Source organism: Pelodiscus sinensis, chromosome 1 (assembly GCF_052426305.1).
Source record: "Pelodiscus sinensis isolate ZL-2025 chromosome 1, ASM5242630v1, whole genome shotgun sequence".
In the NCBI taxonomy this organism is placed as follows: Eukaryota; Metazoa; Chordata; order Testudines; family Trionychidae; genus Pelodiscus; species Pelodiscus sinensis.
The window spans coordinates 78,853,569-78,976,231 of NC_143052.1; the positions used below are offsets into that span (position 1 = coordinate 78,853,569).

Genomic DNA, 122,663 nt, shown 5'->3' on the forward strand with positions numbered 1-122,663 from the left:
ATTTGTATGTAACTATGATCTCAAGTATAAAGCACGCCGTGTAAAATATCATGGGAAAGATTCTGGTCTGCTGAAACCCACTGTTCCATCTGACTATGTATATCATCCATGCGTATGAAGGCATGAGAATTGTGTGGTATAGTTATCACAGATATTTACTGTGGGTTTGGGAAGAGATGCTAGCTCCCCAAAAACAATAACGAGAGGATAACCAGTGCCCAGATAGGTACCTAACGGACCCCACCAGCCATTGTCCAGTAAGGGAGCAACAGTGCACAAAACCAAACCAGAAACATTTCTTAACCATGTCTGAGGACTTAGCAATGCCCACCAAACATGCCTGGACTTAGATGACTATTGCTTGGAGAATATAAGCGTATAAAACACAACACAGGGGCTCCATGCGTCATGTTTCTCCTTCCCGCACCTAATCGTCTCAAAAGATTGAAGGTGCCAGTGGATGAGACTGACACAGGTTTCAAAGGTGATCTTACAGTTATGAACTGTAACATCCAGTTAGGTGATAAAATGGCTTGATCTAAATACTAGCCAGAGTCTTATGGGGTTAGGATTTAGACTGTGTGTTTATTTTGTTTTTCTTTGGTAACGATCCCTGTCTTTTGCCTATCACTTAAAATCTATCTTTTGTGACCAATTAACTTGTTTTATTGTTTAGTAAATCTGCTTAGGTCACAAAGACTGGTTTATGTCCACTCTCCATTGAGATGGTGAATCAATCAATAAGCTTGCATTGCTCAAGAAAGGGCCATGAGCAGGTCAAGGCTATATATTTCTAAGGTACAAGGCTGGGAGCTGAGGGGATTTGACTGATGCCTTTTCCTGTGTGATTCATGAGTGGCTCTGGGAGCAGTCATGCAATCTAGCTTGGTGTGGGGCTCCACTTGTGGTTGCTCTGTGTGGTAACAGCACCTTACTGTTTGTTGCTTGCCATTAGCAAAGCACTGTGAGAGACAATCCAGATTCAGAATAGTGAGTAAAGGGGGCATAGTGGTCCCACACTCCCAGGCTGCACCCTGGAGATCCTGTTTCACCTCCCTCACCATGGGACCATGTCCCTGCTCCTCCTCTTTCCCCCAGAGACCCCACCCCCCGGCCAGGCTGGCAGCTAGAGCTGGACTCTGGGAGCCTGGGATGTTGTGGAGAATCCCAGACCCTCCATTAGCCCTGGAATGGGGGCTAGGATTTCCAAAAGTGTCCCCAAATCTGTGTCACTGCCTGCTAGGGCACACCATGGCAGGTAGAAAGTCTAAGGTTTCCCCACAGCAACCCAGGCTCACTGGGCACTCCCTATCCTGGCCCAGCTCCAGTTTCTGGCCTGGCCAGGGGCCAGCAACTCAGGGAGGAAGAGAGAGAGTAGGGACTGGGACCCGCTGTGGGAGAGGAGGAGCAGAGGTGCAGAGTTCCAGCACTAATGGCCCCTCCACTTTTACACAGTCCCTTGGGCCCTTAGGCCTATGAATTAATCTTCCCAGGACCATCTCTATGGGAGTGCAAGGCCTGGAACAGCCTCCTCTCTGCTCTAGGCCCCACCCCTGTCCTACTTCTCCTGCCCCTGCTCCATCCCTTCCCCCAAGATGTCACCCCTGCTCCAGCTATAGCCTGTTCCACTCGGCTGGTTCCCAGCCATGTTGCTCTGCTTCCTGCCACCACTAGTGACATTGGGGTTGGTTCTACTCCTTCCTGTAAACGCCCTCTCCTGAGTGGCACAGCTGAAGTCAGAGTGGGGCAGGCTGGAGCCAGGTTACTCTGCTTCCCAACAGCAAGTTAGGCTCAATCCCTGCTGCTGGTATCAGGTCCCTTGGATCTCCTTGGGTTCCACAAGGCCCCCTGTCTGAATCTGCCACTTAGGGCTTGATTATACAGGGCAACTGACCAGTATAGCTATTCAGGAACTAGCCAATTAGCCCATCATAAGACGGGATTTTCAGGTCTCTCCTCCACGTCGGTCTTCTTTCCTGAGCCTCCCGTCTCTCGCTCCGTGTCTCTCTCTCTTCTTCTACTGCCTCCCCCTCTCTCTCTCTCAGCTCTCCTCCCCCTCCTGCCTCTCACTCAGGGGACCACGGAGCCCAAACGTCTGTTTGGGCTCCACACTCCCCGTGCTGCATGGGGAGCACGGAGCCCAAACGGTCGCTTACGCCACTTGCTCCCACACGACAGTCTGGCTGAGCGGTGCAGAAGTCAGCTGAGTGCCACAGTGGGAGGTGAAGGGGGGCAGGGCAGTGACATTCATGGCCAGGGGGCAGGGCCTGGAGCTGCTGTCAAGCCGCACATCACCGCTCCACCCCCTTCGCCTCCTGCCGTGGTGCTTGGCTGACTTCTGCCCCACTCAGCTAGGCTGCCGTGGGGGAGCAAGCGGCACAAGCAGCCATTTCGGCCCCACACTCCCCATGCAGCACGGGCCTCCCAGAGGGAACAGCCAGCATTTCAGGCAACAGCGCCCACAGGATGGAAGAGCCAGCATTTCAGGCAACAGCGCTGCCCAGAGGGAACAGACAGCATTTCGGCTTCACAGACTCTCAGACAGTGGGCTACTATATATATGACTAGCCAATTAGCCCGTCATAAGATGGGATTTTTAGGTCTCTCCACGTTGGTCTTCTCTCCTGAGCCTCCAGTCTCTCGCTCTGTTTCTCTCTCTCTCTCCCCTCCTCCTCTTACTGCCTCCCCTGTCTCTCTCTTTCAGCTCTGCTCCGCCTCCTGCCTCTCTCTCTGTCTCTCTCTATCTCTTCTCCTCCTCCTCCTGCCTCTCACTTGGGGGACCGCGGAGCCCAAACGGCCATTTGGGCTCTGCACTCCCCATGCTGCATGGGGAGCTCGGAGCCCAAACGGCCGCATGCGCCACTTGCTCCCACGCGGCGGCCTGGCTGAGCGGCGCAGAAGTCAGCCAAGCGCCACGGTGGGAGGCGAAGTGGGGCGATGACATTCATAGCCAGGGGGCGGGGCCTGGAGCTGCTGTCACGCCACACGTCACCGTGCCACCCCCCTCCGCCTCCCGCCATGGCACTCAGCTGACTTCTGAGCTGTTCAGCCAGGCTGCCGCGGGGGAGCAAGTGGAGCAAGTGGCCATTTGGGCCCCGCACTCCCCATGCAGCACAGGGTGCCCAGAGGGAACAGCCAGCATTTCAGCATTACAGACTCACAGACATTGGGCTACTCTATATATGATACCTCCCAGTGTGGACATTCCATTCCAGAATAAATGTCACTTTATTATAGAATGATTAGTGTGTTTGGTGATTTACTATTTGTTCTGAAATGAAGAGACTTATTCCAGAATAGTGTCCACACATAGGCTATGTCTAGACTGCAAAGAAAAGTCAGAAAAAGATACGCAAATTGTGAATTGCAATTTGTGTATCTTTTCCTGCATTTCTTTTGGAAGAGGCTTTTCTGAAATTTGGCCTGTCTACATAGGGCCAAATTTTGGCAAAACCTCCTCTTTTGATGCATCCCTTCTTCCTGATACAATGAGGGTTACAGGGATGGTGAAAGAACGTGTCCGCTTTTTCGGAAATTGTTCTGAAAAAGTGGACGCGTTCCTTGGACACAGCAGAGCTTTTCCGGGATACCTTTGGTATCCCGGAAAAGCTCTGTACTCTAGACATAGCTGTGGAGCTATTCCAGATACTTACTATGATATATTTTATTCCTCAAAAGCTATTCTGATTTATTTTTTTCATCTAGACAAGCCCTAGATTTTCTCATATCCCATAAAACAAGGTGTTAGCTAACTCAAGTAATTGTAAATCTTTCTTGCTTCTTATAAGCAAGCAGATTTCTTTATGAAGTGACTCCTTTTGCTCTCTCTCTCGCTTCTCCTTTTTCTAATTATTTTACAGTCTGCATGCACTTTATTCAATTTGTGGAATGGAAACTCGAACCTATGCAAGTTTGATAAAATATATTGAATCCCTAATATCTGAGTGTAGGGTTGAAAGATGGTTTCAACAAAAATACCGGACATAGCTCTTGTGGCGCAGGCACAGCTGGTGGGGAGCAGGGCTGCTTGGAACACGCTGCAGCAGCTGCACTTTCACTTTCACTTCTCCCTGCAGCCTGGAGAGACATGACTGAGCGGTGGAGAGCGACCCACCTAGGATTGGCTGACTGGCCGGGGCTCATTTGCATAGCTCTGACCCCTACTTTGCACTGCTCCACCATGTCACAGTGGCTCAGCTGATGTTCCTTCCCACCCTGTCATGACACCCCACCCCTCCTCTTGGAGTGCAGCACTGTGGGCAGAGCGGGTAGGGCAGGGCCCTGGTTTGCAAAGGCAGGAGCCTCTGGCTGGGTCCTGCTGCTGCTGCGGTGGTGACAAGAGCCCAGCCCGGGACCAGCACAAGAAAAGTGGCCACCCAAGGGCACTGCAACAGCATCGTGGGGGTGGCCACAGGCTGCACCCTCCACAGAGCTGCTTAATTAAACTTATTTAATTAGAAAATATGAGACATGTATATGTTCGGTATTTTCTCAATTTTTTTCCCAGACAGAAAACTCAAATACTGAACTGTCCGGTTCAAAACCGGACACCTGGCAACCTTATCTGAGTGGATTCACAATTAGGTGAAACAAGTTTGCCTTTTCCTGTTTGAAGAATGATAGTTTGAGCCACGTTCCTATTCTCTGCATGGCAGTGGACCACAAGGAAATATGACATCTGGAAAAATCTCTGCTAGTCCCTGCTGTTTCAGCTTCTGATTCATGGTCCGCCACATGTTGGTCAAACAAAGAGCAGAATGCTTTGTGCCATGGCCAAATCAATTAGCTTTTGAGTGATTCAAGAGTGCTAAATCTCACAGTGGGATCATAACAAGTCACTTTTAACTGCTATGAACTCACTCAGCCAAGATGGAAATCATAGTTTAAAAAGAAAGAAATAAACAAACCATAAAAAACCCTAAATGATGCATGTGAGTTAAGCTTTCCTGCCCTTCCACCAGATGGGGGAGCAGTGGTAGTTATCTAATGCAGAGTATTTATGTAAAACACTGTTTATACAATCCTGACAATTGAATTCAATTACTGAGGTTATTTCAATGTCCCATTACTGCAATGAGGGACTTTGCCCTGAAAAATGTGGGACAAAGAGGACATTAGATCCAAAAGGAGTAACAAAATGTAGGTAGTGATAGAAATGTAGCCGTGTTAGTCTGGGGTAGCTGAAGCAAAATGCAGGACAATGTAGCACTTTAAAGTCTAACAAGATGGTTTATTAGATGATGAGCTTTCGTGGGCCAGACCCACTTCCTCAGATCAAATAGTAGAAGAAAGTAGTCACAACCATATATACCAAAGGATACAATTTAAAAAAATGTAGGTATTGTGTCTCTCCATTGTTCCTTTCTCTCTCCCTGTCTTAAAGCTCTACATTCATGCTCCCAAATCTCCCATTGTTTACTTCTCTAACTCCACTGCTTCTTCTGTTTGATCTTTCTCTTCTCTTCTCTTATCTGACACCCTTCCCATACAAGAACAGATCAGCCCAGACTAGAGGTGACAAGTAGCATAGGGAGGGAGTTGTGAGGGTAGGGAGTTATGAGCTTTCCCAGTGCTTAGAGACTTGGCCATACTCCTCTTCCTGCCTGTGAAGCATATGCTGAAAAGTGTTTGGCTTACATACAGGACAGTTTGGGAAAAAGATGGGTAAGTATGTGTGAAAACCCCCCCCTTCTTATCAAACTTGTTTAATTTGCATCTTGTCCTATGAAATGAAGGACATTTCAGATATGGAGCCATGTCAAGGCATGGCTTAAATTCTGTTGTGGTCAAAAGCAAATTCTAAGGTGCTTTGACTGGCAAATATGGAAGTGGTTAAAAATGGAATTAAAAATCAGATCCCATCCCAGATAGACTGTAGATCCATCAGAAGGATAGAACATGATTTTTAAATAGAGCTCTAACATAGTTTGGCTATTCTGTGTTGCTTATCCAAACTGTGATCTTGTCACAGTTAAATTTAAATTTGTCTTATGCATGAGGGAAAAAAGTTATAAAAGTTTTGTAGGTGAGCCTTAAATACAGATCCCTCCCCAGATCTCTGCTGCCTTACTTCCAGCACTTATTCAATGCATTCTTGGATGATTCAGAGAGCTCTGTTCTCTAGTCTAAAACCAGATGGCTTAACCTCACTTTGTAGTCTAGAACTCACCAATTAATGAACAATTTTATTTAAAGATACTTATTCATAGAGCTAAAACAGTAAATCTGAAAATAACATCTCTGTATGTATTTACAGAAGATGATAGTATACTATCCGCTGAATAAATGGAGCCCAGATTTTTTTATACCATTTTTATTATAAACCTACCTTCCAAGATGGGCAAATAAAGTAGAAAGATATTTATCAAATAACTTTTGTTTTATCAGCTGCACAGACTTTGTATAACATAATCCATGTTTCCAGAAGATTTGGCCATTACTAGAATTTACCCTTGCATCAGATGTAACATTTACATGGGAACATTTTGTTTTATTGAAGATCCTCACCCTGAAGCTTACTAACACTTCAGATATTCCAGTTTTTAAAGAACTAATTCTTGCAGTTGGCTGAGCTAGAGAGCAATGTATGAGAGACTCTATCACACTATTTCATGGAGAATACTAGGGATCCAAGTGTATGGAAATACTTTAAAGATTGTGTCTATGTGTGTAGCAGAGTCTGAGTCATCCTTTACTCTATGGCTATGTCTAGACTGCACGTTGAACTTTCGAAAAAGCGGCTTGCTTTTTCGAAAGAAAGCATCCAGTGAGTCTGGATGCTCTCTTTCGAAGAAGCCCTATTTACATTGAAGAACGCCTTCTTTCGAAAGAGGAACTTTCGAAAGAAGGCGTTCTTCCTTGTGAAATGAGGTTTACCGCCATCGAAACAAAAGCCGCGTTCTTTCGATTTAATTTCGAAAGAACGCGGCTGCAGTCTAGATGCAGGTGAGGTTTTTTCAAAAAAAGACTACTTTTTTCGAAAAAAACCCTGAGTCTGGACACAGCCTATGTGTGTTTCCTCAAGGTAGAAGTATTACATACTGATCTGCTTCTAGCTACTCTTCTGTTTAATAGTTTGAACATTGCATGTGGAATGAAAAACAGGAGTGTTCTTGTAACGGGTTGTGGGGCTAAGGTAATATATAATTAATAAACTCCTTTTTTCCTGCATTTTGCCTGCTTATTTACTAAAGCAGAGGCCAAAGCTCAGTCTTTTCAGACTTAGACAAAAATATTACCCAGAGTTAAATTGTCAGACAATAGCACACAATTTCTTTTGGACTTAGATCTTCAACCATACTTTGAATAAATTGTGAAACTTTCCTTAAACCACCATTCTACAGTATTCCCACAGAGATTTCCCCATTTTGTTTGCTGTCATATAAGCTTCACTGCAAAGTGTGCCTTGGCACACACATACACACCCCTTTCTGATGTTACCATGGAGATTATTTCTCAGTCTGTGCATGTGTGTCATACAGACTCATCAGAGCCAGAGGTGAATGACAAACTTACATTTCTCCTCCAAACTGTTCCGTGGAAGCGGTCCAGAAATGGTCCAGACTAGCAGCAGTTCCAGTCTTAGACTCAATAGCTGCCCAGCATCTGTAGTCTGGCTAAAAAGTGGAACAAGCTCTTAGACACAACTCTCCCAGCACACAAATCCTAGACTTCTGGTGTTCATCTGTTGAACCCACAAAGGTGGATCCAGTGACGGCCATGCCATGATCTACAGGCAGTCCCCGGGTTACGTACAAGATAGGGACTGTAGGTTTGTTCTTAAGTTGAATCTGTATGTAAGTCGGAACTGGCGTCCAGATTCAGCCGCTGCTGAAACTGACCACCAGTTCTGACTTACATACAGATTCAACTTAAGAACCCCAAGCATCCCCAAGTCAGCTGCTGCTGAAACTGATCAGCCGCTGATTCCAGGAAGCCCGGGGCAGAGCAACTGTGCCTCGGGCTTCCTGTAGTCAGTGCTGGTCAGTTTCAGCAGCGGCTGACTTGGGGATGCCTGGGGCAGAGAAGCTGGGGTGCTGCTGGGTTGCTCCAGTAGCGCTGCTCCTCGGCGCTACTGGACCAACCCAGCAGCACCCCAGCTGCTCTGCCCCAGGCATCCTGATTCAGCCGCTGCTGAAACTGACCAGCAGCGGCTGAATCAGGACGCCTGGGGCAGAGCAGCGCTGCGGGACCAACCGGCAGTGCCCCAGCTGCTCTGCCCCAGGGTCCACAACAAAAGCCTGGTCTGCTGGGGGGGGGCACACTAGCTGCGCCCCCCCCCCCCCCAGCAGACCAGGGACACGGGGAGCAAAGCCGGAGCGGCGGGGTGCCTCGCCTCTGAGGCTTTGCTCTGGCGTGGGACCCGCCACGGCTGTGGCTTTGCTCCTGGTGCCCCTGGTCTGCTGGAGACGGTCCCCAGCAGACCAGGGGCACCGGTCCCCAGCAGACCAGGGGCACCGGGAGCAGCTTTTCTCGTCCCGGAGGTCGAGGTGGTGGACCGCTGCCTGCGAGCTCCGGGGCGAGAAAGCCCCGTTCGTAAATGCGGATCCGACATAAGTCGGATCCGCGTAAGTTGGGGACTGCCTGTATTATGGAGCTTTTGCTGGTGGAGCTGGTCTGCTGCATACAAATGTCTGTTGGGCCACACAAGAAATGAGAAATAACTCTGTAGTCTAATAGCTAAGGCACTGATTTGAAAGCTGAGACACCCAAGTTCAAATCTGGATTCCACACAGCGGGTGGTGATGAATTGGTCTTAGCAAGTAGTGGAATAAAGATTATACATTTTCCCTGGCTGTTTTGTGTTGGTAAGCATATGCCACCATCTTTCTTGGAAGAATCGTTTAGGTACCTAACTGCAAGAGAAGGATGGCACTTAGGCCACACCTGTCTTTTCAGCATCTGCTATCAAGTAGGGAGTCTTAAACCTGTTGTTTTTTAAGTGCAATTTCTCCCCATGCAATGTATATGGAGCCTATGCCTAATTCAGGGTCATGGATTCTATTGGGTGGTAGGCATCCAATTAAAATATGCTCCTACCCAGTGATTAAAGAGAATGAATACAAAGGACAACTTTATTTTTCTATAGGCTTTTTAGTGTGTGGATTTTTTTTCTAACTGGATGCAGACTACTCCCTTTTTTGTTTTTAGTGTCACTTCATTCTTCTAGATTTCCAAAAGGCGAGAAGAGTTCTATCACTTTCCAAGTGAGAACTGAAGATTTTCTTCTTTTTTATGTAACTTAGAGTTTGGGAATTGCAAAAATTGGCTTTTTATTGAGATGGATTGGAGTTTGATATCTTCCTTCCCCACTAAAACTTTTACTGTCTCCTACGTCCTCAGGCACCTGTTGTCCACACAGAGGCTATGTATAGACTACAAAGAAAAGTTGGAAAAAGATACGCAAATTGCAAACTGTGTATCTTTTTCTGCTTTTCTTTCGAAAGAGGCTTTTTCAAAATTTGGTGCGTCTACATGGTGCTACATTTAAGAAAAACCTTCTTCCTTTTAAAATGAGGTTTATAGGGATGGCAAAAGAACACATCCGTTTTTTTGGAATTTTTTACGAAAAAGTGGATGCATTCCTTAGACATGGCATTGTTTTTCCAGGATACCTCTGGTATCCCGGAAAAGCACTGCAGTCTAGATGTAGCCTTAATCTTCCTTCACCATTGCTTTCCCTGACTGCCTCTCCCTGAGGGTTTTCTCGATACCTCTTCTTTTCCCATCAGCTTCTGCTAAAGATCTGGATTGTTTTGTGCTGGGCTGTCAGCTGCTTGTAAGCATAAAAGCTTTCAAACCATTGAAAAGTACAGGTAAACAGGATTAACTATTGCCATATGTTTTTAAAAGGTGATATGGTTCAAAGAAAATATCCTTAAGTAAGAAAATACAAAAACAATGCCAACTAACCATATTGTATAACAGGACAAGTGAAATGTTTGAGATGATGAAACAAGTAACTTCATTTTATGTCTTTAAAACCATATTTATCTATTGTCAAGTATAGAGACACTTTAATCCTATTTTAAACACCAACAGATTAAAAAACAACAACCTGCTAACTTGTAGATTGAAACTTCTGGTAAAGAAAGGTCACAGGCCTGCAAGCCAGAATGGGCTGATGATAAAATAGTTTGGGTGGTATTTCTAGAGGTCTAATAGAAAAAGAGAGCTTCCAGCTGGCTACAAGTGGAGAAACACAAATAAATAATCCCCCACAGGTTCAAAGTTAATTAATTAAGCTTATGCATCTACCTTTTCCTCTGTATGATTGTTTTAGTGGGTTTAGATTTGAAATAGCTTTAACCTGCATTATTATCAAGGAAGGGTTATTTACTACAACTGGCCAAAAATGAGGAACATCTTTAGAAAACATTTGGAAATTCCGTGAAAAAGTGAAATGTTTGAATTTGACATATTCGTCTGCACACAGGACTATGAAGAAAGGTAAGGCAGTAATACAGCTGAGAGCTAGTGAAAACATTTAGGAGGCTTCAGAATTTCTAAGAAATAAAGAAAGTACAGTTGTCTCAAGTGCAGGCCAAGTTGACTCTATCTTTGGTAGGGCTGTCACAGGAGAATTCTCACAGAGACTGATTGACCACTGTGGCACATATATTGCAGGATAAAGTGTCAATGGTGTTACTTTTCAAAGCTGGGGAACTGATTGAATATCTTCAAGGATGAAAGGGATTCGAGGAGAATTCAGGGAACCAGTGTTTACAACAAACAAACCGTGATAATTGGCTCAGCCTAGAAAAGTAACTACAGGCAGTCCCCGGGTTACGTACAAGATAGGGACTGTAGGTTTGTTCTTAAGTTGAATTTGTATGTAAGTCGGAACTGGTACATATTGTAGGGGAAACTCTAGCCAAACATTTCTCCAGAGCTCAGTTTTATTCTCCCACACCTCACTTCCCTCAGTCCTTTATTCTCAAGCTGAGGTGTCTGCTGAGAAAAGCCGCTCTGCGTCTCCCTGCTCTGCTGGGGGGAAGCAGCTAGTGTGGGGTTGCCTCACCCCGTTTGTAAGTAGGGGTCTGATGTAAGTCGGATCCATGGAACCCGGGGACTGCCTGTACTTAAAAATATTTTAGAATTATAATATTATTCTAGAAGGCTACCTGGAACAACAGAAGAATCAAATGAGGTCTAAGCAGAAAGTGAGGGCCTGGACATGTTTATTGTCATAAATCTGGTTTTCAGTGCACTTGTGTAACTGCTCAGGAGAAATTCAAATACCACCCAGCTGATTAGCAGAGCACCCATAGCTAGGTTATGTATTTCTTCCAGTAGTGCACATCATACATACCTCAGTGCACATAAAATTTATCCTTTGCACATAGATGGAAAAAAAAACCCCAACCATGGATAGAAAAGATTAAAGGGAAAATTGGTCTGAACTGCAGCTTTTATCTTCAGTGTGTCCTGGAGATGCTATGGTATAACCTGCCAAGCATCAGCTTAGTTCTGGAGCACCTGGGACAAGTGTAGATGAGAGATGAATGTCCAAGTTATACATGCTGGTCTGTTTGCTTGGTCTGTTTTCATTTTCTATTCCTTGCTTACTGTATTATATCAATGTCCCTGATTTTTCAGTTGCAGAACATCTACAAGTCCAAAACATGTCCTAAGTAACTGGTAATGTTACATGTACTATAGGAAATAGCTCAGGGAGACTGAAACAAGTACAAAGTTCAATTTAGCAATATATTATGGTGGTTTTGAAAGCAAGTTGTTCTATAAACAAAAATATTGTTGTTACTGAAACACTTATTTGTAGTCTGAGAAATGTTGACAGTTGAATAAAGAGAAAGTTTGGCATCACATACTCTCCAGGGCGAATTCTGTGGGTTTATATTGTATTTTACTTTTTACCTTTGTTTCTGGGCATGCAGAAAAATTACATCAAGTAGATGGAGTGCCCTGTTAGTTCAAATATGTTTCTGACTTGTCAAGGTGGCTTCCTCTGGTTGCTCTATTGTTGAATTCTGCCCTCATTTGAGAACTGTTATTACATTCATATCCTTTATCGGTAGCTGGAAGTAGGAGGCAAAATGTTCAAAGTGAGACAAAAGATGCAAATTTTTAATAGTGAAGCTAATAAACATTTGAAAAGATTTCCATGTTAAGTAGAAAATTCTCTAACACTTTAATATATATATATATATATATATATATATATATATATATATATATATATCTCAAAGGCTTGGCTGTTTAAAATGTGTTAACAAAATATATTTAGTTCAATCTCAGGCAGCCTCTAGCTTATCACTTAAGCCATGCCCGTCACCTGGAGCTAGGTGCCTAATCTATTTCTTCTAAGAGAAGTGATGGCCCATGCCTAAATTCACTCAAAGCAGACAGGAGAGGAGGGCTCTCTCATAACTTTCAGCCCAGTACTCAGGTTACTTGATCAAGCTATAGAACTGGGGTGGCCACCCATTAAACAAAGAGAGATGAAACAGCAGCAGAAAAAATGCAAAGAGCTGCACCAGATTTTTTTTAAGCAATGTTTGTTTATAAAAAAAAAAAAAAAAAAGGAAGAGCTCCCCTCCTCCCCAGAGTTGAGAGGGAAAAATAAAGGGGGACACTATCCCTTTAAAGGAAAAGACAAGGCTTTTTGGCCACATCATGGTCCTGTCAGCCAGCACCATCTTGGTGGCACCATTTTGAATCCCCGCACTGGACAGCTCCCCTACCCCAGTGAGCACAGGAAGCTGAGGACCAGAGACCATTTCTAGAGGTGCAGGGGTGGCTTTGCAAGGTGTGGGGGAGGCTTTGCGAGCCACATTTGAAGGAGGGAAAATCCACGGGTTGGCCACCCCTACTATAGAAGATAGTAGCTCAAATCCCTCCTATGCATGAGATGAAGAGGGATTTCAAAGTGGCCTCCCATTTTTTAAGTGAAGGCCTTAATTATTTAAGAACATAAAAATGGCCATACCGGGTCAGACCAAAGGTCCATCTATCCCAGTATCCTGTCTGCTGACAGTGGCCAAAACCAGATGCCCCAGAGGGAGGGAACACAACAGGCAATCCTCATGTGATCCATATCATCCATTTCCAGCCCCTGACAAACAGCGGCTAGAGACACCATGCCTACCCATCCTGGCTAATAACCATTGTTGGACCTAACCTCTGTGAATGTATCTAGCTCTTTTTTGAAGCCTGTTGAAGTCGTAGTCTTCACCACATCCTCTGGCAAGGAGTTCCACAGGTAGACTGTGAGCTGAGTGAAGAAAAACTTCCTTTTGTTTGTTTTAAATTTGCTGCCTATTAATTTCATTTGGTGACTCCTAGTTCTTATATGGTGGGAATAAGTAAATAATTTTTCCTTATTCACTTTTTCCACACCAGTCATGATTGTATAGACCTCTATCATATCCCCCCTTAGTCTCCTCTTTTCTAAGCTGAAAAGTCCAAGTTTTTTTAAGCTTTCTTCATATGGGGCCTTTTCCAAACCCGTAATAATTTTTGTTGCTTTTTTCTGAACCTTTTCCCATGCCAATATATCTTTTTTTCAGATGAAGTGACCACATCTGTACTCAGTATTCAAATGTGGGTGTACCATACATGTAAATAGTGGCAATAAGATATTCTTTGTCTTATTCTCTATCCCTTTTTCAATGATTCTTAACATTCTGTTTGCTTTTTTGATACCTATGGTATCCCAAAATAGCGATGCAGTGTAGATGTAGCTTTAGAGTCCAGTAGTCTCCGTCTGCTCCTCTTTCTGCATTTCTTGCAATAATACCCCACCCCTAACAAACAATAAAAGAAAAATAATACTCCTCTTCCACCCCAATAGCATCTAACTTTGAGAGGGTTGATGGGTGCCTAAATCTGGACCAGAGGTACCCTACCTGGGATTCATAGGCAAGTCCCTTCCAGTGGCAATATTTAGGACCCACTCCTGTTGTCAACATTTCCTATTGACTAGCTTAGATAACTAATTGCTCAGCATTCTGGCTTTTGTGGACCCTATTCTTAGACACCTCTCTCCCCCTAGGCATTGTACAGGAACCTAGGCACCTATCCTGGGTCTGTGGATTCCCATGAGTGGGAAGGTATCTGAAAGTTAGGCATTACTACTCTGCACATTGCAATGTCTAATCCCTTTGGGGATCTAGCCCACTGTCATTGCTGCTGGCTCTGTTTGCCTGTTCTGTACTTTCTTTCCTTCTGATCCCTTAGTTCATCTACTATACATTTGTCTGTTGAAGACCTCCTCCTAAACTGTAAGTTAGGACCAACAAATCAGGTACGCCACTTCGTAAGAACGGCTGTACTGGGTCAGACCAAAGGTCCATCTAGCCCAGTAGCCTGTCTGCCGACAGTGGCCAACAGTAGGTGCCCCGGAGGTGGTGGACTGAAGACAATGATCAAGTGATTTGTCTCCTGTCATCCTTCTCCAGCCTCTGACAAATAGAGGCCAGAGACACCATTTCTATCCCCTGGCTAATAGCCTTTTATGGACCTAACCTCCATGAAATTATCTAGCTTCTCTTTAAACTCTATTATAGTCCTAGCCTTCACAGCCTCCTCTGGCAAGGAGTTCCACAGGTTGACTACGCGCTGTGTGAAGAAAAACTTTCTTTTCATAGTTTTAAACCTGCTACCCATTAACTTCATTTGGTGTCCTCTAGTTCTTCTATTATGGGAACTAATAAATAATGTTTCTTTATTCACCCTCTCCACACCACTCATGATTTTATAGACCTCTATCATATCCCCCCTCAGTCTCCTCTTTTCTAAACTGAAAAGGCCCAGATAACTTCCTCTTATCATAACTTAAAGCAAGGCCATGGTTTGATTGTGCCAGGAAAATGGGATGTGCCTGGAATTGGACTACTTCTCTTGAAACCATACAGAAAAAAGACAGAATCACCAGGCAAGTGAAAGGGGCTTATCCCAGCCCCAAGCCTTCCACCCCCCTTTAGAGAGGCTGAAGCTTTCCCACACCTCCCCATTTGTACTGGGGCATTGCTGGCTGTTTCTTTTATCAGGGAGTGAGGGGAAAATGCTTTAATCCTCACTCTGGCAAGGATAGATGAACTTGGACATGCACCCCTCTCCATTGGCTGTGCCCATTGGAGCGGCAGAAAGCATATGGAAGCCCTTCTCACCTGGTCCTAAGCTGCTACACTGACAGAGGGCTGGGTAGTCCTCTTTCCCTGGGGCAGCCTGAAGATTGAATCCCTCATCCCCAGCTCCGCCCCGAGCAATGATTCAAGTGAAACGTACATTTTCATTTTATTTTCCAAAAAAATAAAAATGTCATTAAGGATCCAAGCAACATTTGCAAGTTTCACAGTGCCATGAAGCTGCAGAACTGTATGAAACTAGTAATCTATGTCCACATGCTACAGAGCCATTTAATTTCTTCACTGGGATGCTTTTCACCCAAGTTTTGGAAAGGAACAGTTTTTAAAGAAATTTTTGCTGTATTAGCCTCAGGGAGTCATTCAAGAGTTTAGATATTTCCTCTCTGCCCTGTCTATACTTACCCAGAGATCTGAGCTCCAGAGATCAATCCTCTGGGGTTTGATTTAGTGAGTCTAGTAAGGACCTGCTAAATTTACCCTTTTTTCCATCCGCTGTGAGGAATAAGGGAAACAAATAGGTAAGTTTGACCTGTCAACCTCCCACAGGGGGGATGCACGGTCAATCGAGCTAGGGTAGATCAACTGCTACACTATGCACATAGCTGGAGTTGCGTACCTTTGTTTGACTTTCTCCCCAAGTATAGACCTGGCCTTTGTTTATGCTGTTAATTGGCATTATCTAGAAAAGTGAAGACTGTTATCTGTTAATGCCAAGAGAAATGTCTAATACAAGGGTGCCTACAATATTTAGCTCCAGGGACTTGATAGGTTAAACAACATTCATAGAATCATAGAATCATAGGACTGGAAGGGACCTCCAGAGGTCATCGAGTCCAGCCCCCCGCCCTCAAGGCAGGACCAAGCTCCGTCTACACCATCCCTGACAGATGTCTATCTAACCTGTTCTTAAATATCTCCAGAGAGGGAGATTCCACCACCTCCCTTGGCAATTTATTCCAATATTTGACCACCCTGACAGTTAGGAATTTTTTCCTAATGTCCAATCTAAACGTCCCTTGCTGCACTTTAAGCCCATTACTCCTTGTCCTGTCCTCAGAAACCAAGAGGAACAAATTTTCTCCTTCCTCCTTGTGACACCCTTTTAGATATTTGAAAACCGCTATCATGTCCCCCCTTAATCTTCTTTTTTCCAAACTAAACAAGCCCAGTTCATGAAGCCTGGCTTCATAGGTCATGTTCTCTAAACCTTTAATCATTCTTGTTGCTCTTCTCTGTACCCTTTCCAATTTCTCCACATCTTTCTTGAAATGTGGCGCCCAGAACTGGACTCCAGCTGAGGCCTAACTAGTGCAGAGTAGAGCGGCAGAATGACGTCACGAGTTTTGCTTGCAACACACCTGTTGATACAACCTAGAATCATATTTGCTTTTTTTGCAACAGCATCACACTGTTGACTCATATTCAACTTGTGGTCCACTATGACCCCTAGATCCCTTTCCGCCATGCTCCTTCCTAGACAGTCGCTTCCCATCTTGTATGTATGGAACTGATTGTTCCTTCCTAAGTGGAGCACTTTGCATTTCTCTTTATTAAACCTCATCCTGTTTACCTCTGACCATTTCTCTAACTTGCTAAGGTCATTTTGAATTATGTCCCTATCCTCCAAAGAAGTTGCAACCCCACCCAGTTTGGTATTATCTGCAAACTTAATAAGCGTACTCTCTATCCCAATATCTACATCATTGATGAAGATATTGAACAGTACGGGTCCCAAAACAGACCCTTGCGGAACTCCACTTTTTATCCCTTTCTAGCAGGATTTATCACCGTTAACAACAACTCTCTGACTACGGTTATCCAGCCAATTATGCACCCACCTTATCGTGGCCCTATCTAAGTTATATTTGCCTAGTTTATCAATAAGAATCTCATGCGAGACCGTATCAAATGCCTTACTAAAGTCTAGGTATATGACATCCACCGCTTCTCCCTTATCCACAAGGCTCGTTATCCTATCAAACAATGAGTCCTAATTATCAGTCACAATAAGTGATGACAAGGAGAAATTTGTAACATTTTGTTATCATAATTAAACTGATAAAAGCTAAAGGCTGCCTTCCAGCTTAATTCTAATTTGGCAGTTTTTACTATTCTGAAAAGCACAACACACAACAAAAACGCTTTTGTGATCTCACTGGAATATTTTTCGATGAGCTCAAGAAAAATGTCACATTGTGACAAAAATGATAATTGCCCTGTATTTGGCTAGAAGCCCAAGCTTGGAGAAAATCATATGTATTTGTAATTCCTGTTTGCTTGTCATGGGATTGTGCAGAAAAGGCCACACATCAAGAAAGCAATGATTGCTTATGGGAAATGCTCCTGTACTGCAATGAAATATTTTTTTGGGGGAGTATGGTGAGAACCCTCAGTCTTCATACCTCTAGGATTCAGCAATGGATTTATTTTATGCATTTTACAATCTAAAATTTGTATTGTGTTGGCACATGGTCAGTGCAACTATTGTGGAAATTTCAGCTGTCATAGAATAGTTTTGAACTTTGGAAGAATTTCTACCAGTAAAAGTGACATGAAAGGGAGAAGCTGGAACTTTGAGTTGCAGTATAATGTGAAATCCTGAATTAATCCATCATTAATTATAAAAGTTTTCAATTGTTATCATTCAGGAACTTTCTGCAAAAATAAGTAGTTCCTGCAGGGGACAATTCTGTGCTAACATAAGCTAATGTGATCTTGGAGCCAGTGAGTCATGCTCTCAGCTAGTGTAAATCAGCATAGCTCTATTGATGTTGAAGGCACTAACCTGTTAAACTGCATTGCTGAAATTCAATTGACATTGTTAGCAAGTGTTACTTTTCTGTTAGCTGTAGGCTGGGAAACTATGTGCAGCTGCTTTCTACTCTGGGAAAAAAATCCTTTTTCTGAGGGGAAGAAACAAACAATTTTGTTCTTACTCATCTTTGAATATAATCTGACTTGCATCTTTTTAGAAACCCCCAATTATGTAAAATAAAGTACAAAATACAGCAACTAAGGGATTCTCAAATCTTTAGAACATTTCAGGACTTAGACATCTTTTAAAAAATAGACATAGTAAAACTTTGGTTTCAATTGAAAAAAATCAGCACAAGTACTAGAGTTTGACCCAAATGATGAATATTTATATAGGACTAGGAAAGTATCTCAAGTGTCTGAGATTTGTTTTCATCCTCTGCTGTGTAGACACATCCAGAGATTGAACATCTGCAGCTGGCTTTGGTCAGGTGACTCAGGTTCACAGGGCTTGGGTTGTGGGACTGCAAAATTGTCATGTTCAGGCTGACACTGGAACCTGAGCTCTGGGACTCAGTGAGGGGGTGAGAGGAGGATCCCAGGTTAGGCTCCATCTTGAGCCTGAATTAGGGATGTGAATGGTTAACCTGAATGGTAATAGATATGTAGCCGTGTTAGTCTGGTCTAGCTGAAACAAAAAGCAGGATATATGTTTTTATATGTATATAGGTGATATATGGTCGTGCCATTTTCTTCCACAATTTGATCTGAGGAAATGGGTCTGGCCCATGAAAGCTCATCACCTAATAAACCATCTTGTTAGTCTTTAAAGTCCTACATAGTCCTGTTAACTTTAATGGGTGAGGCTTACCAGTTCCAGATAACTGGTGGGGGCTAGAGCAGCTCCCTGCCCACCAGGGCCTGCCATGGGAAGGGGTGCTCCAGCCTGCAGCCCAAACCAGTGAGCAGCCAAATCCAGTGAGCCTGAGTCAGCTAATCCAGGCCACCTGCAAGTATTTAATTGCTATGTAGACATACATTCAAGAACCTACACTAATTTCTAACTGAGATCTGAGTGCAGTGTCCTGAATCACAAATGCACATCGGCAGGGCTCGACAAACCTCTGAATCTACTCGCCTGTGGCAAGTAGATTTTAGCCATTCGCTCCGAGCGCCCCATTCACTGGTGCTTCGCGCATGCGCAGTGCTGGTCTGGCGCATGCGCAGTGCGGGGCTGGCGAGTGGTTCTTGCCGGGGTTTGTCAAGCCCTCCACATTGGCACTAGAAACTTGATAATGGCTATCACATATCCAAAGACAGCTTCCTAGAACTTTATTTCTGAAATGTGCACATTGCAAAAGGGGCTAGAATGCCCATAAATCCATTTAAGAATATGAGTGGATTTGAGAGATTATGATTATGACTGAATCAAGACAATGTACGCATATCATGGAAGTGCATAAAATCTTTATTTAGAACAATAAAGTATATGTATATAATGTAATTCCATTTTCAAACCAGTATAAAAAAGTATCAGGGAATACATCTATTTTTAAGAGGACATATATATACACACACATCACATTTTATAACCTTTGTTGCTTAACTTTTCATAATGTAACTATGCAAGATTGTGTTGACATTTACATCAAAATATACAAACTCTCTCACATGATGCAACCACCAATATTTGTGCCTCTGTCTGTTAAGAGTCTGAAATCTCCATATCCCATCCATTTGCTAATATAAATAGCAACATGCCACTATTACTGTCCATCTATTTTTAATATCTAGTTGAATCTTCTATCTGGAGAAAATTGTTGGATAATTCTTAAATGCAAATCTAACTGAAAACAGCTATTGTAGTATACTGTTGAGCTTTTCAGTTGAATAGTTGTATTGTGTATGCTGAACAGTTTCACTATAGTGCAAAGAGATAGCAACAGAAAAGACACAGCTGGTGAAGTTCAGTCTAGAAAAATGTGTAAGTGTAAGATGTTTTTATATATTGTATGGTACAGAACATTAATTTTTAAAAGCTACTTATAAAATGATTGTGACAAAATAAGTACCATTAATTTATTCAAGTAAACACACTTCTAAAACAGCACATTGAATTTTTCAGTATACCATTAGTTTTTTATTCCCACAAAGCTGCTGTTAATAGCATGCAGAGTTCGACTTATCCCAAAGAAACTTCCAAAAGTTTCCTCCTAACAAAATTCACTGAGATCTGAGCATAATTTAGGTCGATCTTTCTATAAAGAGACATCCCGTTTTAGTACATGGACATCATTTTCTAATCTCAATAGTGCATGATCTGACCCTTCCAAAAATGAAGGATTTTAAAACTAGTTTGTATCTAAGAATTGTACAACTTACAAGATAGGAAAAATTAAGGGCCTTATTCTGCCACCATCACTCCCACTGAGTAGTAACTTTACTCCAGCAATGGTCCCAGTCATATCATCTGCTTTTTGTGAATTAGCAGATCATTGACACTACATATGAAGTAAATTCTACACAACAGGTAGCAGAATCAAGCCGTTTAATAACATTTACATATATTTGAATTAGCAGGGCTGTCAAACAATCTAATTGTGCTTAAACATACAGTTAGACAATACAAATTTAAATATTTTTGAGTGTTTTCTACAATTTCAAATCTATTGATTTCAATTACAATATTATTTTGGGTTCCAAATATTTGCACTGTAAAAAACCCCCAGTAAATTTCAATTCGCCTAATAGAAGTATTGTAGTGGAATGAATCATGAAAGTCAATCTTACAAAGGTAGAATTATGTCAAAACTGCATTCAAATATAAAACAATGTAAAACTTTAGGGCACATCTATATTTACTGGAAGATTGATACTCCAGAAGGTAATCTTCTGGAATTTGATTTTAGTGGGTCTAGTATAGACCTATAAATTGAATGCTAAGGGCAGGGTCCTGTACTCCTTTTGCAAGGAGTAAGAGAAGCTGAAGAGAGTGTTTGCTCCCGTCGTCCTCCCACAATGTGGACCCTGCCAAGGCTCTGCTTAAGGTAAGCTGACTCCAGTTATGCATTTTACATTGCTGGAGTTGCATACCTTAAACTGACCTTCCTGGTCTAGTGTAGACCAGGCCTGAGAGCCTACAAGTCCACTCAGTCCTACTGTTCATCCAATTGCTCAAATGAATTTGTTTACATTTACAGGAGGTAATGCTGCCCACTTGTTTACAGTGTCATCTGAAAGTGAGAACAGGCATTCACATGGCACTGATGTAGCTAGCACAGAAAAATATTTGTGCCTAATGTAGTAAAGATTCATATGTCCCTTCATGCTTCACCCACATCCCAGAGGACATGCTTTCATGTTGATGATTGGTTCTGCTCGATAATTATTCAAAGCAATGTGGACCAACACACATTCATTTTCATTATCTAAGTCAGATGCCATCAGCAGAAGGTTAATTTTCTTCTTTGGTGTGGAAACTACAGAAAAAGGAGCACTAGAGTGTTCCTCACAAGACATCTGAAAACATATGCCACACCTCTTCCTTCACTCATTTTGGAAGGCACTTTAGATTCTTAAACCTTGGGTCAAGTGCTTTAGCAAGCTCACATTGGTGAGCTTTGTTTTGTCAAATCTTTTGTGCTCTTAAAATGGACATGTGCTAGGTCATCGTCTGAGACTGCTATAACATGAAATATATGGCACAATGTGGATTCAACAGAGCAGAACACATGCAATACTCTCCCAAGGATTTCAGTCACATATTTTAATACATTATTTTAAGAAGCATCATCAGCATGGAATGGTGGCCAAAGCATGAGAGGACACACAAGTGTTTGAAATATCTGGCGCACAAATATCTTGCAATGCTGGATACAAAAGTGCCATGCAAACACCCGTTCTCACTTTCATCTGACATTGTAAATAAGAAGTGGGAAGCATTTTCTGTAAATATAAACAAACATATTTGTCTTAGCAATTGGCTGTACAAGTAGGACTGAGTGCACTTATAGGTGCTGAAGTTTTACCTTGTTACATAATTGCATTCAAAAAACAAAACAACGAATCTCTGTAAGTTGCACTTTCATGATAAAGAGATTACACTATAATACTTACTATTTCTTTTATAATTTTTATAATGCAAATATTTGTAAGAAAACATATATAGTCAGCCCAGTGCATTGGTATCGTATATTGTAATTGAAATAATATATAAAGATGTAGAAAAACATCCAAAAATCTATTACATTTCAATTAATATTCTATTGTGTAACAGTGCAATTTAAAACTGACTCAAAAAAAATCATGTGAGTTAACTCCAATTAATCAACAACCCTAATCGTTTGACATTTGGAAACCTAATAATTTACCATATTTAGAAATATTTAAATATATTTTAGGTTTGTCATACCTCTTGGAAGGCCCAAATATTCCATTTACATGTCTTATATAGGATTTTTTAAAAAAGAAAGAAAAGCCACGAGCTGTCAAATTATCCATCTCACACATTTTACGTGATGCTATTTCACTTTGTGCTAATGAAGGTTATTTACATTCCAAATGAGAACAATTACCATTGCGTAAACTTTGTGTTGTCAGAAAGACTGAACATGGGAGCGGTTTCAGCAAGATACATGAATGTCATTTAGTCTTAAATTTACTTTATTCTATAGCAAAAATGAACGTATGTGTCTGTTATAAATCCTCTATTATAACTAACTTTGAGACAGTTACTGTTAGAACATTACTATTCAGTAGTGAAGCATTTGGCAGCAAATTTTATATAATTTTATACCAGATGCATTATTCATTTTTCTCAAGGGTAAAATATACTCTATGATATCTAGACAAAAATAACTGTAATTTGAACTTCAAAGCCTAATCTGAGACATATCAAGACACATTACATTTAATTTTCTCAAATATTCATTTTGGAAAAATAGCACTTTTATGAACAATTAAGGTAGCTAATTAATAACACTGGGTTTTGTTCAGTTACGGAATCTAAGAAAACCATTGTAAGATTCCAAATGCAGTCAGTTTACTTGAGAACACACTGTAGATTGCAGCAATGGAAAATGTTTTTATGTCTAACATTTTTGTCAAGTATTCAGGGATATTTGCTGCCTTTTATTACTGGGCACATTTCTTCTTTGTTAGAACATGTATTCAAGCAGTCTCAACACAACCAGGAAGATGCATGTAAAGTCCTGTGGTAAACTATTTTTAAAATTTTGCTTCTATAATATGTATTCCCACCTGTTCCTGTGTTGTTTCTTGCATTTTTATCCCAATCCCACAAGCAAAAATCCAAAAGTTCCACAAAATCCAAAAGTTAGAGTGACTTCCCCATGATATTGACACACCCCTTCTCCCCAGTTTTGATATTATATGGAATTCAGACCATTTTTACCAGTAAAAGGAGAAAACAAATCTTGATTAAACCATGTTAAGATTCTTTAACTCTGGTTATAACAGACATCAAATCTTTCTAGCCCTTTCTTTAAACATTACTAGGGGAATGTGTCCCTCTGCTCATTACCCTCACCTGCTCCCCTTTCTCTGGCCGCTTTCACATCACTGAGTCTGTTGACGCTGAGAGTCTGTTGACGCTGATGACGTCATTATGTTACCCAGCAGGAACATTCTGTCATCCGCCAGGAGAAACTTTTATATATATAAATAAAACCTTTGTTCAAACTGAAGAGAAATCTGATTTATATTGTTAAAATTCTATTTATGACAAACTGAAAAGAGATTTAGTGTTTTCCCAACAAATTACCAGTCTTTTTTGCCCACCCAATCCTGTCAGCAACAAAGTATATCTTACCCACTCTTTGGTAAGGCCCAGGCCCACTGCAGAGCTTTAGATGCAGTTCCCAAACATTAGATCATGTTGAGATACTGAAAGTGGAACTCTTAAAGTAGGCTTGAAATACTAATCTGAGGGACAGGCACATATGTTATTGTGTCAGAATGAGCTGCTACAGATGGAAAATTCTACTGCTTGGTTTTCTGTAGTGCTAAGCATTGCCTAGAGTCTGATTTTTGTTTTTTTTAAAGAGGTGCTTAGCTTTTCCCACTTATTTCAATTGTAGTGGTGGGTACTCCAGTACCTAATGAAAATCAGGATATTAGGGCCCAATTCTCACTTACATGAAAGACACTTTGACCTATTCTATGGACAGATCCTCAGTGGTTGTAAATTATTATAGCTCCGTTAAAGTCAGTGACAGTTTACCCTAGCTGGGGATCACTACTAGAACACTGAAAACAGATGTTAGTGTGAATGAAAACTAGACCCTAAAGGGCAAATTTTGGCCACAATGAAATCAATAAGAGTTTTGCCATTGAATTGGCAAGTTCCACCCAAAGTATCTGTACACACCTGTAACCTCCATCACTGATCATAAAACTTTTTGTACATTGTGGCACTCAGATGTCTAATGAATTGACCCTATATAAAGCAAATTCCTTTGACACATAGTTCATAATAACTGAAGTCTCCATGACAATTCTTTTAAAAGTTTAAATAAAAGTATCTCTAAAATATAGACACTTCATGAAGATATTAAAACAAAATATTTTGGACATTTTAAGAAACTGTTATTTGGTTAAGGGCCAGTTGATAGGCAGTTTGTAATTTGGGGTGAAACATCCCTCTGAAATAGACATTAAAATAGATAAATAAGTTGTATTCATTTTCTGGAAAGAGCTTGTACAACTGGGATGCATAAATTGAAGATTCTGGTATGGAATTTTTAATGTCTCCTTAAAAATGTATGCCTGTCTTAATTTATTATCAGTCTTATTTCTGTGTTCCAGGTATTTTATAACAGCAGCAGATGCTGAAGACAACTGGAAATAAAGCTTTCATCCCTCGATTACAGTTAATCTTTAAAAATGGAGAATATCAGATTAAAATAATTAGTCATTTAACACACAATGCAAATAGCTTTTACTGTATGTCAGCAGTAATTAATAAATTCACTCTCAGTAACTTCCACTTTTCCTACATTTTACATAAAGCCAAGGAATCAGTGGCACACATCAATATTTTGTAAAGATTTCATGAGTTTAGTGTTATTCCAGATGTTGAATGCAATTCAAACTCTTTGCTTTTTCTCCCCTTTCCATAGCAAGAATTTTAATTGGAGCCTTCACACATTCAGCAGTTTCTCCTAATGCTGTCAGGGCTCCATCCTTCTGCTGTCACCTCTGCTTTACTTCTTTTTGATCCATTATTTGCTTCTCTTAATTGGAGACCACCAGCTATGCCAAGTTCTTTGGAGGTTTTCTGAGGTGGAAATACATTCTCCTGGCACAAGGCAGAGACTACATCTCACTTTACATTGCGACCTTTGCTAGAAATGAAACCAGTTCCTTAGAAGCAAAAGGCTAGCACGCTGGTCCACTGTGCCACCTTACTTGCAAGTTTTATACACAATACTGAAGAATATGTTTCTGATTCCATTTCTGCATTTTTTTTCAATTCAGAGAACTCCGTTTGTAGGCATCAGGGTAAACAAGAGGACACAGGATGTAAATTAAGAATACAAATGTCCTTATGACTTTGAAAGATTACATGTATCTGAAGGCATTTGTAAGATGTCTTTTGTTCAGGCCATGTACTTCCTCTGCCGGAATCAGTTGTAAGGTCTTTACAGTTAAATGACTCCCAGCTCCACACAAGGTAGGTATCTGAATAAAATATAGTCCTGCTGAGAACATACTCTTCTTGAAGCTCTTCAATTCAGTGTTGGTTTCACAGTAACAAACACAACTTTGTCCTCATCTCTTTGAATCAGTATGGATCCCAGGCAGCAACCAATGCAGACTCTGTCACTCCAGAAGGAATATGAATATGTTTAAAGTTGCTTCATTTATGAAGAAAACATGGAACTGTTTCCTGCTTACGGGGGAAAAAGGAAATTGTATTTACACTGGTTTCTCACACTCCTTACTCAATAACAGAAGCTGAACAGAAAAATATAATACTTCCTTTATAGAAAAACATAATAACTGGCATGAACATTCTTTTTTCCCAAAGTACTTTGCTAAACATATATTTAAATGGACTCAATTTGCAGTTCATGTACAATTCTCTGTAGGTTCTGAATCCTGGCTCAGAATGCATTTGGGCCCTGTTCCTGCATACACACTAGGGATGTGAATGGTTAACCAGTTAACTGAGGCCTATCAATTCTGGTTAACCAGTGGGGGCTGGAGCAGCTCCCTGGCTTCCATGAGCAGGGCCACAGGCAAGGGCGCTTCAGCTAATTCGAGAATCCTGTCTGTGGAGGGGGGGGGGAAAGGGGCACTCCAGCAGCAGAGGCCCCACTGTCCATCTCCCCTTTAAATCAGTTAATCTGTTAACACTCCAGTTAACCAATTAAGTGGGATTTTGCATCCCTATTACACACACATGAATAATCCTGCAGAATGTAATGTGACTGTTCATATGTATATCTGCAGGATTGTCATACAATTGCGGAACAGAGAAGCCTTAACAGAGCTTTTTTTTTTTTTTTTTTAAAGTTGATGGTATCCAGAGAAGTGAGCTGGTTTATACAAATAAATTAACTGGCTATGAAAATATTTTGCTTTAACTACATGCTTTTAGCATTTTCTTTTACAATATCGTTTAAAAATAAAATGCATGCACTTTTTTCTCCCACACAACTAGTTAATACGAATATGGTAATACCAATATGCCAAGTTAATACCAATATGTTACTAATGCACTTTTCTAAATGGAAATGGATAAATATAGAGGTTGACAATGATGCAGAACAGCTCAATAGCTCAGCAATATAGTTTCATATCTTGGAATCACATCAGTATATTCTATAAATATTCTTCCCTTCTGGAAAGTTTCCTTTTACTTTCTGTGGTTATCTTCACCACCAATCTTTTGCATTCAGGATAATATGTTTATAATATAAACTATGCTGAGACAGCCTGTCTCTTCATGCTATAGCACTGCAGCTGAAGAGGGACTTGGTGAATGGGAATTGGCAATTCTCAATGAAAGGCCTATAACTCTTCAATAGGCTGTCACACCAAAGAAAGAAGCGAGAGCTGTCCCTCATTTTGGGGTATTTCTCTCTCACTGTGTTATTGAGAGGTCTGGTTGTAAGTCAAATGACTAAATTCAGAATATATATGTGCAATAAAACTGTCTTACAAAAGTATGCTGAGCTGACTAATACAAAATTAGCTTTAGATGTGGCTTCACAGAATAGTCACTAAATTTCAGCAGACAAAAGTTATGAAGCTTGTGGTAGGAATCTGTCATACTGTTTAAGGACTTACCAGAACATGAAACAGTAACAGTGCCGGAAAAAAGCAATAGCTACACTTGTAGGAGCTCTTTTTCTTTTTGCTGCAACATACTGGAAGACATAAAATAAATGATTTACATTGTGATAAAATAACTAGGGAACGGTGACAATTAAAGGTATATTTTGTTAAAATAAATATATTAACCTCCATCTGTGAAATGTTTGTGATCCTAGGGGCATGTCTACATTACATGGAAGATTGATGCTGCCACGATTGATCTTCTGGGGTTTGATTTAGTGGGTCTACTATAGACCCCCTAGGTTGAACTCAAAAGGTGCTCCCATTGGCTCCATTACTCCTGCTCCTCATGAGGAGTAAAGGAAGCTGATGGGAACCTTTGCTCCTGTCAGCCTTCTGCTGTGTGGACAGCGTGGAAATATGACTTAAAATAGGTCTACTCCAGCTACATAATTTACCTAGTGAGAGTTGCGTATCTTACTTCGACCTTCCCATGTAGTATAGACCAGGCTCAAGTGTTTGAGCACTGTAATAAACTTTTAGTAATAAGTATTTCTTAATTACAGTAGATCAAAACTTTGTCACAGGAGGGTAAGAGAAAATATTGCATATATCTGAGATTTGATGGGGAAAATAACCAATTTCAATTTCTTGGAGCGGTAGTCTCTTGCACTGAACTGTCTCCTCTCTCTTTTTTCTGTAGAGTCAAGGGGAGGATGTTCAGGTTCATTAGTCACTCTGCTAAAGTGGGATGAGTTATTTGTAGCAAATGACACGTAGGCCTCAATACGTTAGCTAATTCTCCATGAGCAGGCTGATGTTTAAGAATCTGTTAGATATTTTAAATTGAGTACTATGACAATTTCACCCTAAAAGTACACAAACACTGACTGGTCACAGTCATGGAATTGTTTCTTCATGCTGTTGGATTAAAAAAAAAGAGAAAAGAGCAGGGATTTCAAGATGATGTGACAAACCTAAGACAGCAGCCTGACATACTCTGGTGGAAGGCAGGTATGCAGGGCACTGGATAAGTGGTTTTCTCTTTCCAGAGTAAACTTCTAGTGCTTGCTGCAATAAAACAAAGGCAGGAAAACACTTGGGGCTAGTTAACTAGCTTGCTCCCTCAGGCAAGTCACTCAGCACCTGCAGCCTTACAGCCAGTGTAGTTACTTTAAAAGGCCTCCCTTATGTAAGAAGAGGGGAAAGACAAAGAGTGACAGACCAGATGGAGAAAAGCGAGGAAGAAGAAGGAGAAGAAGCTGTGTATGGGCTGAGAGCTGGTTAACAAGTACCAGGGGGAAACATTTTGGAGGGGTTGTTTGGATAAGTGGCCCAGGGAAAAAGCTGCCAAGTAGGAAGGAAAAACAACTGGACTGCTGCTGCTACTTCAGGTTCCAGCCCAGAGCCCCTAGAATAGGAGAAGGGCCCGGGTTCCCCCCACACTTTTCCCCCATGCCAACACAGAGCCTATCACAAGAAGGGAGACCATGACTATCAGGGTTTTTTTACCCCAAAACCATGGAATAGCCTGTGCTGAGTATGGCTCACTAAACTGTGGATCCTGCCTCCTGTGAAGAGAAAGGGGTTGTGTATAGGACCACAGCAAATCTCTGAGGGTAATATTATTCACCAGTAGTGCGAGACCCATGGGGCATGGCCAGAACTTTGATACAATAACAACATGAATATTCGCACGCATATTGCATTTGAAGTTGGTTCATGTGAATTTAGTTCAGTGCTTCACAGCAAAGTGAATGACAAAATGTGTTTCCAATTGCTGCTCCCCACAGAGATCCAAAGTTTGGGATTGGCTCAATACTATCCCATTTGCTGCTTCCCTTCCCGCCTGGCAGTCTTTCAGCACTGTGGTGTCTCTTGGGACTGACAATTTCTTCCCTCATTAGCAAATTACACCTCCCTTTTGAAGTAAGCACAGCAGGAAGAAATAAACTCATCTGCTGTTATCTACCAATTTTCCCTTAAAGCTAACGCTGAACCAAAACTCCCCAGGGGAAGAGAGGCCCCCACTATTTGTCTCCCTTTCCCGATACTAAGAAACTGGACCATCTGGCTCTGCCATTCCAGCAGAAGGAAGGCAGGAAGTTGTGAGGTGGGCACAGTAACAGTGTACAGAGTGCTCCTATTGTAACAGAAAGGATAGGAAAAATGTAAAAAACAACAAATAGTCTAGCAGCACCCTAAAGGCTAACAAAACTTGTAGATGGTATTGTGAGCTTTCGTGGGTACAACCAGCCTCTTCAGATGAATGGAGTTCTTAAAAGTCCAGTTCCAAAATAAATAGGGGATGTGGGGTTGGGGAGGAGGAAGGGGAAAAATAGAAAGGATGGAGAAGACTGAAAGGCTAGGGGAAGCCTCTCTTCTCCCCAGGGGAAAGCTGAGATGTTGGAGGAAAACAGATATTGTCAACATCTACTATGTAGAGGGGAAATTACTGATGGAAGAAGAAGTTAGTCTGAAGAGATGAGTACTGAAAAACAAGTGAAGATGAAGGCTATAATTCAATATGATGAAGGCATGTGATCTCAGGTGGTCTCCCTTGAGCCTACAAGCCTTGCATTTTTAATCTGCTTGGAAGGAATATTAAATCCATTTTACTATGCAAAAAGGTCATTGGATGGAAAATTGCTCCAACAGGAAACAGATTTTGCCATTCACTGTACTGAATTCTGTATCTGAACTCCTTCCCTTGACATTACAAGTACAAAATTTTTCCCTGGCTTCTCAGTGATTAACTTTGCAACAATAATTTTCCTCCTAATGGAGTTTTTTGTATACAGGACAAAAAAATGTAACATTTACATATAGAGTAGGAGCACACTTTAAAGAACATACTCTGGGGACAAATTCTATCAAATACATTTTTGAGACATGAATCTTGCTAATCACTTTTTTTTCTCCACGTGCATCTTTTAGACATGGAGAGAAACATTAAGAAATGATAAAATATTTGATTTTTTTCAAACATGACCTGTATGCAACGACTTCAGTGGAGCAAAATACCTTATTTCATTATCCTCTTGACAGTTATTACACTGTGTTGTTTCATCACTTTCTGGCCTGGGCGTGCGATGTGTTTTCTAAGAGGAAAGTGAATCAGATAAAGTTAAGTAAAGTACTCTATACTGACACTTTAAAAAACAAATACTAATTATCCATTTAAGTCTTTCTTTCTATTTTCATTATCCATAAGTTCTTGTATAAGATAAACAAAATCCCACCTTCAGACGCACACATGCATCACACAGAATTCAAGTAGAGTAATGCATGCTGTGACAGCAGAATTTAACAATATGTATTTTATATGCAATGAAGTATTGTGGTTTTCAACCAAGCACAATATCAGAGTAATAGCTCTTTATTGTTAGTGTGTAAACCAGTCCTACAAAACCAACTGGGACTTTGTGGCTGTGTCCAGACTCAGGGGGTTTTTCGGAAAAAGTAGCCTTTTTCCGAAAAAACTTCACCTGCGTCTAGACTGCAGCCGCGTTCTTTCGAAATTAAATCGAAAGAACGCGGCTTTTCTTTCGACGGCGGTAAACCTCATTTCACGAGGAAGAACGCCTTCTTTCGAAAGTACTCTTTCGAAAGAAGGCGTTCTTGAATGTAAATAGGGCTTCTTCGAAAGAGAGCATCCAGACTCACTGGGTGCTTTCTTTCGAAAAAGCGGCTTGCTTTTTCGAAAGTTTCGTGTGCAGTCTAGACGCTCTCTTTCGAAAGTGGCTCTTTCGAAAGAGGCTCCTTCGAAAGAGCCTCTTTCGAAAGAGGCTTGCAGTCTAGACATAGCCTGTGTGAGTGAGATTACTCCTTGAAAGGTGTGCTAGGATTGGAACCTATAGAAGTGTTAGCCTGGTCTACAGTTAAATGTTTTGGTGGGACAGCTATGTCATCAGGAGTGTGATAAAAATCACATCCCTAACTGATGCAGCTTTGCTAGCAAAAGCCGCAATGATGCTAGCAAATATGTCCTTTTGCGAATATTAGTTTACATAATTTGGGAATTGTTATTATCTAAACCAATAGAATTATTTTGTGTCTCTGCTAGGAGGGTTTGCCAGAATAGCTTTTTGACAACTAAATACTCAACACCAGTTAAAACCCCTGCTCTACTCTCAACTTGGTGTCTTGTTGGTGTTGTCCTTCCTTCAGCACAAATATGACAGGCTCATGCCAAACCACACAAGGGGACATGGATCCTCTGATATCAACACACACATCTGCAGTATATTGTGACAATGCATTCAATTGTCGCAGGAATTTCCACTAATTATCAAAAATGCATCCAGAAGTGTTGTAACTCTTCACAAATTCACAACATAGGTCACTGTTTCATGTGAAATGGACAGTCTTGGCTTATCATTTGTAGGCCAAATGGAAGTTATGAGGTGGAAGAATCTTTACTTCTATATTCCAGTGGCCCCACACGCTTACATGAGATAGATACTATTGTGAGTCGTCTGTGGGCTCACAGAGGAATCTGATGCAAAGATAATTTCTATAATCAGTTAGAATTTTTACATGACAATCTTGTGATCCTGGGGAACCCCAACAGAGTTATTGGCTCCCTGCAAATTGGGCTTGAACAGGTCACTGGTCATTATGGTTCAGGGATTCCCAATGATAACTCTTGCCCCTTGCTTACATTCTGCACTCTCAGAAGCCTTCCATTATCAGGTCATGGTTCAAGTGGCAATACATATATCAGATGCCATAGATTTTTCACAATGGCATCCTTCACAAGTAGTTAGACCACAGCATCTCACAGGTATGGAATATGCCACAATCACAGATCACAACCTAGTGGTTGCCCATGCAGCACTGATGCTCTGACAAGCAGATAAGACTTCTGGGATGTTGAAGAAATTTGGCATCAATGCACTTCTCCACCATATGTTGGATTTAGCAAACAGGTTTTGTACCAATATTAGCAATAGATTTTTCTTCTCTAGTCTACCTGTCAGATGACATTGTGGGTGCCTGGCCTCTATCTCCCTCCATCCTTTACCAATCTGCATGCTGACCATGACTACCAGAGGAGGACTTCCAGACAATTAAATTGAAGGCCACAGCCTGCCATCATGGTGATAAATTAAGTCATAAGCAACTGAAGCAAAAGTTTAACACCCTCTCGTGCTGTGATCATTAAATCCAAGTGGCAAATTATATTATATTTGGCTTAGTCAGGGGAGACTTAAACCTGGCATGCTGTGCAATCTGCAGCCTCAGTGGCCAAGAGGAAGTTGCAACAAACAACATCGTGGATAACAAAGCCATCCATGTAACCCACATGATGACATCCTCTCATGGTGGGTGGAACATTATCACAATGCCCAGAACCACCCCTTCAGCTGCCACTTGTTCAGAGAGACACAATCTGGCAGCCACTGTGGGTTCAGAACCAGATACTTGCACTGATGTACCAATGTTGGAAGTGAAGTATGAAATCTGTAAACTGAAAAATGGATGATGTGCAGGCAGTGCTTACTGGCATCTCCCCAGACCTGCTAAAATGTGCTATTGACCCTGCAGCAGAATCACTTCTGGCAATCTTTTGCCTGGTATGGAGAACTGAAGACCTGCCAACTGTCTGGAAGGGCAGTATTGTGATTTCACCTTGGGAAGGGATTGTACTGTGAATGCAAGAACGACAGGCTGATCACCTTGTTGTCTGTGCCAGGGAAGGTATTTGCACATGTTCTGATGGTATGTTTGGAGACGGTGCTACATTGCAAGCACTGCCCCCACCACAATCCAATTTTACGAGGAATAAGTCCACATTAGTCATCAATTTGGCCCTCCACTTGTTGTTGGAGATATTGTGAGTTCAAGAAACCCCTGCACATAGCATATACTGATCTTAAGGCTGCGTTTGACTCAGCTGATCTAGTCATACTGTGAAAGGGCTTAAAGGGCGTAGGCGTCCTCACATTCTGCTGGACTCAATTAGAGAGCTGCACAATGGAACAGCTGCCCACATATGTCTGTGGAACTGAAGATTGGCACCTTTCTAAATTCAGGATTTAGTGTCAGACTGTATCTAGGCCACTGCATTCTTTTGTTGGGCAATGTATTTCAAAAAGCAAAATTCAGGTCAATAAGCAATATGCTTGGTGATCTCTCGCGCTCAGACCTTGACTATGCTACTGCTGCTCTTCTTCTAGTACAGAGCCTCAACAGGTTTTATGAGGTACTCCTGCAAATGGTGACTGTGTCGGCTAAGGTTGGCCTCCATATTTTGTGATCAAAGGCAAAGCTGCCAAATCCAGGATCAGGTCCACCCGCAACTCCAATCTCTTTGAATAATGAAACCATCAAAGCAGTCTGCAGCTTTTGCTATTTGGGTTCCACACTCAGCAGTTTCTCATGTGGAGATTCTCCATTGCATTGTACTGCAGCATCTGTCATGGGTCGTTTACAACACGTTGGCTACGTCTACACTGGCCCCTTTTCCTTTGAAGTAGGAATAAGAGCCTCCGGAAAAGGGCACTTTTTCCGGAGGATCAGGGCCAGTCTAGACGCTCTTTTCCGGCTTTTTTAAAAGCCGGAAAAAAGCGGCGGCCATTTTTATTTAAATGCCGCGGGGGATATTTAAATCCCCCGCGGATTTCCCTACGACGACTAGTGAAATTTACATGCCCCTTCCGGAAAAGGGGCCAGTGTAGACGTAGCCCTCTGGAATCAACATCTCAGCATGACAAAATTCAGGATCTATTTGAGCTGTATCCTCTCTGTACTGTTGCATGGCTTCAAAACGTGTAGTATGCTACTCAAACTAGGCAAACCTGGAGGCTTTTCACACTAACGGCTAACATCCTGTATTGGGTATAAAGTGGAATGACTTCATTTGGTTGCTCAGGTCTACAGATTACCGGAGCCATTGTCTGCAGACACTGTCTTGCACTTTTCATACACATCACGAGAATGCTGTAAGATATTCCAATGAACAGGTGGTTTGTAATATCCGGGATAAAATTCTGTCCAGAGGCATATGCCGTATTACATGGGTTCATCAAGTCTTTTCTGATGTTGGACTCTTGGGCCACCAAACTCTTGACTGTGCCACAGGAATGTGTCAAATAGTTAATAGCTATGGTTGACAATTCAGCTAAGCGTTAAAAAGCAACCCCTTTTCAGAGTAGACAAGGCTTCAGTAGGTGGAAAAGCATTGCCAGAGCAAGATAAATTGGGACAACTAGGAAGGTGTGGGGATCTTGGTTCCTAAATTTCAGGTATAGATGTATTTTATTAGCAGTCTTTTTTTTTTTTTAATTTGAGAGTAAGGGCAGGAGTGAGTTAGTAATTTTGAGAAAGAGATTCTCTTGATTAAGAACACAGGGGCCAATACATTTGAGTGTTACGTAATTCAATGCCCCTAGTTTTTTAAATCAGGATGTCTGTTTGTAACCTAAACAGATACTTTTGATATTTCTCACCTTCCAACAGATGGCTCCCAAAGTAAAGCCAATAAGAAGAGAAAACAATGACGCCAATGCTATGCTTATCCCATTCAGGCTGAGGCTGCTAGGGAAGTTGAGCATCTCTTCTGTAATTAAAAGCATGATTAGTGAAGATTATTTTATGGAAAAAAATCTCTTCAGAGTACCATTGTTAACAATAACTTATTTGTGCACATAATATGGCAGCTCTCACCATCCCAGGTAACTGAGATAAATAGTGCAAGATACACCTTCAAAGTGTGTGTGTGCGGGGGGAGGGAGAGAAGGGTATTGGCTGGAGTTGATATTCATGCCAAAAACTTACAGGAATTTTTTTGTTACTATTTCACCAGTCCTATCCTATATGCAAATAACCAATTTCCACTGATAACTGCAGAAGTTGTGTGCAGGCTGAGGCCTGAATTTGGACCCTTGGTTGTTTAGTTAAGGCAGGATGTGAAAAATCCTGTGGGAGTAGCCTCTAGGGTTCCACCATCTAAATTGCAAATTTAGCTACAGGATACTTGATTTAAACAGCTTTCACCCAGTTTTATTCAGTATCAGGAACTGCTGCTGAAATGGTTATGAGGCTACATGGAAAACCTCAGATGGAGTATTGGAAAAGAGAGGCTGCTGTGGTAGATTACAATATTCAGTTTATAAAATATAGGCCCTGAGTTTAACCATGATTCTGACCAAGACTGAACTCTGCTAGGACCCTGCAGGTGTATAAATAATGAAGTGAAATTACAGTCAACCAGAAATGATACCTGATTACTGTTTACTGAAAGAGTAGATATTGTATAGAGAAAGAAAAAAAGAAAAATCCAGCTAAACACGGCAGCCAGTTGTGTGGAATGGAAAGGAAACACTAAATACAGAGCCAAGCGATTAATCTGCTGTCTTTGAATGTTCTCCTTCCGTAGCATTTGCAGTTTCTATTATCTTAGGGAATAGAGACTGACTGGAAGACTATGTAACACATCAAGCCCTCCCACAATTCACAGAGTTAATGTACTAATCTGAATTTGGGAGGGGTTTTCTGATGTGCATTTCATAAATTCAGAGCCATTACTCAACCAATAGCTTAATCTCATCTGGGACTAGACCTAAGGGGTTTTGGAACCAGAACTAGACTCCTTTGAATAAACATGGAAATAATTCAAATTGCTGTGCATTCATCTTAAGGCACACATGTCTAATTATTAAAAGTAATTCCAACATGGTTCTTATGGATTACTCAGGAATAATGCAGAATTGTTTCTGCCCGGGTTAAAAAACATCTTTATTTTGTTAGCTTTCTTCTTTCTTGGACGTTTTACGATTATACAACTAGAGTTTGGATTACCCAAAGCTATGGGTGTTCCCATTTTTAAAGTCTTACTCCATATATTCCTGGGAAAATGAATAATCATCCAAAGGAAGGTATGTATGTTGTTGGAGATTGCAGACAGCAAAGAAATTATTTGATAACATGTTACTTAAGATAGCATATGTAACCTACCATAAATTCTCCACTTACTCTGCAATGCCAGTCTCGGCATGCATTGATGTGTTTATAGACTTTTTACATACAATGCTTTCAGCAACAGTTATTGAAACTAAATACACCGGTATTTAGTTACCTGCTACATTTTCACATTTGTTAATGTACATATTTAAATGAGTCTTAATGGATCATAAGTCTTAATGGATCAGAAGGTTGAAAAAGCTACCAGAGGAGAAGCTGTTCTGGATTTGGTTTTAACAAATAGGGAGGAACTAGTTGAGAACTTGAAAGTGGAAGACAGTATAGGGGACAGTGATCATGAAATAATAGAGTTCATGATCTTAAGGAAAGGTAGAAGGGAGACCAGCACAATTGAGGTAATGGATTTCAGGAAGGCAGATTTTGATAAGCTCAGAGAACTTGTAGGTAAGGTCCCATGGGAAGCAAGACTGAAGGGAAAAACAACTGAGGAGAGTTGGAAGTATTTCAAAGGGACGTTGTTAAGGGCCCAAAAGCAAACAATTCCACTGTGTAGGAAAGATAGAAAATATGGCAAAAGACCAGCTTGGCTTAACAAGGAGATCTTGCATGATCTCAAAATAAAAAAGGAGTCATATAAAAAATGGAAACTAGGACAAATAACAAAGGATGAATATAGGCAAGCAACACGGGAATGCAGGGGCAAGATTAGAAAGGCAAAGGCACAAAATGAGATCAAACTAGCTACAGGCATAAAGGGAAACAAGAAGACCTTTTATAAATACATTAAAAGCAAGAGGAAGACCAAGGACAGGGTAGGCCCACTGCTTAGTGAGGAGGGAGAAGCAGTAACAGGAAACTTGGAAATGGCAGAGATGCTCAATGACTTCTTTGTTTCGGTCTTCACCGAAAAGTCTGGAGGTGTGCCTAACGTAGTGAATACAAGCAGAGAGAGGGTAAGTTTAGAAGATAGGATACACAAAGAACAAGTTAAAAATCACTTAGGAAAGTTAGATGTCAGCAAGTCACCAGGTCCTGATGAAATGCATCCCAGGATACTCAAGGAGCTGATAGAGGAGGTATCTGAGCCTTTAGCTATGATTTTTGAAAAATCATGGCAGACAGGGGAGATTCCAGAAGACTGGAAAAGGGCAAATATTGTGCCCATCTATAAAAAGGGGAATAAGAACAACCCAGGAAACTACAGACCGGTCAGTTTAACGTCTGTCCCAGGGAAGATAATGGAGCAGGTAATTAAGGAAATCATATGCAAACACTTGGAAGGTAATAAAGTGATAGGGAATAGCCAGCATGGGTTTGTGAAGAACAAGTCATGCCAAACTAATCTGATAGCTTTCTTTGATAGGATAACGAGCCTTGTGGATAAGGGAGAAGCGGTGGATGTCATATACCTAGACTTTAGTAAGGCATTTGATACGGTCTCGCATGAGATTCTTATTGATAAACTAGGCAAATATAACTTAGATAGGGCCACGATAAGGTGGGTGCATAATTGGCTGGATAACCGTAGTCAGAGAGTTGTTGTTAACGGTGATAAATCCTGCTGGAAAGGGATAACAAGTGGAGTTCCGCACGGGTCTGTTTTGGGACCCGTACTGTTCAATATCTTCATCAATGATGTAGATATTGGGATAGAGAGTACGCTTATTAAGTTTGCAGATGATACCAAACTGGGTGGGGTTGCAACTTCTTTGGAGGATAGGGACATAATTCAAAATGACCTTAGCAAGTTAGAGAAATGGTCAGAGGTAACAGGATGAGGTTTAATAAAGAGAAATGCAAAGTGCTCCACTTAGGAAGGAACAATCAGTTCCATACATACAAGATGGGAAGCGACTGTCTAGGAAGGAGCATGGCGGAAAGGAATCTAGGGGTCATAGTGGACCACAAGTTGAATATGAGTCAACAGTGTGATGCTGTTGCAAAAAAAGCAAATATGATTCTAGGTTGTATCAACAGGTGTGTTGTAAGCAAAACTCGTGAAGTCATTCTGCCGCTCTACTCTGCACTAGTTAGGCCTCAGCTGGAGTACTGTGTCCAGTTCTGGGCGCCACATTTCAAGAAAGATGTGGAGAAATTGGAAAGGGTACAGAGAAGAGCGACAAGAATGATTAAAGGTTTAGAGAACATGACCTATGAAGCCAGGCTTCATGAACTGGGCTTGTTTAGTTTGGAAAAAAGAAGATTAAGGGGGGACATGATAGCGGTTTTCAAATATCTAAAAGGGTGTCACAAGGAGGAAGGAGAAAATTTGTTCCTCTTGGTTTCTGAGGACAGGACAAGGAGTAATGGGCTTAAAGTGCAGCAGGGGAGGTTTAGATTGGACATTAGGAAAAAATTCCTAACTGTCAGGGTGGTCAAATATTGGAATAAATTGCCAAGGGAGGTGGTGGAATCTCCCTCTCTGGAGATATTTAAGAACAGGTTAGATAGACATCTGTCAGGGATGGTGTAGACGAAGCTTGGTCCTGCCTTGAGGGCGGGGGGCTGGACTCGATGACCTCTCGAGGTCCCTTCCAGTCCTATTATTCTATGATTCTATGATAAACTAGTTTGATTTCAAATTAGACAAAACTTATTGGAAAGTCTCATTTCTGATAAGAAGGCCTCAGGAGTTTTCCTTTCCTTTAGTATTTACACAAACTCAAGGAATTTGAGAATTGAAGGAAATACTCAATTAGGTTTGTACCTGGGGAGGCAGGGCACGTGGGACACAATCTTCTAAATATGTGTCAGGTCATGACAAATTCTGTTTTGTAAACTTGTTTAAAGATAACTGAGTTTTCAGAAGTTGTTGGAGTGACATACTGAAACTAATCATGGCAGGTTTTATCACATATTACTTATTTCTGATATCTACAGTTGGGAAGGTCCTTCCAAAAAACAAAAGAGAAAAGCCCTGTTACATGATACCTGCCCCTTCTGGAGAGAAAAGATAGGAAACTGGTACAATATATGCAATTATGTTCTAGTGTTTATATTTTAATTTACATTACTCCCATATGACTTCTCAAGCCTGCCTGCTAGTCTTCTGTATGAATCACAGCACAGATTGCTATAGATTCCCTCTTAAAGACCTAAAAGGTTAATGGCCTTACAGATACACTCAGGAACAATTTACAATCAATAGGAGATGGCATGAAAGAAAGCAGAGGCGTTTGAGAGATGCTGATAAAGTTTGTAATGGGAGAAGAAGGAAGCTCAGATTAAGCGAGGGGAAGTGAAGAGGGACATAGTGAATCCTTAAACAACTAATAATCTAGCAGCATCTTAAAAACTAACAAAACATGTATTGTAGATGGTATCATGAGCTTTTGTGGGTACATTTTGTGGGTGTTTCATCTGTAGAAGTGGATTGTACTCATGGAAGCTCTTCAGATGAAACACCCATGAAATATACCCACAAAAGCTCATGACGCCATCTACAGGTTTTGTTGGTCTTTAAGGTGCTGCTAACTATTGGCTGTTTAAGTTTTTCCAGTTGCAGACTAACTTGGCTACCCCTCTGAAAATAGTGATTCCGGTTTAACTTCAGTTTAAAAACAATGGTCTGCCACATTTTACTTCCTAACAGTAGAAATTTCAAACCCAAAGAATGGTAAGAGTCACTAAAACACCTGAATTTTAGCAGGTTTGGGCCAACATATACCCTCCATTTAAACATCCTTAACAGGGACAGACTCCTGCAACCTTTAGCTATTCTGGGGATGCCTAATGATCTGCTCTTTTCCCTGTGTTTCAAGTTTCTAAGGGCGGCCAGTTGACCATTTTGGCCACGCCTGAGAGGAAGGGAGCATTCCTTCAGTCATTCAAGAGACTCGGGAAGAAGGCTCCTCTGAAGTGCCAGGTACATGTTTCATTAGTGAGTACTCATCTGGCAGCTGCTCTATGTCAGAGTGCAATGGTCAGCACTCTGGAAATAGTACATCTTGCAAATTGTGTGGATGCTCGGGAAGCATTAGAAGCTATTTCTGGAACTTTGCAGTTTGCAATTTCTGTAGGTGGCCTCTGTAGTACCATGAACACTATTTGGTTTTTTTTTCAAAAGATTTTGCTAATTCCCATGAAATAAGGGTAGCTTCCATCACTTGTGCTGCAGTAGCTACAGTTCTATTTGTAGTAGCTAGCTCAATGAGAGCTAGTACAGATATACCTCCTTGAGCTTGGAATTACACCCCTGCCTTGAAGAGCAGACCAACCCTAAATCTCCCCCATCCCCACTTCCTAAAGAGACAGCCCAGAAGTTATTATGGATGCAAACCATCTGGAAGCTAGAGACTGGTTTGTAGAGCCACAAGACAAGCAGGGTGCAGAAATGTTGACAATAAAGAGTCAGTTTGCGTAAGAGCCCACAGGGAGTGGAGGAAGTGCATCCTTAGTAGCTTCTCCTGTCTCATGGCCAGGATGTACTTTCTTTCTTATCAGGCAGACAGGCTGCCACAGGTTTCTTTCCTTGTGCCTCCCTCAACAGGAGCAGCATCTTTCACCCTGCTTCCCCACTACACCACATAGTTAGTTACCCAGATAGATATGAAGTAAATAAAAAGAGCTGGAAAGGGACATACAGCATGGTATGGCTGTTGATGCAGAAAAGGCACTGAGGAAATAATACTGTTACAATCTGGGATGCTGGCAAGAAAGACTAGTTCCTGGTACCAGACCAGAAATTACTATGGGAGATGGCTTCTTTTGTCCCCCTGCATCTTCTTTCATTCCAACACAGCAGCTGCCAGATTTGGTCAGTGTTCCTTCTAAGCTGTGTAGCAGCACAGGTGATTAATCAGCCCCACCCTGTCAGGGCTCCATGCATGGAGGGATCACTGGATTTGGTGATGTTACCAATGCCTCCCACAGGTAATTTATAAGGGCAGAAGATGGGAAACATCTTTCTTTCCTATCATTAGGACACTGAAATCAGGACTCTGGATGTCCACCCAGGTATTGCTCTAAATCTGCCACAAATATCTGAGCAATACCTCAGCCTCCAACAGGCTCTGACAGACGCCCCATGCTCCAGAGATGGGAAATCAAGCCCTTGATCTAAATAACATACTAAAAATTTGCTGGTTTTGTGTTCATCCCCTCAGATCAGGGGTTCCTAGGTCTAAAGTTTATTTTAAGTTGCTGTAAAGAGAAAGTAGCATCTTTTAAGTCTGCAGCAATTTTAATTAAGTTTAAAAACTAGAGAACACATACATTTAAATACATGCAACTTCATCTCTTAAATATGCACCCATTAAGCTGGTAATTATACAAAGACTGGAAAGAGAGGAAAACAAGTCCATCTGAATGTGGCCTATTAGAATATGCTGTATCCAAATGATCACTTGTTTAGAATCATCAGAGTTGACACTGTAAATCAATAGAGTTAGTATCATGATGTGAGTTCACACACAAAAAAACCCCTTCAGCAGTAGTTTTGCAACTGTTTCATTTTCTGTCCACTAAAAATTAAATGTTTAGGCAGAAATGTCAGTTGAGGTCATATGGTTTGTAAGTCCTAAAGGCACTAGCAGATCAGAATGTAGAGATCTGCATTGTATAATTTTTGAAAGTCACCATGTAGTTGCAACTGTGTGGTGTTCTTGGAATCTGACTGAAGCCGGTCATTTCATTTTGGTGTAATTACTGATAATATGATATACCATCAGACATTAGCATGATTCATCTGCTTTGCACAATTAGAGCTATTTTCCTCTAAGTGCTCATAGAAAACAGTGTTAAAGGGAAATATACATGTATCAGTTCAGTTATTTGTACTTACTCTTACTGTCACTGCTGTCATTCCTAAGAGAGCTGGCAGCAACAGGAGGTAACAAAAATGGCTTTGTAACAGTGACTCTTGGATCTAAATAGAAAATGAGTGCCAGTATTACGCAACTTAAAATATAGTTCCCCCTATGTAAGGCACTTAGCTATAGGGCTACTCTAATCTACTAACATATGGTATTACATTATGGCTATAGGGGCTGGATTCACAAAGGTACTTAGGAATCTAAGCCATAGATTTAGGTGCCTAAATCTCATTGTAAGGGATAACTGGTTCACTAAATCCTGGCCTGGCTGTTGCCTACCTCATTAGGCACCTAGGTTTTTGCAGATAGAGTTCCCTATGTACTTAAGTTTCTGTCTCTAATCATCTTACTGCTGCCTTGATTAAAAACCTCAAAGGCTATCTCCTCCCTAATGCTTAGAGCAAACCATAAACCAGGTATTCACACGATCATTCATTCAAGAACCTAACCTGAGCTTGTTCAATTCTCTATATCATAAATCCACAATATTCTTTAGGGGGAATGGATAAATTCAGAGATTGTGCTATTTACAGTATACATTGTTCCAGACACTGTCTATAAACACCACCTTTTAATTCCTTTACATCTGCTTACCAGTGCTTAAAACTATATCACCTCAGACATCATCTCTGAATTGGCCCAGTATCTACAAAGACTTTTACAAAAAGATCATACTGTCCCAGTCAAGCAAAAGTAAAGTGCAAGATAAAAGACAGCACTAAGAACAGTGTGAGGGCACGTCTACACAGTAGGGCTAAAGTCAAATTAAGCTATGCACCTTCAGCTAAGTAAATTGTGTACCTTAAGTCGACATAGCTTAATTCAGCTTTTGGTGCTGTCTATGCAGCAGAAAGTCAAAGGAAGAACTCTCTTCCGTCAACTTCCCTTACTCCTCATAAAATGAGGGTTGCCATGAGCCAAAGTAAGAAGTCCTCCTGCTCAACATTATTTTGGAATAAAGGCTTGTAGTGTAGACACACACATTTTATTATTTCGGAATAACATCAGTTTTATAATGCTGCTGTGTAGATGTACCCTAAGGGTACATCTAGACTACAGGCTTTTGTCGACAGAGGCTTTGTCGACAGATACTACATCCAGTTCTGTCGACAAAGCAAGCCACTTTGTCGATCTGAGAGTATAGACGCAAAGAACAGTGTAGATGCAATAACACCTTCTGTCAACAGAACTCTGTCGACAAAAGGCGTTATTCCTTGCAGAATGAGGTTTACCGCTGTCAACAAAACCGCCGAGTTCTGTCGACGTTATGTCGACATAACTCGGCGTTAGTGTAGACACAGGTAAAGTTTTGTTGACAAAAGCCCACTTTTGTCGACAAACCCTGTAGTCTAGACACACCCTAAGAGAACAACCCAGGATATTTTTGTTGATATAAAAACAATCTGAGTATGTACACTGAAATAAATGAAGGCTCTATTAATAAACAGTGCCATACAGTGTTGCCCGTTTTTCCTACCAGGCTTCCTACTACTAGTATGACTTCAGCCATGACATTAGTAGTTGCTGTCACAGGCAATGTCTAGACTGCAGAGTTCTTCCTGGATACCAGAGGCATCCTGGAAAAGCCCTGCTGTGTCCAAGGACGTGTTCTTTTGGCATCCCTGTATTCCTCTCCAGGAGAGGAATAAGGAATGTTCCAAAAAAGGAGTTTGTTCTGAAATTTGGCTCTTTTGGGAAAAAAAGCGGAAAAAGATACGCAAATTGCAATTTGCGTATCTGTTTCTGACTTTTCTTTGCAGTGTAGACATAGCCACTGATAGTAAAAAACATGAGACTAATAGATCAAATCCTTAGACAGGAGTCTGAAGGGACATCACTTCACTGACTTCAAAGGAATTAAACCAGATTTACACCACTCGAGGAGCTGGCCCAACATAAATGGGAATAATTTTATGATCTTACTGTTCTCTGGTGTTTTTGTTGTTGATGGCAGAACACAGTCACTGTGATCTGACGTTTTTGCAAAATCCTTGTAGACTTCAATGGTGCTATTAAAGCGCCTAAAGAATTCTTCAGGAATGAACCTGCCTTCTTCATAAAGATGACCATTTTCTTTTATGAAATTCTAGAGAGAGAGATAGAATTCAATTTTTTTTAAAGCTTCAGACAAAAACACTCATTCTGGTAAATCTGGCCTTAAGAGAAATACAGTGGACACTCTACAAAGGAATTCCAATAGGTGATGCACACATGAAATTAAAATTTTCAGATACAGAGTTCTGCTTTACTTAGATCTTAACCGGGGCAGGGGGAGGGAGGGAATTCCTTGGAAGTTCCTTCAAATTACAGAGATTTCTTTTCTCATTTCCATTTATCTAAAAGCCTTTTTTTTTTTAAAGATAAATATTTAAGTCAAATCACATTTAATTTAAAAAAAGTAACTTGTGGCAGCAGACCATGGGGAAATCACAGATACATTTGGGTGTGTGCTAAATTACAAAATTAGGATTGTAATGGAAAGGTAATTAAATACAATCACCACCACAGCAACTAAATAATGCACCTGACTGCAAGTCAGGGTATCAGGTTCTACTTTGAGGTTTGCCATAGATTTGCTGTGTGTAATGAGCAAGTTACTTCACCTCTCTCTGCATCTCTTTTTCTTTATAAAATGGGAATAATCTACTGATCAAAGGTAACTATGCACAGAGGGTGAAAATCTTGTCTTCAACAGGATCTCTCACCTAGTACTTTTAATTAAGTATAATTCATTATTAACAAAACCATTAGTCATATATAGAGTACGCATAGCCGGGCAATGTAACTCAGAATGTGATTAGACACATTAGGGCGTATACCTAAAAGTAATTAACAAATTTAACTCTTTCATTACTCTTATTCACAAAAAGGCTAGAATCAGACTCCTAGGGTACGTCTAGACTACAGGCTTTTGTCAACAGAAGTTTTGTCGACAGATACTGTCAACAAAGCTTCTGTCGACAAAGAGTGTCTAGACTACATTCAGTTCTGTCGACAAAGCAAGCTGCTTTGTCGACAAAACCCTGTAGTCTAGACACAACCCTAGATGCAATAACACCTTCTGTCGACAGAACTCTGTCGACAGAAGGTGTTATGCCTCGTAAAATGAGGTTTACCAGCGTTGACAAAACTGCTGAGTTCTGTCGACGTTATGTCGACAGAACTCAGCGGTAGTGTAGACGCAGGTATAGTTTTGTCGACAAAAGTCCACTTTTGTCGACAAAACTCTGTAGTCTAGACACACCCCTAGACTGAGATTTCCTGAAGCGTATCCAGAAACTACTGGAATAAGGAAGATCCACCATAATGTAGAATTCTATTTTTCCATTAATTCAATATTAAGGTTTCTGAAACTGATTAGTATAATCTTACTAGTTTATCACAATCTTTTCACCATATTTTAGACTTAAAATTTGTAATTATGTTTAGGATTCCAGTGTAAGTTTGATGCAAAAATGAGGACTCATACTTATTTACATTGACCAGTTTCATTTATCTTGAGTATAAGAGTTAAACTTTTGGACTACACATTGACAACATACGGAATACAGTAGACTTCCGATCATCCAGCACCCTTGGGATCCAGGGGTGCCGGATTATTGGATATGCTGGAGTATCGGGAGGTACTCCGGTGGGGTGCTGAGACGGGTCTCCCGGGACCCGCACTGCATGGGGGGGTCGGCAGGGAATGACGCAGGGAGGGGCGAACCCTCCGCCGTGCTGCGGGGAGATGGTGGAAGCCCCGTGCAGCCAGCTGGCAAGCGGCGGTGGTGGTGGAGAAGGGGTGAGAGGCAGGAAGCCGTTTAAGGCAGGCAGGGAATGCTGCCTGCCTCTCACTCTCTCTCCGCTGCTGCCTCTTACAAGCTGGCGGCTGAGTTTCCCCGCTTGCAAGCTGGCTGCGTGGGGCTTCCGCATCCCTGCAACACAGTGGGGGGTTTGCCCCTCACCATGCCACCCCCCGTCCGCTTGCCTTAAACAGCTGCCTCCCTCTCGCCCCCTCTCTGCCGATACCTCTGGGCAGCTCCAATTGTCCAGCTGGCCAGAGCACTTTTGGGTTCCAGTTGGTGCTGGACTATCAGAAGTGCCGGACCACTGGATGCTGGACAATTGGAGTTTTACTGCATAATTATTTGGTTATCCTATACATTGTAATCCCTCTGAAGTTTTTTAAGTGGTTATACCTAAGACCAAGATTTTGTCACAGATATTTTAATACAAGTCAGACAGGTCATGTGCAATAAACAAAAAATCATGGATGCCTGGAACCTGTACATGATATGTAATAAAAATATTCGGGACAAAATGGGTTGGGAGAAAGGTCCAATATGCATCACTGTTAGGGCTCAAGGTTCCTCACACTGCCCTGCAGTGGTAAGAGACTGCAAAGGCCCCAACTCAAGAGCCCGGAAGGGGCCCCCACCACTTGTAGCTTCCTGGAGCTGCTGTCTGAGCGTTCTCTCAGGGCAGCTGGGAGCTGCAGATCTTGGTGGACAGCTCCAGCCGTGCCACCCCATGGCTGAAGGCATGGATGGCTCTGGAAGTCACAGATTCCATGACTTCATGATCTATATGAAAAAAATCATAATCTTAGCTTATACATTTTCTCACTTGATATGGCTAATAGCTAACATCTCTACATTGGCCAATTCAATACATCCTTAAAGGGGAAGTAGTAGTTGCATTGAAGAGGAATTGAAACAAAGAACACAGAACCTAAAGCAGCCTGGGTCACAGGGATGTTATGGGTTTTTTGTCACCATATCAACCCATGTACTCTGCTACAAAAATTCCTGTATAAAATTCTAATGTAAAGGGGGGAAACTTTTAGAAATATACCTTATTTTTTTCAGAATCAAGACATAATATAATATCATTGATTATCCTTGTTAGATTATTGATGATTGAATAGTTGCTTAAAACATCAGACATATCTGAAAATTTTTGCAGAAGATTATGCAGACTCCTTAAAAACTCAGGCACCATCAAATGCAGCCAACAGTGATTAGGCTGTTAGGGAATATAAAAAAGAAGAGAGGCAGATTAAACACCACACTTAACAAATTTTTGCATAAGTAACTCAGAGTTTAGAAGTAGATTAAGTTGTTCCTTCCAATTTGCATCATCTTGCACTTGTCTAAATTGAAATTTAACTGACATTTTGCCTGCTGTTCTCATGAGTTCCTCCTTTGGTACCCCGTACAATCCTTCTTGAACTTGTCTTACTTAATTATGTTATCAGCAAAGGTTGTAAGGGTGATACCCTTCTTCCAGTTTGGGAATAAATGTCATCCCTCGCTTTGAATATCTGATCTGTGGGCTACTCCAGGATTAACCTCTTTTCACGCTGTAACTGACCATGTATTCATACTCTTTCATATGATATCTGCCTAGTTTTTTTTAAACAACTATTTATTTGACAATTTTCTTCCATTCTTCAAAATGCCCCTCATCTTCATTTCACCACTGTTGCTCCCCTACACTTATATCTCACCTTAAATCAAGAAGGATTTTTGAGTTAAAGTTTCTATTCTGAAAAGTAAGTTCCTAAACTTTGACATTGTGGGATTCCACAATTGTTTTCACAATTTCTAAGCAATTTTATATATCATCATCTTCATCAACAACAACCATGGGCTCAATGCTCGTTGGTGTCCGATGCCTCCTTCACTATTTCTTTCCATCTTTCCCTGTCCAGTGTGGAGTGGCTTAGTTTCTGTAGACTAGCTCCACAGCAATCTATTGTATCATCTACACATTCTATGTAGGGTCTACCTCTCCTATTTGGACCATCCATTATGCTAAATACCAGGGTCTTTATTTTTCGCTCGTTGTTCATTCTGCAGATATGCCCAAATAGCTGTAACTTCCGTTGTATAACCTTTTGCAGTAGGTTCTCTTATGACTATATCTTCCTAAATAATTCCTCATTGGTGACCTTCTACATCCATCCTATTCTCAGGATCTTTCTATGACAACTCCTCTTGAACGCCAATATCCTTCTCTTCAAATCTTTTGTTATCACCCATGTCTCACATCCGTACAACATGGCTACATCTACACTGGCCCCTTTTCCGTAAGGGGCATGTAAATTTCACCTATCGTCGTAGGGAAATCCGCGGGGGATTTAAATATCCCCCGCGGCATTTAAATAAAAATGGCCGCCGCTTTTTTCCGGCTTTTAAAAAAGCCGGAAAAGAGCGTCTAGACTGGCCCCGATCCTCCGGAAAAAGCATCCTTTTCCGGAGGCTCTTATTCTTACTTCTTCCATCCAAATACTGAATTGCCCTGATTTTCTTCACCTTGTGAGATGATCACAATACTATGTGTTATATATGGTATTCCTTGTATGTGCAACATTTCATGTTGTGTTCAATCAGCATTACTTAGGACTGCCTGCTTTTATAACCTAATTTACGTCATTACCATTTAAGGATATTGTTCACCTTTCTGCATTTTTATGGGGGAGAGACATGCATGCCTTATAAGACTGAATCAACTATTGAGCCATCTTTATGATTGGAGAACAGGTTCACATTTACAGTTTAGCTTTACCGTAGTCTTCACTGTTATTTTTGTAAAAAGAAACCAATACGCACTATTATAGTATAAACTCCTTATAAGAGTCCCCATGTGAGGATATAACAAGCAGCAACATGTAATGATGTTGCTGTGCTGGCTCCAGGGTATTAGAGAGACAAGTTAGGTGACGAAATAGCTTTTATTGAACCAGTTTCTGTTGGTGAGAGAAGGTTTGAGCTTACACAGTGTTCTTCTTCAGCTCTGGGAATGGGAAATGTGACGTTTGGGGCACTGTGGAATTGACAAAGGTTGGCCTTGCCTCTCAGCTCCGAAGTGCAAACAAGAGAAGCAGCAATAAGCAGGAATAAGTAGAATCAGAGGCACTGGAAAAATATAGTGGGGTGCTGACAGCCATTGGACCAAAAACTGTAAGCTCTGTATATAGTGGAAACCACTTCAAGCCAGGGTGCTGCAGCAGCCCCCAAATCATAGTTCCAGCACCTATGAATAGGTTGTTGATCTTTATTTAGTAGTATGGACAGCTACGATACTGTGTCCTTTCACCCTACGCCCATTGGCCCAGATAGCAAAGTTAGTGCCGGTAATGAGCTACCACTAGAACAGCATTAGAAGCAATATGTTGTAGCGTAGAATACAAAAATTCTGTGTGACCAGTGTGGTTCTGTTTTGTTGCTTGTTTATTTTAATAAGTGCGATCTCTAGGAGCGTCACAAGGGGCTCTGAGTTATAGTGCTGTCACCAAGCTGATGATACACAGCTCTAAGTTTCCTGTTCATCTAAGTTAAGATATGGTGTCATGGATGGTCGGTGAAGGTAGGGCTGGGGGAGGCAAGCCCCTAGTCCCACCTGCAGCCTGCCCCTTCTACCAAGGCCCCGCTCCCATAAGAGCCAAGTTGCCTCTCTACCCCCCACCATCACCATGGGGAAGTGGAGCAGCGTGCCGCCACCGCCCCATTCTGTCCCCTCACCATTGGGAAGGCGGAGGGCACACAGCCCCAGCCTCCCCAGCCCCAGAGCACTTGGAAGGCAGGAGCTAGGGGGCAGCAACACTCCGCTGCCAATATGCTTACAGTAGGTGTTCCAGGGGGGCGGAGTGTTGGTGGGGCCAGGCTGGCCATTTGGGAAGGCAATGTCTCCTCCCACTTAGCATACCAGCCATCCATGTATGTTATTTCCTTGCTTTCTCAGTAGGGAGAGTCAAACATAGGGATGAGAATAAGCTCGGTGAAGTGTGTCCAAAAAACACAGACGTGATAACAGTTGAAAAAGAAAAACAAATAATGGAATTGAAGAATTTAGCACTGCTTCATCTGTACTAGGTATTTCAGCCCTTAACACAGTTTTACATCTCTGGGTATTTATTACCTAAATGCTCTTGTACTCCCAGGAAATAGCAGAAACAGCTTTTTATCTTTTTGCATTTAGCTAAGAGATTGCAGTCTCTTTTTATTGGTTCAGACTGTGATTTTTACCTCAAGGTTAGACTTCCGCAATGCACTCTATTTGGATCTACTCTTAGAGCTACTCAGATACTTCATCTAGTACATAATGCAAGAACTCTTGTGCTTAATGGAATTGGTCAGCTTGAGTACGTTACATGCACTGCATTGGCTTCCCATCTGCTTTATATGCAATTTACTTTGCTACTTTTAATCTATAAAACTTGAAGCTGCTACACTAGATACCATTTCACACTTTATGCACCATATAAAGTGTCTGATAAAGTAAGGCATTTTCCTCAATCCCTAGATGTGCACTCTTCAAGTCTGAATGCAGGACATTTGCTGGAGAGACTCCAGCTATGGGTTTCTTTGCTTGCAAGAATCTGTCAGAACCCATATTAAAGCCCATTTACTCATCCACCCATTTGCCAGAAGTCTCTAAACTGAGGCATTGTCCTTTTTTATTTATGTCTTGGTGAGTTAGTATGCTGCTCATTGTTAATATATATATGGGTATGTCTACACTACCCCGCTAGTTCGAACTAGCGGGGTAATGTAGGCATACTGCACTTGCAAATGAAGCCCGGGATTTGAATTTCCCGGGCTTCATTTGCATAAGCGGGGAGCCGCCATTTTTAAAACCCCGCTGGTTCGAACCCCGTGCAGCGCGGCTACACAGGGCTCGAACTAGGTAGTTCGGACTAGGCTTCCTATTCCGAACTACCAGTACACCGAACTACCGTGGTGTACTGAGGTGTACCGGTAATTCGGAATAGGAAGCCTAGTCCGAACTACCTAGTTTGAGCCCCGTGTAGCCGCGCTGCACGGGGTTCGAACCAGCGGGGTTTTAAAAATGGCGGCTCCCCACTTATGCAAATGAAGCCCGGGAAATTCAAATCCCGGGCTTCATTTGCAAGTGCGGTATGCCTACATTACCCCGCTAGTTCGAACTAGCGGGGTAGTGTAGACATACCCTATGGATGTTAGTTTTTACATGTGCAGCCAGATGCCATGGCAATGAAAGTACTGTAGAATCATAGAATCCTAGGGCTGGAAGAGATCTCAGGAGGTCATCGAATCCAGCCCGTGCCCAAAGTAGGACCAACCCCAACTAAATCATTCCAACCAGGGCTTTGTCAAGCCAAGACTTAAAAACCTTTAGGGATGGAGATTCTATCACCTCCCTAGGTAACCCATTCCAGTATTTCACCACCCTCCTAGTGAAATAGTTTTTCTTAATATCCAACCTACACCTCTCCCACTATAACCATTGTTCCTTGTTCTGCCATCCGTCATTACTGAGAACAGCCTCTCTCCACCCTCTTTGGAACCTCCCTTCAGGAAGTTGAAGGCTGCTATCAAATCCCCCCTCACTCTTCTCTTCTGCAGACTAAATAAGACCAGATCCCTCAGCCTCTCCTTGTAGGTCAAGTGCTCCAGACCCCTAATCATTTTGTTTACCCTCCGCTGGACCCTCTCCAATGCATCCACATCCTTTCTGTAGTGGGGGGCCCAGAACTGGATGCAATAGTCCAGATATTAATAAAAGGTGTTGTGTGTTTGAACTGCTTGTTGGATGGAGATGCCTTGCCCTTGGGAAATTCCTAAAACTGATTACCATAGCACAATATTCCAGATGTGGCCTCATAAAGGGGAATAATAACTTCTCTAGATCTGCTGGCACTGCTCCTCCTAATGCAACCTAATATTCCATTAGCCATCTTGGCTACAAGGGCACACTGGTTGACTCTTGTACACAGCTTCACATCCACTGTAATCCCCAGGTCCTTTTCTTCTGAACTGCTACCTAGCAAGTCGGTCCCCAGCCTGTAACAATGCTTTGGATTCTTCCATCCCAAGTGCAGGACTCTGCACTTGTCCTTGTTGAACCTTGTCAGATTTCGTTTGGCCCAATCCTCTAATCTGTCTAGGTCACTCTGGATCCTATCCCTATCTTCCAATGTATCTCCCTTTCACTGTGTCATCCGCAAACTTGATGAGGGTGCAATCCATCCCCATATCCAGGTCATTACTGAAGATGTTGAATAAAACCAGCCTTAGAACCGATCCTTGGGGCACTCCACTTGAAACCAACCACCAACCAGACATCAAGCCACTGATCACTACCTGTTGGGCCCCACAATTTAGCCAGCTTTCTATCCACCTTACAGTCCATTTATCCAATCTTTACATTCAAAGTCTGCATGTTTTATGGCCATCAATTCCTAAAGGCAATGATACTGAAAGGAAATTTGTTGGGCGAAAACAAAACACCATTCCATCTAAACTATACTTAACTAATTTATACTTTTGTAACTTCTTCCACTGAAAAGAGGTCTACACCAGTACTCTCTCAAATTATACTTTTTTTAAATTGAGTGTATGTCAGGGGGGCAATCTTTCAAATGAATTCCTTCATAAGATGAACAACAGGTCATTTGAACGAAACTTTAAAACCAGAACTAATATCAGATCATTCTGAAGCAATATATACAAGTATGTATTCTTTAGATCTTTCTATGATTTGTAATTTTTTTTTTAAAAAAAGCATATTTTTAAGACTGGTCATAATACAGTATTATGCAGGGGGAAAGAGTGATGCAAAGCATTATGTGAGTGAAATACAGTATTGTCCTAATCACTCAGCAACTTTATTAAGGAAATAGTTACTGAAACAGTCAATCCTTGTATGTTTCTATTTCTTTTAGCAGTCTCTTGTGTACAAGCTGTGGAAATGTTAACAAAGCACCTGTTATCACAGAACATTGTACAGTATGTTCTCTAACATAAATAAAAACAAGTTGTGTATCTAAATAAATAACATGTTCCCTGGTCCCAATCAGTAAATTGGATAATGACTGAAATGTGACTATTTGAAAAAGAAAAGGTCTTAAAAATGAAAATGAAAGTTGTTGCAAGATTTCTCTAATTAGCAAACATTTATATGACTGATGTGCTCATGTCAGAGAAATACAGAGCTGCAGCCATCATTACCTATTTTATTGGGATTGATTTTAAATGATTGTACATACCAAAGTTTCCATCTTCTGAACATACCTAAGGGTTATCATATAATCATTTGGAAGATTTCCAACCTAGAACAAATAGGTAATAAATAACATATTAGTGTTTGATAGAAAATTAAAGTTTTGTTTTAGTCAGTGTAGTTAATACAAATGTTTATACAGTATTTGACACAAATTCTAGAACTTATTTACCAGTTGCAATAACTTAACAGGTTAGTTTTTAGGGACTGTACATAAAAACATAAAAATGGCCATTCTGGGTCATAACCCAAGTTCCATATAGCTCATTATCGTGTCTTCTGATAGGGGCCACTGTCAGGTTTCCCAGGGTATGTCTACACTACCACCCTAGTTCGAACTAGGGTGGTAATGTAGGCAACCGGCTTCATGCAAATGAAGCCCGTGATTTGACTTTCCCGGCTTCATTTGCAGAAAGCCAGGTGCTGCCATTTTTAAATGTCCACTAGTGCGGACTCCGTGCCGCGCGGCCACACGCAGCACGGACTAGGTAGTTCGGACTAGGCTTCCGCACTAGCGGACATTTAAAAATGGCGGCGCCCGGCTTTATGCAAATGAAGCCCGGGAAATTCAAATCCCGGGCTTCCTTTGCAACTCTGGTTGCCTACATTACCACCCTAGTTCGAACTAGGGTGGTAGTGTAGACATACCCCCAGAGAGAATGAACAGAACTGATGATCCATCCCCGTCACCCATTCCCACCTTCTGGGAAAGAGAAGATGGAGACACCCTCTCTTGTATTCACAGACAGCAATCTTATCTTCATTCAGCCTCCTTTTCATTAGACTTAAAAGAGCTTGGCTTGTGAGTCTTTTCTCATAAAGATTGGTTTTATTTTCCTTGTATCATTTTTGGTAGCCTTTCTCTGCACCTGTTCTACTTTGAATTAATCCTTCTTAAACACTAGAGACAAGAACTGCACACAGCATTCCCCATGTGCTCTCACCACTGCCTTGTATAATGGTACTAATACTTCCCTGTCTCTTCTGGAAGTACCATGCTTGATGCAACCTAAGGCTGCATCCGCTTTTTTCACAGCTGCATCACACTGGTGGCTCACAGTCATTTTGTAATCAATCATCCCATGCTCGTTTTTCTCTTCCTCTGTTGCTTCCAACTGATAAAGCCCCATCTTATAGCAAAAAATTGTTGTTAGCGGCTAAACATAAGACCCTGCACTTTGCACTATTACATTTAATCTCATTTCTATTTCTCCATCTTACAAGCTTATCCAGATTTTCTTGCATGACATTCTGGGCCACAACTTTGTATCGCCCACAAATTTTATGAACATGTTCCTGTTAGGATATAGATACTCGGGCCTGCTTATAAAGGTCTATATTTTAAGAATTCTGGTGTATTCTTGCAGAGGTATAAAAACAAAGAATCAAAATCACAGGTTATCTATGTGTGCTGGTCTGAGGCCTTGTTCTTAAGCTAAGGCTTTTGGCTATGCAGGAGGAGCTTTCAAACTAGTTATACTGAAATAAGGCTCATTATTAATAGTTGGGGTTGTGTGATCCTCATTTCTTTATTGCTTTGTTATTGCTCCCCATCTCTCTATTGTTTATCTCTATTATTCTGTCTGGTTCTTGATTGCTTTGGTTTGCTATATAATTAATGTTGCTGGTATAAACCAAGTAAGGTGGTGGGATATAATTGATTAGATAATCATGTTACAATGTTAGGATTAGTTACATAAATTTCAGTAGAATGATTGGTTGAGGTATACCTGAGAGAAAAAAATATATTATTTTTATTATATATGTGACAAACAGGAAGAGGGCGGGGAAAAAACAAGGTAAAAATGAAAGGAAATTGGATTCATGCTTGCTGGAAGATAACCCCAATAAATATCAAATTGTTTGCATCTCTGGACTTCGGATATTGCTGTTCCCTGTTCATGTGAGAAGAACTGGGGAAGTGAAAGTGTGAAGTGATAAGCCCTCTAACAATTCCCATGTTTTGTGCCAAGGTCATTAACAAAAAACTGCATTAAGATTGGTTCCAAGACTGATCCCCAAGGAACTCTACCAATAACCTACCTCTAGCCTAAGTTCACCTTTCACTACAACTTTCTGTATTTACCGTTACCCATTCCGTTACCCACTTTTCAGTTCTCTTATTAATCCCCATATTCTCCAGTTTAACTAATAATTTCACATATGGAATTGTATAAAATGCCTGACTGAAATCCAAGATTAGATCCTCTGCATTTCCTTTCTCTCTTAAAAACAACAACAACAAAACCCAGTAATCTTAAAGAAAAAAAATCAGGTTAGTCTGGCATGATCTATCATTTGTAAAACCATGTTGTATTTTATCCCAATTATTGTCCAACTCTGTCCTTAATTACGTTCTCTTTCAAACTTTGTTCCAAGACCTTGCATACAATTCAAGTCAAACTAACAGGTCTGTAGTCTACTGGACCACTTTTTCCACTTTCCTAAATACAGGTACTATAGTTGCAGTATTGAAGCACTGGAAATGGGTGGAACCTCCATCCTAAGAGGTTTTAAATCCTGGATTGACAAAGCCCTGGCTGGAATGATTTAGTTGGGATTGGTTCTGTTTTTAGCAGAGGGTTAGACTCAATGGTCTCCTGACGTCTCTTTCAGCCCTATTAATAGGGTATGACCCTATTTCATACCCTAGCAATAGGGTATGACCCCGGAGCTCACAGATTCATTAAAAATTCCTTGTTATTGGGCTTGCATTTAGTGTGTCAGTTCCTTTAATACTGTTAGATGGAAATTATCCAGGCTCTTTGATTAAGTTCCATTAATGTCTTTTGAGTTTGACTTTCATTTCAGATGTTGTCATTTCTAGCTCCATGCCCATGTTGCCATTGGTTACTCAGCCACTCCCCCTAATCTCTTCATTAGCCTCATTAAAAACTAATCAGGCAAAGTATGTGTTTTAGTGTTGGGCCATGCCTAGATTATCTTTAATCTTCATCTCATCCTCAGTGCTTGGAAGTCTGACTTTTTTCCTTATTTTCTTTATGTATATGGCAGCTGAAAGTTTTACTATGGGTCTTAATTCCCTTTGCAAGGTCCAATGCTGCTTGGTTTTTGGCAGTTCCCACTTTATCCCTATACTTTTTGAGCGACAAGAGATAGCTTTGCAAATCCCTCCATCTTCCAGCCCTTGTAGGCTTTCTGCTTTCTCAATCACCCATTTGAAACAGTTGCTCATCCAGCTCGTTCTGCAACCCTCTCCTATGTATTTTTTCCCCATTGTTTGGGATGCAGGCTTCAGATAGCTTCCCCATCTTAAAGTAATTCTAAGCCTTCCCACATTTTAGATTCTTGAGTTCTTTGGTACAGTCTATGTCCTTAACAAATTCCCTTAATGTTTCAAAGTTTGCTCTTTTAAAATCAAGAGCCCTTCTTGCAGATCTGTTTTTGTTTATCCTTCCATTAAATTTAAACTGAATTAACTTGTGATCATTCAAACTAAAGTTGTCTCTAGAACCAGTTCTATGAAGTCTCACTATTTACCAATACCAAATATAAAATGACATCTTTTTGGGTTAGCAACTATTTGTTGTAGAAATCTATCAGCTATGACATCCAAAAAAATCTGAACCCTACTATTATTAGTACTACTTGTCCTCCGATCTATATCTGGGAAATGAAGGCCCCATAATTAGACAACATTTTATTAAAAACATTAGTGTGATCTTTATCTATAGCCAAATTGAATCCTAATGGTCTATAAAGCATCCCAAACACTATGTAGGAGGAATCTCTACTAGCTTTCTTCCCCAAAGAAATCTTGGCCCTAATAGGTTCTCTGATCCATTCTTATTTATTTACAGTCATATCATCAATATACAATGCTACTCCTCCACCTTTGTCTTTATTTCTGTCTTTCCTAACCACATATCCTTAAATACCTGTACTTCAGTCATGTCTACTATTCCACCATTCTTCTGTTATCTCTATAATATGTGGTTTCATGTCCTGCTTATTTGCTATGCTTAGGGATACAGCATTAGCAGCATTTTTAAGCAACACAGATTCTGAAGTTGCTTCTGCTGGTGCAAAATTTCCATGCATAATCTACAGGGATTTGATACTTAGCACAGTCAGCAATAGTATATTATTTTAAGAAAGGTCAGTTCCAGATTAAATTTGTTTCACATCAATGAACACTACAAGAACTGACATGCATTATGTATATAGTCTACTTAACTGGCATCAAAGCTTGTCAAGCACTTTTCATGCACAGTTAAAAAAAATAAATGGCTAACCTATAGATTTACTGAGAAATCACATCCATAAAAAAGCCTAAAGACACCAGTTTAGCATTAGACATTTTTCTCTACAATTGACCCATAGATCAAAAAAATACAGCAGAATTTGTATATAAAAAACGAAATTTGGGGATAGCTGAATCAGAGCACACGTTCTCACTCTGACATAAAGAACTTTTACTAATACTTATTTATTAATTCCCTGAACCAGATCTTTCACTGGTCCAAAATGGCATAGCACAACTGAAGCCAGTGGAGCTATGCTCTGGCCAGGTTGGCATGGAACGCTATCGATCTATAGGAAGACAGAATAGACTATATTTGTATCAAATTATTAATTCCATTTTGTATTATGTATTGAACATCTGACTGAACTTGCCAAAGGCAAGCCTATGGATCTGCATTCCAAGCAGTTGCCTTGTCTAGGAAAGGGGTTTCATAGTTCAGCAAAGGACTGTCAACGAGGAGCCATCAACTTGATTGCCTTTGAATTGCTGATCCACTCCCATGAGACTGAAAAAAAACAAAACAAAACAAAACAAAACAAAAAGAACAGGGATCCAAAGAGGCTAGGCAAGCATGATAGGTGGAGGAGCTTGAGCATCCTAGTGGAGTACACAGAAATAAAACTGAGCTCTGATAACTTTAGAATAACTGTGTTGTTCAGGGACGTGAATAATCCACACCCCCGAGCAACAAGTTTATACTTACCTAAACACCAGTGGAGGCATAGCTACTGCCTCTCCCATTGGTGAAGTGTCTTCACCAGAAGTGCTACTGAGGCGCAGCTGCATCAATGCAGCTACTCACACTGTAAATCTGTAATGTAAAACTACCCTGAGATGGATGCTAATTAACAGCAGGGTGCTGCTCTGGCAGGTGTGTGGTAGGAAAAGGGGAATGATAATCATGTGTAAGGAGGGCTTATAGAAATGACTCTGGCTAGCTTGAAATGCTGAGAAATGGCAGATTCACATAAGGAATTAGATCAGACAAGGGGAGGGTGCATTTCAAAAGCTGTGTTGTTTTTCAAAGACCTGTAACTCTCTAGTGTTTTTAAAAGTAGTCACTAGTTATGAAACTCTTTTACTAGGTCTGTGTTCCTTTCTTTTCTGCCATGTTATCCTCCCAAATAATTATTCAATTAGAAGCCCAGAATGGTGGAGGCCTGGGGGGTTCTGCATGTGAAATTTACTGGGGGGGGGACTCAGACACTGATTTGGGATGAGTGGACATAGACAAGAGGTTTGAGTGTGTCCTAGGGACTCAGAGCTGGGCATAGAGTCTATACTCTGCCCAGTCCTAGTTAGCGCAGAAGCACAGCAATGGCGGTTAACTCACTATACACTGGTGGCCATACAGTGGATACACTGGGTTGAGTAAATGTTTTGTTGGAATTTTGCCATGGACTTCAATGGGCTCAGGATTTAACCCTTTGATTGTATCGAAATTTGCTATGACTCACCTGACTATTTTTGGAGGGGCAAAATTCTGTGACAAGTAGCCATTCTTCCCTATAATCTCTGTAAAAAGTCAAGAACTTTAGTTTGTGAATTTTTAAGACCTCTGAGAAATCCTTAGAGAATATGTAAATAGTCTTATAGTGTGATATAAATGATTTCATCTACAACTCTGTTAATCAAAAAGGCAAAAATTAAATAGTTTAACCTTAATATAATTTATCTCAGAATAACATACTGTACCACATGAGGGATATATAATAAGGCAGTGATAGCAAAATTTAGTTTCAGGAATGAAAATCATTTAAGCCAAAGATATCAAACTCATTTTTTTGAGATCGCAAAATTCCACTTTTTCTCCCAGTACACAGGATAAGGTATAGACTAGACTTTTCAGCTCACTATCCAAAATGGGGAAGCTGCACTGGACTCCAGGCACAGAGGTCCTTGCTTTGCTCCCAGCAGGGAGACGGAAGCAAAGAGTCAGGAGAATGGAGGGTTCTCCAGGCCCAGTGTCTGGTCAGCTATCCCATTCCCAGCAGAGAGCAGGCAGCTTACGGGGCACAGGGTCCAGCAGGCAGATCCATGCCCAGAATTGACTGACTGCCATGCTCCTGGTAGAGAACTGGGAGCCTATGCAATAGGAAGCCCAGGTGGAAGCTTGAGCTGGGGTTCTGGGTAGGAGCCCAGCTTGGAGGAGAGACAGAGTAGCAGACTGGCTGGGAAGCCAGGAGCCAACTTTGTCATCAATGTCACAGCTCCAGCACAGCTGTGACACTGAGGAGACTTGTCAATAGATGTAAGTAATTGAAGGACACTGCATCACCCAAAGTATACCTACATCAGCCTCTAAGCTTCTTGTGGAGGTAGAGTTATGTCAGTTTAGTAGGGCACTTACACTGTTGGGAGCAAGTGTGGACTTTAGTTTCCTTCTCAGGATCTAATACTGTAGTGTAGACCAAGCCACAAACATTTTTTAATAAATGAAAGCTCAGGTGCTGAAAAGTCTGAAAATTCCACACAGGGCTTATTAATATATCAAAATGGAAAAACAGAGTCCATAAATGAGGAGGTTGAAGCCACTTGTTTAAATGGTTGGAGTCCTGTAAGCATCAGATGTAACTTGAGCCTCCAAACTGTCTAAAGAGAAAATGTAAGATTTATATTCCTAAGAGAAAGAGCTTTTTATGTGCACAGATACATTTGTGCCTTGACGAATATTCTATTTAGACCTGGAAGTGGCATTTAATATAAACTCATACAATATAAACTCACCAGGTTCTCAAGTCTTTTAGTAAATCACCAGTTACAATTATAAAAAGGTCAGCGTGATAGCTCTTTGCTGACTTACTGCAAAAAAAAAAAAATTACCATAGTAACAGTGACACTGACAACCACTATTGACAGGTGCTGCAATTAAGTTTTATAACATGGAATATTTGTTCCACGAACAGAGTGCATTTCCCTTAAGATGTCTTAATAATAATAATAATAATAATTAATAATAAAAAGCCCAGATGATTGGCATTGTAGAAAGAATGCTCTCTAAAAATTATTTCTATAGCCATGAAATTATGGCTTCTAATGCCCTTAAAAAAGGGGCTGACTGAACTGGTTCTAATACCCACTTCTCCTCCCACTGATAAATTCTGAATATTACATAAAAATTGTCACTCAAGTCTCAGACAAACTTTATTTGAATAAAAAACTTTGCTGATAGGATTTCCCTAAAAGAAAAGCACTTTTGTACATTTAAATTTTGTTCTTTTTAGGAACATTTTATTAAGCATTTCTTCATGTTGCAATACTAGATAATGGAGATTTTAAAATCTATATAGAAAAATATTTGTATAGTTTCTAAATCTTTTTTTATCTGAACCTGATGTCGCTGAAGTCAATGGGTATATATGCCCACTGATCTCAGTATATTACAGGAAATGTTTCTTTCAAATCCTAACTTCTGGTCAATGTTCCCCAGGCTATTATGTATACATTGAACAAAAAAAAGGCCTTAATTCTGGTAATATGATAGTGTAAATCCAGACTAATGCCACAGACTAGTACTTTACTTATTATAGAAAAGCTGTTTAAAGTCTCAGAGAGGTAGCCATGTTAGTTTGTATCTGCAAAAACAGTGAGTCCTGTGGCACCTTAGGGTACGTCTACTCAGCAGAGCTAAAGTCGAATTAATTACGTAGCTAACGCTGAAATATCTTAATTTGGCTTTTGGTGCTGTCTACACAGCAGGAAATCGAGGGAAGAACAAGAACTTGTTGAAATCCCTGTGGAATTCTTCAAGGGTCTTCTTCCCATGCATCCATATAATGAAGATGTTGTCAATGTGGCATAAGCAGAGTAAGGGTGATGAGGGCGAGAGCTGAGGAAGCATTATTCGAGGGCAGTCATATTGGCATATTGTGTTGGCATATTGTGGAGCCATGCGGGTGCCCATAGCTGTGCCACTGACTTGAAGATATAAACTGTCCCCAAATTGGAAATAGTTGTGGGTGAGGACAAAATCACAGAACTCTGAAACCAGGTGTGCAGTGGCATCATCAGGAATAGTGTTCCTGACAGCTAGTAATCCATCATCATGTGGAATGTTGGTGTAAAGAGCTTCTACAACCAAAGTGGCCAGGATGATCTTTCCAGGAAGCTTACCGATGTTCTGTAGTTTCTCCAGAAGTCAGAGGTGTCTCAAAGGTAGCTAGGAGTGCTGGTAGCATAAGGTCTGAGAAGAGAGTCAACATAACTGGATAATCCAGCTGTAAGTGTGCCAATGCCTGAGATGATGGGATGTCCAGGATTTCCAGGTTTGTGGATCTTGGGTAGGAGAAAGAAAATACCTGGTCGAGGGTTTGGAGGTGTGTTAGTAAAGATTTGTTCCTTCCCGAGTTGTAGCAGGGAGTTTCATGAGCAATTGTTTTAGGGTTTTTTCGTATTCTTTAGTGGGATCAGAGGAGAGAGGCCTGTAGAATCTGGTGTTGGTGAGTTGTCTGGCAGCCTACTGTTCATAATCTGTTCTATTTATTGTGGCTACAGCACCCCCTTTCAATTATGTTAGTGTTGTTTTTGAAGTTGTTTATAGCATTGTGTTCTGCATGATTGAGGTTAAATATTACATGCTGTTGTTTGCTGACAACGTCAGCCCATGCCTGTTTGTGGAAACAATCAATGTAGAAGTCAAGACTCCCATTATGGCTGTCGGGAGCATGGAGGCAGGGGTCCACGGTCCACATAGAGGTCTTCCTCTTGTGAGGTTGGCATGGGGGATCCTGAGGGTCAGTGTGTTGTTCAGAGGTGTGTTGGAAATATTCCTTTAGGTAGAAGCGGCGAAAATAGGCTTCCAGATCACCCCAGAACTGAATCATATCTGTAGGGGTGACAGGGCAGAAAGAGAGTCCGCCAAATAGGACAGATTGTTCTTCCAGGCTGATAGTATGATTGGATAGGTTGTCAATGTTAGGTGAGTTGAGGGTCCTGGAGCTGAAATATCCTGAGGCATGTAGGAGTTTAGATAGTTTATTGTTCTTTTTCTTATGTAGGGAAGTGAAGTGAGCATTGTAGATGGCTTGTTGGGTTTTTGTAAAGTCCAGTCAAGTGGAAGTGTTTGTGGAAGCTTGGTTTATTTTATGAGCAGGGCTTGACAAACAGTGGCAAAACCTACTCACCAGCCCCGCACTGCGCAAGACCTTCATTGCGTGTGTGCGTGCCGCCGGTGAATGGGGCGTCCAGTTGAAATCTACTCATCACAGGCAAGTAGATTGTGATTTGTCAAGCCCTGTTTATGAGTGTCTTTAGTGTTGAGAGCTCCTCCTTGATTTTCTTCTGTTTGTTGTAAAGGATGCTGATTAGGTGGTTCCTCAGTTTCTTTGACAATGTGTGGCATAATTTCTCACTGTAGTCTGTGGGGGGATGTAGACTGCAGTGGGTTTTTCACCTTCAGTCCATTAGACATGGTCCCCACAATATGCCAGTCTTTATTGCTGACCTCAAACAACATTTTCTCAGCTCTCACCCCCTAGCACTCTTACTCTACTTACGCTACATTGGCAACATCATCATATGGACCCACGGGAAGGAGGCCCTTGAAAAATTCCACAGGGATTTCCACAACTTCCATCCCACCATCAACCTTAGCTTGGACCAGTCCACACAAGAGATCCACTTCCTTGGCACTACAGTACAATTAAATGACGGACACATTTCTACCACCTTATACTGGAAATCTACTGACTGTTATACTTAGCTACATGCCTATAGCTTCCCTCCAAGACATATTTCTCAATCTGCATAAACAACGAGAAGTCCTGTGACACCTTATAGACAAAAATAATTATTGGAGCATAAGCTTCCGTGGGCAAAGACCCACTTCATCAGATGCATATAGTGGAAATTCCACTACATACATCTGACGAAGTGGGTCTTTGCCCACGAAAGCTTATGCTCCAATAATTCTTTTAGTTTGTAAGGTGCCACAGGACTTCTCGTTGTTTATGCAGATTCAGATTAACTTGGCTACCCCTCTGGTATTTCTCAATCTGTTGCTTGCAGCCAGGCCCTAAGATACAACCGGATTTGCTCCAACAACACAGACAGAGACAAACACCTACAGGATCTCTGTCAGGCATTCTTAAAACTTAAATACCCACCCAGGGAAGTGAAAAAACAGATTGACAGAGCCAGATGAGTAACCAGGCATCAGCTTCTTAAATACAGGACCAACACACAAAATAACAGAACACAATGGCTGTGTCTACATTGGTCCCTATTCCATAATAGGGATGCTAATGTAGCACTTTGGAATAGGCAAATCCGCGGGGGATTTAAATATTCCCTGTGGCATTTGCATTAACTTTCAAGTAGGAATAAGAGATCCTCCGGAAAAGAGCTTATTTTCCGGAGGATTGCGTCCAGACTGGCGCTTTTCTCCGGCTTATCTACAAGCCGGAAAAAAGCGGCAGCCATGAAAATGCCACGGGGGATATTTAAATTCCCCGCGGATTTGCCTATTCCAAAGTGCTACATTAGCATCCCTATTACGGAATAGGGGCCAATGTAGACACAGCCTATGAGTTATTACCTACACCCCCAACTAAAACCCCTCCAGCTCATCATTAACTATCTATTACCTACCCTGGAAAATGTTCCCTTGCTCTCACAGGCCTTGGAGGACAGGCCAATCCTCGCTTACAGACAACCACCTAACTTGAAACAAATTATTTCCATGCAGCACACCTCAATCACAGTCATCCAGAAATCTACCCCAGCAATAAACTCCGGTGCCAGCTCTGTCCACACATCTGACATCAGAGGACTTAACCACATAAGCCACCGCATCAAATGCCCATACAACTGCACATCCTCTAATGTGGTCTGTGCAATCAAGTGCCAGCAATGCCCCTCTGCCATGTATATTGGCCAAACTGGACGGGCTTTATGACAAAGGATTAAAAAACACAAATCAGATAACTGAAATGGTAACACACAGAAACCTGTTGGGGAACATTTTAACCTGCACTCATTAATGGATCTAAAAGTTACTATATTATTACAAAGCAATTTCAAAAAGTAGCTGGAAAGAGAAGCTGCCGAAATCGCCTTCATCTGCAATTTGAAAGGTCTGAACAAAGACCTTACTTGGATGGGCTGCTACATTCAACACCCTAATGACATTACAAGTTAAGTATTAGTTATTTACAGCCCAATCTATTAGCCTCATTTAGCTCAGACACTCTGGCAGTTTTTCCCCTTCTCTTTCCCTCTTCATCTCCTCTTTTTCTGATATGTATTTGCATCTCTGGACCCCTTGCGCTATTCATCTGAAGAAGTGGGTTGTGCCCACGAAAGCTCTTGATACCATCTACATTTTGTTAGTTTCTAAGGTGCTGCAGGACCATTCGTTGTTTTTTTTCAGTTACAGACTAATACAACTACCCCTCTTATTTATTAGAGAGATTGTTTAGATTTTAACAGGGCATTTTTACCATGCGTAATGGGCAGGGCTTGCCAAGCGGTGGTGAGCCCCGCTTGCCAGCCGCGCGGTTCTGCGAGCTATGCATGCACAGATTGCGCTGTGCATGCACAGATTGCGTGGCGCCAGCTGTGCCAGCTTGTAATCTACTTGCCAAGGGCGAGCAGATCACATGATTTGTCGAGCCCTGGTAATGGGCAGCATGAAAGAAACCAGGGAAATGATTAAGGGAGAAACTGTCTGGTGGGTGGTAAAATCTGAGAACACTGGAAGAGAAAAGACAGGGATTGGCATCATAATAGGATATTAGAGCAATTAGATTGGGTGGGACTAAGTTATGAAGGCCTCTAAGGGTGCATCTATACTGCAGGGCTTACCTCGAAATAAGCTACGCAAACTGAGCTACATCAATTGCGTAGCTTATTTTGAAATTGAAATTGGGAGAGTCTATACAGCACTTTTTTTGGAATAGAGTACTCTCCTTCCGACTTCCCTTACTCCTCGTACAATGAGGGTTACAGGAGCCGGAGTAAGAAGTTCTCCAGCTTGACAGTATTTTGACTTTATTTTGAAATAACTGCCCACTGTACAGAAGTTTAATCAAGAGGCTAAGTTATTTTGAAATAACACTAGTTATTTCGAAATAATGTTGCTGTGTAAACATATCCTAACAGGGAAAGCCAAGAAGTGTACATTTGATGTGAAAATGAAAGAGAATCAGGTGAGAGATTCAAAGGATAGGGCTGATGTGGTCAGGATATCAAATCAAGATAATTTTAGTAGCAATATTCTGAATAGATTTGAGTAGAGAGATTGCAGTAGGTAAGGACAGGAAAGAAGAGGCTACCATAGTTGAGGTATAACATGATGGAATGGATGAATGCTTGTGTGAAGGCGGGAGGGGAAGAGGGGGAGGGAGAATGGATATAGACTTTAGAAGTGATATTTTAGAAAGCAATGGTAAGATTTATTGCTTGACTATAAGGATTCAGTGAGAAGGCAGAGTCAAAAATTACATCCAAGCTCTGGGTCTGAATGACTGGCATTGTTCTGAACAGTGAGAGACACAGCGGGGGTGGGGTGAAGGAAGGAAGAGAAGAGAATGTCTGGCAGTGAGAAATCAAGAACTCAGTTTTGGCCATATTGAGTTTAATGTCTGGACGTTCATGATGAGAGATGAGAAAGACAGGCCAAGCTACTAGATTAGAGGATATAAAATTATTTACAAATCTACCTTTGTATCAATAACCTATTAGCTTAAAGGCAAACTGAATCAAAGCCATGATTTTGTGGATAAGAGCACTTTGACATAGAACATAGGGGAGAGGATTAAGGGGCCAAAGACAAAGCCCGCAAGGACATACATTAAATGTAACCATCAGGAAAAGTTAGGCAGAATTTGGCCCTCGTATATGAATAGCAGAGTAACTAAAAGGCAAAACAGTTATATAATTGTGTATTTAGCATTAGCTCCTGTGACAGCCCGGGCACTACAATCTGCTTTAATAAGAAAGGAAAGTGTTAAGATATGTAATGTGGCTCTCTGTACAAGAAGTCTACATAGTGAGTTTCAATTCTGGTGATAGAATATTTCTCCATTAACCCAAAGGAACTTGTTTCAGTTGGGCCTTGGTCAATATCGGGGGGTTACTACTATTACTAGATTTTCTTATGCTTCCCATTTACACATGACTGATTGTTGCAACTCAATCTCCTATAGCCAGTGATAATCAGAGGCATTTTCATTGCAAGTCACATATTTTGCTTTGAAATGCATAAATGTTGCCAACATGCTTAGTTAAAACATTATGTATTTTAATGATGCCCAAACTGAATATTTAATCACTTAACTCCATGGAAGTACCTGCATTGTATGCATTAATGATATACTATTTCTAGATAAGATGTTAATGAATGTAAAAGAAATGCAACCAAGCAACATAAAAATCTTCTGTTTCAAAATACATTGGTATCAGTCCATTACCCATTTCCAAAATAAAGGCCTTTGAATTTAAGCATTAAAGGTTTCTTTGGAGAGGAAGGCAATAACATTCATGAAGAGGATATAATCCTGATGTACTGAAGTCAGTAGCCCAACTCTCATTGCCTTCAGCGAATGCATGATTTCATCCATTGTTACAGAAATAAAAACCCTGGTGAATCAATTCCATTTTGAAGCATTCTCTGTACTATTGTACTTTGCTATTGCTGTAGCTCTATGTAAAATTGCTTTCCTCTCTTGTAAACAGGTATGTATATAACACACACACTATATAAGGCCTAGGATACTTAAACTACAGTGGTTTTAGAGCATAAGCCCGATTATAAATAGACTCCCTATTGCATTCCCAATGCCCAGTTCTCAATGGTGCAGTATACTTTAAAGGGCACCATCAACTTGTAATATAGTCTGATGTTTAAAATGAGAATTAAAATACAACACCGATCTTCAAATCCTGTTCCCCATTTTGATGGTTTTATAGTAGTTACTTGTACGTGAAACACCATAACAGATTATATAGGGGATATAAAAAAGCAAACTGGCTGAAAAAAAAACCAGAAAAAATGTATCCTCTAGTCTTTGTATTACACTTAGGCCTAAATTTCACCGCATGGATCCACCTGCAGGATTTAGCTCTTTGGGTGTTAGCTCTTGTAACAGATGTAGGTAACAAAATTCATATAGGAGTAAAGCTTTTTAAGCTAAGCATCCTTTTCAGATGAGTTATAACAGGAAGTCAATCTGAATATTGCATTTACACTTATTGCTCCCTGTGTTTACACTTTATTCAATTTTAAGGAATATATTGTTAAATTGGAAGAGCCAACAGATTTATTCTATCTGAAAATATGACAATTTATAAAAATTGGTGGTGGTCATCTTTTAAAATATTCTGTTCTTTATTTAGCTAACCGCTTCTTACAACCTTTAAGAAAACAAAGCAGAATGTTAATTAAAAACAAACTATTATCCTGAATAAATATTTAAATTTGGAATTAGGCTGAAGGGGTCTGCGGTGATGCTTGAGAAGGACCACAGGAAAAAAACTGAGGCGTTAAGGGTGCTAGCACTACATGTAAGCAACACCACACTGAAGTCTAGAAATTGAAGTCTTTAATGCAACCTTAACAATGATCTTGCAACCATTTCACCATACTAAAGCAACAGTTTAGGCTGAAGGGAAGTTTTAGATCAATGGTAGGCAATAATCAGCCTGGGGGCTGGACAAGGCTCACCAAGGTTAGCCTTTTATTTACCTGCACCTCTGCAGGTATAGCTGCTTGAAGACCCCATTCACTGTGGATCACAGTTCCGAGCCAATAGGAGCTATGAGAAGCAGTCTCCCGGGATGCACCATTTCCTATAGCTGTCATTGGCCGGGAACGATGATCCGTGGTGAACAGGAGCTTAAAGCAGCTGTACCTGCAGAGGCACAAGTAAATAAAATTCAGGTAAAGAAAGAGTCAGCGACTGCTAGGGGCTAACCCTGGTGAATTGCCTCCTGCTTATTGCACACCCTTACATGACAGGGCATATTAAGACTATGTCTACACTACAGCTGTTCTTCCGAAAAAGCTCATGGAGTGTCCACACCTCAAGCGTGTTTTTGTGCAAAAAAAAAAAAATCAAAAGAACAGAGGGGTTTTTCTGGCGTAAGTATCCTTCATTCTACAAGGAATAACGCCTTTTTGCGAAAGAGCTCTTTTGCAAAAAGGTGTGTAGGGACGGGGAAGAGGGGGTTTTTGCGCAAAAAGAGCAAAAAGGAAAAAGCTCATTTGCCCTGGTGGCCATTCTGTGCATAACAATCAGAGCTTACTTTCGAGAGAGCATCCATGAGAGAGTCTGGATGCTCTCTTTCGCAAAAGCGCATTGTTTTTTCGATGCACTTTTGCAGTGTGGACACACTCTTGCACAAGTAATTTTTGTAGAAGATCTCTTCTGATAAAAGCTTCCTGCACAAGAAGCCTGCAGTCTAGACGTAGCCTAAGGGATATTTACCTCCCTTTACTGCTGGACACTGAACAGCTATGAACTATATCTTCAGCTATTGGAATCAGCTTAGTTCTAGCCAATACCAATGGAGTTGCACCTGATGATACCAATCAAGGATCTATACCTATACTTAGCTGAACATTGCACTCATGATTAACTGCTAAGAAATATTTTGTTTAATTAAAGTTTAATTCTAATAAATAGGTGCCAGCCTGACAACTCTGAGGAATAGAGTCCTATTGAACACAAAATGGTACAGAAGGATAGTACAAGTTATTCTACATGACCATTCTTCCCTGTTTTGTGTCAACTGTGACCTGAACTGAAGAGTGAACAGGGTCTGTTAAATCTTTATTAAACTACCTGGTAAATCTGCTAACAAAAACATGAAGTGTAATTTTTTTAAATGACGTGAACAGGGATATTGTAGACAGTGGGTCAATGCCACCAATTTATTTCAGGTAGGCCAAATATCCCTCAAGTTGTAAATACTTTTGGTAACCAAGCTAGTTGACCATTCTGGTCCCAGTGATCCAAAAGGTATTTACTTCAATCTCCCCTTAAAATTTTGGAGTGCTTACTGCCTCCAATTGTTTAATATTTTAAAAAGAATTTTTTTTGAAATCACTTACCAGTTTTGTAATGTCATTCACATCATCTGTCACTGGATTCCCACAGGGACCTTGGGCTTTTGCAAGAGGATTAAATAGGAGCAGCTGAAGATAAAAGCAAGTGATAATCCAAGTCTATATAAAAAAAGAGAATATTTATCTGATAAACATCTTCAAAATCATTCTGATTATGAGAGTCTTTCAAAACATTGCCTTGGCTATAAAGATGGGAAGAAAATACTAGCCTCATTGTTTATACTATTTTTAAAAAAACCAAGGATGACAGTAGCTCTTTATGGTACTAAAGTGTATTTCATGCTTCAAGGACACAAATGAAGAAAAACTTTGAATGTGATAGTCAACAGTTTAACACAATTAGTAGTATAATTAAGTTACTGCTGAGTAGTCAGATCTCTGGAAAACAACATTCCTTGTGGAAGTCAAAATGCAACAAGACATACACCTTCATAAACATTCAATAATTATATATATGTTAATCTAAAGTGTAGAAAATATGGGTCATACTCACCAGTTTCAAAAACAAAAAAGCTATAAACACGTTAACTGAAAAGTTAGTGTTTAGTATGAAAAAATAGGTAAAAGTTATTGCCTGATGTGCCATAAAAAGGTTCTTGAACAGATTCTTGGCTTTGGCTTTCATAGTTGAAAATTAGATGCAACATCTTTGGACCAAAAAATACCTAGATTCTTAACCAACAGTAGAGTTTATTTTATTCACCACCCATATGGCAGGTGTCATATGAATTGCACTTAAATTATTATACCTTTTCTAGGAAGGATGTATTTAAAAGTAGTAATGGGAAAATTGTTTCTCAGTCATCAGATCTTTCTTTTGTACAGCCTGATTCTCCATGTAGACTTATTCAACATTTACATGAAGCTGTGAGAAGGAATGATTGGATTTCATGGATTCAAATAACACCTATATGCAGATGATGCAATTTTGTCTGCATACATGCTAGTGCCACTACCATACAAATAATTGCCTGGATCTGCAGATGGATAAGGAGGAGCAGATTGATGTTAAACCTTAACAAGACAAAAGGTGATACATATTGGCAGAAGGAAACACTCTGAAAAGCTTACATCACTTGTATAAACTTCACCCCTTGGAGACACAGTCATGCCAGATCAAGTCAACATTCATCTTAGGAGTATTTCTGGACTCCTTGCCAACACTGAACTCTCATGCAGCAGTGTCCATACCATACTCTATCTTCTCCAGATGGCTAGAAGTCACAGTACAGCAAAGGATGACTTGACTTCAGTAGTACATGTCTTGCTCTCTCCCATCTAGACTATATGGGTATGTCTACACTACCCCCCTAGTTCGAACTAAGGGGGGTAATGTAGTCATACGGAGTTGCAAATGAAGCCCGGAATTTGAATTTCCCGGGCTTCATTTGCATAAAGCCGGCCAGTGCCATTTTTAAATGCTGGCTAGTTGGGACGAAGTGTACAGCTAGTTCGGATTAGGAAGCCTAATTCGAACTAGCTAGTCCGTGCCGCCTGTAGCCGCGCGGCACGGGGTCCGAACTAGCTGGCATTTAAAAATGGCACTGGCTGGCTTTATGCAAATGAAGCCCGGGAAATTCAAATCCCGGGCTTCATTTGCAACTCCGTATGACTACATTACCCCCCCTAGTTTGAACTAGGGGGGTAGTGTAGACATACCCTATCAGTGCAATATACCTAGCTTGAGAGAGACAGCCCTGAGATAACTCCAACTGATACAAAATACAGCACTTTGTCTCTTCAGCAACATCTGTGACATGCAAATCAGCCCAGTATTCAGCTTGTGCTGCTGACTTCCCGTAGAACAGTGGTTCCCAACCTTTTTTATAGGGGGGACTGGCTAACCCATTCACAAACTTTTGGCGGATCAGCATTTTATTTGCATATTAATTATGCAAATAATGAATATGCAAATAAAATGTTACCAGGCTGCCAAAAGACCCGACCCTCTGAATCCCCCCAGTGAAGGCCCTAAGTTCTAGAGCCTCCAACCCTCCACTACCCCCAAGTTCCAGTCCCCTACCCCTTAGAGCCCCCCCACCACCAGACCCCCCCCAGTGCCACCCTCAGTCACCCTGAATGCCCCAGTGCCAGCCCCCACCTCTTAGTGCTCGTAGTACTAGTCCCATCCCCAGGGACCCCCCAGTATTAGTTTCACTCCCAGAGTCCCTAAGTGCCAGCGCTCACCACTTAGAGCCCTCTACCCCCAGAGTCCTGGAGCCCTCAGGGCCTACCCTGCCCTCCTCACCTAACCCTGCACTGCCTCCCAGCTGCCAGGTAAGCACAGCTGCCTGGGTCATAGCTGCTCTAAGGCTGACATGCAGGGCTCCATTCAGCCTTCCTGCTGTGCAGCAAAGTGCTTTTCTGTGTCCAGGAAGAGACTCCTCCCCCTCCCCCCACCTGGCACTGACTTACTCAGAGGCAGGGCAGGACATGCCTCTCCCAACAGCCACAACAGGAGCGGTGTATCCCAGCCCTGGCCCCCAGAGCCATTGCACCCTGGCAGCCAAAGGGTCTGTGGCCTGCTGGCGGTTGGGAGCCGCTGCTGTAGAACATCATAACAAATTTAAGCTCTAAATCTGTTTTCAGTGTGATACATCGTCTGAGCTCAGGAGTAAAGAAACTGCCCCAAAATTCTGAGACTGCTGTTAACAACAACTCCACTTCTGGTACAATGGAATTGTCTGTCTAATGTAAGTGCAAAACCTGCTTGTGCAGGAGACTGAGCCTTAAGTGGGACTGAGCCTTGACTTGAGCCTCTCTCAAAAGGGCTGTTTGGTGTATTTCTCCATGGGACAGGAAGAGCTGGCATCAGATTATTATTAAAAAATATCACTATATTGGAAACAGGCAACAAGAGACATTTGGCTTCAAAATGCCCGACGTCTTCTATCTTAACGTAAAAGGGACCAATTCCACTTTCAGAGTTACAATAGTACCATTACAGTTATCAAGAGTTCATCTACATATTAAAAATAATCTTGAATAAGATGTGACTTTAAAAATAATTGTTTCTAATTAACTCCTTACATGAATACTTTTTTTCCCCTGGAATAAGAGTGCTTTATGTAGAATTATCTTGATATACTTAAGATAAAGTATAGCTAGTCAGTAATCATCTCCATGTAGACAAGCTGTAAGATTCAGGGCTGCTTCCCAAACAAGTTCTTTGGCGATTCAGGCTGTTGAAGCATTGTTTTATGTATTCATTTTCTCATTATACCAATGTCTGTTCTGTTTTTTTTTAACCATGAGACATACCAGTGTACTAAGGGTAGAATTTTGCTTTACATGTTTAATGAGCAGGAAGTAACTGAATCCTTAAATAGAAGGGTGTTTTGCTATACCAGGTAACAAACAAACCTGAAACAATTAGCTCCAATAAAAAGTAGTAATACATATTAGACAACAAACTGGACTTTACTGTACATCATGTGGTAATACTTTGAAAGTGCAGGCCACAGGTAAAAACTTAAACAAAAATAACGTTACACATATGCAAGTAAAAATATTGTGTTATGTACCTAATGGAAGTAATTGAATAGAAATTACCCTTTCCTATTGTAGGTAATTTGGGAAGTTTAAACAATGCTATCCTACATCCTCTGAGAAGCTGAGAAACTGTTGCTGCACTGAACAAGTTATTTATCCAAAATACTTTATTTATAGTTACATATTGATACCACATGTACATGTGTGCGTTCACATGCATGAATGCACACACACACGACTGCATAGACTAGAGGGCTAAATTATATTTGTGTTATTTGTTTTTCATCTAGAGGCAACATTCTAGTTTCATCAACAGGAGTTTTGTTCAATCAACTATGGCATAACATGAGCCATTCTGAACTATCACACTGTCTAGAGTGCTTCACAACTGAGTGCCTACATCTAGACAGACTGTCAGAAAACAGGTAAGACACCCCAAACCAATGGTGTATTTTAGAATTAGATTTCATCAAGCAACAACAAATGTGAACTGGATCACTGTAACAGTCTTACCATAGAGTCACAGACTCTCTCAGACTCTCCAATCTATCTCGCTGCCCCAACAAAATGGATTTAGTGATAGTCACTTAAACGAATATCATACAATGGTCAGATTGCAATCCTAACAGAAAGTAATTTATCTCAGATCAACTGGTACCCTAGACCTTACGCCAAAATCCAAAGACTTTAGCCAATCCTGTAATAAACTAAAGGCTTATTAACCAGGGGAAAAAAGTAAGTTTATACATTAAAGCCAGCAAAACACACACACACATGTATTACTATCTAAATCCTAAGAGTGACAAGAGTTGTAGTGATCTATCAATTCAAACTGTCTTTTAGGAAAGGCCCTGGGGATCTCTGCCTGATTGGAGTATTTGACCCTGTCAGCGTTTAAAGAGCCAAAAAAGATGGAAAATTTTCCTATGACGTTTATTTCCTTCATTCAGCTTACAAACCAAACCCATAGGAGGAACTTCCTTGTACATAGCAATTCCACAATGAGATAGGGACATAACCCATCCTTTATCTTGAGAGACCGTCTGATTTTGACAGTTCTTTGGGATGTGCAGGACAATTCCCATTGCTGGGTTCAAAAGTTCAGAGCAAGCATTTTCAAAGTTACAAAGTAAAACTTACATTTTTTTTATGGCACAGAATACAGACATTGCAAGAAAGACTAATGTATGTAGCAACTTACCAGCATTTCACAGTCTAAACACTAAATACATTGTTATAAGATAAATACCTATTCTGAGCAAAATTATCATATGGGTGAACTGGTCTGGTTTTCAACTATGAATTTGTTATTTCTTAGATAATGTTGGCAGTCTTGGCAAGAGCTGGTGTTTGACCTGCCAGTGTCAATTAAGGATAGCAGAACATGAATCATTGTGAATGTTGCAAATTTATAAACAATGCTTCCATCTTTTACCTTTAAAAAAGGTATGTTAGAAAGTTACTAGTGCTATAGATTTTAATTTATCATGGAATAATTTACAGATTACCACATACAGTCTGAAGGCAATATTATCAAAGCATACATTGGACTAGCCGTATGTACTTTATTAGTCAAAATTAACAGAAGGTGTGTCAGATCACCTGTGTTAAAGCAAAATCTTCGCTTGCCTGTTTAGTAAACTTCCTGGCACCTACTGACAACTTCAGAGTGGAAAGAATCCTACAGGAATAAATGACAGGTGTGTATTCCTGCTTCTCCTAATACACATGGAACTAAATAGCTGGGCAGTTGATTTCCTAACTACAATTGTTTGCAAGCAAAATATTCTTAAAGGACAAACATAAAATGAAAGAAAACCACTTTCAACATTGCCTCCTCCCTTGCTTTTTGTTATGCACTGTTAGTGGGCCTCACCCTATTTTAGTTTTAGGAATAGGATATACTAATTTATTTCCTTATTCTAAAGCCCACTGAATTGTGAAAATTCAAACAAACAATCCCAGGAAAGAGGAATATGCTGAAACCAGACTAGGAGAGATTAGTTCAGAGCCAGTTTCATAATAAGTTGATTTGATTGCTCTCATGCAACAAAACTTCTGCATTTTCAAACTAGTACAGGTTGAACCTCTCTAGTCCAACACTTTCTGATCCAGCAACATCCACGATCTGGTTCGACAGATGTCCACTTATGGGTGTGGCCAAGTTTCCTGCAATTCCATGAAGTGTGTTTACAGCCACCAGTCCTGACTCTCACTGTTCTGTGCTGTTATTAGCATTAAATTTGCCCCTAAATATCTAGGGGTATGTCTACACTACAAAGTTAATTCGAACTAACGGAGACCCTGGAGCAGCAAGGTGGGAAGCTGTGGTGGGCCAGCTTTAGTGGGGCCAGCCGCAGGGCAGAGAGTCCCAAGGAGAGGAGCCCGCAAGCAGGGCAACCAGAAGGGGTGCAATGACTTCCCCGGTCCGTCAAACTCCTTGGTCCAGGACAGCTTAGGTCCCAAGGGTGCCGGACCAGGGAGGTCCAACCTATGTAACATAAGTTAGTTGTGCTGGTTAATATGTAGCAATTTTGTAAGGGGAAAAAATTAGGGGAAGGTTTTCTTAAAGCACAAATTAGAAAGCCTGGACATCTTCCAAATGTCTATCATGTAGAGATAGCATGGTTCCAACTGTAACTATACAGACACTGTTGCTGCTCAATAATAAATTACTTATAAGAAAAAGAGGTAGCAACCACCTGGAAAGGCAATAGAAGCCTGATAAAAATAGCAACAAAACAAATACAGAGTTGTTCTACATTACACAATTTTAATACTGTCTTCACTCACAGAGTATGTCTACACTACCACCCTAGTTCGAACTAGGGAGGTTAATGTAGTCATACGAACTTGCAAATGAAGCCCGGGATTTGAATTTCCCGGGCTTCATTTGCATAAAGCCGGGCGCCGCCATTTTTAAATGTCCGCTAGTGCGGACTCCGTGCCCGTGGCTACACGCGGCAAGAACTAGATAGTTCGGAATAGGAAGCCTAGTTCGAACTATCTAGTTCTTGCCACGTGTAGCCACGGGCACGGAGTCCGCACTAGCGGACATTTAAAAATGGCGGCGCCCGGCAACATGCAAATGAAGCCCGGGAAATTCAAATCCCGGGCTTCATTTGCAAGTTCGTATGACTACATTAACCACCCTAGTTCGAACTAGGGTGGTAATGTAGACATACCCACACTTACGTTGGCAAAATATATGTTGCTCAAGGGGAAAAAACCACACTTCCACAAGCCCCATACATTTACTTGGCATAAGTGTTTGTGTGCACAGCTTTTCCTGCCAATACAGCTACTGCTGCTTGTTGAGGTGATTTTATTTTGTCATCCATATGGGACAGGAGTTGTAGATAATATAGCTACCCCACAGCAGAGAAGGTTAAGAAACTGAGTCTCAGTTCAAAAAGCAAAGCGAGGGACTTTGGAACACTACAGTGGGAACCACTGGCTTCACTAATTTAGAATCAGCACTGGGTTATGTATTATGTAGCGAAGTAGCCATATTTGACAGCTTAACTTCTGCCCTCTAAGCACTGCTGCACATCACTGATAGAACTGTGTTAACAGGATTATGCAGGCCAGTGGTCCTCAATCACTTCTCGTTCCCATGAGCCCAAAACCACCAAAAGTTCCATGCATCAAAATATACAATTCTCCAGAGTCTATAGCAACCACAAAATATTGGGCAACTAGAATCATAGGAAGAAGTTGCAAGTGTTCGGCATGGTGGGGAGTGCAGGAAGTATTTGCTGTTTTATCTGGGTGTATAGAAAAATGGGAGAAACCTCCACAAAACACAGGATTCCTAAAGAGTGTCCAGTCTTTTGAAGCACTGCTTCCTTATCCCTAAAGTAGAACCACGTAGTGAGATGTAGGAAAGAAGAGGTAGAAGCTGCAGTAAGTCTGCGTAAAGGTAGAGACTCAGCATGGTAGGAGCAGGGCAGCTACAGAATCAGCAGGAAGGAGCAAGACCCTCCTTTCCTCTGCTGCCTACCTGCCTGATAAGTCTTACCAACTGTGGGATTTTACAAGTATTTCATTTTCTCAATAAAGGGGATGCAATCCAGTAGTGAGTGCCTTTTGTGACACATTTCCAGGATATGCCCAGTCATTTGAAAAATCCTGATAATACTTACTGAAGCAAGTGTGAATCTGCTAATTATACTGAAGTAATTTCCTTACCTAAAGAAATGATACTCACTCTTGAAGAGTTAGTGTAAAAAGGAAGATGAAAATGCTTATTTAATAGAACCATTTCCCAATTCCACTAGATTTAGTAAGCACATGTAATATTAAATCTTTTGTTCACAAGCAAATACATGTTTCAGTAGTAACTGAGGCTTTTGGGGCCATATTTTAAGATTTGTTGGGGAGTGCAGATAATGATAAAATAAATTTATAAATAATTCATTAAATAAGATGTATTTAGAACTCCTGGTTTAAATAGCAGGATTACAGAAGTATTCATTAAGATGTGCAAATTTGTTACAGTACTCATGCACACTCTATAAATATGTGTGTCAACATTCCACAAATTGTGTGAAATAGTACCATATCCACATAGTATCTTTATGTGATAGCTAAAGGTATGTCTACACTACCACCCTAGTTCGAACTAGGGTGGTAATGTAGGCAACCGGAGTTGCAAATGAAGCCCGGGATTTGAATTTCCCGGGCTTCATTTGCATAAAGCCGGGCGCCGCCATTTTTAAATGTCCGCTAGTGCAGACTCCGTGCAGCGCGGCTACACGCGGCACGAACTAGGTAGTTCGGACTAGGCTTCCTAGTCCGAACTACCGTTACTCCTCATTTCACTAGGAATGCGCTAGCGGACATTTAAAAATGTCAGCACCCGGCTTTATGCAAATGAAGCCCGGGAAATTCAAATCCCGGGCTTCATTTGCACCTCCGGTTGCCTACATTACTACCCTAGTTCGAACTAGGGTGGTAGTGTAGACATACCCTAAAATAGTTAACATACAACACAGCTATAGTGTGTGTGTTTGTGTGATGTGCTAATGTTACAAGTTTAAGAGTGTAAGAGATATAACTAATCTGTATCTGATTTTAGATCAGAAGGTTCCGTCACCTATAACAGTAGTTTTAGTATTCTGTAACTTTGTTCCTCTGACTTCCCATCCACATAAATTATTCCCTCCATCACTGCCAAATCTCACTAATTTTCCTTTGGAAGATTTCTGAAGTGTCTTACGATGGTAAATGGGAGAGGATCCTCAAAACAGTATATTGTTATTTGTTTGTCTGGCAATGTGACATTGGAGTGGAACTTGCGAGAATCCACTAATTGCATGTAGTGAGAAAAATATTGTTGCCCCAATGAACTTAGCAATTATGGGGTTTACTCTCCTCTCAATTACATTTGTGGTAAACCAGGAGTAAAAATTCTAGTAGAAATAGAAAATGGCATTCCACTGTGGAATACCTTTCCCTCTTTACTGCTCCAATTAGCTACTCTGGGTCTACACAGATACAAACATGCCCCTCCACCCATCCTTTTCCCATAATGGGCATCATTCATAGTGACACTGTATTGGCAATGAAGTAACAACATACTGTACCATTAATCTTCTCCACCAAGTTCAGAATCTCAGAATAATCACTGTGCTCTTCTGCACTTCCAGATTCATATCATGCTGCCTCAACAGATCTGTTGTGGCATGCTCTGTTTCTGCTCCCTCTGACAGATGCAGCATCAGCAGGCAGCATCAGTCCATCTGTTACTGCTGCACTTAGTGATATCCTGAACCATACCTGTGTACAGCAGTACAGTGTATGTGTCTCTGATGGCATGTAAGATTTACTATTATAATTCATCATGTACAAGATCGAGTTTAGCTTGAAATCGAATTTTCAATAGTCTAGTAACTATTAAATTTATTACAATACAATGTTTTCATTCAGTTTAATTTATTGTCATTTCTCTGTAGGGATAACAATACAAATATTATTAGACTGTCCTCCAGAAAAAAAAATCTGTTGCCAGAAACACTCCTCTCTGTAATCTTGCATGCCAATCTGTAATGCAGTCAGTTTCCTTGAGTCCCTTAATGTGCTTTGGATGACAGCCAGTAAGCTTAGCTTTCAAACACTGAGAAACTTTGTTACCAAGAGACAGGTACTTAGGCTTGGATGCTGGTCTCTAGAGGTCATGCTAACTATATCCATTTAAATATTTACTGGTTTTAATCCATCATGTAGCATTCTGATTCTGTCAAGAACGAAAAGTTCTTTTGAGTCTCCTCTGCACATTCCTACTCTTGGGATGCACCAAACCATGCAGCAGAGACTTGCAATAATCTGGTAGCAGTGCCTGTTACAGCTCCCACATGCTCTACTCATTCCTATGCCCAGCATTCAAGCACAGTCTGAGGGCAGGGAATTAGGAGGGAACTTGGTGCAAGTTGTCCTCTCAGCTCCTTCAAGTGATCTCTGGATCTCTCAGCTCCATTGCCAGAGTGGGTGTTTTTACCTTTTGGATTAGTTATTGTTAAGATGTTTTATAAAGAGGTTTTAGGATTGTTCAGATGAGCATTAAGTAGGAATACTTACTGGTACTGATATGACATGCTAGCATAGAGCAGTGTGGGTTTAAGAGAGGCAACTGTGTTCCTGGCATCTGAAGAGCCTGTTCAGTTCCTGAACAGCCTAAATAAGAATCATTCTCTGACATGATGGGCTATCTAGCATTTATGTACTTCTTGAACTCAGAGAGAGACAGAACAGACTTTGAGCACTGACATACCACACTAATACCAACCCTGGTACCTTCCCTTGCAACAAACCCCGTTGCCAGCTTTGTCCACATATTCACTCTGCTGATACCATTATTGGACCTAACCAAGAGAGTTATAAGATCAAGAACACATATTCCTGCGCATCCAGAAATATAATTTATGCAATCATGTGCTGAAAGTGTCCTTCTGCTATGTACATTGGACAAACGTCTCAGACACTTCGCCAAAGAATCAATGCCCACAAAACAGATATCAGACAGGATCACAAAGAAAAAACAGTTTCTTGCCATTTCACCCAGAAAGGACATTGCCTCAACGACTTGATTACCTGCATCCTGCTTCAAAGGCCTTTTAAGACTTCACTTGAAAGAGAATCCTCTGAACTGTCATTCATGCTTAAATTCGACACTTTACACTCAAGTTTGAATAAAGACGCTAATTATCTTACCCATTACAAAGATAGCTTCCCCAATTATCACCTCTAATATCATTAGCTCACAGACATTTACCACCCACCCACCCATCCCCCTTCTTTTCTGAAATTTGATTTGTCCTTTTCATATGTGTTCATTTTTTAAATTGTATCCTTTGGTATATATGGTTGTGACAATTTTCTTCCACTATTTGATCTGAGGAAGTGGGTCTGGCCCACGAAAGCTCATCACTTATTAAACCATCTTGTTAGTCTTTAAAGTGCTACATAGTCCTGTTTTTTGTTTCAGCTACAGCAGACTAACATGGCTACATTTCTATCATGATTTTACAACAGGCCTTCTCAGTCATCCCTCTGTGATTCAGCAATTTTAAGGGATCCAAAAAGTAGGATAGGTCCTAGAAAAACTATGCTGAATCCAAGGAACGCGTCCACTTTTTTGGAACAGTTTCTGAAAAAGCAGACGCATTCTTTCTGTATCCCTGTATTCCTCATTGCATGATGAAGAAGGGATGTTCCAAAAGAGGAGATTTTTCCGAAATTTGACCCCATGTAGACGGGCCAAAGTGCAAAAAAGCCTCTTTCGGAAAAAAAAGCAGTTTTCTTTGCAGTCTTGACATAGCCTCTGATACCAGAGCTTCAACCTGCATCTATGGATCTGAGGAATTTGGATCCAATAGTCAGGCAATGTTCCCCAACATTAGTGCAAGACATACTTTTTGATGAAGAGCCCCAGGAAAGATCTATGCAATAATTTCTCCTTTTGTGTACCACTGTGACCATCCAGGAGGAGAACTGGGTTATACAGTTTTTTATTACTTTGAAATATGATAAAGGCCATTCCTCCTATGTAAGTATAAAGCCAAGAATGATTGAGAAACAAGGTAGCCCCAAGAGCTAAAAGGAAGCAGATGGAAGACAAAAGTTTAGTTCACTCAACATAACCTTGCATAACTTCAAAGAGAAGAGAGTCATATTTTTAGTAGCTTAAGGAACAAATTCAGACAGTTCAGTTCTTTAGCAAGCAGCCAGTGACACTCCTGTTAAGTGACTTAAGGAAGGAGAATTAATAAATACACATGCTTGGTAGCAAGGATAAGGTTCTTATTATGTGGAGTGGACTGATGAGATTCTCAGGGAATAAAAAAGGCCCATGCTAAACAATGTATTTAATTGAACACATTTTAAAAATATTTCAGCTGTCTTCCTTGATCAGTATTGTACCCAAGTCAGTCCCAGGACAGTAGAGAAATAAGGTGGGTGAAGTGATTAATTGATGGGTGGGTTAATTAAAATAAAGACGATTTAAATCATGAAAAAATCATTTATTTAAATATAGTTTTCCACTGATACTACTTCACATAATTTTTCAAATGATGCAAATCTGATCACTAAAACTTGTTAATTTACAGGTCATTACAGCATTTTACAACATCTAAGAGGATGTACTTTGTATAATTTTAGATAACGTGTTATTAATTTAGGAAATTATACATAATACTAATTTTAAGTGTCAAGCTAGCAGTATATTACGAATGGTAAGAACAAAATCATACACACACAAAAAATACCACTTAAATTTTATTGAACTAAATCTTAAAATATTATGTAAATGTTTCACATTTGCAATTGCAGCAGTCTCCCGAGTTGCCGGCTGTCCTTACGCTCTTTTTCTTTTAATTTTCAAATGTTATTAACTCTAACAGACAAGTCCTCAAAGCACTAAATGTCTGATGTCCTTAAAACATTTACAACTAGCTCTCATCTTCCTCTCTCCAACTGTCAATTTGATTAAGATCTGATTCCAAGTTACCAAAAAAAGCTAAGACTGACTGTGCTTAGAGTGCACTTGATTTTGAAGTAAGCCCCACTGAAAACAAGTAGAGGATGGGGTTCCTTTGGAAAAGCTGAGTTATGCTGAAGTAAAATAGGGAATAGATTTATGGCATCCCCATTATGGTCTGTAGCCATGATATTCTAAAATAAGAGGCCTGGTGTTATGTAATACAAAATAAGAAAGTGACATTCAGAAGCAACTAGCAAATCTAGATTTCTCTTACTGCAGCTTTCTGTACTGTATACTTGGGAGTACGTCCAAACTACATCCCTCTTTTGAAAGAGGGATATAGTCTAGATGTACCCTGGTGATAGATTTTAAGAGCTTGTCTACTCTGGCAAATTTTGTTGAGGAAAAGTACCATCTGTAAAAAAAAAAAAAAAAAAAAAAAAGAAGTGTGTGAGTTCATACTGCAACACAATTTGATGCTGAAAACAACAATTTTCAAAGACAAAAGAATTCCAGCCTCACAAGGGACTTTTGTCTGTTTCCCTCCATTTGACAGCAAGGAGCCAGTGCAGACTGTTGGTTTGGTTGACAGAACTAGCTTATTCCGGTATCTCACAATGCCTGCCCTGATGGCTCTGCTTAGCTGTGATCTCTGCAGCCCTGCAGGCATGTGTCTCTGCCACTTCAAACCTCCAGGACGTATCTGACATCCAAATGCGCTGCTCCATTTGGGGAACAAACAAAGAGCAAATCTTTGGGGTGCTGTAGGGAGAAGGGGAAAGGCTGTTGTGCTGTTTTGACATTCCTCAGTATGTAGAGCTCCCAGTGCTACTCAAGATGCCACTCTGGGAAGAGGCTGTGGGAGAACAGAGGGAATCCCAAGATGCGGAAGGATCAGTTCTCCTTCCCACAACACTGCACTGTGGAATATATACCCACAGGCTGTGTCTACACTGGGCCACTTATTCCGGAAAATCAGCCGCTTTTCCGGAATACGCTGCGAGCTGTCTATACTGGCCCTTGAATTTCCGGAAAAGCAACGACGCTCTACTGTACAAAATCAGCTGCTATTCCGGAAAAACTATTTTGCTCCCGCTCGGGCATAAGTCCTTATTCCAGAACACTGTTCCGGAAAAGGGCCAGTGTAGACAGCCCAGTAGTCTTTTCCAGAAAAAAGCCCCGATTGCGAAAATGGCGATCGGGGCTCTTTTCCGGAAAAGCGCGTCTACATTGGCCATAGACGCTTTTCCGGAAAAAGGGCTTTTCCGGAAAAGCAGCCTGCCAATGTAGACGCTCCTTTTCCGGAAAAACTGAAAACAGAATAGTATTCCGTTTTAAGCAGTTCCGGAAATTCATGCCAATGGAGACACAGCCACAGTGTATTGCTCACACTGTCAATTATGGTGCTCTCAGTGTGGGCATGATCTGTCAACAGAGGAAACAAGTGTAAACCCCCTCTGGCAATTTTTGTTTTGTCAACTTTTCAATGGCAACACAAGTTATGTTGACAAAAGCTCGGTAGTGCAGACATACCCTAAACCTAGTTAATCAATAAACTAGCTATAAGGCAGGGGCGGGGAAACTTTTTTGGTTTGGGGGCTTCTGACCCACAGAAAAATCAGTCGGGGATTGCACACAAGTGAGCCTCACTGATGTGACCTCCACCTGAGGAGAAAGACACTCCCCACATTCCCCTCACATACAAGAGCATAAGGAGGTAAAGACTAGTAAATTATATGTGCTCCAGCCCCATGGAAGGAGATAGCGGGTCGGCTGGAGTGCCAGCGTGGGCTCCCCAATGCTAGAGGGGAAGCCGTAAGCCTCAGGGGCTGAATCCACGCAAGCTGGGGGCACCTCTGGCCTCCGGGCCTTAGGTTCCCCATCCCTGCCGTAAGGATTAGCTAAGCTAAAAAAATATTTCTAGCAACATCCAACATAGCAAAAAATTTGGGAATTTACTTGTTAAATCACACTTGCACACTAAGGCTACGTCTAACATCCCTCTGTCGTCAGAGGAATGTAAATTAGACACATTGAAAGTGCAAATGAAGTGGGGATTTAAATATCCCGCACTTCATTTGCATAATCATGTCATGGTGCTGTTTCGAACAAGCTCCATTTCAAAACTGAAAGCACAGTTTAGACGCGTTTCTTTCGACAACAGAGCAATTTTTCGAAAGATCTTGCACTCCTCATTTGTTGAGGAGTACAGGATCTTTTGAAAATGCACCTAGTTTTTGAAAGAAACACGTCTGGACCGTGGTTTTACTTTTGATATGGCACTTGTTAGAAAGAGCGCCATAATGTGATTATGCAAATGAAGCACATGACATTTAAATCCCAGCTTTATTTTTACTTTCAAAACATCTAATTTACAACCCTCTGCCAAGAGAGTGGTATAGTCTAGATGCAGCCTAACAGGCTCAATGTGTGTTTTGAAGAATGATACATTGCAAAATTCGTACACATAGTTCTTCAGACATATCCACATTTTCATCCACTTCATTTTCTCCCAAACAGCAGTTTGCTCCTTATGATGTTTCAGTCTTATACTACTTACACTTGACACATTTTCCCTTTTTTATCCAGGGAATTAATTCCTTCAAAACATTCCATGATAAATTCTCTCACACTCAGAAGCCATGACAGTTTTTTCTGTGGCAAGAATGTAGGGGAATATAGGAAGCTGTGTGTTCTAAATAATGTCTTCCATTTTCCTTTCCAGTCCACTCCAATGTTCCTTTCTGTGCTGCCTTTGTCTTTTCCTATATATTGTTTGTCTTTAGACAATCTCTTAACTAACTCCAGTGCTGTGCTTGGCCAAGGTCCACCACTATTTAAGCATAGAACAAAAACAATTCTATCCAGCCTGTGTCTGTCTTTGTACATATTAGCCTACTGAAAAACAAAAACTGAAAGCCCAGAACTCTGAAGAAGTTGTTAGGTTGATTTAAATCTATTTTTTTAAATCATTTATTTTTATCCTTCCTGGGTGATATCTTTTATTGGACCAACTTCTGTTGGTAACAGAGACAAACTTTGACTGGATGGGTGTTAAAGAACCACTTCTTGACTGGTCCCTTGAAAAGTCTGTGTAACTTCCACAGGATCATGAAATTTAGACTGTTGAACTGCTGTGCCCCCTCAATTATCCAACCTGGACTGCATTTTTATACTGCTTTGCTGGGAGAAACACCATTCCTAGCCTGCTCAGCCATAGCCTCCAAGTACATAATTATTCCCACCTATAGAATCATAGAATCATAGGACTGGAAGGGACCTCGAGAGGTCATCGAGTCCAGCTCCCCGCCCTCAAGGCAGGACCAAACTCCGTCTACACCATCCCTGACAGATGTCTATCTAACCTGTTCTTAAATATCTCCAGAGAGGGAGATTCCACCACCTCCCTTGGCAATTTATTCCAATATTTGACCACCCTGACAGTTAGGAATTTTTTCCTAATGTCCAATCTAAACCTCCCTTGCTGCACTGTAAGCCCATTACTCCTTGTCCTGTCCTCAGAAACCAAGAGGAACAAATTTTCTCCTTCCTCCTTGTGACACCCTTTTAGATATTTGAAAACCGCTATCATGTCCCCCCTTAATCTTCTTTTTTCCAAACTAAACAAGCCCAGTTCATGAAGCCTGGCTTCATAGGTCATGTTCTCTAGACCTTTAATCATTCTTGTCGCTCTTCTCTGTACCCTTTCCAGTTTCTCCACATCTTTCTTGTAATGTGGCGCCCAGAACTGGACACAGTACTCCACCTGAGGCCTAACTAGTGCAGAGTAGAGCGGCAGAATGACTTCACAAGTTTTGCTTACAACACACCTGTTGATACAACCTAGAATCATATTTGCTTTTTTTGCAACAGCATCACACTGTTGACTCATATTCAACTTGTGGTCCACTATGACCCCTAGATCCCTTTCCGCCATGCTCCTTCCTAGACAGTCGCTTCCCATCTTGTATGTATGGAACTGATTGTTCCTTCCTAAGTGGAGCACTTTGCATTTCTCTTTATTAAACTTCATCCTATTTACCTCTGACCATTTCTCTAACTTGCTAAGGTCATTTTGAATTATGTCCCTATCCTCCAAAGAAGTTGCAACCCCACCCAGTTTGGTATCATCTGCAAACTTAATAAGCGTACTCTCTATCCCAATATCTACATCATTGATGAAGATATTGAACAGTACGGGTCCCAAAACAGACCCTTGCGGAACTCCACTTGTTATCCCTTTCCAGCAGGATTTAGCACCGTTAACAGCAACTCTCTGACTACGGTTATCCAGCCAATTATGCACCCACCTTATCGTGGCCCTATCTAAGTTATATTTGCCTAGTTTATCAATAAGAATATCATGCGAGACCGTATCAAATGCCTTGCTAAAGTCTAGGTATATGACATCCACCGCTTCTCCCTTATCCACAAGGCTCGTTATCCTATCGAAGAAAGCTATCAGATTAGTTTGGCATGACTTGTTCTTCACAAACCCATGCTGGCTATTCCCTATCACTTTATTACCTTCCAAGTATTTGCATATGATTTCCTTAATTACCTGCTCCATTATCTTCCCTGGGACAGACGTTAAACTGACCGGTCTGTAGTTTCCTGGGTTGTTCTTATTCCCCTTTTTATAGATGGGCACAATATTTGCCCTTTTCCAGTCTTCTGGAATCTCCATGATTTTTCAAATGTTAGGGTACGTCTACACTAGCCCCTTAGTTTGAACTAGGGACTCTAATGAGGGCGACCGAAATTGCTAATGAAGCACGGGATTTAAATATCCCGCACTTGATTCGCATATTCCCGGCCGGTCGCCATTTTGGAAACTGACTAGCCTGAAGTAACTGCCCGCATCTATACGCGACAGAAAAGCAGAATTCCAAGATAAACCCCTTAGTTTGAATTAACTGTTAAACCTTGTGGAATGAGGTTTAACAGTTAATTCGAACTAAGAGGTTTATATCGGAATTCTGCTTTTCTTCCGTGTGTAGACGCGGGCAGTTACTTCGGGCTAGTCAGTTTCCAAAATGGCAACCGGCCGGGAATATGCTAATCAAGCACGGGATATTTAAATCCCGCGCTTCATTAGCAATTTTGGTCACCCTCATTAGCCTCCCTAGGTCGGACTAGGGGGTGAGTGTAGATGTACCCTTAGAAAAGCCCTCTTAGCCCATCACTCCCAAATTACATTGCAGAGCAACATCAGTGACAAACTGTAGCCCGTTGTGGAATGCACTTTCCACTTTGGTTCAGGAAAGCTGGAATTTAGAGAATTTCAGATCACATGGTGAAATATCCATTTGTTTTCCCTTTTAAAAGCAATGAGCTGTATGAGGAGGTTCTTAGGTAAACTTTGGCTTTGGATGAAGAGATATTGAGAGGGCTCAATTTGTTGAATATTTATCCAAAGTTGCTTTCATAGTAAGTGGCCACCTATCCTGAGCAGGGTGGCTCATTGGGTGACTTATTTCTCAGTGCCCTATATCAAACCTTAAGTATCTTGAATTGGGAACCTTCAAAACTGGTCTTCCATAAGCAGTAGTAACATCTGACTACTGCTACATAAATAAGTAAGAAGGGCTGCACACTTTATCCATGGAGCACTTGTAACATACTTTTATAAACATTCATGTCAGCCATGCTGCCTTGTCTACCAAGGAGCTTGTCTGTACTTAAAAAACATTCCACAGTTACACTACTGGAGGCTGTAACCTTCCCCACAGTTACCTAGGTTATAGAAAATATGCCAGATCATAGTCTTCTGCAGAGATAAATACTGCAAAGATAAATACTGTAACTCAAATCTTTCTTCCCACATTTATCTAAGTCCTGAAATATATTATTTAAGAGATATAACTTATGATGTGTGGGAGCTCTCCACTTGTATATATGGTTTAATTTTTTAAATTTTATAGATTTAGAATAATAGGTCACAAATTACCTGTTCTGTATAGTACTATATCAGGCCCGTACACAGGGGGAATGTGAAGGGTGCACACGCACCTCCTCATAGTCCTCCAAGTAAGCATGAAGCTGGGGTAGTACATTGCCCCAGCTTCCCTTCCCCATGCTCCTGCAGACTGGGGGAAGGCTGGGGCTGATTCCTCCCCCACACCCAGCAGCAAGGCCAGGGGAGGGGTTGAGCCATGGGGGTGTGGCTCCTGAGTATGGGCCTATATATTATCTAAGAATAGATTGACTTTTTTGGTTTATAGAAGATGGATGCCTTCTGGTTATATCAACAATTGTGGTAACTTATCCATTGTTTTTGTAAAATTGCCATGCATCACACAATGATGTAAACACAAGACTTAGATCTACAGAGATACCCAGGCACCCAGTTTTAAGCACCCAAATCCCATTTTTAGTTACCACTGCTATCCATAAAACCCCTGCTCAGCTGCTGCCTTGGTACCTATGTTTTTACCACTGTGCCCAAGACATTGCCTATGCTAATAAACTCGGTCACCATAATTCACCTTATGTGGAAACAACAGGAACTGTAGGGTGTCCTCTCTACAGACTTTTAACACTGTTCTTCCTAAACTGAAAAAAAATGCCTACTTCCTGTTTCCCATGTTACAACTAGTGGAGCTGCACTGGTGACAAATTACTGGTGAAATTTGCTAGTGAAGAGGCACGCTAATGCAAGGGCATTTTTAGTCTTGTGTAACTAGAATTGCTTTCCCACTTAAGCCTTTGTTTACCTGATAGCTCAAACATTTAAAACTTAGAAGAGGCCCACCTTTTGCCTGCTGTGAACATGGAAAGCAAAAAAATAAGTATTATAGGACAACTAAGAGGCTGTGCTTTGTGCTTTCTATGCTTGCCTATCCTCTCGTCCCGCATTCCTCCCCCCCCCCAGCTGCTTTCGCTTCAATGAGAAACCCTGTTGATGCTGATGATGTACAGTAAACTTCCGATAATACGGCACCTTTAGGATCCAGGGGGTGCCGAATTATCAGATATGCTGGACTATCGGAAGAGGGGGCCATGAGGAGTCTGGGAGGGGGGAGGCCACCCCAGACCCCTCATAGCCTCTCCTTCCGATAGTCCAGCTCTGCCCCAGGCGTCCCCAATTCAGCCGCTGCTGCTCAGTTTCAGCAGCAGCTGAATCTGGGACGCCTGCGGCAGAACAGCTGGGGTGCTGCCGGGCTGGTCTGGTACCGCCGCCCCTCAGTGCTGCGAGACCAACCCGACAGCACCCCAGCTGCTCTTGGGGATGCCTGGGACAGAGAAGCTGGGGTGCTGCCAGGTTGGTCCATAGCGCCGCCCTCGGCGCTGCGGGACCAACCCGACAGCACTCCAGCTGCTCTGCCCCCGGCTTTCCCGATTCAGCGGCTGGTCAGTTTCAGCAGCGGCTGAATCGGGGAAGCCGGGTGCAGAGCAGCTCCAATTGTCCGGCTGCCCGGAGCACTTCTGGGTTCCCTATGGTGCCGGACCATCAGGAGTGCCAGAGCACTGGATGCCGGACCAATGGAGTTTTACTGTAATTACATCATTCTGTCACCCAGCAGGAACATTCTGTCGTCCACCAGAAAAAAACTTTTTTATATACAGAGGGAGATGATTCCAGTCAGCCATAGTCTAACATGGCAAAACCGTTGTAAACAACATTTATTAGGCAAGCATTGAGCTTGCAATATAGACTGCCTTGATTCTACAGTCATTATTTGTAGTTACTTGTTACAGAATAGCTTCTTGTCCAACAGGAAAAGTATCCTGAAGCTAGCCAATTAAAACAAACAAACAAACAAACACATTATGAATAATTGAAGGTATGGATGTTTTCAACAAATATCTAAAATCACATGAAAGTCTTCTGGCTTCATGTTTGATACTCAGTTGAAATTTAAAGACTGACTAAATAAAAGATATGGGAAAGACCATGCAAATTTCAATTAAGTTGAACTGACTGGCAATTTAATCAAAATGCAAAATGTAAGTTCTTACTAGTCTGTGTAGTTACTCTGCAGCTTCCTATAGTAGCCTAATCAAGAAATTCAACACGTTGGCAAGTTTGACAGAGTTTTACTCTGAGACCTTTTCGGGGTTTGCTTAAACCCAAAACTTGGGAGTGTACCATCCCACATGTTTTGAAACCAAAAGCAAATGTTTTAATGAGCCCCTGAAAAGTAATACTGCCAACTTTTACACAATCTATGGAGACTATGCACTACTAATCTAAGACTTCAGTCTTTCTTTTTTCCTTTCACAATATTCAACCATTCACACTTCAGCTGTGTCTACATTGGCACCCTTTTCCGGAAAAGGGATGCTAATGAGACAAGTCGGAATTGCAAATGCCGCGGGGGATTTAAATATCCCCTGCGGCATTTGCATGAACATGGCTGCTGCTTTTTTCCGGCTCGGGGCTTTGCCAGAGAAAAGCGCCAGTCTAAACGGGATCTTTCGGAAAATAAAGCCTTTTCCGGAAGATCCCTTATTCTTGATTTTAAGAGGAATAAGGGATCTTCCGGAAAAGGCTTTATTTTCCGAAAGATCCCGACTAGACTAGTGCTTTTCTCCGGCAAAGCCCTGAGCCGGAAAAAAGTGGCAGCCATGTTCATGCAAATGCCGCGGGGGATATTTAAATCCCCCACGGCATTTGCAATTCCGACTGGTCTCATTAGCATCCCTTTTCCGGAAAAGGGTGCCAATGCAGACACAGCCTTCATGTTAGGTTCACAGTGAGGATATATCTACACTGTATAGCTTTAAGAAACAAGACTATGTTGACACAGCCCTGTCGCTAGAAGTTGGCACATACAAATGCTTTTTGTTAGCAGTTTTGCAGACAAAGTACTTCAACTCCAAGGAGCAGATTTCACTTTGTCGGCAAGAGAGCACTCCTGCCAACAAAGCAGCATTCATAAGTACACCTCCTACTGCAAAACCTTGTCATGCAGAGGTTTTTTTTATTAAGCACCCATGAATGACAAAAGTTTTCTCAAGCAACTGCAAGTGCAGACATAGCCCAAGTAAGAATTCTAAGTTTCATGCAAAATCCATCTCAGCTGCTAGAATTCATTTTTCTGGCAGGAAAAAGAGATCTTTTTAATTATTTTAGGTTTTTAATTAAATTAACAATATTACATATTCAGAAGAAGAAAACTAGGCACTAGTTTTACTTGTTGTACATAAAATCTTTAGTTCTCAGTCTTTTATATGTTGTATAATTTAGATCTGTGCATTTAGTCAAATTCCTACAAAGAGCGAGAGCTATAGAAGACAATTTTAAATGTCTATTTATTGTTTATTATGGTAATAAAATGTCCATTTTTAATTGGTATTTTAATGTGCGTAAGTGCACATACATTTCTGTCCAATGGCTTGCCTTTAACAGTTTGGGAAAAGAGTTTTTATCTGAAGTGAAACTAGCTGGGAGTAATCTCAGATTCTATAAAAGCATGCAGGCAAGCAGAGAAATCCAGGTAATATGCACTTTAAGTTAAATAGATATATTTCCATATATAGATCTATCTATCTCTCATAGAACTAGAAGGGACCTTGAGATGTTATCAAGTCTACTCCCCTGCCCTTACAGCAGGACCATGCACCATCCCTGACAGATTTGCCCCAGATCCCTAAATGGTCCCCTCAAGGATTAAAATCACAACACATGGTTTAGCAGGCCAATGCTCAAACTACTGAGCTATCCCTCCCTCCCAAGGATAATAACTGACAAATTTTACTAGCAAGACTTATGTTTAATACAAGTGCTGGACAGGCAATAAGCCCTTTATCTCAGCGCCTAGAGCTGCCAATAAATTATGCTGTGTTTTACCACAATTAAGCTTGTACATGAGGAAGAATAGATTGAATGCCATTTTTTTTAAGTTTCTTAACTACAACCAGGTATTTTCTTTCAGAAAGAAACCCACTCCTCAGACATTTACACTACCATATCACAGAAAGAAATCAACACTTTTGTTCAGGGCAAATTTACTAATATGTACCCTGCTGTTTTTCAGCAAACTGGACTATACTGTCTATGACTGCTACCAAAAATATTACTTTCCAAAGAAACATCAATTATTTTCCTCCTGAAGAAAGCAAACTGGCAGAACAGCTTTTGGGGAGGATTTGAAGCATGGTGTACATTGGCATAGAATGGTACACTTAAGAAGGACAATAGGAAATGGAAATGGGTAGTGATGGAACAAATCAGGAAAAGTCCCTATTACATGAAAACCACTAAACTATCAGACGGTATGTCTACACTACCCCCCTAGTTCGAACTAGGGGGGGTAATGTAGTCATACGGAGTTGCAAATGAAGCCCGGGATTTGAATTTCCCGGGCTTCATTTGGAACAAGGTGTACAGCTAGTTCAGATTAGGAAGCCTAATCCGAACTAGCTAGTCCGTGCCGCGTGTAGCCGCACAGCACGGGGTCTGACCTAGCCGGCATTTAAAAATGGCGCTGGCCGGCTTTATGCAAATAAAGACCGGGAAATTCAAATCCCAGGCTTAATTTGCAACTCCGTATGACTACATTACCCCCCCCTAGTTCGAACTAGGGGGGTAGTGTAGACATACCCTTATTTTGTTAGATGACAGCCCATTCAGCATCTCACAATAATACATATTTTTTTTACATTTTTTCAAAATTGTATTTTCCCCAAATGTTATCTTAAAGAGTTGTATTCATGAACATACCATGAAATATTACTTTTTCTTTAAATGACTGACTCTGAACAAGCTGGTGTGTAGGTGGGGGGTAATTTATTATTTGCCACACTTAAAAATTGAACTTTCACTGTCAAAACCTCAGATTTATTTTAAAGTATAATAGATCAGACTGAAATATTATTCTAAATCTCAGTACCAAACTTTGAATTACAAACTGATAGTAATTTTTAAAGAAGGTAGTATATGAAACTATGCTTAGAGTTATTAAACAAATCTAATTAATTAAATTAAGGGCAACTAGATTAGGATCATAAGAATTACTGTACCCATACCCAGTGGCTACGTCTAGACTGGCATGATTTTCCGCAAATGCTTTTAACGGAAAAGTTTTTCCGTTAAAAGCATTTGTGGATAAGAGCATCTAGATTGGCACGGACGTTTTTGAACAAAAGCACTTTTTGCGGAAAAGCGTCCATGCCAATCTAGACGCGGTTTTGCGCAAGAAAGCTCCGATCGCCATTTTCGCCATTGGGGCTTTTTTGCGCAAAACGGTTCTCAGCTGTCTACACTAGCCCTCTTGTGCAAAAGCATTTGCACAAGAGGGCTTTTTCCTGAATGGGAGAGTCATTGTATTTGCAGAAGAACACTAACAATCTTACATTAGATTGTCAGTGTTCTTGCGCAAATTCAAAGCGGCCAGTGTAGACAGCTGGCAAGTTTTTCCGCAAAAGCGGCTGCTTTTGTGGAAAAACTTGCCAGTCTAGACGCAGCCAGTCAGTTTAGTGGTCTGTCTGATACTGGTTAGTTTCCTTTACTTAAAAGAAAGATGCAAAAAACTCAGTAATTGTTAATTACAGACTAACCTGCTCATGGGGAAAAATTTCACCCCAACTCCATGAGTCAGAGGTAGCGCAGGCAGTTGACATGATTGCTCCTAAGAGCCCTCTTCGGGCCACTCGAACCAAGCTTGCTGCCTGGTTTTCTGGGGAATTGCAGGCAATGAAACGGTCTGTGGAACGACTAGACACTGCTGGATGAGAACTGGAGCTGAGTCCAATTGATCGTGGGTTAGAGCTGAATTGCGAGCCTATTCTGTAGCAGGGCTGACAGTGAAGAAAAGTTACTTCTCCACCTGCATTGTGTCTCCACAATTGCTGTCTGGAGGAATTGTTTTGAGTGGTGCAGGTCATCTTATAGTTTTGGTGCTCGTGATAAGATGGATGAGCACTCAGCAATCCATTGTGACTTGTTTATGAAGCATTTTGAAGATACGATTACTTGTATCCGGTCCGGCTTTGAAACTAGCTGTCATGTAAATGGGGTACGGAATGTGTCGAGCACACTGCCTAGTCATTTTTCTTTGGATTGGTTTCAGCTTTTGCAGACCAAGGATGCAGACAAGGTGCTTGGAGGAGTGCGACTGACCACATGCTCGCTCAACTCCTGCCCTTTGTGGCTTATTAAATCAAGCAGGGAAGGGGTGACTGGTTGGATCCAGAGGATTATTATTAATGCTTCTTTTAGATCTGGGATGGTTCTTGCCCCCTTGTTAGAGGTGGCAGTAAAACCATTCCTTAAGAAGCCTTCCCTGGAGCCATGAGTTTAAAATAACTATCACCCAGTCACTAATATTCCCTGCCTGGGCAAGGTACTCCAGCAGGTGGTGGCACTGCAACTCCAAGCTTTCTTAGAAGAAAGATTGTCTGGATCCATTTCAGTCTAGCTTCAGACCTGATTTTGGAATGGAAACTGCCTTGGTCACCCTGGTAAATGACCTATACCGAGAGATAAATGGGGGAATGCATCCCTGTTGATTCTCCTGGATCTCTTGGCAGCTTTCAATAGCACTGTTCATGATATCCTTCTGGAGCACATGATGGAATTGGGTGTCGGAGGCGCTGTTTTGCAGTGGTTCTGGTCTTACTTATCAGGACGCTTTCAGAAGGTGGAGCTAGGCGCTGCTGCTTGACCCCATAGAGATTGTGCTATGGAGTCCTGCAAGGTTCCATCTTGTCCCCTGTTTTGTTTAACATCTACATGAAACCATTGGGAGAGGTCGTAAAGAGATTTGGAGGATTGTGCCATCAATGACACCCAACTCTATTTCTCTGACATCAGATCAGGTGTGGTGGTGACCAGTCTGAATCAGTGTCTGGAAGTGGTGATGGACTGGATGAAGTCAAATAAGTTGAAGCTGGTCCTGTGGATCAGGAAGCCATCTGCCTAGGAATGTGATGTTACCTGTTCTGGATGGGGTCGCACTCCCCTTGAAGAAACAGATATGCAAGCTTAGGCATCTTCCTGGACCAATTTCTAATATTTGAGAATCAGATTTCCTCGTCGACCAGGCATGCTTTTTGGGCAGCTTCAGCTGATCCACCAGCTGCGACCCTTCCTAAGTAAGAATGACCTGGCCACGATGATTCATGCTCACATCTCAGTTGGACTACTGCAATGCGCTCTACATGAAGCTACCTTCGAAGAGTCTTTAGAAACTTCAACTGGTCCAGAATGTGGCTGCTCAAGTTCTAACTAACGCTTGCTATACAGAGCATATCATGCCGGTACTCTGGCAGCTTGACTGGCTTCTAGTAGGCTTCCAGGCACAATTCAAGATCATGGTTATGGCCTATAAAGGCCTAAATGGTTCGGGACTGGGGTACTTGAAGGACTGTCTCCTCCTGTATGAACCTGCCCGGGTACTGAGGTCAGCTGGAGAGGTTCTGCTCCATGTTCCTCCACTTATGAAGATAAGGCTGACATCTGTGTGGAGCAGAGCCTTCTCAGCTTTTGGTCCCAGGCTTTTATTTTATTGGGGTCTTTTATTTTACTTTTTTATATATTCTGTTTTAAAATTTTGTAAACTACCTTGAATATTTTAAATAAAGAAGTGGGGTAAAAATATTTTCATTAATACATAAAATAAATAAAACACAGAGCTCTTCCTCAGGTTTGGGGAAGGTACTAAGAGTGTCACAGTTAAATATAAGATTGAGCACATAGCACATATTCTAAGGGACCATCCCAAGTGAAATGGATCGTTAAAACTCCTATAGTCATAGGATAAAAAGGTGGATTAGTGGGTTACACATTATTGTAATAAGCCATACATCTAATATCTCTGTTTAGTCTATGATTTTTAGGCCTTGTCTACACGAGATATTTTTGTTGATGCAAGTTACTTTGACATAAAACTACTACTGTAATTAAATCACAGTTACATGTCCACACTATATTCCTTGTGTTGGTGGAGTGCATCTACAACAGCAACTTTTGCCTCAACACAAAGGAATTCATGGTGAGTAGCTACCCCACTGTGCAAACTGGCTGTAGGGGGTTTGGGGCAGGATTTGCAATGCCTCCTGGGGACAGGTACAGAATCACATGATGGTGTCTCAATCCAATTGTTCCAATGGCATCCTACTAAATTGCCAGCCACTTTTCAATTGCCCTGGTAACCTGCAACCCAGCCATCTCTCCCAGAAAGCATGCATCCTGCACTGCTCCTCAGTATTGTGCTGTGTGTCTTGAACACAAGGCTAAGAGGAGCTCAATGGGTGGCCTATTCAGCTGGGAAATGCCTTGAAAGGAATATATAAACACTGAGTCACAATAAAGTGTGTTGCTGTAGCATGCTGAGCTCAGCATTGTTTGTTTGCTCCATGCTATGTATTGGCAAAGATTGCTATGTGTTCCTGAGAAGTAACACATTTTAAAAATCACGTATGTGTTCATTTTTTTTAATTGTATCCTTTGCTATATATGGTTGTGACAATTTTCTTCCGCTATTTGATCTGAGGAAGTGGGTCTGGCCCACGAAAGCTCATCATCTAATAAACCATCTTGTTAGTCTTTAAAGTGCTACATGGTCCTGCTTTTTAAAGTAGTATTCAGTAATATAATTAAAGAGACATAGCTGAACACTAACCCAAGAAGTCCACAGATGAAGGGGTTTGTGTGAGTGAGAGAAAGACACACACATGCAAACACACACACAGGACATGTCTACACCAGGAAATTATTTTGAAACAACATCTTTTGAAATAATAACTCATGAAATAACTTTCAAAATAGCATGTCCACACTACAGGGAAGCCTCAAAATTAGTACGAGGCAGACTCACTTAATGTGGAAGTACTACCTCGACTTAAAAGCCCCAGGGAGCACTGGGGAGTAATTACTCTGAATGATTCTGGGGAGTAATTATTTTGAAATAGCAACAGTGGAGCATCCACACTAGCGCTATTTTGAAGTAAGTATTTTTTAATAAATGTTATTCCTTATGGAAAACAGGAGTTATTTCAAAATAACCAACCCATTATTTCAAAATAACGGGCTTGGTAGTGTGGGCACTCCACTTGTTATTTCAAAATAACAAGTGTAGATCAGGGCACAGTGTGCTTTATGGAAGTGTCTGTGTTCAGGGGGAGTATGTCGGCACACTGTCTCTTTAAATTCAGACAGTTGGAAGCAACCAATCCCAAAGCAGAAGCTGGCTACAGCAAAGACCAGTATACCAGCTGAAAGAGGGGGACACTCCAATATCAGCCCCTGCCTCCCTTACTATGTCTCTTCCTCCCCAAGAGCAGCCTGCCTTGCCTGCCTGCCTCTACATTCCTAATGTTTGGGAGAGCAGGATTCCATATTAATGTTTTGATTCTGTGATTCTTTCTGAGCTCTCCAACAGCCTCCTCTCCCCGCAGGTCAAAGGGATCCACCTGCTCCCCCGTGTCTAGGCAGGAGTGACTTTACCCTTCCCCTCCCCAGGAGCCAACATGCTTATCTGGGCAGTGTCTAGTAGGGATGTAAAATCCTATTTATAAAGTTAACCAGTTAAACATCATGTTTAACAAGCTAACCAGTATCCTGCAGAATGGCATGCCTGGCCCGGCTGGAGCAGGGCAGTGGAGTTTAGAAGAGTGAGCTGAGCCATCAGGGTGGGGATTGTGGGATAGCTCCTGGAGCCCAGTTACAGTGACTTAACAAATCCAGTGTCTATGCTGACACTTTATCGATATAACTTTGTTGCAAAACATTCTACTCCTCTTGTCCTCTTGATGGGTTCAGTGGGTAAAAACTAGTGGAATGAGGTTTGAGGGATTTTTATTGAAGGTTATTTCAGGGTATTTGAGTGGCGCACTTCGTGATGCAATCTACTTCTCTTGTAGAGTGTCTTCGTTTGGTCAAGGCAGCTCTGAGTGTGTTAAGATATAGACCCCAGACTTTCTTCTTGGAGCATATTCTGTGGTACCTGTGTGCCTGGCTGCAGATAAAAGATTTTTTGGTGTGTTTGGGGTAGCTATTGAATCAATAAAAATAAGTGCTGTGATCCATAGATTTTCTTATATATAATGGTCTGTAGAATTCTATTGCTGAGGCTGATCGTAACGCGCGCACACACACGCTTCCTCTTGTTTGTGCTCACATCAACTTCCAGGACACCACAGAGAAAGTTTAATGGATACTGGATGGTGGTTGGCATTGTGTTGGAAATCTATAAGGAAGTTTGGCTATGTCTAGACTGCAGGCTTCTTTCGAAAGAGGCTCTTTTGAAAGCATCTTTCGAAAGAGCCTCTTTCGAAAGATCGCGTCTAGACAGCAGGCGGATCTTTCGATAGAGGAAATCCGCTTTTTCGAAAGAGAGCACCCAGCGAGTCTGGATGCTTTCTTTCGAAGACGGCCTCTTTACATTGAAGAACGCCTTCCTTCGAAAGAGGAACTTTCGAAGGAAGGCATTCTTCCTCGTGAAACGAGGTTTACCGCCATCGAAAGAAAAGCCGCGTTCTTTCGAAATAATTTCGAAAGAACGCGGCTTGAGTCTGGATGCAGGGGAAGTTCTTTCGAAAAAAGGGTACTTTTTTCGAAAGAACCCCTGAGTGTGGACACGGCCTTTAAGTGGTCTATCCAGACAATGAACATATCATTAATGTTTCTCAGGTCTACCTTTTGGTTGTGTGGTGCTTGTGTCCAGAAACAACAAAACAATTTAAAAAAAGCTAATTTGAATATTCACTTACTTTGAATATCTTTTTATTATTGGATTTAAAAAAAGATTGGTCATTCTCTTTATACAAAGAGCAACAAACATTAAATATATTGCTTTTTGTCTACTTCTATCTAATAATTTCTTGTTAGTCTCCTCTTTATAAGATAAACATTCCAATCTCTCTTCATATGGAAATCTGATAATGTTGTTACCCATTTATGAAATAATAAGTCTAACTTTCTTTATTGAGATAGGATGCCAGAACTCATCATAATATTCAAAATGCAGCCTGCTATTTTGATTGTTCTCTTCTGTCTACAGAACACTGAGCAGAGATTTTCATTCAGTTATCCAGAATGACACCTTGGTTTTTTGGATGTGGTTACCCTTACATTACCCTTACAGTAAGAGCTGTAGACTAGACATACTGAAGGAAGAGTTTAGTTCTAGGGGTTGATCTACACTACAAGATATGAGAAAGAATTAATGGGACATAAATCAGATTATTTGAAAAGTATCACACCTGTTGGGGATCATTTTAAACTTGCCTGGAAACTCATTAATGGATCTCAAAATTACTATATTATTGAAAGCCAGTTTCAAAAACCAGCTTAAAAGGGAGGCTGCAGAATTTAATTTCATTCCCAAGTTTTATACTCACAACAGAGATCTAAACAAAGACATTGCATGGATGGCCCACTTCATTCCACCTCCTATTGATATAAAAAAACCAAACATGGGATATGTAAGAACACTTAGCATGGACACTCTAAATAACAATTCTTACCCTTTTTTTTACTTTCTCTTCCCGCACCCCACATCTCCTTTTTTTCTCTGCTATTTATTTGGAAATTGGACCACTTAATTACATTTATCACAAGAAGTGGGTTGTGCCCACGAAAACTCATGATACTATCTACATATTTTGTTAGTCTCTAATAATCTTGCAGAACCTTATTTTTTAAGTTTTTTCAGTTAAAGACTAACACAGCTACCACTCTGAAACTAACTAGTTATGGTTGACCTAAGTTTTGCAAATCTGTGATGTTAAGGAGGATGAAAGGCACAGGGAAGGAGAAGATTCAAATGGAGCAGAGGGAAATGATCCCATAGTTGGGACCCTCCTTCCAAAGGATGTTAAGGTATCCTCTTGCACTGAGGATACATCTCCAGGGCAGGGAACTCCAGTCGTTAGGAAAAGGCAGGTTTTAGTAATGGGGGATTTGATCATTAGAAACACAAATAGCTCAGTTTGTGATGACCAGGAGAAATGTGTTGTGATTTGCCTGCCTGGTGTGAAGGTTGCGCATCTCTCAAGACATCTAGACATATAGGCTGTGTCTAGACTGGCCAGTTTTTCTGGAAAATCAGCTGCTTTTCCGGAAAAACTTGCCAGCTGTCTACACTGGCAGCTTGAATTTCCGCAAAAGCATTGACTTCTTACTGTAAGAAATCAGTGCTTTTTGCGGAAATACTATGCTGCTCCCGTTCGGGCAAAAGTCCATTTTGCGCAAAAGTTTTGTGCAAAAAGACCAGTGTAGACAGCTGAGATTTGTTTTCCTCAAAAACGCTCCGATCGCGAAAATAGCGATCGGGTCGTTTTTGCGCAAAAGCGTGTCTAGATTGGCCACGGACGCTTTTCCACAAAAAGTGCTTTTTTTTCCTATAGTGGAGTGCCCCTTAATACCAACTGCAAACTACACATTGAGTGGTTGATGACTATTTGTTGAGCCTGATGATCCAGACAGCCTTCTAGCCATTTTATAGTCCATTCATCGAGACCATATTTTTTAACTTGCCAACAAGAATATAAAAGGAGACCATATCAAAAGCTTTGCTAAAGTCAAGTTATACCACATCCCCTGCTTTCTCCATATCCACAAAGCCATTTATCTCATCATAAAAGTCAATCAGGTTGTCCAGTTTTTATTTGCCCTTAGTGAATCCATATTGACTGTTTCTGATCATCTTCTACTCCTCCAAGTGTTTCAAAATGGATTTCTTGAGGACCTGCTCTGTGATTTTTCAAATTGGTATAAAGGACTGAGATAAAACTAATGGGTCTGTAGTTCCTCCTTATTCCCCTTTTTAAAGATGGTCACTACATTTGCCTTTTTCCAATTATCTGGGACCTCCCCTGGATCATCAAGAGTTTTCAAAGATAATGGCCAGTGGTTCTCCAATCACATCAACCTCTGAGCATCCTTGGATGCATTAGAACTGACTCCATGGACTTGTGCATATCCAGATTTTCTAAACAGTACTTAACGTGTTCTTTCATTACTGAGAGCTGCTCACCTCCTCCCGATACCATGCTGTCCAGTGCACCAACCTAAGAGTTAATTTTGTGAAGATACAGGCAAAAATAGCATTGAGTACTTCAGCTTTTTCCTTTCCACTTCATCTGTCACTAGAGTGCCTTCCCCATCAGTAAGGGTCCCACATGTTCCCTAACCACCTTCTTTGTTGCTAACATACCTAGAATCATAGAATCATAGGACTGGAAGGGACCTCGAGAGGTCATCGAGTCCAGCCCCCTGCCCTCAAGGCAGGATCCTTCAAGCTCCGTCTCCGTTTCCTGTAGAAACCCTTCTTATCTTTCACATCCCTTGCTAGCTGCAACTACAATTGTGCTTTGGCCTTCCTGATTATACCCCTCTATGCTTGAGCAGTGTTTGTATACTCCTCTAGTCATCTGTCCAAGTTTCTACTTCTTATAAGCTTCCTTTTTGTGTTTTAACTCACTGAAGATTCTTTTGTGAAGCCAGGCTGCTCTCCTGCCATATTTGCTATTCTTTCTGCACACTGGGATGATTTGTTCCTACATTCTCCATAAGGCTTCGTTAAAATATAGCCAGCTCTCCTGGACTCCTTTCTCCCTCAGGAGATCCTGCCCATCATTTCTCTGAGGGAGTCAAAGTCTGCTTTTCTGAAGTCCTGAGTCCATATTCTGCTGCTCTCCTTTCTTCCTTTTGACAGGATCCTAAACTCAACCACCTCATGATCAATATGTGTTAAAAGACTTAAAAAGTGGGGATAGAGGAGATTGAAGACATTTTAGTGATATTACAGACCCCCCCACCACCAAAAGGAACTGGTAATAGACACAATGGCTATGTCTAGACTGCAGAGTTTAAAAACTCAGCTGTATCCAGGGAACGCGTCCTCTTTTTCGGAACACTTTCCCCCAAAAAAGGGCGTATTCTTTTGGCATCCCTGTATTCTTCATTTTATGAGGAATAAGGGATCTTCCGAAAGTCGAGGTTTTTCTGACATTTGGCCCCATGTAGATGGGCCAAATGTTGGAAAAGCCTCTTCCAAAAAAACAAGCGGAAAAAGGTATTCAAATTGAGCTTCACAATTTGTGTATCTTTTCCCAAAAAAATCCACAGTGTAGACATAGCCAATATGTTGTGAGTAGAAGAGAACTGCTATTATTGTTAAGTACAAGATGGGTTGTGATTATAGGGCCCCCCTCCTTCTCTCATTGAAGTCAACTGTAAGAATTTCATGGACTAATTTAATATTTGAGCTTCAGTGTCCAGCTTTATACCAATTTGAAAACAGTCAGTCAACACTATTTGGGACCAATCATAGTATTGCCAGGTTAAAAAACTGTGTCTGAATGGCCAGAAGTCAAACTTAGGGAACATTATTTTACTGTGATTAGGACAGGACAAAATGAAATATAAATATGCTTGGTTTAAAAGCATAGGCATGCTTTGACCTACATATCCTTGAACATAAAAGAACCAAATATGCATTTACAAAAATACACAATTTATATGGTTCCCATAGGGTGTGTCTAGACTACATGGCTCCGTTGACGGAGCCATGTAAATTAGTTTATTCAGCATAGTCAAAGAAGCGGGGATTTAAATAATCCCCCAGTTTCACTAGGCATACCGGAGCGGTCGACGAAGGCCACATCTAGACTGCTGCACTGTACTGGATCAGCTGATCATCAGCACAGCATGGTGGCCATGTTTATTTTAATGAAGTGGGGATTATTTAAATCCCCGCTTCTTTGACTTTGCCAAATAAACTAATTTACATGGCTCCGTCGACAGAGCCATATAGTCTAGACACACCTTTAGATTTGGGCCTAACTTATGTTGGCAATTTTTGCTCTGAAGAAATATAAACAGTCCTTTCTCCACAGCAAATAATTAAATAAATTGAAACGATCTGCAATTATGAATGTTCAAGATACTATTTGTCTCTCTAAAATACTCCACACCTAGAAATTCTGTCCAGTATTACCTATTGGAAGCTTAGATATTATCCAGAGGGGAGTGCCAAGTACTATTAAACAAGTTTTCTAAACCGAGTTGGCTGCGTACTGTTCTTTCCCCATATATGACTCAAAGTTGTATTAAAAAAAATCTATTTGCTTGAAGTTTAGGAACAGGAATCCAGTTCTGTAACTGTTTAAAAATGTTTGGTGAATAAGCATGCATTTAATAAGAACACGACTGAATGCATGACACAAGCCATTTTGACTTTACTTTATAATTAGTGACTGGAGGATGGAATTGAAAGCATAGAAACAATAAACCATCTACATGTTTCAATTTTAGCTCCTTTGAGTTTCCAAGTACCTCTATGAACCAGCTGTAATACTTTGAAGATATACAGTACATTATTAATTTAAATAGACCAAATCTGACTCAATGTTACCACAGTTATTATTTGAGTTAGGCCATAAAGGTCAGTCTTAGGATACATCTACACTTGCTCCCTAGTTCAAGCTAAGGATGCAAATGTAGGTGACCGAAATTGCTAATGAAGCGGGGATTTAAATATCCCGCACTTCATTAGCATGATCTTGCCGGCGCGTTACTCTACTCAACAGCCGATTCGAACCAGGAAGTGCGCGCGAGGACACGTTAGTTCAAACCAAACCCCAAACCAAACAAACCAAATCAAGGGGTTTGGTTCGAACTAACGTGTCCCGACGCGCACTTCCTGGTTCGAATCAGCTGTTGAGCGGAGTAACGCGATGACGAGATCATGCTAATGAAGTGCAGGATATTTAAATCCCCGCTTCATTAGCAATTTGGTCACCTACATTTGCATCCCTAGCTCGTACCCTTCGTTATCATGACCTCTTAGACCCATGTTATACAGCCACATGAACTCTTCACAAGTCACAAATTACTTGTATGGTCTCTCTGAGTGTGTATAGTTCAAACACAGAAATCTCCATTCTCATGGGCATCTTTTAATACTCTGTTTGAAACACTGGACTTGATGCACCAGTGCATTATTCCTGTTTTACACTAGTGCAGGGTTTCCCAACCTATGGGTCAGGACCCAAATATGGGTCACCATTACATTTCAAAAGGGTTGCCAAGTGTCTTCCCAGGTGGCTCTACTCCCCTTTCTCCCCCAGTTTTTGAATTGCTTTGCGTCACCAAGTCTTCCTGAATTGTCAAAATGGGTCCCCATCTGGAAAAGGTTGGGAACCGCTGCACTAGTGTAATTACCTCCTATTTTTACTGGAGCTACTGCCACAAAGTAGTTTGTGACCCAGTTTGTGTGAAGTCTGTAATGTGTTTAAAATTGTAGCAAACTGACAAGACCACTAGCATTTCAATTTATAGCGTGACTGTCATAATTACAGGCATAACTGAAGAGATAGAAATATAAAGAACATACATGAAACTACTAACAAGAAACAAAGGAACTATACAATAAAGGTCATGTGTCAGTATATAAACCTAACCATTCAGCTAGAGAAATCGCTATACAGGCAGTCCCCGGGTTACGTACAAGATAGGGACTGTAGGTTTGTTCTTAAGTTGAATTTGTATGTATGTCGGAACTGGTGCATATTGTACCCCACGTGTCCCCGATTCAGCCGCTGCTGAAACTGACCAGCAGCTGACTACAGGAAGCCCGGGGCAGAGCTGCTCTGCCCCAGGCTTCCTGGAATCAGCTGCTGATCAGTTTCAACAGCGGCTGAATCTGGACGCCTAGGACAGAGCAGCTGGGGCGCTGCCGGGTAGGTCCCTGTGGCGCCGCACCTCGGTGCTGCAGGGACCAACCCAGCAGCCCCCCAGCTGCTCTACCCCAGGCGTCCTGATTCAGCCGCTGCTGAAACTGACCAGCGGCGAGAAAAGCCTGGTCTGCTGTGGGTGGGGGGGTGCACTAGCTGCGCCCTCTCCCCCCCCCCCCCCCCCCCCCACAGCAGACCAGGCTTTTCTCGCCGCGGAGGACGCAGGCTGTGGGACCACCGACACGTGCCGCGGTCCCGCAGCCCACGTCCTCCGCGGCTTTGCTCCGCGTCTACCTGGTCTGCTGAGGGCACCCCCCCCCCCCCAGCAGACCAGGGAGACGCGGAGCAGCTATTCTCGCCGCGGAGGACGCGGGCGGCGAGACCGCCGCGGCGTGTCTCGGCGGTCTGCTGGGGGGGGGGCACAGCTAGTTCGGGGTTCCCTCACCCTGTTCTTAAGTAGGGATCTGACATAGGTCGGATCCACGTAACCCAGGGACTGCCTGTATGTTAAATTCCTTGCAAAAGCAGAGAACATGTATTTCTTTGTTAGCAGAGAAGTAATATTATCTGTAACACAGTAAAAACTGCATGTTGCTCCTCTATGCAAAAATTTTGGGATTTAATATTTAGAATCAGGTATCATCCTAAACCCCTCTTTTTAAAATATCTGATGATTATTCAATATGGAATTCTCTTTCTCAAAAATAGCTTAATTTGAGACCAAATTCCTGGTTTCACAGTGAGAATGGCAGTCAAGCTAATGAAAATAGTGGTTTAAAATATCATATAGGACTCAAGGTAAATAATTTCTACTCTGACAAATTTCTGCTGTGTTAAGAATACAATTTTCCCCTCTACCTTCACTTTTTCAGAGTGTAACAGAGTACTATCACACTTAGAGCTGATGTGGGCCATGGAATTAATCAGCTGAAGGAAAAATGAAAGCAGAATGAAGGAGCGGCAGCAGGGAGTAGAACAGCTGAACAGATTGCCTCTGGAGGTTTGTCGCCATCTCAAGTTAGCTCGAGTTACGACACCCTAGTTACTATTAGGGATGTAAAATCCCATTTTATTAGTTAAATGGTTAAATATACTGGTAACACTACATTTAACTAATTAAAGGAAGGCTGGGGGGGGAGGCTGCTCCAGCCCAGCTGCTCCTGGCCCGCCCCACTGAGCTATGGGTAGGGGGCTTCTCCCTCATACCCAGTTACCCGTTAACATTCCTAGTTACAGCAAACTTCCGATAATCCGGAACCTTTAGGACCCAGGGGGTGCCGGATTATCAGATATGCCGGACTATTGGAAGGGGGGAGCTATGAGGGGTCTGGGGTGGGGTGGGGGGGATGCCACCCCAGACCCCTCATAGCCCCCCTACCGATAGTCCAGATCTTCCCCAGGCGTCCCTGATTCAGCCGGTGCTGGTCAGTTTCAGTAGCGGCTGAATCGGGACGCCTGCAGCAGAGCAGCTGGAGTGCTGCCAGGTTGGTCCGGTAGCGCCGACCCTTGGCGCCGTGAGACCAACCTGGCAGCACCCCAGTTGCTTTTGGGGATGCCTGGGACAGAGCAGCTGGGGTGCTGCTGGGTTGGTCCCGCAGCACCGCTCCTCGGCACTACTGGACCAACCCAGCAGCACCCCAGCTGCTCTACCCCAGCAGGTATCCCCAAGTCAGCCGCTGCTGATACTGACCAGCGGCTGACTCCAGGAAGCCCAAGGCAGAGCTGCTCTGCTCCGGGCTTCCTGGAGTCAGCCGCTGGTCAGTTTCAACAGCAGCTGAATTGGGACGCCTGGGACAGAGCAGCTGGGGCACTGCCAGGTTGGTCCCCACAGCGCCGAGGTGTACCCAAGTCAGCTGCTGCTGAAACTGATCAGGGGCTGATTCCAGGAAGCCGGAGCAGAGCAGCTCTGCTCCGGGGTTCCTGGAGTCAGTTGCTGGTCATTTTCAGCAGCGGCTGAATCGGGGACAGCTGGGGTGCTGCCGGGTTGGTCCCATAGCCCCAAGGGGCAGCGCTACAGGATCTACCCGGCAGCACTCCAGCTGCTCTGCCCCCGGCTTCCCCGATTCAGCCGCCGGTCAGTTTTAGCAGCGGCTGAATCGGGGAAGCTGGGGGCAGAGCATCTCCAATGGTCCGGCTGCCTGGAGCACTTCCGGGTTCCTGATGGTGCCGGACCATCAGATGCCAGACCATCGGAGTTTTACTGTACTATACTCAAGCTAAGTTAGCTTGAATGAGAGCAGCCGCATCACTGGAGCTACACAAGAATGACAATATGAATAGCTGATACATTGTGCTAACTCAAGTTTGTAATCTGTAGCTATATGCCCACTGTATTATAAGCTGGAGTCTCAACTGCATTCCAGCTTCAATTCATATCCTGTCTGGACTAACTAGCTTGCATATAAAGCACCAGTTAACATGAGCTACAGATTTTTGCACATAGGTGGCAGTTAGATTAGAGGCAACATTAAAGCTACACCTGGAACTAATACCATAGTGAAGACAAGTACTGAAGAGTAATGAAAAGACTTACTGGAACAGACCCTCAAACAGCATTGTCCTTCCAGAGTATACCATCCATGTCACTTTACTGTTGATAGGTCAACTGTGCTATATCAAATAAGTGTCATTTGTGCCAAGCCCAGTTGATAAAATATTCTCAGTAAAAAATGTTTGCTTTAATTCTAATTCATTCACTCAGTGCTTAATTTGTGCTAGGGCTGAGTGCTGACACCTCAAGGCTTCCAAATTCATTGCAAAACATGAGTTATGCATGTAAAAAACCTTCTTAAGCCCAGACACATAGTTGCTTGAACACCAGTTATTCTTTCATTATGAATTAAGCCATGCATTCACTCCTTCCACTTTGCATATCTCTGCACTATAAAGGAGTCCAACAACATTTTGACAGAATTTACTATGCAGTAAAGCAAACAAGATTAATATTTCAAGACAGGTATTACATAGATTCATATCTTGGAGTGAAAAGAAATAAGGAAAAACAAAAGACCAATCCTTACATTTTAAACCTCTCCCTTCTCTCTATTCTACACATCTGAGTAATTATACAATTGAACAATTTCAGCTTACATGAATTTAAAGTGTCATTGCCCACTCTCTGGTACTGTCAGAGTAGAAATGTTATGGAAGTAAATGTATAGTGGTCACAACTGACAGGAAAATATCATGTCTGAGTAACAGTTCACAGAGAGTTGTTTCTTATTCTTGGTGTATGAAAAACAGTTGTATCTCAGAAGTCAAATGTGATAACTGTTAATGAATGTTGATTTTCTAACGGCAACCATTATCACATAGGAAGAAATGAGAATGAACACCTGGGGTGGGGGGTTACCTTTCCTCTGCACCATGGGGGCACAGGTCACTCTCTGTATGGTGGACTCTCTGTAACTTGAAGTCTTTAAACCACAATTTGAGGATTTCAGTAACTCAGCCAGAGGCTAGGGATTTATTTCAGGAATGTTCAAGGTTCTGTAGTCTGCAATATACAGGAGGTGAGACTAGATCATCACAATGGTCTCTTCTGACCTGCTCTAATAGCACAGCTGTGATAGATCAAGAAGTAATTTATCTCTGGAAGAAGCAAGAAAGATTACCTGAAATATATGCTAAAAATAAAGTCAGTATCAATTCTTTAACATCTTCGGGAGTGAAAGATATTGCTACTGAACAGTAATGCAATGGCAAGTAATAAATAAATGGCCCAGCATCCTGCCTTCTGATGTATTTTGATGATATGTAAGTATCTTTATGATTATCAATTGCAGCAAAATCTGTCAGACCTGCTTATCTCATACTTTAAAAAGCACCATAGTACCTCTTCACTGAGCTACAGGATTGTAAAATTCAAGAGAATGGAGATCCTTTCTTTGTACCCCATGAAATGGTTAATGTCAAGGCAGTGATAGAACTCCCTTTTTTTCTAAAGATATAAATTGTAGAGAACTTTGAACGTTAACAAATGGCAAGATCTATGAGCCCACAATTGGGAGGATAATTTCTTGAGTGGAGAGCAGGTACTGGTTTAGATCCAGTCTCCTAATAAGAGGTCAATATGGCAAGTATGGAATGCTGGAGGAAAGAAGTGAAATGGTAAATGAAAGTGAGCAAGAAAAAACTCACCAAATATTCATATAATTAGATAAGCTTCTATAGCAATATTCCAAACTTTTAGAGCTATCCATCATGAACACCAGTTTTAAACATTTCAATTAAATACATCTGGGGAAGTTACTATTTTAGGAGACATTAAAATACATTTAAAATTATGTTTAGATAAAGAGAGTATGTTCTTTAGGCAACAGTTAAAAATTACTCCTATTAAAGTGTAATAGGAAACTCAGAAAATCATAGGTCTACCATATCTAAATTATTCTGCTCCCCTTACTCATGATGTGCAATATCTTACAAAACATCAGTGGGACTATGCTCAGATTGAGGTATTTTAAGATTTGAGTGGTGAAATCAGGCCCTTAATTTGAATCTAGTTTAAAAATACAACATTTTAACCATTCCTGTGTATGCAACATTAGTGAGTGAGAAAGTTATTATTATATTAAAGAAACTACAGGAGCATCCTCGATAGGGAGGAAAAATGTTTGGGGCACTAGCCTGTAATTTGGGAGATCAAATTTATTTCCCTGCTCCACTGCACACCCTGCGTGATCAGGCTCCCATTCCAGAGATAAGTAATTGACTTTCAATGAGACTTAAGAGCCTAACTTTCTAAATCTCTACTGGAAATGGGATTATATTCTAAATCACTTAGGCCTTTCAATCCCTTTAAAATTCTGGACCTTAGATTCTCTGTGACTCAGTTTCCCACGTGTAATAATGATAATAGTATTTCCATCCCTCACAAAATCTTGTGAGAATCCATTCAGTAAAAGATTATAAGGTTCTCAGACACTACAATGATGACTACTCATGAACAGGTTAAAATGTTGTCAGTCTTGCACTACAGATAGTACCAAAAAAAAAACAACAGTCTTCTTGAGCAAAATTTTGACTTCAGCAGAAATGATTTGGCATCATAGTAACCAGTCCCATATGCATGTCCAAGAATGAAGTGTGCTTCAATCATGCCAGGATACCCAAATAATATAACTTGGATACGTGCCATACTGTAGTTTCAAAAGAACAGATGAGGTCAGAGAAAAGACCAAATCTTGCAAGTCAAGAAACTGTCATTAAAGTGAATGGAAGTTTGGGGTGTGCAAAGACTCAAAGAGATCTAAACGTAGAGTAAAGTACAGTTCTTAAAGATGATTTTAAAATGGTTTTCTTATCCACAGTAACCATTCACTTAATATAATTTATCACCTATATTAGAATGGCCCGAAATGTTTGTTAATCTAAGTTACTAAATTAGGTAGCTACTTATCTCAGTAGAAATAATTTATCATCGTTCATTAACCTCAACAATTTTGCATGGACATTGTTTTAATTAAAAGTATTTAAGCTGGAATTTTATTTTTTTTCTTGGCAGCTCCTAAGTGTATTAATGTTTTCCATTTTCATTCTAAGTAGATAAATATCTGATATTTACACTTACACCTGACAATAATAATTAAGACCTCCCACCACAATCAATATATGTTGTATACAAGAATTTATATGGTATATTAAATGGGTGTTCTGGGTATTTATTTTAAAACTCACAAAATAAAAATAAAAATTAATAAAAACAATTAATTGCACTGCCCCAGATCATTACCAGCAAATCAAAGTAAAAAAGTGAACCTTTTCCTTTCCACTCACATTATCCCATCTCTTTCATCCTAAATTCCAGGAAAAACAGATGGATTTCCAGTGTATTTGGAAGGTTAACTAATCAAGGGTTTGGCATACCAAAGACCAAATATAAAATAAATTCTATTTTCCTCTGTCAGCTCTCACACCACTCAAATGGAATTGTGTAGAGGGGTATTTTTCATGCTTTGCTTTAAATAAATGGGTGCTATGTTTACAGGATATATACTTGCATTGCTCTCCCTAAGCCAAAGAGAGTATTTTGCCAACATTGAACTTTTGCACCATACGGCATTTACATGAGCCAGTATAACATTAACCCACATAACATTCAACTGATAGGACAGCAGTTACTTTAGCTAGCATCTCAATAATTAACTTGTTGAACAAGATGACAACATGAATTTCAATTATAAAGTTAGAATTGCATTTTATATTATACAAGAAATTGCCCCTATACTGGATTACACACTACAGGCACACAAACATGAAATGGAAGCAGGCAGAGCAAGAAGTGTTATATATCTAAATTTACCCCAAAAAAGAAGTTTAGGTCATCCCACTGGCATTTCTTCATCAGGCTTCCTACAGAGTGTTCATGGTACACTGTTCACAACAAATAAAGTAGGCTGTAGACAAAATCAGATCTGGATGGGGACTGGGGAGGGAATCCTATCTGCTCAGTTCTTTGAGGAGTGATTATGGTATGGTATCCTCCTACCTCCTGGCCATTCTTGTTCTGTCTCTAAAACAGCATGAGTGGAGATCCATATGTTACTCCTGGGGACCTCAAATACAGTTGCCCACCTTCCAGCATGGTCCTGGAATCTCCAGGAATTAAAGATTATGTCATGTGATGAAACCCCAAGACTACATTGAATCAAAATTCGCATCCTTAATCTCAAATGGCCTGTAGTGCCTAGGTCTCTTTCTTCTCATGAACAACTGTGCAGTGTAGTAGAGAACTGAGCAAGAAGTTCAACCTTTGTTTCCTGCAGCTTGCACCAGGACAATGCCAGTGAATGCTCTCATGATGCGTAATTTTGCATTAGATCCATATTTTTCTTATTTTGTTTTAGCATAGTATTATGCAGGATAGAAATATGTAGTTTCCTTCTCTTTAATTCTGCTTTCTGCCAACTTTCTTCTGATATAGTTTGATTGTTCTTCATATTTTAGTACACAGGCTTCCTCTCCAATGGCAAAGAATGTTGTAAAGCTAGGACTGTCTCTTGAATGAAGCCCAGAAGGTCATGTAACCACTGGCAATGAATGCACCCATTCAACAGTGAAAAGCTTCATTTTGCCCTAAGCTCTTTTCCATTAGTAAGATCTCCAAGAGGTTGTGTCTAGCTTAGTACTGCAGGTCAAAATGCTGAAACATTTAGCCATTTCAATAGTGGATGCCACTAGCTCCAATTTTTCTCGTTAGCTTTGTATGATGACCTCTTTCTGTGCTGATTCTTAGTGAATTATTTGAACTAATTTAGATTGTCCTTTAATTAAGCCAATAAGAAAGTGAGAAATTAAGTATTCGGGTAAACTGTATTATAGTATCAGCCATCATCCCACCTCTCATTTGAAAAGGTTATCTTGCTATAAAGTGATTTTTAATATTAATATATGTAAAAGAATATTGACTCATGAAGACTCATGCCAGTATTAATGTTTAATTACTAAAGGCATAATCCTGCAAATCCTCTCATGAGAATAATCCTTCAATTAGATTACTTCAGTGGGCCTGTTCACATAGTAAAAATATGCAGGATTGGATTCTAAATGTTCAATCTTGTTTTTAAAAAAGAGAATTGCTACCATTTTTGAGACAGCTATTAGTGTGTTTAAAATAGATTTTTTTTACCAAAATGCATAGGTTTTGACTAAACAATTTTAGCATTTAAACTATTGATGAACCAGTTCTTTGTAGTATCCCTAATTTTCCCAGGTGACACACTGTACGATTAGAGTAAATAAAATAAATGATAAACTTGATCATGTACCAAGTTTAGTTTAATGGAACATTCTTTTTTCACTGACCATCAGCATGTTACTTGTCAATATGTTTCCTCAAATAGTGTCTTAGTTGAAATGAACACCTTTTCTTGAGCAACATTCTCTTAAAAGTAAGAAACTCAGATTTTTCTTCCTCCTATTTAAGAAATTTTTCAAGGCAGTTTGATCCTGCTGGCTTGACCTTTCTTAACACAGATCTAGGGAACAACTTCTTTCCCAGACTTCCAATCCCACTTCTTTGGAGCAATCATAATGGATGTTTATGTAAAAAAAACCCAGTAAGATGACAACATTAACTCACTTTAATGCAATTCCACTATTTGGTTAAGAGCTCCATTTTGTATGTGTTAGTAGTTTTTCTCTGCATGCAGAAGTAGATATTTTTAAGTGAAAACATTTTTCATTTTACACTGCCCTCTGCTCTGATCTCTTCAGGATGATTATTGGTTTGATTTTGTCTTCCTGTTTGCTAACCCATCACCTTAGATCACAGGATGAATTCAGAAAAGAACACACAGAAGCTCTGCAGGATGCAAATTATTGCTGTGGTTGGTGGTTGGTTGTGTGTGTGTGGGGGGGGGTTAAGTTTTTACCATGGTGTCTGGGGGTGGGGTGGGCAACTGCTTGAAGGCTGACAGTTGCTTCAAGCTGTGACAGAAGCAGTTCCATAAGGTTCAGCCACAATTTGAAAATCCCTGAGCTAAACCATATGCTATGGAATGACAGGACATCCTGCTTTTCCAGGCTGAATGAGTGGGATCCATTATGCCTGCTTTGCTCTGTATTTCCTAATTTTGGGGAAAGTTTTGGTATTTTTTAAAAAGTTGAACATTTTTTTCACAAGGACCATTTTACCATAATTCTTAACTACATGCTGAACAATTTCATTCTCTTCCCAATAAAGAAATTTAAGAGTAAATTGGCATAAATTAGAACATGCTGCCTCTCTTCTGGCATCCAACCCATTTTAAACAGAAGTATATTCTTGTTTTAAAAAAAAAAAAAAAAAAAAAAAAAGATTAGTTTCTAGCCTTTCAGTCTGCAAAGTGAAAAAATATCTGTTCACCATTACTTCGCTGAAAAGATTTGAAACAGTAATCTGAAGGAATCAAAAAAACCCTCACTATTCATCTTAAGTAAATGTTAAGTGTGGAATTTACATAGTTAATTATTTTAGTATAAGCATTGTGGTTCTATATCACAGAAACTAAAGATGGAAAAGATTAATGAGTGCTGACCCCTAGAGCTACTACAGGAAAGTTCCCTACATAATATATTTTCTACTGCCATAGCTGGACCAGTTTTAAATATTCCAAGTTATGGCCGCTTAGTTAGTAGACCACAGGTAGGAAGTTTTTCCTTATTGTTTTCAGCATTTTTTAAACTGTAGCCTATTAGTCCTTGATGTTCATCAAGGCTCTAAATATACTATCAAGGAAAGGGAATATATGAGTGCAGCAGAGCCACGAAAGAGGAGAGTAGTAAAGTGGGGAACCTCCAGATAAGCAACCACTGGCCAAAGAGCAGTGAAAGAGCAGGGCATGAGTTCCATTGTTCCCCTCTGCAAAAGCACAGCCTTCTGAAGTACCACTGACTTTCTCCATAGCAGAGGAAGTTGAAGGTAGACAGCACCTTGCAGGAGGAGGCCCTAAATTCTTGTATTTAACAGTTTCACTTGCTGGTGATTTTTCAACTTATTTTACTGCTGCCTTCTCACCAATTATACCTGTTCTCATCCCCTTTTAAAAAAGATATAAACCATACAGTAATTGTAATCTCACATAGATTTTGAGAAAATGGCACACAATCCACCAAACGTATAGAGTAACTCTTTATTACTGGGGTGGGAAAGGGCAAGGGGAAGAATGCCAAGTAGCCATCTACAATGTATGTGACATGCTGTAAAAGTCAAGCTACTTGAACAAAGCTAGTGACTATGAACTATATTTTGCCTCAACTTATTTCAAGTCCACTAGGTCCACCGTGTTTAGCACATATCTTTCTAGTGTGTCTATCATATACAACATATGTAATGTATTTATTGAGGTCATTTTCCCAGATGACTTCTGAAATCTTTACTTCAGACCTTTCTTGGAATTTTTCCACAAGTTGCTTGCTGTATGGGACAATGCTGATAGGAAGGAATTCCTCAAGCTCCCACCTCCATAAAATAACAATGTTATTAATCACTGGAACTGATCTGCTCTTGCAAGGCTTCCAGAACCTCCCGCTTCTTATGCTAACACTATCTAACGTTAGTGACAGCTGAAAACAAGTGGGCTGGCCTGGGCTCCTAACAGAAGCAGCTGCCAACCTGCTGAGGCTTAGGTGGTGTAAAAGGGGTTTATATTTCTGTTACAAGCACATCTATGTGTTAGAAGTTAAGAGCCTCTCTAATAGCCCAGGCTTTACTAAATAAGCCCTTTAATACTCCAGAATCTGAACAGATCTTACCTGACAGCAGTTGATCTAACCTAAAGTAAAAGCCGTTTGCACAGCCAGATGTGGCACGCTGCCTCCTGGCCTCCCGCCCAATTTACCTCTAGCGCCTGCATCTTGAACGCTTTTCTTTGCATAGCTCTGGCCAGGGAACTGATTCGGCCCCCAGCATGTCGGTTTTTGTAAGTTCCCACTGAGCTGCGCGCCTCCTTTGGCTCCCCGCCGCCCCTCCGCCGCACTTCAGGTACTCCCTGCCTCCTGAAGTGCGCTGGGTCTAGGTACTCACTTGTGTCTTCTTCATAAGGAAAGACAGCGCTGCAATCCAGCCCAGCCGGCCGCGTGCACTCTCCCTTCAGCGGCACTGTGGCTCCAGCATAGTGCAGCGGCAGCTAGTCCACGCATTGGGGTTGCCCAGAGTGAGCGTCACTCTCTCCCCGGCCCCGTGGCTCGCCAGCCGCGCTGCTCGCTATTTCTCCGCGGCGTGTGAGCAGAGGCGGTGACTGAGGCCGAAGCCGGCGCCGGGCCAGTTCTTTTATAGCTCCGATCCGTCTCCAGCAGCAGGCGCAGTGAGCCGCGGCAGCCTCTGAGCCGGGGCGAGACACGCCTTTCCCCTCCCTCTCCTCCCACAGCCGCCGAGAGCGGGCAGCAGGCGAGGCAGCGCAGCAGGGAGAGAAGTTCAGCGCGTTCCCAAGCCGGGTGCGAAACCCGCTCGGCCCCGGGGGCAGGCGGTAGCAAGGGGGCGCCATGCGCTGGGGCAGCCAGCGACCTGGCCCCGCTGCGCCCTGGGGAGCATGTGCCACGTCTCCGGCAGATGCACCTTGGAAAACAAAGCTGGGGGCCGCGGTTGCGCCCTGCGCGCCCCGGAGGTGGCACCGGCCCGAAGCCCCTCGCGGTGCTGAAGCAGGCCGAGGAGAAGGGACTGGGAAGCGTGTGGGGAAGGGCTGTGGGGGCTGGGTTTAATTCCCAGGCAGAAATGCTGGAACTGGGAATGCTGATGCTGCTCCCCCTGGCCTGGCTTGAAATGGCTTCCCTCATGTGAAGGGTTCCCGACTTGGTACAATGGGTCTGGCCATCACGGCTATGTCAGTTGTCCCTGCGCCCATGTTCCCAAGTGGATGCTGTGCTGTATGTGGTTCAGGCCAAAGTCAGCCCAAGGTACTGACAGATCCCAGTGGGAGCCTTTGGCACCCAGAGTTTGGGGGCAACAGTGAAAGGGTCCTTACTGTGATTTGCACAATCCTCATTGCACTTCCATATTGCCAGAATTACTCTTCCCCATGTCATCCCCTAGCAGCTCCTGCTGAGGTCTGGTTCCCTTGGTGCATTTGTTGGCCAAGTCCTCTGTTCTCTCTGCCTCGCCCCCACTATTCTGCAGGAGACCAGAGGGACTTCTCCTGAAGTGAGACAAGCTTTTGAACTACACAGAGCTCTATTTCATGTCTGTGAAAGGCACTTAGGCCATGTCTACACTACAAAATTATGTCAACCTAACATATGTCAGCATACAGCCAACGCAGTTATGAAATCATTTGTGTGGTGCACAATTGCATTATCAGTGTGGTGCATTTTGTGACACATGGGAGGCCACTGACACGTCATTGGGGGAGACTAGCCCTCAGCCCTCCCCCTTGTGCCCAAGGCCCTGCCTCTCCCCTTGTTTCCTTTGTCTCTGATGGCCCCTTCCCCCATAGGAGCCCCTCACCACAGTCCCATGCCCCAGCACCTGGTGGCTCAGGGACAAGGCCCCAAACCTGGTGAAGTGGGTGGCTGGGCACCATGACCACCGTGCCCTAGCCCCGGTGCCCTATCCATTTTTCACACAGCATTTGGGGTCAATAACAAACTGTTAAATTTCAGGCATGGTGGAACAGTGTGGCCAACAGTGCCAGCCACCCTGAAACTGCAGGAGGCAAGCCAGCCGGTCCCAGCCAGCCTGGGCCAAGGCAGAGCACTGGGGGAAACTGCAGGAGTGGGCCTGACTTGGAGCATGAGTGGAACAGATAACCAATTAAACTTGATTTTACATCCGTATTGCCCATCTCGTCAAATAATGCAGAAACAAGGAAATGAAACATCCTATAGCTGGGTTTTTGCTAAATTTTCAGGACTAAAAGACTAATATTTTAAGAATGGCAATAGTTGGTGAGTCCATATCTTGAGAGAGAATGCTGTTTTGTAATATGCATTTGTATATTTCCTTTTCATAATTTGCTGATTAAGAATAAGCAGGCTATTAAGCATTTCAATGAAAAGAAAAGCTTATAGAACTTTGTCCCACTTTCATCACATAAAAGTAGTTATCTAATACCTATCTATCAGTGTGCCTGCACAAATGTTTAAAATATGCTTTTAAAAATGTGCATAGTTTTAAAATAGTAGGCCACCTCTAATAGTACTTTTAAAAGAGTAGATTATTTTGCAAGATGACACCATTGTTACTCTCATTTTGGCTGGGTACTCCATCCTAGCTGAAGTAATAGAGAATATCAATCTCCATCTAACAGGATGGATAACAGATCTGAGCATGCCTTCCATAGAGGGAAAAACAATTTATGAGGTCAACATTTCCTGAGAAGTACTTTGGCTATGGTTACATATTACAGGGATGGCCAAACTTTGCTCTGTTACAGTTAAAGTGCAGCTCAGGGAGCTCCTTCTTTCCCGAATCTGCACCTAGCAATCTGCACAGAAAGACGCTCAGTGCTTCTACCCTGCAGTGGGTTGGTGAGGTTAGGGACATCACCATACATGTACATCTTTAGTTTATGTTTAAATGTGTCCACGCTTAGAAATAAATATTCTTACAGTTTATTCCTTCTTAAAAGAGTGAAATCTCAATGATTTGCATAAGTGCCAAAGAGACCTTTTGTGGATAACAGATTTTTTACAAATTAGCAAGTAAGCGAATTCTGATATTTAGAAGTCTAGATTCTGAATATAGGCTAATGTGGGGAGACCCCTGTACCAATGCTGAGCTATATTTATTGCAGTGGGCTCAGTGGAAACGCTGGTGTCCACCCACACAGATCTATTTATGGGATTTAGCCTGAAAAAAAGCAACTTTGTTAATTTATTTTACAAGGATACTTTCAGAGTATCTATTTATTCTCCATGCCTTATTGAAATCTCTGAACTTAGTTAACAGCATTTTATAGTACTAATAAAGGTTTAGTAATATGAAACTACCAGATTAATTGACTACTTGGCTGGCTACTTCAGCTGGCTAGACTAAAAGTCATGATAGATGTCATGTCCTAGGCAAATACAAACTACTATATGTTTAAAAACATTATTAATATTAATGTTCTTAACTATTACATTGGCGATCTAATTAATTTAACTGTTTTTGGTGATGTTGCTATATCTTTAAAAGAGGATCCAGTTTGACAGCCTGGTGAGAAAGGAAAAGAAAGTTTGTACCATAGATACAAATAGTGCAGAATGAGAACTGAAGCATGTGCTGCAGAGGTTTGTAAGTTCTGCTAAAAAAGAAATGTACAGGAACATCTCCAAGTAATTAAAACAGAGTTTTACAATTGTGATGTTTCTTTTTGTTAAGAAGGAACAAAGAGGATAACCAAGTAAAAAAAGCCAGAGACTTAAGCTATATCTTCATTGCAAAAAGATGGGGGCTGTTTTACAACCACATAAGTAGTTCACATTAACTGTCTGGCTGTAAGATTCTAGACAAGACTGGGCACTGTAGTTTTTACTGTGACGTGTCCAGGTGAAGTTTACACTAGAACCCCCCCAATCATGGCTGATTTTGTCTATTTTACTTTGCAGTAAAAATAGAGTGCCTTGTTTCCACTAGTAAATCTTCAAATCTGCAGATACTTTCTTTGTATTGACAGATATCTGCATCTGCAGATGTGGATGCAGATATCTGAAGCTCATTTTTTGCAGATATTAATGCAGCTACAAATTTTGTATTTAGAACCCTGCAAATTTGTGGCTATCCACAGTTATCTGCATTCATGGCTCATTTTTGCAGATGCAGATGTGGATGCGGTTACCAATTTTGTATGTGCGCAAGGAATTTGTATATACTGGAATTTTACACCAAGATAGCTATTGTGTGCTAATTATTCCACACCAAAAATGCACCTTTTTAGTGAAGACAAAGCCAACATAAGAGCTTGCACTGAGACAGCCAAAACCTCTAACACAGACAAGCCAGTGGAAAAGTACAGCTTGTAATTGCTGAAAAATAAAGGACCACATGAACTTCCTTGCACTGTATTGTAATGCAAAAGAAACTTAAAGAAGCTCTAAATACACAACCAGGAATTTCACTGACATGAGAGAGTTCTCAGCTGGAACAGAGCTAGCACATGAGAAATGTGTTTGGAGAGAGTACTCTGGCAGTCAGTCCCCAATTGGCTTTTTGGTCCCTAGAGGCTGTTACAAGTTCATATAAATTAGACGCAGCTCCAAGGCTCTGAACCAGTCTCAGGTGGCTCTGAGGAGTGAGAGAGTGCAAAGATCGCTTATAGTCATAATTGACCTCTTTCCTCCCTTGCCTCTCCAAATTGTGGCCAAGAGAAGTACCAGTTCAGCTGAGGATTCAGGCAAAAGAAGGAGAAAATAACATACCTGCATCTTGAGAAATAGTTGCCTTTGCTTCTTTCTTAAGGTTGTAGCATAGCATGTAATCTCAGAACCCCTAAACTGCACACTTGTAAAAAATAAATAAAATAATTTAAAAACTAGCTGGGGAGGTTTTGCTGTGAATCAGCATGAGCCAAACTGAGCACTGCAACTGCTTACCATTGTTAACCAGGGGTACGTCTAGACTACCGGGTTTTGGCGACAGAACTTTTGTCGACAGTATCTGTCGACAAAACTTCTGTCGACAAAGAGCGTCCAGACACATTGAGTTCTGTCGACAAAGCAAGCTGCTTTGTCGACAGAACCCTGTAGTCTAGACGCAACCCTAAAGGCAATAACACCTTCTGTCGACAGAACTCTGTCGACAGAAGGTGTTATGCCTCGTAAAATGAGGTATACCAGCGTCGACAAAACTGCTGAGTTCTGTCGACGTTCTGTCGACAGAACTCAGCGGTAGTGTAGACGCTGGTATAGTTTTGTCGACAAAACTCAGTAGTCTAGACACACCCTAAGTGAATAGTCGATAGATTTTCTGTCACTATTCGATTAGGGATGTAATAGCATTTTAATATCCTAATTAACAACCAGTGCGATCATTAAGTTTATGTTTAAATCTGTCCATGCTTAGAAACAAATATTCTTAAATTTATTCCTTCTTATAATAGTGAAACCTCAAAGATATGCACAAGTACCAAAGAGACTTTTTGTGAATAACTGATTTTTACAAATTAGCAAGTAAGCCAATTTGGAGTCGTTTCTGAATATAGATTAATGTGGGGAGACCCCTGCACCAATGCTGAGCTATATTTATTGCAGTGGGTTCAGTGGGAACCCTGGCGTTCATTCACACAGATCTATAAGACTGATCTATAAGGAAGCTATAACATCCCTTAGCTGTCCCTTCTGAAAATGTCTAGTTTATGAGTTGCAGAGTACTGAACCAGATGCGTGATGGGAGACAGGTGAATAAGCTAAATCTGACCAGAGTGGTTGTAGGAACAAACAACCTAGAAGTGCATATTTCAAGCTGAGAAGTTAGAAGAGGGTAAGACAGGAAAATTACTGCATATCACTGATTTAAGAGAGAAGGAAAAGATTGATTAAGATGACCCGAATGATCTTCGCATGTTAGATTAGATCTTACTATGGTAGTTTTATTCTTTTTCAAACACGTAGGCCTGGTCTACACTAGGGGATAAGTTCGAATTAAGATACACAACTTCTGCTACATTAATTGCCTAGCTTGAGTTGAAGTACCTTATATCAACTTTTGTCAGCATCCACGCTACAGGAAATCGAAGGATGCACACTCTCCCTTCAATTTCCTGTACTCCTCGTAGGAGCTGGACTATGTCATCAATGGGAGTGCCCTGTTAGTTCGAATTAGCGTGTCTTCACTAGACCAGCCAATTCAAACCCCAGAAGATTGACTGTGGCTGCTTCGATCATCTGTAGTGTAGACATGGCCTACATGGGGGAGAAATTATGGCCCCATGGAAGTTGATGGAAGTTTCGCTTTTAATTTCCATGGGGGCAAGATTTCAGTTTTAAGGATATGACTGCACTTTGAGTTGGGGAATGTAAGTCCCAGTTCCAGGACTTACATTCATACTTGTGCTAGCTCTGATTAACCTATTATTCTAAAAATAGTGTGCAGCTGTTGCAGCATGAGCGGAAGGATGGAGTAGTCCAAATATGTACCCATCTGAGATGCTAGACAAGTACTCAGTGTGGGCAGCTCATCTCATCAGTACTCACGCTGTCATGGCTACACCCCCAGTTCAAGATGTATATGTACCCAAGAAGTGCATGCGTGTGTATATGTGTGTAGGAAATGACTTAGGGGATATTTACTCAGATTTTCCTCCCATTGAAATCAATAAAAGCTCTGTTAGTATATCAAGGGCTTAATTTAGTTTTTAGAACAGGAGATTGGGATTAAAAAAGGATGGTGAAGACACCAGTCTCCAAGGTTTCAGGGTAAACCACACAGATCATTTCATATAAAACATTTAACACCTCTCCCCTTCTAAATTAATCAAGATATTTCTCTTATCTGGCAGGGGTATTCCGAAATACCTGAAAGGCACTGTAATGCTGTGTTGATACCTGCTTACAGTGATAAACTCAAGTTGCTCAGTCTATTAAACATAATGAAAAGAAGGGTAAGGAGTGACTTGATTACAATCTGTAAGCACCTACACAGGAACAAATATGTAATAATGGGCTCTTTAATCTAGCCAAGGTATAATGGAGGTGTGGGTAACAACATAGCAATAACATGGCAGCAGTTGCCAACGTCTGCTTTCCGCAGCTCCCATTGGTAGGGAACAACAATCTGTGTCCAGCTGGAGCTGCAATCACTTGGACTTGCAGCTGTGCAGATAAATACAGTGGGAGGAGGGCCCACCAGGAGCCGACTTGCGGGCAGGTATTTGCCCACCCATGGTATAATATAATACAATGGTTGTAAGTTGAAGCTGACACATTTAGAGTGGAAATAGAGCGCACATTTTTTAACAGAAAACTTTATTTCAACCATAAGAACAGTTTGCTAAGCAGTGATGGATTTTCCATCGCTAACCATTTTTAGATCAAGATTAGATGTTTTTCTAGAAGAGATGATCCAGAAATTATTTTGGGGAAGTTCCAATGCCTGCTTTGTACAGGATGTCAGACTAGATTATCATAATGATCTCTTCTTGCCTTAGAATGTATGGATCTATGATGATGGACACCTTCTCAGTAGTGAGATAGAGCTATTAAAAAAGGAGAAACCATGAACTACTGTGTTGTAATAGAATGATTCATGTTAGAGATGTAAGTGACTAGTCCCTTGACTAGTTGCTTCCTCCTCCCTTGCTGCCTCCATCAGAGGCAGCAAGGGGTGGGGGAGCAGGAGCCAGTGCTAGGCGGGGGGAGGCCATATTAAAAGCTGGTTCTCTCCAGCACCGTCTCTGCGGGGGGCATGGGAAGCAGGGGGATAGTGAGGAACGGCATGAGCCTGGAATCACCTGATTCCTGGCTCGTGCCTAGTCCCAGATGCTGTGGGACCAGGCGCGAGCTGGGACAGCTGATTCCTGGATCGCGCTGGGCCCCCCCACAACACTCCAGCATTTTTACATTTAAGGCTGGTGTGCAGTGGGGCGATACAGTGTGAGCCAGCAATCAGCTGTCCCAGCTTGCGCTGGGTCCCCCCTGCTGCACATCAGCCTTTTAAATGTACTAAGAGCTTGTGAGCTCTTAATACATTTAAAAGGCAGAACCGCAGAACCAGAGCTGGGAGCTAACCCTGATGCAGCTCCTCCACTTAGGGTGCATCTACACTGCAGGGCTTAACTCGAAATAAGCTATGCAAATTGAGCTACATCAATTGAGTAGCTTATTTCGAAATAGCTTATTTTGAAATTTAGAGCATCTACACAGCACTTATTTTGAAATAGAGCACTCATCCTCT

The 122,663-nt window shown here is 41.3% G+C and overlaps 1 protein-coding gene across 5 annotated transcripts; it reads right to left on the reverse strand.

Annotated features, from left to right (window-relative positions):
• Nucleotides 1-23,909: 23,909 nt before the first annotated feature.
• On the reverse strand, nucleotides 23,910-115,196 carry KITLG (KIT ligand). Of its 5 annotated transcripts, none has more exons than XM_014568994.4 (10): nucleotides 114,882-115,192; nucleotides 69,256-69,369; nucleotides 52,923-52,985; nucleotides 46,745-46,915; nucleotides 43,832-43,994; nucleotides 41,878-41,961; nucleotides 34,622-34,731; nucleotides 30,192-30,268; nucleotides 27,180-27,259; nucleotides 23,910-25,773 (listed from the first exon to the last, which is right to left on the reverse strand). In XM_014568994.4, exons 1-9 carry the CDS (start codon nucleotides 114,894-114,896, stop codon nucleotides 27,220-27,222), a joined length of 837 nt encoding a protein of 278 aa, XP_014424480.3. In that variant the 5' UTR covers nucleotides 114,897-115,192; the 3' UTR covers nucleotides 23,910-25,773; nucleotides 27,180-27,219. The 5 variants fall into 5 exon arrangements, with proteins under 5 accessions (XP_014424480.3, XP_014424479.3, XP_014424482.3 ...); XM_014568993.4 differs by having other exon boundaries at nucleotides 23,910-25,776; XM_014568996.4 differs by lacking the exon at nucleotides 114,882-115,192 and adding an exon at nucleotides 58,661-58,718 and having other exon boundaries at nucleotides 23,910-25,776.
• Between the last annotated feature and the right edge of the window lie 7,467 nt (nucleotides 115,197-122,663).

Bases quoted from the DNA above. Each gene is read 5' to 3' on its own strand.
- KITLG (XM_014568994.4), bottom strand. The intron at 52,986-69,255 runs GTAAGTGATTTC...TATTTGTTCTAG, and splicing joins TGAATGACATTACAAAACTG to GTTGGAAATCTTCCAAATGA. The intron at 41,962-43,831 runs GTAAGATCATAA...TTTTCTATTTAG, and splicing joins AACAAAAACACCAGAGAACA to ATCCAAGAGTCACTGTTACA.